Source organism: Pinus tabuliformis, chromosome 8, assembly GCF_031772625.1.
Source record: "Pinus tabuliformis cultivar Carrire ecotype Pingquan chromosome 8, CPIR1, whole genome shotgun sequence".
NCBI classification, from domain to species: domain Eukaryota; kingdom Viridiplantae; phylum Streptophyta; class Pinopsida; order Pinales; family Pinaceae; genus Pinus; species Pinus tabuliformis.
The window spans coordinates 1,043,692,902-1,043,814,797 of NC_142294.1; the positions used below are offsets into that span (position 1 = coordinate 1,043,692,902).

The following is a 121,896-nucleotide window of genomic DNA, read 5'->3' on the forward strand; positions in this document are numbered from 1 at the left end:
TCAAAAAAAATTGTGTTGGTGTTACTGTTATCACCTTCATTGCTTCAGAACCTTCCAACTCTGATCTCTACTAAAATAGTCTATGTGTGGAAAGGAGAAGTGTTTCTTGCCTTCATGACCATGGTTCTCTATTGAATGCTATATATCCATAGCAATTGAAAACATTGTGCTCCTTTACCAATATTACTCTTGATGGAGGGTATTTACAAACTTGCATTGGACAAACATTAAAACTTAGAAACTTGGAAGTCAATGCCTTCTTATTGATCCAGATTTATGTAGGAACAAATGAAATACAGATGAAAATAGAAACACAGAGATACGGCGAAAACATAACTTAAATTCATTAATAACAAAGTAGTGAAAACTATTTACATGCAGAATGGAAATAAACTAGCTCAGGTGATGGTAGCTTATCTCTTAGAAAAGATGTGGCAGCTACATGCATTATGAATTGTGTTACAAAGAGGATCAGAGGCCTATTTATTATTTAGAAACAATGGAAAACCCTAAACATCAACAACCTAACCCTATGAGATGAAGCGCCAAAAGTTTGTGAGCCTCGTTGGGGTAAATTGGTACATCAACTTCCCTGGGTCGTAACTTTGGCATACAATCTTCGTTTGACACGTACGATACCTCGTTATAAATATATATCCGAGGAATACAACTTTTGATTATAAAATTTTCTTGTGTTTGCTAGGTTTGTCCGTTTTCCAAAAAAAATATTGTTTAAGGCGTCAAAACAGCTCCAGAAGTTCAGGAACCAAAAAGTTGTCAAACTACAATTAAGGAAATTGAAATAAATAATGGTGTGGGTCCAAGTGGATTAAGTGGGTGGCCATCAATATCCACCTGGATCAATCCTCCCCGCTTAGGAAGCAATATTACCCATTGCGTTGAGTGCCTCCATGAGATGGGGAACTTCTGTTGAACTTGGTCCCTGGTGAGCCAGTTGCCTTGGTGTAGGAGTTGGCCAGCTTTAACAATCCGATATGGTTAGATCTTCTGTTGGCGAGTTTTCTTAATATGTGTGTCATGATATAATCAATCGTGGCCTATTCCATGTAGTTTGGGTTTAGCCTTGTTGGTGTGAGTTGTTATGCAATGTCTGATGTGTCATGTAATGGTGGAAAGTATGGTTGAAGGTGGTCCACATTGAACATTGGGTGCATGCCAAGGAATGGGGGAATGTTTAGCACAAAAGAATTGTCTCTCAAAACCTTGGTGATGGTGTAAGGCCTATTCAGATTGGTCTAAGCCTCTGATGGGCTCTGGTAAGGCGTTCTTTCTGCAAATGCAACCAAAAATTTTTTCCCACCTAAAACTTGTGTGACACCCAATGTTGATCATGTCACTACTTGTACTTGCCATTGGACTTCTCTAAGATGTCATGAACCTTCTGGTGGATGTGTTGGATGTGTTCAATAAACCTAGTTGTTTTATCAACCTCATATTGTACATGTGTGGATTTTTTCTATGTATTCGCGTGAGGCATGGCAATATCAATCAGACACGATGGTTGAAATCCTAGACCTGCTTGAAAGCAACTGCAACCAGTCGAACTATGGAGAGCTTTGTTAAATTTGTGTTGCACATAGGGAAGGCTCGCATCCCAGGTTCGTGGATGCTTGGATTTTTACATGCAGAGTATGTGCACTATCATCATGTTGATGACCTATGTTTGGCCATTAGTCTAGGGATGGAATGCAACCGATTTGGCGAGCTTGGTGTCCAATAGTGTCCAGAGGCTTGACCAAAATGTGCTTAGGAACCTACTCTCTGGATCTAATATAATGGTTTGTGGGATCCTAAAATATACCCATTGGTTCAAAGAAGATTTTGGCAGTGTCCTCTACTATGATACTCTTCTTGCAAGCCACCAATATAGCCATCTTTGAAAATTTTTCCATGACCACAAATACACAATCATTACCATGCTTAGTAGAAGGGAGGACAGATAGATAGTCCATGGAGATGGATTCCCAAGGCTGGATGGGAATAGGTAGAGGAGTGTAAATGCCTTGATTCTTGATGATTGGCTTGGCGATGGTTCATGCAGTGCAAGATTTGATATATTTTCCAACACCATGTCAGAGTTTTGGCTAATAAAAGTAATTTTGTAGTACGACCACAGTTTTCTCCACGCCAAAGTGTCCTGCAACCCAACTGTAGTGCGCCTCCCAAATTAGGTTTGCATGCTCACTTGAAAGAACATAAAGGTGGCCTTGGTAGCATACTAATGTGTCTTGGAGGTGGAAATCAGGAACTTTCTTTCCATCCACTAGCATCTCGTATGTGGTGGCAAACTATGGATCATTTTTGTACAGTGGTCATTTAAGGCAGTCTGCAACATGATTGATGTTGCCCTTTTTGTATTTAATTTTCAAGCGGAATTGTTGCAGATATGTAGACCACTTCTAATGGTGATCATTGTACAACTTTCCTTGTGACTACATAAACTGAAGAGGTCGGTGATAGATGTGGATTACCGTCTCCTTCCCCATAATGTAATGCTTCGATTGTCGAAAACCCTGCATGATAGAATACATTTGTTTATCACATGTGGGGTACTTTTGAATTGTATCAGAAAATTTCTCATTGTGATGGGCCACTAGATGGATTTGTTGGGTGAGGATTATAAGACCCATGAGTCTTATTTCACATTTACGAAAGGGAGTGGGTTCCCTTAATCATTTTATTTATTTTCCTAAGTTTAAGTTGAGTTGAGGAGATTTTTAATTGTTAATCTGATTAATGAAGAATATATTGTGAATGTAGAGATTTGAGAGGAAGTTGAGTAATCTTAGGAAGAGTGAGGATTTGAGGGATTCAAAAGCTCCATTTAGGATTTGTTTGAGATAGAGGTGGAACTAAAGAGATTCTTTAGGAGAGAATGAGATATTTCTAGAGCTAAACCATAATTGGTTCATGAATCCATTCTTGTATAAATTGTAATATTTTAGATAGTTCAAGAGGTTAGACAGGTGAGAGATAGGCTAGACAGAAAACTAAGGTTTCGATTGTAAGCCTACGGGCAGAGTTCAAATAGAGGCCACTAATGTGAAAAATCAGGCCAAGAGATAGAATAACTTGATTTGTAATCCTTCATTTATTTATATATATCCAGTGATTTGATTCCAATTTGTATAACTGTGTTGTGCGAATGTAGAATGGTAATTCATGTGAAATCAGGCATTTTGCATAGAAATGTGTGTATGCAGGCAGAGTCTGGAGAATCCACAGAGGAGGAGGAGAGATGGAAGAGCGTGATGGATCCCTGAATCCATTAAAAGGATCAAAGATAAATCCTAGGAGGAAGTGTGCACTAAAAAGGCGAGGGACCAGAATCTTTAATAGAAACTCGCGATCCATAGCCAACATTGAAAACTATGTAAAACTTAATAAAAAGGAAGAGTGGAGAAGTGAAGGAATGGTGCACAGCAGCAGTTATATCTAAACAATTAACTGTTGGGATTTAATCGCATCAGCGATTAACATTGGAGTGATATCGGAATCGACTTTGGACAATGGCGATGAGCGATCACCGATTAAGCGACAACCGTCAGATCAAGTACCAGACCGACGGTTGTGATTCAATCGCAATTCGGAGATCGGAGGAATGTGGAGCAATGGAATGTGACATGCGAAGTTGCGATGGCCGGTAATGCGATATTGTCGATAGCGATAAATCAGTGATCGGAAGTTCGGCTTATCAGAGTGCGAAGAAGTAGCGCTTAAAGGATGTGCGGACCCGACATATTTATATACATGGTTGTATAACATTTGAGATCCAGTTTTATGGTAAAGCGGGGTTTTCCCATGTTACCTTTGTTTTCCCGTGTTCCTATGTGATATGATCACATATCGGATGTGATAGAGGGCCGAGAGGTGACTGCGGAAGAGCGAGGTTCCGATTGCAACATGGGTTGCCTCAGGATCTATGCAGGGACAGTACCAGGGCAGAAATATAGGTGTTCTACGTATAAATCCTTTGTAAACGGTTTATAACGGGAAACGACGTTGAATGGAAGGTTTAAGCGATTGAAGGATTAATCAAGGTTTATGGGAAGGAATGAGTCCCGATAGAAGGGTTAATAAGTCCCAGTAAGAAGGATTTAGATGAAAGGCTTTAGTAAAGTCTTTTAGGAAGGCTTAAGGGGTGATTGAGTTCCGAAAGGAAGGAGAAGGATGGTTTAGTGTTAAATTGGGTTATGTAATGATTATTCTGAAGAGTTAAGGAAGGGGCCTAAACCAAGGATGGTTGAAGATTTGACTCCTAAGAGAGTTAAATGCCTAGGACTAATGTGTTCCTGCATCGTACATGCATTCTGTGTGTAATTGATGATTCCTACGTCGTTTGTGGTATCAAAGCAAGATTAATGCTCTGTGGAGATTGATTGAGGGACTAAATTTTATTCCTAGCATATATATAATTGGCATTGTAATGGATCTGATACAGAGGGAGAATAGAGTACAAGGATTCATGCATAGAAGAGTTCTGAAATGTTACAGGCAATGAAGACTTCAGTTGGTTCATTCAAGAGAGACTGTGGAAAAGGGATTTGAGGAAGACAGGATCAGAAAGGGTCTTGTAAGTTTTAAAGTTTTAATGGTATGTGTAGGTGAATGCAAGTAGTAGGTAATGAAATTCCAGCAAGTAGTTGTGACAAAGGAGCAAGTGAAGAAATTGCAGCAAAGATATTGTAAGGAAAGAAAGTGAATATGGATGTACTCAGCAAGAACATAAATTCGGTTGAAAAAAGAATTGAAGTGCAGACAACGAAAAGTAAAGTAGCATGTGTATTGCCCAGCCAGTGAAAGATGAAAGAGATAGATCAGCAGGTATGAGTTGTATTTTGATGTGGTTCATTTGAATTGTTTTTATAAGGGAAGAGAGTGATAGCAGCAACACACAGTAGTAGACTGTGTAAAGAAAGAGAGGAGTTGTGTTAGTGGCAGTGAACCTAAATATTCCAGCTGAAAGTTGGACAGGGAGGACAGTTAAAGTGTTCTCAAGAGAAGGTGAGTTGAGGATACAAGCCTAAAGAGAGCAGAAGAGAATTCTCAAGAGGTTCCAGAGATAGAGAACCAGTGCTTCCCAAAATACCAAGTCCAGAGAAGGGATTGGTGAGGTAAGTGATAGCAGGGAGTACTTATTGTCGCGGAGGCTTAGTGCAGCTCATAGTGAGTGAGAAGCTCATAGAGATAACAAGGAGGAAATGACTACTGATAGTCATCATAGGCGTTCAGAGATAAGCCACAACGGAAGAAAGGAAGATGCCAAGGAAAAGGGCAAAGGAGAGAAGATGAGTCAAGAGGTATTTGACAGAGAAATTATAGAATTGAAGGCAATTATGGATGCCATGATAGTGTTGCTAGAAAAATGTGAAGAGAACCAAAGGTATGGTTGGACTATGAAAAGAAAGAAGATAAAGTGGAAGTTGTTGCAGAAACAAATAAAGAGGAGAAAGCATATCAAATTAAGAGAAGAACTCATAGCAACTGAGTTAGAGATGGAATATAGGTATTGTAGACACAAGCAAGAGGTTTACCTTGCTAAGGAAGGAATCATTGATGATTTCTTGAAATTTTGGACAAGTTCAAATCAGCAGAGAGATGTGATGATTGAAACATCAAAGAAAAAGGAGCCTAGTATTTTTTAAACTGATGATTTGTGCATGTATGCAGGTGATGAACAACCTTTAGAAGATATGTTTATGCAAGTTGTTGAAGAAACGAAATTGTTAGAAGAGATGGATGTCATAGAACAATTCTTGATTAACCATGTGTTCAAGGACACTGGAGATGGACAAATGTTGAAGACTACTAAAGGAGATGAAGATGATGAATCCAGTAAGACTTGGCAGAAAGATGGCAGACGGTCTGGAGACAAAAGGAAATTGCAGATTGCCAAGGGAGAAGTAGAAAAGAGGTATGGAGACGACCGTATGAAAAGAGCAAACAAGAGTGTAGATGCAGTACAAACACTTGAAGTAATTGAATTATCTCTTCAATTTTTATTCAAAAATTATGAACCTATATTGATAGTTAATGGACAAGAAATTATCTTGAAAGGACATAATGGATCATTAATGGAAGGGACTCTCACTAAAGAGTGCATTATGGAAGATGGAAAAACCAAGGTTTATAAAGAAAATTCAACCCAAGGAGGTACAGTTAATCCATTAAAGGTTATGAAGAAGAAAGTAAAAGAGGACAAACAAGAACTCAAAGAGAGGTTGGTAGACACTGATGCACAGCTGGAAATTGAAGACAGTGTTATTTGTACAAATTGCAAAGAGTAAAGGTGAATGTAAACAATAAACTAAAAATAGACAGGCAATCTCAGAGGATGAAGGTAAGAATGCTTTTATGAACTATGCATATGCAGTGAGAAACCAAGGGGAGCAATGGAAGGTGATATTCATGGTGTTGACAGTAATTTTCACTGTTGTAAAAGGGACTCTACAGTGGAATGGAAAACCTATGGTATATGGTGATTTTGTTTCTTGTATTGAAAAAAATAGAACTTTAGGTTCTAAACTCAGAGATTGGCATATTTTGATTGAAACAAAGGAATAATGGAAAAGACAACTTAGTGGCTTACAGATTTGTAAGGAAGGAACATAGAGAATGAAAAGGAGTGGGAAAGGAAGGAAGGCCAAGGAGAAAAGCAAAGAATAGAATTCAGAACTTAGAAAACATTCAGAACAAAGTGAAGACAAATAAGACTTTTTCAAGAGAAGACAACATGACAAGTTTGATATGTCATATATACATCAAGAGGATGACAAATCAGAAAAATTATGGAGTAGAGTTAATGAGGAAAGAGATGGAAAATGTAATATATTTTCTGATTTTGAGTTATTAATTGTTGAATGTGGTTTTCAGGATGAAGGAAAAACTACTCTTGGAGATATGTTTGCACAAGTAAACATGAAGGAAGGTGTAAATTCCGGAATTGCAGAAAGTCAGTTTTCCTTATGGAAACAAGAAGATGAGAGTAAGCAACGAATTAACTCAGAAGATTGGAATAGAGGAAGAAGCATTGGCATAGCTTTTAAATAGGTTATTGCAAAAGAGGAAGAAGATTTTAGGGGATGTGGAAGTACAGTCCACAAACAGATTTTGTTCTTAATACAAAGGAGGTTTAAATGTCAAGAGTTTATCTTGAAGATGCAATTGGAAAATTGGGTGAACAGTTCAGCTAAGTTCGATAGCAAAATGGAGGGAATTGAACAAAGTTCAATAACCAAAATATTTACAGCTGGGGAACAATGTGTAGTTGGAAGATTATATGTTCTTGTATTAACCAAAACCCAATCTTCTTTTGAGATTGGAAGGACTCTACTTAAGCTATTGGATAGGTGGATGATGAAAACTACAAAGGTGATGAGTATAAAGAATTGTCAAAGTCAGCGAATCAAGGGAAGATGGAAGGATATACAGGACATCATAAAGAAATTGGTTTATAGACAGAAGGAGATGTTGGTGATCGAGTCAGAAATCAAAAGAAACAGTCAGGTACAGGACAGGAGAAAATACATGAAGATGGAGATAAATTCTATTGATATGATGACAAGACAGCAGCAGATAGAGAAGCAGACATTTATGTTGTTTGAGGAGGTGTTTATGCAGGATATCAACACCAAAATATTATGCAAAGGAGATGCTTATGAATGTATAGAAAAAGGACATCCACAACACAGAGTTTGGCACCTAAGAAAACCAAAGGAGACGGTAAATGCACCTATAGTTGAAATAGATCAAGCAACCAGTTGGAAGAGGAAATCTGATGAAGTTTACAACAGAGGAATTTGAAAGACTCATGAATAGGAGTCCATGAATTATTTCAACCTGGGGAGTCTAATGCAGGAGCATTCTTCAAAGCTTATAAGACCCATGAGTCTTATTTCACATTTACGAAAGGGAGTGGGTTCCCTTAATCATTTTATTTATTTTCCTAAGTTTAAGTTGAGTTGAGGGGATTTTTAATTGTAAACCTGATTAATGAAGAATATATTGTGAATGTAGAGATTTGAGGGGAAGTTGAGTAATCTTAGGAAGAGTGAGGATTTGAGGGATTCAAAATATTCCTTTAGGATTTGTTTGAGATAAAGGTAGAAATGAAGAGATTCTTTAGGAGAGAAGGAGAGATTTCTAGATCTGAACCAGAATTGGTTCATGAATCCATTCTTGTATAAATTGTAATATTTTAGATAGTTCAAGAGGTTAGACAGGTGAGAGTTAGGCTAGACAGACAACTGAGGTTTCGATTGTAAGCCTACGGTCAGAGTTGAAATAGAGGCCACTAATGTGAAAATCACGCCGAGAGATAGAATAACTTGATTTGTAATCCTTCATTTATTTATATATATCCAGTGATTTGATTACAGTTTGTATAACTGTGTTATGCGAATGTAGAATGGTAATTTATGTGAAATCGGGAATTCTGTATAGAAATGTGTGTATGCAAGCAGAGTCCAGAGAATCCACAGAGGAGGAGGAGAGATAGAAGAGCGTGATGGATCCTTGGACCCATAAAAGGATCAAAGATAAAGCCTACGAGGAAGTGTGCATTGAAAAGGCGAGGGACCAGAATCTTTAACAGAAACCCATGAGCCACAGCCAACACTGAAAACTATGTAAAACTAAATAAAAAGGAAGAGCAGAGAAGTGAAGGAACGGTGCACAGCAGCCGTTAGATCTAGACGATCAACGGTCGGGATTTAATCGCATTTGCGATTAACATTGGAGCAATATTGGAATCAACTTTGGACAGTGGCGATCAGCGATCGCCGATGAAGTGACAACAATCAGATCAAGTACCAGACTGATGGTTGTGATTCAATCACAATTCAGAGATTGGAGGAATGTGGAGCAATGGAATGCGACATGTGAAGTTGCGATGGCCGGTAATGCGATGTCATCGATAGCGATAAATCGACGATCGGAAGTTCGGCTTATCAGAGTGCGGAGGAGTATCGCTTAAAGGATGTGTGGACCCGACATATTTATATACGCAGTTGTATAACATTTGAGATCTGGCTTTATGGTAAAGAGGGGTTTTCCCGTGTTACCTTTGTTTTCCCGTGTTCTTATGTGATATGATCGCATATCGGATGCGATAGAGGGCCAAGAGGTGACTGTGGAGGAGCAATGTTCCGATTATGACATGGGTTACCTCAGGATCTGTGCAAGACTATATCAAGGTGGAAATATATGTGTTCTGCGTATAAATCCTTTGTAAATGGTTTATAACAGGAAACAACGTTGAATGGAAGGTTTATGCAGTTGAAGGGTTAATCAAGTTTTATGGGAAGGAATGGGTCCCGATAGAAGGGTTAATGAGTCCCGGTAGGAAGGATTTAGAAGAAAGGCTTTAATAAAGTCTTTTAGGAAGGCTTAAGGGGTGATTGCGTCCCAAAAGGAAGGAGAGGGATGGCTTAGTGTTAAATTGGGTTATTGTAATTAAAGTTATTCCGAAGAGTTAAGGAAGGGGCCTAAACCATGGACGGTTGAAGATTTGACTCCTAAGAGAGTTAAATGCCTGGGACTGATGTGTTCATGCATCCTACATGCATACTATAGGTAATTGATGATTCCTATGTCAGCTTTGTTGGGTGAGGATTGCATCAATAGCATAACCAAAGGCATATGTCTCAATTTCAAATGGTTGTTGTGGGTCTATAAATGTGAGTACAGGTGTAGAGAAGAGGCGGTGCTTTAGCTTAATGAATGATTTTTATTGGGACTCAGACCATGAAAATGTTTCTTTCACTCCAACCTTGGTAATCTGACCCAAAGGCCAAGTGATATGGGAGAACCCCAAGACGAACCTCCGATAAAACTTTGAAAGGCCCAAAAAGGTGTGAAGCTCTGTTAGAGTGATAAGGGTTGGGCAATCCCGAATGACTTGGATCTTATCCAGATCCACATGCACGCCTTGTTCATCTATGATGTAACCAAGATATTGGATTTGGCTCATGCCAAAGATGCATTTCTCTAAGTTGGTACATAGTTTTTGTTGCCGCAGGGTTTGAAGGATTTGTTGAATATGTTGCAAGTGCTCTTCCCAACTCTTATTGACAATGAGGATGTCGTCCAGATAAAAAATTATGAACAAGTTGGTGAAAGGCCGCAAGATGTCATCCATCAACCTCATAAAAATATCAGGGCTATTTGTCAACCTGAAGGGCATGACCAACCATTTAAAAATGCCTCCCTTGGATTTGAAGGTGGTCTTCCATACATCTGTGAGCTCTATTGGAACCTAGTGATAGCTAGACTTCAAATTGATCTTGTTTAAATACTTGACCCCCTTGAGTTGGTCCAAAAGGTCATCAATCTATGGGATTGGATACATGTTCCTTATAGTGATTTTTTTAGTGCCTGATAATCAATGCAGAGCCTTGAGGTCCCATCCTTATTCTGTACAAGTACAATCGGACTCCCACAGGGTGAGGAACTTGGTTGGATATACCCTTTTTGCAGCAACTCCTAAATCTTCCACTTAATCTCTTCATTTTCCAAAATGGATTAGTGGTATATTAGCTCCTTGAGTAGAGGTGCTCTAGGAGTCATATTGATCGAATACTTACCTAACAGTGCAAGGGTACCCCTATGGGTGAGGAGAAGATGTCCCTGTATTCTTCCATGACCTTATCCACATGCTTCTGTTGCATGGAGGAACCATTCCTGGGGGCCATGGATGTGTCCACGATCATCCCCTTACTTTGAGAGTGAATCGTAAAGAAAAAAAATTTCCCGATCAGGGAGATGATCTTACTGTGTTACTTAGCAAAGATCAAAGAGATGGGGGTAGGCGGGGCTTCCTCCGGAATCCTATATAACTTATTGTCCAAAGTAATAATAATAGTGCGAGGATTTGAATCATACATAGCATGGTTCTTCCACATGTATGGTTGGCCTAATAATACATCACAAACTTCAAGAGGAGCAACATCACACAGTACCTCATCCGTGAAGGGATTGATGTTGTAGGGAAGGCGACATTGTTGGCTAATGTAGAGATCTCATCCTCGGTGTATTTGTGGATATAGTCACAAGACTTGAGTACTAGATGCCGCTCAGAATTATTGATACTCAATTTTCTGCGAAGGGTATGAAAATTATTTGTGAACTCTGGCACGTCTTGGCCCCTTCCCTATCGTAGTGTGGTCCACTTTATGTACTTATATTCATAGTTCCTGGTAGGGTAATATTGTTCCCTGATGTCATCTTGGAAAGAATTCCAAGTGGGTGCGGCTGAAAATAGTGAGGGTTCCCTCTCGTCCCTCTGATCACAGTAGGTTTGCCACTAGTCTTTGACGTGGGGGGTGGCTTTGAGGAGTGAAAAAGTAATCTTTTCCCTATTGAAAAAATCATGAACTGAAAAATATCCTTCCAACATATTTAACCATTTATCTACGACATTTGCATCTATCTGGCGTTCAAATATGGGAATGTCAAAGTTTACTTGTACGTTAAAGGGAGTGGTGCCACCAGGGTGGTCGTTGGATGAAGATGCGTTGCCTGTGGGCATCTGCTGAAGGATCTGGGAAAATTTGTCCATCATCTCATTCCTTTATCGCTCGACAGTTTCTTTGAGCAATATTTTGAAAATATATCCTGCCCCCTCATCTTTATTTTCTTCTTCCATGGGAGTTCGTCAGGGTCAGTGAGGCTGGTCTTGTAAAGGTTCAACCAGTTCAAGCCCTAACTCCTTATACCACGACCTCGTTGGGGACATGCACAGAAAAACAGAGAAAGAGCAGACGGTCTGATACCATTGATCCATATTTATCTAGGAATGAAATGAAATACAAATATAAATAGAAACACAAGTATACAATGAAAACATAAATTCAATTCATTAATATCAAAGTACTGAAAACTATTTACGTGCAGAATGGAAATAAACTAGCTCATACGATAGTAGCTTATCTCTTAGAAGATATGTGGCAGCTACATGCCTTCTGAATTGTGTTACAATGAGGCTCAAAGGCCTATTTATTATAGAGAAACAATGGAAAACCATAAACATCCAAAAACCTAACCCTAGGAGATGAAGTGCCAAAAGTATGTCAGCCCCGTTGGGGTAAATTGGTACATCAACTTCCTGGGGTCGTAAATTTGGCATATGATCTTCATTTGATGCATATGATACCTTGTTAGAAAGATATATCTGAGGAATACAACTTTCAATTGCAAACCCATAGCAAATAGCTATTGGTTTACTTGTTTTCCAAAATAAAAACGTCGTTTAGGGCCTCAAAACAGCTCCAGAAGTTCAAGACCTAAAAAACTGCCAAAAATAGTAAATTGTGCTACAATTAAGAAAATTTAAAGAAATAATGGTGGGGGTCCAAGTGGAAGAGGTGGGTGGCCACCAATATCTACTGGATCACTTGTAGAGCTTTATTATCTCATTGTTAGAGTCAAAACCAAGACTTTTTTTATGTTACTTTGATCTCGATATTCCATGTTGACATAACCTTCATGAATCCTTGTTTTGAGAATTCAGTTCATTTTTATTCAAGACCAACTTATTCTTTACCATATTGAATCAATGACCCATTTCGGATCATTAAAATTAGTACACATTTAAAGCAATGAAACATGTTGTTTAACCACGTATTCCTCTCGAACCACTTATCAAGGCAATCATTAAAAGAATAATAGCTGAAAATCATTGATAATGAATATGTGAATATTAAAGAAGCTTAGAAATTTTATAATTGTGGAAGATAACACTTGGTCATGAAGCTAACATTGGTAAAAAATTAATATTATAAGCATATCATCCCCATCAACAGAGAGTGGTGATTTCAATATAATTGTTGGAGAAACAGGGTGGTAGTTTTTTCTTCTTTATAAATAATTTTATTTTCTTTGGCCACAAATTGGTAAATGTTCATCATGCATTTGAAATGAAGAGAAAAAAATTCCCAGTTCCATAGCATTTTCTATAAACATTAGAACTCCTCAGAAACCACAAGCACAAAGTGCCCATTCTCTACCAACCCATTCTCTAAAAACTTAGGTAACAAAGCATCATCAAGTATATTAGCCATGTTGGTTGCAATAATCACAATGATACCAATGTTCCCTTCAAATCCATCCATTTGGTTAAGAAATTGATAAGGGTTTGTTCTCAATCATCATTTCCTCCACCTTTTCACCCATGAAAACAATGCAAGGGGCATTTTCATTGCCCTTTTTGTACAGGTCACTCACTTTAGATGCTCCAATGCCAACAAACATATCCAAAAACTCAAACCCTAAGATGGAGCATTAGGGTACACCAGCTTCCCCTGTAATGGACTTGGCTAGGAAAGTCTTTGGAGTCCTCGGTGTACCCACAATAAGAACTCCTTTAAGAATACGAGCTCCAACTGCAATAAAACTCTCGAGTTTTTTCAAGAACTCAACCACTTCCATGAAATCCTGCTTTGCCTCATCAACATGTGCCACATCATCAAATGTAACTCGAATATTTGGTTCCATCTAGAATTCTGCCTCAGATTGACCAAAGGAAAGGGGAAATCCATGACCTCTAGATATTTAATTCCTCTTGAAGATCTCTTAGATAAGAAAATAAATGCCCCCACAAAGGATGAGAGGAAACACTAAATTCCTGATTAAATTCAGTAGTACTGGTCATAAGTCCTCTTTAGCATTGTGTGTTTCAAAGTATATATTCTTCTCTCTAATTTTTGCAGAAGCTCCTGGATGAGACCAAAGGAAAATAACATGGAAAACAAAATACAAAAACACTATAACTAATCTCATTCATGCACTACAAACTAGCGTATTGAAGATCCATACGCTTCTGGTGACAAATTACTCTCTTTGCACAGGCCGCCAACAAAAATAAAGAAAAACCTCCATTATATTGTAGGGATGTAAGGCATCTATTGTTTGTATGTCCATAACAATGAAGATAAGGTCTATGTAGGAAATATTGTGAATATGTGGACAACACATTATTTGATGTTGAAATGAAAACTTGTTTTATGTACGACAAAAGTATGTTAGGGAGAGTATGATGCTAATGGATGTACACTAAAAGACATGCATTCACAACACAAGCACCATTAGATATTGTCTCAAGCCCAACTACATTAGCTACAACCAAAGAGCAACAAGTTCAATTACAGACACATATTTTTAAAAAACACACAACACTCCATTATTAGTTATGAAATGTACTTCCAAGTCACTGCAACAATATAAGTAACAACATGACTAAGATAAAGTTGCACAACATTTAGAAGCTGGAGACAGAGTATACCTACATTTACCCAAAGAACAATCCAAATATAGATAACATAATATAAAGAACGTTGATGATGAAGTCTTCGCTAGTAGAAATGGAATTTGACAGTCAAAATGCCTGTTATGAAGCATTTTGACCATCAAGTATGATCAATATTCTAATCTCCCTATTGTCAAACATACCTAAAATCAATGAATATGTTTATATATATAAGAACATCAAAATGATAGGTGAGGGTGTTTGCAGGTTCCATCCTTGTTTGCCAACGTTTCAAAATGGAAAATACTGCACCGAACATTCCATGGTGGAAAAAAAACACAAACCATGTCAAAGTAACTCTCCATATAGTAAAGAAATCCACTTTGATGGAATGTTAGAGAGAAATGGAGGATTCTTAACCTATCAATGCATTGACATTCATCTAAAAGTGCACTCAGATGCAAAATCATGTAGTTTGGGAATAAGTCCAGAGCAAGGATAACCCAAATGTAGCCGAGTTGGCAAAACAAGGAGCCACTTACATCAAGATTCAAGTTCCAAGCTCTCATTTTTCAATTTGGATATATATATATATATATATTTACTTTTTATTATTATTATATATATATATTGATTGACAAGAAGCTAAGATAAAGCAATTATGAATGAAACATTGTCATCTAAACCCCATTAAAAGAAAGAAGGACCAGCATACTAACAACACAAAAAAACATTTGGAATTCAAATACCCTAACTTTTAATTAATATTTTTTGCTTGATTAAAACCCTTAGAATTAATCCATCTAGGAACTCTTAAGAACGTTGAAAAGAACAAATTGTAATGAACAAGGCCTTTTATACATAAAGAAATAACATATTGCAGATGAATCTTTCATTTATAGAAAAAAATTGAAGTGTTACAATGCAATTCAGATGAAGGTTCCTAAAAAGTATGTGAGGTCATATTTTTACAAAGTAAGCAAGTATGGATAGGTGATAGGGGTGTTTGTATTTCTTTTTACAGATGTAATTGTCAATGAGAAACTAATCATATCTATAGGATGAGGAATGGAATCAACAACAACAATTAATGTTTATTGTGGTATGAAGATGTAAATGATGTTCTTTCCAGTCAACCAGTATTTTCTTGATTATGCATCTTTCATGGATATGGATATTTTATTGCAGGAGTTTTCTTATCTTGTGAAGCAAGATAATAGTTGGCCACAAAAAATGAAGAGATTGAGACTGTAGTGGCATGATCTTGGTTTGTATATCTTGAAAGGAAAGCTCATGTTGTTGAATTTCTTGGCAAGATTCATATAGCATGTACAAGTAGCCCATATCCATATTTGTTGGTTATAGGAAAAGAGAGAAATAATAATTGTTAGTGGAAGTGAATGTTGAAATCATTTAACTTTTTTTAAAACAATGTAAGTAAATATGAACCTTTTTTTTCTAAAAAGTAATATAACCTTGTGAGTTTAAATGCAATATTAATCAGTTCTGCGTGAAAGTTGGTGAAGTAGCAAGTGATGTTTACCATGGGTAAATTTAGAAGATAGAGTGTATGGCTAACTAGATTATATTCTGTTGTGAAGATTTTGACATGAGCAATGATTCTTCTTGTTGCCTACATTTGAGATATGGATTATATTACATGCATGAGAAGCGTGAGAATGGAAATGTTGGATTGATATAGAGGTCCAACAACAATCTTACTCTTGATATGGTAGTGAATGTTAAACATTGTCGTTCTTTGGTGCTAATGTCTACAGTTTCCTTGTTTAATGTCAAACCCTATTATTTATGTATTGTTAATATTTAAATCCCATGCCATTCAAAGGGGAATTTGCTAATGTGAACCCCTTGTGATGGGGGAAATGGGTACATATGTTGGATGTGAAATGTCCCATGGTGTCCCTTTGTATTGGTGGAAGTCAACCACCACAAAGGACGACAACGTCGGGCGCTTTGAGCCAGATGCATATAAGATTTAAATGACTTTGCTAAGTGCACCATTAACAAGGCCTCCACTGACCCACAAGTTGTTGGTGAGTATAACATTTTTCTCATTGCATAAGATGACCTTTGCATCCAAATATTCATCTTCTATTGTAGGAGAAGTTTGTTGTCTTTGTTTCTCTACAGAGCATAACACAATTAGCATGCTAAATATTTTAGCATTGTCTTATTATCCAAAGCAACATAATGGTTCATTGCATATAGGTGCATGGAATATTGAAATATTTGATGCTCATTATGTGCGAGAGAGGATTTTTTCCTTGACATTAGGAGTTTCCATTCTTCCAGTGTAGGTGCTTAATTCCTGAGGTTTGTGAGGAGTTGGCAGAAAGTAACTTTGGAAAGGCTAGCACCTTGTTGATGAAAATTAGTTGAAATTGTTATGAATGTGTTGAAGTTGTGTTAAAGCACATTGCCACGTGATGTGCCAACATACATAGGAATATCTTTCATAGGTGGAAGCTGACCTAAATCTCCAACAAGGATAATGGAACGATTGTCAAATGGTGCATTTCGTTTAGAAGGAAATGCTTCTCTCAGGTAATCATCTATATGAGAAACCATTTTTGGATTGATGAAGTTCATCTCATTAAATAAAATGTACTTTTACATGGCGAAGTTGCTCTTAGAGGTTTATAAGTGATTGTCCTTCAAGAGGATGTATTAATTGCATAAGGATGTAGAGGGAAAAATGTATTGTAAATGAATTTATGTTGAAAGTTACAACCCCAGTAGATGCAAGTAGAAGCAAGGGGTTTGAGTTTGTTGGGGAGTTTTCTAAAAGTGCACTTTGTAGGCAACCAATTAAATATGATTTTCCTATCCCAGTTATCCCTTAGATGATCATACTAAGTGGAGGGATTGGTGCAGTGTTTTTGAAGTGAGAAAGGACAATGTTAAAAGTTGTTCTTTGGATGGGAGAGAAGGAGTGAACTTGGAGTGTGATTGAAAAGGGACAATGTTGGATGTGGGTAGTTGAATGGTTGAATTCAATGAAATGTATGGTAGTTTATTGCAAGTGGAGAGGAATACCAGTATCTAACCAATTATGGTTGGCATTGAAGTTGTGATGGCTAAGCATTTCAAGGTCATCAACTTTAATGTTGTATCTTGGATGGAGGTGAGAAATGATTATTCATTCATCCATGTTCATGGGCTTGGGAGGGGAAACCACAAGAGTAGAGGGATCTTCGGGATGGAGAGGTTATGGGTTTTTGAGTTCACGATGAACATTCCATGGCGTATATGTTCCTTTTTTCGTTCCTAGTGTATAATTATTTCCTCATTAGTGGAAGCAATGTCGTTGGGGAGTACACAGAAAGGAAAATATAATAGTATTTCACACTAAAAAAAAAAGTGGCATAACAAATATCATTAGGGTAAGGGATGGTAGTGTAGTTGGCAAGACATGACAATCATTGTAGGGAAAATTTGTTTCCATTGGTCTTGCTTTTGATGAGAAGAAAATGAACAAGAGCATGCAACTTCAAGGAAAGACAATGGTTCCAATGAAGTAGGTGTATTCATGTATGCGGCAATGAAATTTGGTGTTGAAAGGGGGTTTTCATAATCATGGGAAACATGTTTGAAAATAGTTCTATTAGCATTCAAAGAAAAAAATGTTCGACTGCAGAGTGAGAGTGGTATATTTTGTAACATATGGCATATTTCTTGTGCCCCTGTGTCTCTATCTACAATGTTTTCTTTAAGGAGTTTCTAGACGACATTAACAACAAGTGCTTTTGGAGGTACATTTTAGAAGAGGCATGATAGCATTTGAAGTTAGCTTTCTAATCTTGTTTATGCTTTTGCTGCATACTTTGAAATGTAGCATAGCATAGCATGGTGTGATAGAACAAGTTGACAATCAGCATTTTCTCTCCAAATGGAAAGCAGGTCGACATTGTGGATGTTCAATATATCATCGTTGTGAGCATGAATGTAGGTTTTCTTACCTTATCATCAATGAACATAGAAAATGTGGAATGTAACTTTGTGGTACTCCATATAGACAACTAAGAACATTGTCTTTTTTGCGAAGGCGGGAAGATTCATGACACTTTGTGTGTCGTTGAAAACAATTGACAAGCTCTTCATAGTATTTATACTAAGTTGATGCAAAGATAGTTTTTTTTGTGTCTAGAGGACATGGGTAGTGGATTGTTGAATGATGAAGTGTAGGATTGTGATGTTGGAGATGTTGTGGATTCCAAGCGGTTACATAACGATCGAAATAACTCTTAGCATCAGTGACCTTTGTTTCATTGTTCCAACCGAGAGTGTCCATATTTTGTGCATTTGCAACCAAAGGAAGCCATGTATTTATGCGAACCCTTGGTGTTACCATTCATATATTAATAAAATAAGAAAGTCAAAGTTTGAAACAAGCAAAATTTCAATGTAGAAATTAATGGAGAGAAGAACGGTTGGATGAAAACCCGCACCAATAATCCAAATGTGTGAAGGCCTTTTTGTAGGAATTCTTTGAGGAAAATTGTAAATCTGTAATGCATATATTGGGTTGTAAGATGTGGGTTTTTTATTATTTTTTGAATTCTCCATCGGTAGCGATTACTCGAATTTGAGGACATTGTTTGGCATGATCACATGCAATTCATCCCACTTGGTAACAACTACATTGAGATTAAAGAATAATGTTGGGCTTTATATTTGTCTGATCATATTATTCAACTCACATCTTTGCTTGTTCAAGAAAGAGCATGTTTCTTGAAGACCTGAACCAAAGTGCATACCTTGTTCTTGAAATTTGGAATCTGGGAAATCACAAAGGCATTGTCACAAATATAAAACAATGGTTGGTAAGTTGTTTTCAATGCGTTGTTTCAACAATATGGAAGCAGTTGCTTAGCTATGATGGTGCATTAGAATGTTGTATAAGTAGTAGTGAAATCTTGGATTTTGTTTGAATCAAATATCATGGTAGTCCATAAGGTGCAAAGCATATTCATGCATCTCAACTTTTTTAATTCTTGGTTGTGCGTGTTGTCACATTCTGCAAAATTTGTTTTCAGCTGCCCAAAGTGAAAAAGAGCATAGAATCGTGCAGCCATCTTCCAAGCCACTGAAAAACCCAAAGGCCAAATCAGACACCCTACAAAGGAAAGTGCTTTGAACAAGTTTTCCAGCGATATGTAGAAGTCCAAAAATGGACTCCTAGATCAGAAGTTATGGTCTTATAAAGTTAAAATGATTAAAGCCTCAAGGAAACAAGGAATATATGAGATCTGATATCACAGATCGCAAATTGGAGGTTTAGGCATGTCGCAGATCAGAAATTGCGCATCAGAACAGCGTCGCACATCGTCAATCGCACATCATGAAGCATAGGATATTAGCGAACACAGCTTCGCGAACATCAGAATATCAGCAATCACATAATCATAGGTTTGCTATATCGGCAGTCGCAGCCATAAAAGGTATGGATAATCAAAGATCGTCAGTCAGCACATCGCAACTTTGGATCGCGTGAACCTTTAAAATGCACTGATAGTGTAAACTGTCGTGAAAGGGTCGAAAGCAATTTATAAAGGATTTAAGCTAAAAGCCCATGGTAGATGAGCTCTTTTCTCTCTCCTCTAGCAGGACGCATGGCGACATAGGATTAGCTCCAAAAAGGACACATGGCAGCTGACGTCAGCATGACGTGCTATTATGAAAGGACGTGTGGTGGTTTGTTCTAGCTTTTTGAGGGGGCATATAGGGGCATATCTAGGTGACACACATCACCACTCATGAAGTTCCTTGTGTCCAGGATGATGTCACATCGCATATCGCATATCGGAGGTGGACGAATGTCGGCACTTTACAACATAGGACACTTTAAGAAGTTCTAATAAGGGGTCTCCAATATAAGGATAGGCACTACGATCATGAGGGCTTGAAGAACCAAAGGTGGGGTTGGAGGTCAAGCACCAAGGGGATATCAAAGATCAGAGATTGGTGTTAGCAGCATTTTCCACCTCCAAGTGAAATCCCCGGTTGAGATCCACCGATGGAGTAGCTTTGATATAGGGTGCGTGGTCATGAAGACTTAATGAAAACAAGGGCTCCAAGCATGTTTACAAAGGAAGGATAGCCCCCGGGTAGGCCCAAAAGTCCCTAGCGCCCTAAGGCTCTGCACCAGGTCATAGCCCCTCGGTCATATGATGATAAATGTTGAAAGGGTCTAAAACAAAGGAGTCGATCCTGTCAGAGATTGGAAATCAACGAATTTAAATGCCGCACCACTATGAAGTTGTGATATGGTACTTCTTTGATATTACATTGTGGTAACATTGCAAGGCATATGAAGCTTTGATAGTGTAATACAAGGAAGCCTAAAGTGATGAATGAGTTGGCAGTTGCGCTCAGAACAAGCTAAGGCCATCATGGGTGATCGCTCTCGACTCTTGAAAATGAATAATTCGAGTTGTTAAGACAGAAAGGGACAAGGAACCGGCCCAGAGATGCAAGAGGCATAAAGTGGTAGTGACGTGGTTAGACCAGAGGCCATCAAAGGGAGTGGTGTGGAGATATTTTTATGTGATCATAATTTTAGTTTGCACATGTTAATTATATTTTGTTAATCATGTTCTTTTGGTTATTCTATTTTAAACAAAAGTATTTTTCTGTTATAATGATTTGGGGTGACAAAGCCTTGCACGTCAAGGCAGCTAGTCAAGCCGACAAATGGAGCTCGGGTTAAGAGATTTTGTAACTATTTTCAAGCTCTCCCTCTCCTTTTAAAAGGAGGGAAGAAACACTTAAGAAGGGCTCACAATTTTTGGAAAGAAACTCTGTATTATTTTGGCAAAGGCTCTGGTTCTTTGATATGTATGACTACTTAGAATATTAATGCAAAATCAATGGTGATTCCTGCGTTTTGGGATTCCAGTATGTCTCCTCTCTTTGTAATTTCATAAATGTTCATGTTCTTCTCAAGACTTCATGTCAAGTAGCTGCTAGATATGTTTCCTTTCTAATACAGATTCATTTAAATCAAAATGTTGATGGAAAATGCTTGTATGAATTCTTGGAAATATAATCTTTAAATGCGCTCCGTGAGTCTTCACATTCACCATTTTTTCTAGACTATCATTTCATTCTGAATCCAGATAAGTGTAGAATTCTTGATAGCACAAGCTCTACATGATGGGTTTCTTCTCTTATTCCTTCTATTGTCGCACCTCTTTTAATTCAAATGAGTTGGAAGTCCTTGAATGATATCAGCCCCCGTTGATTGACACCTTATATCACTGTGTATATCTTATGTATCATGAACTCATGAACTTTCCCTTTCTAGAGTTGTTTGAACCAACTGAATTCAAATGGTAAGTGACATTATTTGAGGTGCTCTAAACTCTCCATTAAAAAATCATAGATGCACCCAATTCGGATGTATCAGGCACTAATCTCTTTGCAATCTTGACGTTGTCTCTAAGAACTAAAACAACGCGATCATGGAAATGCCTATTAAAAAATAGGGTGGGGAATAACATAGAAAATAGGCCCTCGGTTGTGTATTCATTCACAGGGGATGGGGATATTGCAGGCCAATCAAGTGAACTTGTTGAATTTGAATGGATCGAGTGTAGAAAAGCACAAATGTGTTCAAGCTTATTACATGAATTTGGGAGAGTTGGAATGAAAGAGGAAGGTTGGAGGTCTAATGGAGTGAGGATGACATAAGGGTCATAATTAGAATCAATTATGAATTGATGGGGTTCAAGAGAAGAGGTGTTTACACTACGAAGATGAGAGGATATATTTGTAAGTTGATCTAGCAAACCATGAATTGCAGGTGGGTTGAGTTGGACATCCTTGTAGTAAGGGTCATTTTTTAGTTTGTATTCAAGTGCCACCATTACACACGATTTATAAATAAAGAATTCATAATCCTTTTCAGTATAATTGTGTCTTTTGACAATGAGGATTTCCAATTCAGAAACCATGCGAGATAAATAATTGGCAATAGTACTATTGTCTTCAGAGAAGTTGGTTGTAGGGTCGTTGTGATTGTATTGATTTTTATAATAGCCTCGAGTTAAATTTTCACATATTAGAGGATAATAAAGGGAAAATAAGACCAAGGTCATGGGACACGTATTCCAAGGTGAATGTTAGGAAAACACTATAGTGGGAATCACTTGTGGTTTAATAATGGCTATGGAAATTGGCAAAGGAAAAGAGGCAATGATTGCCATTTAGTTATGAGAAATAAAGGAAAATAGGAGAAAAGGAAGGTGAAAAGACACAAATTTACATTTAAAGGAAATTTGAGGAAATTTGAGGGGAAAATGCAAGAAAAAAGAGACATCAATGATAAAAAGGCACCTAAGAAACAAATGATAGCTTTTGGTCATTACAACTTTTGTAAATGTTAGCTTGGATCAATTTAGAAGGAGGGAGAGAGAGAGAATGCTTGATCCAGGTGTATATTGGTGGCCACCCACCTATCCCACCTAGACCTCCAATCAGTTTCATTTGTTTCCTTATTTATTTCAGCATTTACTATTTTTAGCATTTTTTCGGGTCAACTTCCAGAGTAGTTTTGACCCCCTAAACTGTGTTTTATTTTAGGTCCACTGCAAGCCCGAAGCCATAGGTAGGGGCATCTGGCAAAACCTGTATTACTTGGAGAGGCCTATCCAACAAGGTATCGTACGTGCCAAATAGATATAATATGACCAAGTTATGACCCCGGGAAGTTGGTTGCCCAACCAACCCCAACGGGGCCCACAAACTCTTGGTGTGGAGAAAATTGTAGTTGTACTACAAAAGTAATTTTATTGGCCCAAACTCCAATTGGATGTTGGAAAATATATCAAATCTTTCACTACCTGCGCCATCTCCAAGCCAACAATCAAGAAGCAAGGCTTGTACACTCCTTTGCCCACTCCCAACCAGTTGTGGGAATCCATCTCCATGGACTAAATGTCTGGCCTCCTTTCTACCAAGCATCGTAATGACTGTGTATTTGTGGTCGTGGACAGATTTTCTAAGATGGTTATATTGGTGACCTACAAGAAGAGTATCACAGCAGAGGATACTATGGAACTCTTATTTGAATGAGTATGGGTACATTTTGGGATCCCACAGACCATTATATCAAATCGAGATAATAGGTTCTTGAGCACATTCTGGTCAAGCCTTTGGACACTATTGGACACTAAGCTCACCAAATCAACTGTCTTCCATCCCCGGACTAATGGCCAGACGGACATCGTCAATAAGATGATAGTGCACATACTCTGCATGTACAAATCCAAGCATCCTCGAACCTGGGATGAGAGTCTTCCATATGTTCAACACAGTTATAATAGAGCTCTCCATAGCTCGACTGGTCGCAGTCCCTTTCAAGTGGGTCTAGGATTTCAACCATTGTGTCTGATTAATGTTATTATGCCTCATGCGAATACAGAGACAAAACCCACACATGTATTGTCCGAGGCTGATAAAGGGACCAGATTTACTGAACGCATCCAACACATTTGCTAGTAGGTTCACGACATCCTGGAGAAGTCAAATGCCAAGTACAAGCAATGACATGATCAACATCAGGTGCCACACAAGTTTTAGGTGGGCGACAAATTTTGGTTGCATTTTCATAAAGAACGCCTTACCGGAGCCCATCGGAAGCTCATACCACTCTGATATGGTCCTTACACCATTACCAATGCTATGGGAGAAAATGCCTTTGAGCTTAACATTCCCCCATTCCTTGGCCTGCACCTAGTGTTCAATGTGGACCGCCTCCGACCATACTTCCCACCATTGTTGGACACCTCAAACATTGCAGAATAGCTCACACCAACAAAGTTAAACCTAGGCTGCATGGAACAAGCCACAACTGATCGGATTATGGACCACAGGTCAAGAACACTCGCCAGCAAAAGATCCAACTATATCGATTTTTCAAAGTTGGCCAACTCCTGCACCAAGGCAAGTGGCTTACTAGGGAACAAGTTCAAAAGAAATTTCCTCACCTCATGGAGGCTCTGCATGTAATGGGGACCATTGCTTCCTAAAGGGGGAGGAATGATCTAGGTGGATATTGGTGGCCACCCACCTATCCCACCTAGACCTCCATTCAGTTTCATTTGTTTCCTTATTTATTTCATCATTTACTATTTTTAGCAGTTTTTTGGGCTCTGAACTTCTGAAGAAGTTTTGACCCCCTAAACAACATTTTCTTTAGGTCCATTACAGGCCCATAGCCACAGGTAAGGGCCTACGGAAAAACATGTAGTACTCGGAGAGAGCTTTCCAACAAGGTATCATACACGCCAAACGAACATAATAAGAGTAAGTTATGACCCCGGGAAGTTGGTTGCCCAACTAACCCCAACAGGGCCCACAAACTCTTGGTGTTACATCTCTTGGGGTTAGGTTTTTGGTTGTTTAGGTTTTTTCTCATGATTTCCAATAATAAATAGGCCCTTGAGCCTCATTATAACATAGTTCAGAGGCATGTAGTCGCCACATATCTTATCAAAGATAAGCTACCATCGCCCGAGATAGTCTTATTTCTGTTTTGTTTGTAAGCATATTTTAGTATTTGATATTAATGAAATGAAGCGTTATTTCTACTGCATCTTTGCATTTGTAGTTATATATGTAAATTGTTGTGTTCCTCTTTAAATTCGGATCGGTGCTCCAAGAGGAGAGAGTAACCAAGCAAGAAAAGTAAAGAAAAGGACAAAGAGAGGAAAGCAACGGGCAAACAAAGGAAAGTGAGGGAGTGCAAGGAGAAGGTTGAATCATCAGCTTCAACAGGAGGATTTTGTAAGTAACAGGTTGCATGCATGATTCCCTAGCTGAGGTGAGAATGCATGGCACATGCATTTGTTTATTTAGTTCATTTGCTTTCAATGGCATGGGTTTTTCCTAGTTTGATAGTGGTTTCATCCTTCCCTTACCATTTCCTGGATAGCCATGGTGTGATGGGATTCATCCTTGGTTGAGCTTTGGATTTTCTGAAGGTTTTGGCATTGGGTGAGGTAGTCTGAGGAAAATCCTAGGGGTTGGGGTGAAGATTGTTTTCTCAGGAACCCCTCAAGATATGGGTGGAGACACGAAAGTCCCTTAAGGTATGGTGAAGGAATTCTGAGGCATCCAAGATTGGTTTTGTTTTCTGATCTTGGGAATAGTTTAGGTGAGTTCAGGGTAGCTTGAGGGTAGAGTTGGTTTAACCTCTGGATTCCCTGTTTGATTTTTTCTTGGTTTATCCCGTGATATCCCACATTCATGCTTGGAATATGGCACATGGGTGATTGGATGAAAGAAATATTTGGTTCAACCCAATCTATGGTCGGGTGGTAATGTGAGATATTCTTATAATATAATGAATTAGCATGTGTACTTGATATTATGTGGATTTTATGGTTGATATGCCATGGTTTCTATTATGGTTATATGTTGGTTATCAGCATGGTTCTATGATGTGCTCTAAATATGGATTTTGTTCATGATTTTATAGTTTGTTGAATGGTTGATGAATGCATGGGCTAACAAGTGTTGTTGCAACTAGCTTGAGAGGGCATTGAGCTTTCTTGGTGATTCTCAGATGAAGTTCAGAAGTTTATGATCATATATGAATTCATGACATGTATCTTATATGTTTATCATATGTTTGATGAAATGTCTATCATGGATTAGGCATGGGTAGGTGAAGTTGTTTTTCAAGTTCTGAATGGCATCATTGTTGGGAAGGGGTCCCTAGCGTCAATTGAGTCAATTTTGAGTAAATTTTGTAGTTTCTTTTTTAATGAATGTAAAGTCTCAGTGAAATGTGGAAGCAGAGTGCGAAGCTAGTAGAAGTCAAAGGGGCTTTAGTCCCTTAGTTAGGTAGGTGATAGAGTTATTTTGAGACCCACCCATGGTCCGCAGACCATGGTATTGTAAAGCAAATGTTATATAAATATGATTCATAGTGAGTCTTAGAAGTTAACTTTTAACAAAGAATCATTGTAAGGGCAAGGTGCTAAGGCAGGAAAAGTTTGTTTCCTGTACTTGGGCGGAAGGGGAAGGCTCCTACCGCTGAGTGCGCGAAGACATTGGTAAGTCTGCAGGCTGAGTCCGCAGGCTGAGTGAGCGGGCCCCTACAGCTGAGTGCGCAGGGATAAGAAGTTTGTAATTGAATGTTATACTTAATAGATACTGTTTTAAGACGATTCTTATGCATATGTGCCTTGTTATTTACTTCTAATAAATTTTATGTATCTTCGCTCTCTGATATGTTTTATGTGAATTAATGCTCATTTACTACGCGAAACTGGTAGATTTGTAATATTTATGCATGATAAGTACAATTAAGTACCTTCACGAAGATCTAGAAGTAGTTTAGGTAGATTTGTAGTAGTTATCTGTTTGGGAGAATTAGAGTTGCGTGAAGGCAGATCTAAGCCATAAGGGTATTAAAAAACCATCACACAGACCTCTGGATGTAGAAACTTGGTTCTAGCATCCCCCAATACTACTTCGGGTGAGACTGCAGCTTGAGGTATGCAGGTTGTTTCCAAAAGGGCCAACAATTAGGGTTTTGTTAGCTATCACAATTAAAGCTAGACCTTGGTCAGGCCCCATCAAGCCAACAAATGCTTTCGTTGCTGGGACCAAGATTTATCTAAGGAATGTGTGATGTAGAATAAGTGGTTCCCTACTAAGAAGGAAATTGAAAACTGGTTCGATCAAAAGTTGCACGCATTTGCAGCTCAAGAGAAAAGAAATCCACGGCTATCCAAGGAGCAGTGGTTGAATAGATACTTGTAGAGAGACAAAACTGAAGCCTTTTTTTATTTCTTCCCTTGCGAATTGCATGAGTGGTTGTCTAAATTAGCGGACAATCAGGGTACGTGGAGGCTTAACATCCATATTGTGTGGACTCCAGCGCTGGTGAAGCACCTAGAAGCTTCAGAAAATAACATCATGTGGGTTGTTGATCACTAGATTGATCGTATCGTAGGAGGATTTGTCACTGAGCTCACGATTGATACAACCATCAATTACAACGAAGCAGAGCATAGGCTCTTCAAAGGACCACGAGGTAAGTATTTAAAATCTTTGAAAACTTGGATTAAGAGGTTGTTACATGAAAAACGGGTTATGCCATTACCTTTATGTTTGGGACTATGCGAAGCGGAAAACCCTTTAGAAGGAACGGAGAGTCATACTCTAAATAAATTCCATTGTTAGGATCCTCTTTTAGCGACGATGAAGGAATTTTTCTAAGTACAACACGAAGCGCACTGCAGATAGTAAGTTAGGGTATCCCGAGGATACCTCATCCATCCACTCCACCTCCACCTCCACCTCCACCTCTGTCGCATACACCTACACCTTCACCTCCACCTCCGCATCAACCATTCAACATGGCGAAGGCAATGAATATGTCGATCTTTAAAGGGGTAGGAAGTGAAGTCCCCCGAACAATTACGGTTTGTTGCAAATGTTGTGTGGATAGTGTAGCAGATCACTGATGACAATATAAAGAAAGCACATCTAGTCACAGTGCTAGAGGATAGGGTGCTGACTTGGTATATTAAATTCTATCAAGATAGACCTGGCGCAACGTTGGCAGAGACCCAGCAAGCGTTGAACAGTAAGTTTAAGAAGCCTAAGTCTGAGGCGCAGTCTGTAACAGAGTTTAAGGAGATACATCAAAAGGTAAATGAGTCTTTTTGGGATTTAGATGAGAGGCTAAAATTCCTGATCCAACAAGCTAATATGAACATCACGGATAATCAATAAGGGATTGGTACATTGCTTCATTGTTGCCTCATTTGAGATTACCATTATCACAGCAAAAGGTAGGAATGCAAGCGGAGGCTATCGAGATCACGATGAAGTTGGAAGCATCACCAATACAGGATACGAACATTAGAGTACAATAGATTCAACCGCAGCTAGAAAGCCTGCACATGGAGTTGCAGAGCTTAAAGACAAGGAGGGAATCTCAGCCAGAGGTGCACGCTGAAGTCTGGTGTATAAAATGTAAAGACAAGGGACATGATAAGGATCATTGCCATGTTTATCAGAATTATTTGATTGGAGGAGGTCTTGTTCCTTTGAAACCTGAGAATATTGCGGAACCAAGCGCGGGAGTACCATTATGGTGCGATATCTGCCAGATAGTTGGGAAGCACGCAACTGATAATTTTAATCTCTTGCAAAATTTTATTCAGACGCTGCAACAATTGTTCTGTACTTTCTGTAAATCGGTTGGACGTGATGAGAATAACTACTGAAGTTACAAACTAGTGATGGAAAGGACCCCTACTTATCGAATGCAGGCGGAAAATTGGACTCAGGATCAAGGCATTGGTGCAGTGCACTGAGGATTTCAAGGTCATGGAAGAGGAAGAGGAGGAGGGGCTGGTAGAGGCCGTGAACAAGTTATTTGTTATGACTCTGTCAAAGCTAGACATTTTGCGCGCGACTGTCACATTCATCTTGTCAATGTTGCAGACAGTTTGATCATGTGATAGAAGATTACCCAGTGCTGATAGTTAAGATGCAGGAGAAAAAGATGCAAAACCCTATGCAAAACATCTAGATGATGAGGGCAGAGCCTCGCGAAGAGGATCATAGTATCAATATCGTAACAAGCAGGGGTATGGCCACAGGAGAAGATAAGTGAAAGTAGCCAGAAACTAAAGGATGGGTGCACAAGGCTACTGAAAAGGAAGTCGTGTTTGACCTCAACCGAGCTAAAGAAACTTTTATGGAGGCCAAGAAGAATTTTGCTGAAAATTCTACGTCAGGGAGTCAAGAGAAATCAGCTGGAAACAGTGAAGTACAGGACATGGATCCCTCACTATTAGCCACTTTTCTGAAAACTTGTATGAAGCTGTTGAGGGATAAGAAGGCAGTGGAAGGGCTCCAGGAGCTAATCGACAATTGTACAAGAAAAAATAAGATTCCTTCGTAACAACGTGCTGTGAGGAAACTGAGTAAACATAAGAAGCGAACTGCGCGCAAGATGAGGTTGACCGCGCAGATTGGAGAATATGAAATGGATTAAGTCATCCTATATTTGGGTTCTGATTCGAACGTACTACCTAAACAGACATGGGAGGATGGAGAGGCCTGTGCTACAATGGTATCCTATACAGCTACGCATGGCCAATCAACAGAAGCTCATTCCTGTGGGATGATTGTATGGGTTAACAATAGACATTGAAGGAGCAAGTGCTCTGGCCGATTTTTAAGTAATTGAAATAATGGATGATAGCAATCCTTACCCTGTGCTATTAGGGATTGATTGGCCTTCGACATGAATGTCGTAATTAACTTGAAGAAGTGAAGGATGACATTTGAAAGGAAGGCGCTACGAGTTATTGTACTACTAGATCCTATGGAGGGAGTACGCTACACTGAACCAATCTGCGACTATGTGGAGGACGATGACTTGGATCAAATAAACAATATTACTATGCGTGATGAAGAATAGATCAATCCCAGTGCAAATGGGTAGATCACATGGGATAGAGACAACTCTTGTACCTCAGACTCAGCTGAAGAGCTTGAACAATGGAAGAATAGGTTGCATGAAGTCTCCACGCTACGGTGCAATATGATGATAAAAAATTTGTGGTATGTATCTACAGAGGTAAGGAATCTCCCGCGTTATGATGGCTTAAATGATGTTAATTTATTTTTGGATTACCTTGAAAGGGAGGTGCCCGAAGAGCATCGTTTCCAGGCGCTCGAATTGGCACTGCGCGCTATGCTTGCCTGTTAGTGGGGTATACATAAAGATAGCTTCACTGATTGGAAGGAATATAGGCGAATGATGAAGCTATGTTTTGGGTACACTAATACCCAGATGACTGAAAAATATAGTGGGAAGGATAATCCATGTGAGCATTTGGTGCGGTGCACTAAATCTTGGGGAGAAGAGCTACAACCGGAATGGGTGCATATCTTTTGTCATACCTTAGATATTATTCCATTGAATTGGTACTTGGAAACAGAGCTACACCATGGGATGGTCAAATGGGATATCTTGAGGGAAAGTTTCTTGTTAACTTTCAGTTTTGAGGATGGGTTTGTGTGCATTGATGAAGCGCTCCAGGAAATTAAAGCTGCTATATTTAGAACACCTGAAGAGCCAGTGGAATGGGTTCAACCGAGTTGGAGTACCCAGCTACACCATGCGCTAGAATGCTACAATGCGACTGTAGAAGAAGATCCGCGAAAAATCAAAATTTCGGAGACTAAAGGATAGCACGAGGTTGAAGGTCCTAGAGTAACAAACCTTGATATATCAAGACCTTTGAAAATCATGAAAGTAAGCATTGGGTTTGACGCGCAACCTAAGTTTGCAAAGATAGGTGATTATTGGGATGAAGATATGGTTAATAAAGTTGTGGAGTTGTTGCACGAGTACCAGGACTTGTTTCCCACCAAGTTCTCAGACCTAAAAGGAATAGTAGGGGATCTGGGAGTGATGAAGATCACTTTAAAGCCCAATGCGAAGCCCATGAAATAGAGACCCTACCGCCTAAATTTGAAGTATAAGGAGAAGGTGCACAAAGAGCTAGAAAAAATGTTGGAAGCCGGAATTATTGAGTCAGTAGAAGAATCTGATTGGGTGAGCCCTATGGTTGTTCAAGAGAAGAAGTAGCACAGTGAAATTAGAATATGCGTAGACTTGAGGAATCTCAATGATGCATGCGTTCATGACCCATTTCCAACACCATTTACAGATGAAGTTTTGGAGAATGTTGGAGGACAATAAGCTTATTCGTTCACTAATGGATTCTTAGGGTAACATCAGATTAAGATACTCTATCCGTTCCATCATAGACAAGGCGGTGCATTTTTCTACCCAGATTTTGACTTGCAAGGTCGTGAGAAAATGTCGCACAGATGAGGTGTTGGCGCTAGTCATTTCATTGGCTACACAATGCGCGAAGGGGGTGCAGTACAACTGGGCACAATATATCTACAAAGCGTTTCTGTTGAATTATCGCGAACCACAAGACGACTACAAGGAATTACACTATGCCTCGATGTTGTTTCTAATTGCCCTAATTGCGTGGAGACTGCCAGAAGACAGTTAGTTCCCTCCACAGGATGTTGACTTACCAGAGGCAATGAAATTCGCTTCACTGTGGCCAAAAAAGGATCCATATAAGGTCATGGAGATGAAGATATTTTGGATGTTGGTCGAGATGGACCTTCACACGGTGATCAACCAGAGGCTAAGGCTATCACCTACCTTGTTTGGGCAGTTTGAGGTCTACGTAGAGTTTAAAGCAAATTTTCACAACATATCCTTCTGCGTGAGAAGAGATCCTAAGAAAGTATGGTACAAGTTGTCATACCTAGTCACTTACGCATATGTCGAGGAAGTCATGGGAAGATGGCCAGGTGAGTGGCGGCAGCCATCAGATCTCGGCACAGGAACAAGCACGATCAGGGAAAGTTCCTCTACGCAAGCCACAGCAGCGGAGAAGAAAAGGGAAGCTGAGCAACCTGGTGTTGCTCAAGAGAGAAGGACAAAAAAAGAAAGAGGCTGAGCAGGTAGCAACCCAAGAAAAAGCAACATAGAAAAAGAAGGAAGCTACTGAAAAGGAGCGCGCTGCAAAGGATTCCACATTGGAGGTTCAGGAGTCTGCATCTCAACATACTGCGGACAAGGAAGGATTTGAGGAGGAAGGAGGTGGTGGCGAGGAGCAGAGCACTCCCTTTAAATTGCAGAAGCAAGCCAAGGAGACGACTTCTAGACCCAGAAAGAAGCAGAAATTGGACAAGCACGTACATGAAAATCCAATTGTCCTCACTGAGGGGGACTTGGATGAGATATGAAACAAGGTCTGCGACACAACGACGAAGCTGTGGACATAGTTAGAACAACAATACATGTGGACATTAGGGAATGTGCAGAAGGATTTGTGCAACTTTCATATTCAAACAGGTCAACTTCAGGCGAGCGGGATTAAAGCGAGCTTGCAGCAGGTGAGCATGACTATGCTGGAAACAGATAGGACTTTGGACCTTAGATTCATTCCATTACCAGAGGAATTACTGCGCACATAAGCATATGTAGCAAATGCCCAGCTCGGATAGATCAAGGATGTGGGTATCAACTTAGCAGTGCTTCCTATTCAGACCCTCCACATGCTTCATCAAGGGTTATCAGATGAGATCAGGATCAGGGAGCAGTGTGTGCTCTCAGCTATCAACGAGGTAGAGATGAACAATTAGAAGATCTTCGCCGAAAAGGCTCAAGCGCTAAAGGAAAAGGAATAATTGGTCGCGCGAAGCCAGAGCTTGGAGGCAGCAATTACACAGGCATGTTAGGTGCTTTCAAAACTTCACATTCCTAAAGACGCAGTCGCAGCAGCAAAAAATCGGAAGTTGGCTACCGCAGTCAGAGAATCGAAGCATGATGTCAGCTGAGTAACATTTGAGTTCCAAACGAATATCTCAAAGTTCGAATTAAAATTGCAGCCAACCACTCTGCCCAAAGTCCGGGAGAAACCTGGAGCAGCCATCAGGTAGAGCATGGCCACTTTGGATGCAACGATCACATGATGCATACTGATCTTTGAACAGGCTATGGAACTATGGACGACTCTGCAAGAGGACCCAAACCTACAAAAAATTGGCATAGATATCCAGGAGACACAACAAAAGTTTGATGAACTCAGGGCGACTGCGTACACTTTGGCGCCAGTCCAGCTCCTCGCTCGATTGCAAGAAAGAAAACAACTGCAATCACAAATTGAAGAGTTGCAGAGAAAAGAGGTTGTCTTAAAGGCCAGAATAATGCCATGGATAGAGGCAGCAAGCCAGATTACTTTGTCAATCCAAGAGAAGTTGAAGACACTCCAGCTAACACAAAGAACGATGTGCCTCGCGATGGAAGGCCCGACTACAGAAAAGCTGGTAGAGGAAGTGCAGTAGGCCACGGTGCAGGGTATTGCCGACATACAGGTGTTGAAGATGTAGTTTAGTGACCTTCGTAACAAGATAGATGCGCCAACGAAGTGACTTGAGGGCGAGTCACCCAATTTGTGTTGGGGGCCTGTTGGGAAGGGGTCCCTAGGGTCAATTGGGTAAATTTTGAGTAAATTTTGTAGTATTTTTAAGGAATGTAAAGTCTCCATGAAATGTAGAAGTGGAGCGCGAAGCTAGTAGAAGTCAAAGGGGCTTTAGTCCCTTAGTTGGCTAGCTGATAGAGTTGTTTTGAGACCCGCCCATGGTTCGCGGACCATGGTATTGTAAAACAGATGCTATATAAAGTCGAGTCATAGTGAGTCTTAGAAGTTAACTTTTAGTGAAGAATCATTGTAAGGACAAGGTGCTAAGGCAGGAAAAGTTTGTTTCCTATACTTGGGTATAAGGGGAAGGCTCTTGTTGTTGAGTGTGCAGAGAGCTTGGTAAGTTTGTAGACTAAGTGGGCAGAACCCTGCAGCTGAGTGCACAAGGATAAGAAGTATGTAATTGAACGTTATACTTAATAAAGACTGTTTTGAGATGATTTTGATGCATCTATGCCTTGTTATTTATTTCTGCTAAAGTTTATGTATATTCACTCTATGATATGTTTTATGTGAATTAATGCTTATTTACTGTGCGAAACTAGTAGATTTGTAATATTTATGCATGATAAGTACAATTAAGTACCTTCGCGAAGATCTGGAAGTCATTTAGATAGATTTACAATAGTTATATGTTTGGGAGAATTAGAGTTGTGTGAAGGCAGATCTAAGCCATAAGGGTATTACGAAACCATCACACATGCCTCTAGATGTAGAAACTTGGTTCTAACATCCCCCAACATTGTTTCGGGTGAGATTGTAGTCTGCGTTATGCAGGTTGTTTCCAAAAGTGCCAGCAGTTAGGATTTTGTTGGTTGGCACAGTTAAAACTGAACTTGGGTCAGGCCCCATCAAGCCAACCAGTATTGTTAGCAGCTTGTTTATATTTCTAGAAAGTTACAGACAGTTCTAAGTAGTGGTCTAGAGATTAGACTAGAAAAGTGGCTCAGATCAAGGAACCATTGGCATAAAATTAGATTTTTTGGGTCATAATTGTATGTAAGCAGGCTTATGAGTGTGGTTATAGCCTCATAACTACATGCATTGTGTGTCAAGGGTGCGGTTATGGAGTTAGGTTAGATAAAAAGGTTCCAGCTTAGGGATTGATCACCTAGGGTGGTTATCTGACTCCTAAGTGGTTTGTAGTCCCTGAGGGATGTCAGAAAGTTTTCAATTTGTAGGTCGGGTCATTTCATAGTAGCACTCATATCATGTTTAACCTGGGGAGCTTATAAAAATGGGGAGGAGGAATTATATATTGGTATCAAAGATCCCATGTTCAAACAATTGCTAAACATGATTGTTATGCATGCATGTCAGGTGTATGTATGACTATTATTCATACATTGCTATGGTTATAGTTGTCATGTATATAGTAGGTGTTACAGTTTGTGTTATTGTGCATAATGTGAGATGTTGATATGTTGATATCATTATGTGTATATACATGTATATTGTGTTAATTTGGACTCATTTGTGTAGATGAGATAGCCTCCCTTGAACTTCATTAAGGTATGTTTCATTATATTTCTATTTGATTTATCTAACATGGCATGTTTAGAGGAAGAAGAATACCATAGATGACAAGCATAATGGTGGATTACAGTTCACGTGACTCTCCTTACAGATCAGTTGAACAAAAGTAGATGAGTATTCTCCTGACATAACAAATGCATTAAGAAGTTTGAAGGAATAAATCAGAAGTTGCAAGGCAGATAATAACAGGTTAATTGGGACATCAGAAAGAATTTCTAGAGCTGAGGAAAGAAAAATGAGGTTAATATGTAGTGATACTTCAAAGCCTATTAGATTTGCAGACACAGGGAAAACTAAGGATTAGTCATCGATAAGAGGAAAGGACTAATGGGGCATATGGTAGCAAGTCTTGACCAAGATACAAGTTAGACAGAGATGATACAACTATAAGTGGAAAATGGTTGGATACAGGTGATTGGAGAGATGGAGCTTATGGGTTCTATTCTAGTTCTAGTTCAGAGAGACATCATTGTCATCACTGCCATTATCCTCATAGGAGGAGTGAGAAGTGGTGTTTTCCAGAGGAGTCCAAGAAAGTCAAGCCTCCTACATTTGATGGAGAGGTTAATAAATCATAATATGCAGAAGCATAATTATTTGGGATGAAGAAGTTCTTCAGATTGCATGATTGTACAAAGAATATGAAGCCCAAGATAGCAATCTTCAGTGTTAAAGGAAAAGAAGATATTTGGTGGGCATACGTGAATCGTGTCAGAGGCGTCAAGGTAGAAGTGTTGAGTTGGCATGAGTTTAAAAGACTCTTCAACAATAAGTTCTTGTCTGAGAGGTATTATGACGGAAATGCCAAGGAGTTCTATGGGTTGAAGATGGGTTCAATGAAAAATGAAGAGCACATGACCAAATTATTGGAGTTGTTGAGGTATGTTCCTTATCTCAAGGATGAGAAGACAAAGGTTCAAAGGTTCATCAATGGACTGCCATTAACATTCAAGGACCATATTGAGTATGATGAGCCTTTTTCATTGGAGGAATTCATCGTAAAATTTAAGCATTGTTATGATCAGTCGAAGAGAAAGTATGAACCTAAGCATGATTGGAAATGGAATGAGAAGGCTAAAGGAAAATGGCCTTAGAAGTGAGGAAGACCTCAAGATGCAGGTGAGAAAGAAAATGTGGCTCTACAAGAAGTTTAATGCAGCTGAGAAGGGACACAGACCTCAGCCTGGAGAACAACAGAATAAAGGTAGTGGCAGAGAACCACGCAACGTTAGATTTGTGGCAAGGTTCATCACATGAAGGATTGTCCATTGTACCAACGTGGAAATCCTCATATCGATAGTGCCCAGGGGGCACAAACAGTTAGGGATGTTGGTCAGAGCATTCCTTGGATCTATGCAACACTTAATAACATGCAGGTGGATCATCAGGAATCCGTTATTGAGATGGAAGGTAAGCTTTGCGATTAAGTTATTTCCATTTTGATTGATCCTATATCTATTATAGTTATGTTAGTCTTGAACTGGTGGATAAATGTGGCTTGAGTAAATAAGTGCATGCAAAGTCTTGGTTAGTGCAATTGGCTACGAGGACTAAGAAAAGAGTTCATCATTGGGTGAGAAATTGTGAATTTGAGTTGAATGGTATGCCTACATCAACACATCTAAATGTGCCTCCTTTGGGATCATATAGTATGTTGTTGGTCATGGATTGGTTGTTTACTCAACAGGACCAAGGTAGATTTATATGAGAAGGCTATTGAGTGCCAGGATGATGATGGAGAGAAGAGAATCTTGCAGGGAAAGCGTGAAAAGTCCTAATTTGGAACCCCTACTGCAGCAAATTGATGTTACTTCTACTACTTGATAAAATAATACAAGTTATTTATTGTCTTCTACGGTAAATTTCGAAGTAAATACATTTGTAGCCTTCACTTAATTTACATATATGCGGAAATAAAATACTGAACAAGAAAGAAAAATACGACACATAGGACACAGTTATTTTTGGACAAATAGTCCCCGGAAAAACCCAATGCATGAAAACTGATGCAGCAGCTCTGAGGTTTTATTATTATGCAAGAGAAATTCTGAGTACATTTCTAATATGCTCAACTAGAAATCTGATACAGAGAGAATACTGAACAAAAGACAGGTGAAATTATCTCACCCTGTCACTGGAGAATCAGTGACTGATCCTTCAGCTCTAGAAGCTCTATGTCACCCTCTGCGCAGATCTGCGTCACCCTTAGCAACTCTGTGTCACCTCTCCTGAGTATTACACTACCCTCCTCTGGATCCTCTGTTGACTGAGAAATCAACTTTTCTACCTCTCAGACTCACACCCTAACTTTCGGAACTGAACTTTGACTTCCCTCAGCAGGAACTCGACTTCCCCTCACTGACTACACTGCCTTTGCATCAGGACTGCGTGGGCTAGCGTCAGCCTTCCTCGGGACGTCTTTTTGTACTCTCCAGAAATTCCTTCTTTCAGATTATCACTGCACCTTTGCTACAACATGTCCTCAATTAATTTTCCTCCTGAGAACTTCTCACCTCAGAAAATCGATTTTCTTAATCTCTCTATGTTTCCAAATGACCCTTAAGCCCCTTCTTATATCTTCCTGTTGGACAACCAATGGCCTAGCTTAAAACATAATCAAAGGCTTAGATCGTTTTGGCTTGATCCTTTGCTTTTTCTAGAAGTTTCACCCCTCATTAGATTAATACCCATTAATATTTTAATTTTCCTAAGTTTAGACTTAGTATCCCCATTAAAAATATTAATTATTTTAGTAAAATCACTTTTGGGTGGAATTTCCAAAAACTCTTTCTGGGTTCTTTGGAATACCTGTGCCCAAGACTCCTTGCAAAATTTGAGGCTTAGAGCACATCTGATGCTACCACAAATCAATAGAAATAATAAGCTTGCATCAGTGAGAATGGTTACATCCATGTAAGCTAAGCGTAATTGCAGGAATGAGTGTGTATTTGTTGGACACCTAATCCTAATGGGTTAGTGTGGAAGTCGAATGGACAAAAGCATTCCAAGAGACCTTGGGATCTGAAACCCAAGAGTCACATGTTTGTACTATAAATGTATATCTATTGTTAATAAAAAAATGTACTCACTGATTTATCTTTCCTATTCTATGTTTCCCATGTGTGTTTAACATGGTATCAGAGCCGCTTGTTTTTCTTTGGCCTGTTATGTGCATGTCAGTCCTGGCCCTATGCCATATTCTTTTCCAGCGCTCCTGACATGCTGCCTCTGCCATATAACGCATCTGTCCAAGCCGTTCTGAGATGTCTGTCTTCCATATTCTATTTATGAGACCTGCATTCTCTGTCCATATACGCTCCATTTAAAAGCGCTGCACCACCTGGGATTTACCATTATTCCCTGACAAAACTGTGATTTTAAACTGTTGGGTTTCCATATACGCCACTGGCCTCCATTGATTGTCCACACCTGCGCTGCCCTAACGCTATTTCATATAATCTGTTGTTCATTACTATTCCTGTATTGCCCAGCGCTACCTCCTGAGAATTGTCTGTTGATATTCGAATGCCTCTCCTCCCAGGCCACGCTGCCATATGACTGCATTTGTCAGAACAGAACTGTGTTTAATGCGTTTTCATGCCGGTTTCATATTCTTCTCTGACTGCAATGCATCCCCAGAGTAACGCAAACGCAGCTCATCACCAGGTACCAAACGCAATTCATTATCCTCCTTTGGGAAGACAAAGTATGCTATGCGCTTCTTATTGAGACAGCAGGTGGACGGACAGTTTAAGCCTGAGGTTCTATTTCTTCCTACGTGAATGTGCGTTTGAAAGGCTGCGGAGGGCTTTCTTGTATTTGACCGCTGCGATTCGACCCCGTAACTCCTATCAACTGTCATTTTCTTCTGTTAAAATATGTCCCTACGAACCAACAGAAGTTGTGGGTTCATTCTCCATTCAAACATTATCTCTGCATTGAATACAGTTTGAATGCAATGTTGAGCAAGTCGTTGGTTCATTTCCTCTACGTTTAGTAATGCATACAGTTCTATTTGCAATGAACGTTGAATGTACACTGGTGAAGCCGACTTGGGACAATCAAATTCGTGCGATGGTTTATCCCTTGGTTGAATTCTTTGTGCGTTGAGTCTTCCTTGGAATGCCTTTCTATTCTCTGTGATTTTCAAAGAAAGAAACGACGTCGTGTCGCTCACTCCCTCTGCTGAAGCTTTCCTGGCGTCGTTGCCTATTATATTATAAATGGTGTAATTTATTTTATTCAGATTTGTATTTGGATATATCTTTGGATTGATGACAGCGATGTTGCGGAGGCAATTGCAAAATTGTTTGTTGCAGTTATATCATTTTTTTTGCTTTGTGCCGAATCTGATCATACAGTGTTTCCACATGATCATGTAGATGTATATCAAGCAGTAGGTTTGCCTTGAGATTCTGCAGATACTCTATGCATGAAGCATATCGGCTTGCATAGAAGTCATGAATAAGTTCCCTTACTTCAGGCACTAGTTCCAACAAATTTCGAAAATTGATATTGTCTATAACTTTATTCTTAAGTTCTGATCTATCAAAAAACGCAAGTGCACAAAGTCCTCCATAAGTTGCAACATCCTGCAGAGCAATAACTTCTGTATAGTTGTTCCCTAGGTCAAAGTTTGTCTCAACAAACTTGCGAGCAGCTAGCTTGTATTTCTTGCTTTCGAGGTGAGCTAGACTTGCAGCACATTTTAGCTTGGCAACCACAACAGGTTGATCCTGGACATCAGGGGTTTGTTCAGCCTTGGTCACATAACTGGAAACGTGCATGAATTGACCCATCTCAATGCTGACCAGAATCACATTCAAACACATTTGGATAATGTGCTTCGAAGTGGTGCAGTAGTCACGCGTTTGGACATAATTCTTGAAGGCGTCTGCAAGCAACCCATCCCGGCGTTCGACTGAGTCAATCCAGTTTTGGTCGAGGGAGTAATCAGAACCCAACTTCCCACCGATCTTGTGGGTGACTTCTTTGAAGAGTTGGGTGTTGTCGCCCTTCTTGATCTCATCAAGAAGCTCGTAAATTAGCACAAAATTATTTTGGATGGCATCTTCATCGAATGCACCACCAAAGTAGGATTTGAACAGCGCCACTGCCTCAACCACAAACTTTAAGGCACAGGCTGCATTAGCATTGCTACTGACAACAATCACAATATAGACATTGCTGATTACAATAGGAGCAAAGGAGTTCTGGATGCCTGGAAGACCGAATTCCTCATCATTTTAGGAGGCTGAGATTTATTGGGGATCATTTGTACTACTACTAAAAGATCAAGGGCGCATTCAGTAAGGACAAGTCCAAGCCTTTCATTCATTAAAATAATGTTAAAACATGGTTACATTGTTTCATTGAATTTTGGTCATATATGAATGATGTTTATTTGGTTGATGAGCATCTGAATGATTTGAGTCATTGGGTTTAAGAAGTTATGAATTTTCCTATTGATGAGTAGATATAGGAATTGAGATAATTCCATATATGATGGCTTTTAATGAAAGTAAGAAATCAATGGTGAATGATTTTGAATCACATGAAAGATAAGCTTCCGCATGCAATGGTACAGTTGTGAAATTGCCAGCTATTGAGGTTTTTGATTTGGGAAAAAAAAGCTGAGATGCATGTTACTAGTCCGTTTTAAAGAACGTGGATTTTGGGAACTTGTTGTTGACGCTGATTTGAAAGTGAAGGAGTACTTGAAGGATCCAAACAAGTTTGCAGTTGCTGCTGCCCCAGTGTGGCTTTGTATTTAGATTTCATTATAGTGCATTGATTCCTTGATTCCACTGCTGCATAAAGATTCTGGTGAACTGATTGTAATCTTTTATATTGCACACTGATCATTTGCTGACATTTATAAAGGGTATTGTTGTGTACTGTGAGTAGATATTACTTTTCTGCATTGAGTAGTAGTTGTGATCAGTTTGTTAAGGTGTAAATCAGACATTGAAAAAAAAAAAAATGGCCAGAACCAGTGAAGTATTACAGTTCCTTAAAACTCTAATATTATCTACTGTTGATGACACATTACAAATCAGCAAAGGATCTCTCTCAGAAATTCAGACATGTTTACAAAATGCACAGGAAAAGATCGATTTTTTGCAGCTTGAATCACAGCTACAACAAGAAGAACTACATCAAAATAGACACCACTCTGAACCTGTTTCTGTTCAAAACATTGAGACAACCACCCATCAGCAGCATGTTAATAATGTTACTGTTCATTCAAATAAAGCAGCAGGTGTATATACAAATGCAGAAACTCAGTGTGCACTTCCCAAGCCCATCATCAGACCTTGGGAACAGCTTGTCCACAACAAGCACAGAACTGGTCTTGGATATGACAAGGACTTGTCCTTTCATATTCCAGACTATGCCAAGCCCATTCAGTTTCAGAATGCTGGATTCATTTATGACAGTTCACCTGCTCCTCATGATAGTTCAGCTTTAGCTGTTCCAGATTCTGCCCCTCTTCCACAGCAACAACAACAACAAAAACAATAGATCGTGAAATGCCAACACTGTGACCGAGTTGGCCATTTGAAAGATCATTGTTTTGATCTTCATCCATGTAAGCACTGTCACAAAACCAGCCATTCTTCACACAGACGCTTCAAAAACAAACGTCCTGCAAGAACAAATATTCATCTTGGATGGATCGCTTCTTGGCAATGGGCATCAACAGCCAAGAAGATATTCCAAACACATGTCAGAACTTGTTCCAGAGTATTGAACAGTCTTGCAGTTGAGTTTTCTCCATCTTCTCACCTTGTATCTGACAAGGGGGGAAATGATGGTCATCTACAAGCTTCAAAGTCACATCAAGCGAGCCTGAGCCACAACCTGCCACACCAGTTTCAGAGTTGTAGCCAGAGACAAAGATGCCCCTTGAACATGCCTTCAGTTGGCAATTCGGGACACTTCCTCTAGCAGAAGACTCCAGCTCCTTGCCAGTTTTGGAAGAGTTCCAGGAATTCCAGAGTTGTTGGTCATCCTTAAACCATCACAAATTAAGAACACTTCCTCTAGCAGAAGACTCCAGCTTCTTGCCAGTTTTGGAAGAGTTCTAGGAATTTCATTAAGCATTCCAGAGTTGTTGGTCATCCTTAAACCATCACAGATTAAGAACACTTCCTCTAGCAGAAGACTCCAGCTTCTTGCCAGTTTTGGAAGAGTTCCAGGAATTCCAGAGTTGTTGGTCATCCTTAAACCATCACAAATTAAGAACACTTCCTCTAGCAGAAGACTCCAGCTTCTTGCCAGTTTTGGAAGAGTTCTAGGAATTGCATTAAGCATTCCAGAGTTGTTGGTCATCCTTAAACCATCACAGATTAAGAACACTTCCTCTAGCAGAAGACTCCAGCTTCTTGCCAGTTTTGGAAGAGTTCCAGGAACTGCACTAAGCGTTCCAGTGTTGGTGGTCATCCTTAAACCACCGCCCTTTATACCAACATTTCATAGAGCACATTCAGCCTAGTGCTGCCATGCATTTTTTGCACATTTTGTATTAAAGCTCTCTTCTTGGACTCATAAATAACCCTTCGGATTAAGGGGGGGAATGTTGGACACCTAATCCTAATGGGTTAGTGTGGAAGTCGAATGGACAAAAGCAGTCCAAGAGACCTTGGGATCTGAAACCCAAGAGTCACATGTTTGTACTATAAATGTATATCTATTGTTAATAAAAAAAATGTACTCACTGATTTATCTTTCCTATTCTATGTTTCCCATGTGTGTTTAACAGTATTATTTGCAATACATATTTCTAGTGACAAAGGAAAGGATGTTGAGGATAAGGAAGTCTTGAAGAAGTGTCATGTTTTGCAATAGTTTCTGGATGTGCTTTTGGCAGAGATTCCAGAGTTACCGCCTCAAAGGGAAGAGGATTTCTCTATTGAGTTGATGTTAGGAGCAACACCAACATCTAAGGCACCTTACGGGATGAGAACTGTTGAGTTGGTGGAATTTAAGTTGCATATTAAAGAGATGCTTGATAAAGGATACATAAAGTCAAGTTTGTCACATTTGGGTGCACCAGTGTTGTTTGTAAAGAAAAAGGATGGTACTCTCAAATTGTGCATTGATTATAGGTAGTTGAACAAGGTGACTATCAAGAACAGGTACCCTTTATCACGGATCCATGACTTGTTTGATCAGTTGAAAAGAGCAACAATGTTCTGAAAGATTGATCTGAGATCACGATATCATCAAGTGTGTACAAAATAAGAAGATATCTACAAGATGACATTTTGTACCAGGTATGGGCATTATGAGTTTTTCGTGGTTCCTCTTTGTATTACTAATGCTCCAACCACCTTTATGTGCTTGATTAATAGTGTGTTGTGTCCTTATCTGGACAAGTTTGTAAATTGTGATAGTTTTCGTTAGTGATATATCGATATATTGATATATTCTAAGAATGAGGAAGAGCATGCAGAACACCTAGCAACAATATTGAGATTGTTGAGAGAGCTTTAGTTGTATGCCAAGCTCAACAAGTGCAGTTTATTTTAGACTCAGATTCACTACTTGGGACATGTTGTTTCCAAGGAAGGGATAGCAATGGACCTGGAAAATATTAAATCTATCACGGAGTGGCCAACTCCTAGGAATGTGGATGAGGTCAGAACATTAATTGGATTAGCAGGTTATTGCATGTAACAACCCTGGTGAAAATTCCATGTAATAAAAGTTAATAAAGGAAAAATAATAACCACATTTGATGGGACACATATTCCAAGTTGAATGTTGGGCAAGACATCCTAGTGTGGGTGTTCATTTGGTTATTAATCGCTAGCGAAATTAGCAAAGGCAATGGCTAAGGCTTCGGAAAGGAAAAATGGCATTTTTAGCACGTTTATTTATGAAAATAAAGGAAATTAGGAGAAAAGGGAGGTGAGAGGTCACAGGTTGCATGTGAGGAGGAAAATGAAGGAAAATAATGGAAAATGAAGAAAATATAGGCCTCATTCATAAAAAGGCTTCTCAAGATTAGTATACAGAATTTTGTCAGTTCAGTTTTGTAGTTCTCTCATTATTCTCTCTCTCTCATACTCTTGGATACTTAGAGTTTTCTTGGAGCACTCTTGGAGGGCATAGCACACTTGGATTTTTGGATCAAGAAGGTAAAGGAAGAGCAGGAAAGCGCAAAAGGACATCGGGATCAAAAACTACAACGAGTTTTTCTTGTAGGTATCGAGTTGCATGTATGTTTTCCTCACTAGTTTTCGCATGCATGGCATATGCATGTGGTTTATTGGTCATGATCTGTCATTGGCATGGAGGATGGCCAGGATTGACAATGCATTTTCCTACCCTTTCCATTTCCTTGATAGGTGTTATGATTGTGGATTTATTTCCTTGTTTTGTTTTGGTTGGTTCTCGTGTTTCCTTAGCTTGGGTTGAGTAACTAGTCCTCGAAGCCCTGGTTGGAAAAACGCTCTAGAAGCCCTGTAACATCTTGGGTTGAGTTACTAGTCCTGGAAGCCTTGGTTGGACAAACACTCTAGAAGCCCTTGGTGGGTTGAGTTACTAATCCTGGAAGCCCTGGTTGGGAAAATGCTGTGAAACCCTAGAATAATTTGTGGGTTGAGTTACTAGTCCTGGAAGCCTTCATTGGATAAACGCTCTGGAGCCCTGGAAGGCTTGGATAGAGACAAATATGATGATGGTTTTGTGATGTCCAGCCGTGAAGTGGAATCATTGTTTGATGGGTTGAGATGGATGGTCTCTAGAAGCCCTGAATGGTTTTGGATTGATGTGTTCTATTAAAACCCACATTCATGCTTGGAATATGGCACGGGGGTGAATGGCTAAAGAGAGATTTAGTTTAGCCATTCTATGGTCAGGTGGAATGTGGAAGTCTCATCCCAAGTTTGGATTTTACATCATCAATATGAGGTTATTTCTTCTTGTATATATATGAGTATTATATTGGTTTGTGTGTGGATTATATGGTTGTGATTTCCTTGGTATTTATGTTGCTATCATGTTGGTTATGTATATGTTTTATGACAGTAGCTATGTATGTCCCTCATCATGTTTCTACTTGTAAATGAATTAACAATGCATCTATGACCTAATGGATGAAATGGCAGTTAATGTGTTGAGGAACCAATGCTTCTTAGTGATTCTTAGCTAAGTATGAGACTCCTATTCTTATATATATTATTTACTCCTGTAGATTACATATTCGTGATATGTTTGACTAAATGCCTATCATGGCTAGTAGGGGTCCAGTTAAGGTCTTGTTCAAGTAATTGTATTTGTATTTTCATTTACCTATTATCTCATTGTTCTAAAGGTGTCATTAAATTATGGTTAGTGACCTCGGCTCTGGGCATCAAAAAGTGGCTCAAATCCCAGGGATGCTGGCAAAGCACTGATAAAAATAGTCCCCGGACGCTGGCATGCCTTGTCATGAGAGCGTCCAGAGACTCCTGGATGTTGGCAGGCCTTTAGCATGGGAGCATCTAGGGGTCAATCAGTCCAAAATATTAGTGGGACCCAGGAGTTGGTTGGAAAAAAGTTTGAGATGGTTCCTGAGGGTCCTAATGCTGATGTTGAAGGTCTGTATGGTGTGTTTCCATCGATTCCACTTCCTTAACATGACTTAGGAGGTCTAATCATACCATTGTGGCCTCTCATCACATGTTTACCCTGGTTGGCCAGTTACTTGGGTAGATGTGGGAGGAAGGTGTTACAAAGTGGTATCAAAGAATGGTTCACCCCTCGGACTGGATGGGTTGGATGTGTTTCTCATGCATTCATGTCGGTTGCATGTGTGTCGCTTATGCTTGTATTCCATGTGCTTGTTGCATTTGCATGGTGTTGATCATGGTTGTAGTGATGTTGCCATGTGGAAGTTGATGGTGTTGTTGTGGAAAGCATCATTATGAGTGTATGATTGGTTACATGTTGCTACATGTATCGTCCTTGTATATGTTGCTTACACGTATCGTCCTTGTATGCTTGGTTACATGTTGCTACCTGTTGTTACAAGTATTGTTCGTTTATGCTTGATTATATGTGTTTATGCATGTGTGTGGACCATGGTTATGCTTGTGTGTTGTCCACATGTATGCTGGTGTATCGTCTACATTTATGGTTGTGCATTGTCCACGTACATTGGTATGGTTGATGTCATCATGCATGAGGTCATAGTATGTGTGGTTGACATGGTCATGCATCGGTGACTGGACTCTAGCTAGAATGATGGTTGCATGGTTATATGCTTATGTGTTATGTTTCTATATGCTATAATATTTATGTTATACATATATCATGATGATTTTTTGATCTTGCAGACGAGGTATCATCCCCGAACTATACTAAGGTATGTTGGTTTATTGTCATTTGGTTTAGCTGACATGATATACCTTGCAGGAAGAATATCAAAGATGACTAGCAATATGGTAGACTACGGTTCCCTAGACTCTCCCTTGTGATTAGCTGAGCATCATGGTGTTGGGAATTCTTCTGATCTACCACACACATAGACAATCTTAAAGGCAAGAATAAGGAGTTGTAACGCATAGAATGACAGAATCATATAGGCACAAAAGAAACAAGTAGAGGTAAATGCAGTGATACTTCAGAGTTTGTCATATTTGCAGCGACAGGGACCGTGTTGAATCAACCATGAGCAGGAGGACATAAATAATGGGGCATATGATAGTAGGTCGCACGGTGGTCACAGGTCAAATAGAGATGACACGGTTAGAAGTGATAGATTGTTGGACACTCTAGTTAGGAGAGGTGATGGACACAAGTACTATACTAGTTCTGGTTCATATATGCACTATGATCATCGTTGTTATCATCCTTATAGGAGGAGTGATAGGGATACTTGCCAGATGAGTATAAGAAAACAAAGCCACCAACTTTTGATGGAGAGATGAAGAAACCACAGGATGCAAAGGCATGGTTGCTTGGTATGAGGAAGTTCTTCAGGTTGCATGATTATTAGAAGAACATGAAAGCCATAGTAGCTACATTTAGTCTCAAAGGTAAAGCAGACATTTGGTGGGAAGATGTGAGGAATGTCAGAGGTATGCATTAGGAAGACTTGACTTGGATTGACTTTGAGTGGCTATAATCGAAAAGAAATATCTATCAGAGAGATACTTTGATGATAGGGCATGTTATCACTTAAGAAAAAATTTATAAATTCTGAACATCAGTTTGATTCCAAAGGATTGATGTTAGTCTTGGTCTAGTCTTTCTATGGTTTGTTTTAGAGTCTAAGACCTAGAAGGGATTCTTGTTGGTATTGTTTAATAGGGTAAACACTCCGTTTTTGCCTATCACTAGTCCCACATCAAACATAAATTTCCATGTGTCAAGCTTTTCATGCGCTACGAAACTGTCTAGGATTTTTCGTAGCGCAAAACCCAGTCTAGGAGTTTTCGTAGCGCAAAACCCAGAATTTGCACTGGCTGCGCTACGTAATCGGGGATTCATGCAGATTCTTGTCAAATTTCACCTAGCTTTCCAATCTATTAGAATCCATTAGTCTATTAGAATCTGTATCAAATGTCAGTCCATACACCATGCCTATCACATGCAACCGCTCATTCTCATCATTAGGTTCGTTAGGTGTCTTGGTACGCTCGAGTTTCAAATTTCAAAAAAGGATCCAAGTGTTTTTAGTTATGATTATGTTTGGGTTCATGCATGAGAAGCAAATTGACAAGCATTTAATCAGAATTCTCTGAAGTTCAAGCGAGGCAGTTTCCTTGTCCATTTCAAGCGAGGCAGTAATTCGGATTAAGACGGTGCAAGCTATTTCAATCTTCATTTTGCAGGAATTCCATGGAGGTGTCTACAGAAATGAAGGATCATAGGTCGCGCAGGTGTCTGAGGAATGAGCCTGAAGGCTTAGATGTTCTCCTGAAGAACAGTGAAGTTGAACAAGCTTTCAAACAGGTTGGCTGTTGGAGATTTTGTGAAAAACTTCAAGGAGGCCACATGCAAGTCACCAAAGAATTTGCCTTAAATTTCATAGGATTGAATTCGAAGGTTGGAGTGCTTGAATTACCAATCTCTCCAGAGGTTATATCTGCAATCACTGAAATTCCAAGGGGACAGGAGAGTTGGTTTAAAAATTTCAAGTTTGATATGACTCCTTGCAAGGAATTTTTAAAGCCAGAGTTCGTTGATTCAGACTTAAACAAGTTAGTGCCCGGGAGCTTTGTCAAGGATTCATATGCTAATTTGCTTACCTGCATACAGATATCCTTTACCTGTGAGGGGAGGTCTCATAAGGTGTATTCCTATCAGTTCAAACTTTTGATTCATTTCATTGGAAAGATATCTCTGGATTTGCCTTTCTATCTGTTTTGTAGCCTAGGCAAAATGTGTGACAAGGTTTAGTTGAAGAAGGAAGCTTGTGAGACTTTGTTGTTTCATCATGGCTTAGTCAAATTGATTGTTTTTCATGAGCTCCAGAAAATAGATAGGGAGTGGTCCATTTTCTTTTTTATGTCTGGCTTCAAGAATGAAACTGGTCTCAGCCCTCAGGCTATGAGGATTTCTTCACCAGCAGTTAGTCATCAGGAAGAAACAAGATCAAGGAGATTCGTGAAATTGAAATCCAGGAAGCAGGTAAAGGAGCCCATGAGACCATTAGTAATTCAAGGCACACCCCAACAGTCACAAAAAAGGAAGGTCATATCAAAGAGGGTGTACAAGAGCAATCCACAGGTGAAACAGTCCAAAGAAGAGTAACCAGGAGCCATCTAGCTAGAGAAAAAGGTAAGACAGTGATTACTGAGGGAAGCCCAGTTTCAAAAGGAAGTTTGAATGATCTGCTTCAAGCTATTGACATTGAAGAATCTCCTCTGATTCGAGCAGACTTAATTGAAGCAAGTAAAGGCAAAACCAAAAAAGCCAAAACCTCTAAAAAGCTCAAATTTGATGATCAGGCTTTGGAATTTGTTTTTAATCCCAAAAGACCCGTGCCAAGGTGTTCAAAAGAGATATAAGAGGCACAGCCAGAAGTAAGTGAGACAGGGGAGGTAGCAAAATTACATGAAGGACCTGTGGTTTCATCATAAACATCATCACAACTGCATAAAAATGACAGAGGTAAGGAAGTTATCTCTCAACAAGAGGAATGTAGTTTTGAAGGGTTGAAGAAGAAACTGAAGCTCACAAATATTGAAATTGCCAAACTTAGAAAAATCTCAAGGAAACATGCAATCAAGGAAGCTTATTTTAACAAAATGGAGGCTCTGTGGGAAGACAAAACAATTTCAATACCCGAAGTGGTCAGTTGTCATGCTCAATACTTCACCTGGACAGTCCCTGCAATAAAAGAAGAAATATACATCAGAAAGGTCAATGCAAAATTGAGAACTGGAATCAGAATTATGAAGAGGCAAATCAAAGATCTGAAGATACAGCTGAAACAGCGTGAAGGACATCCTCAGCTAAAAAAAACTACATAGCAAGTAAGGCTAAATCCTAAATTTTGATGTAGACTACCTTTTGAAGTTTACCTTGAAGAATGGTGTCAGTTTATTCAGTTTTGAACAGCTTCATGGCATATGGAAGAGCCATTTCAAAGGAAAGAAAGCTCAAGGAAGTTAAATTTTGGCCTTAAACTGTGTTTTTGAAATTACACAGCAGTTTCGTAGCGCGCTACGAAACTGCTGTAGGTGATGCCTAATGCACAGCAGTTTCGTAGTGCGCTACGAAACTGTTGTAGCTGCATGTAATGATTTGGTGGACCAATTTTGAGAGACAAAAGGAAATCTTTTTGAAGAGGGGCTTCTGAAAAGGATTACTTACAAGGTGTAAACATCTAGCAAGGGCAAAACAAATAAAGGAAAGACATCTATGAACTCTAAGCTCTATGTTATGAAAGTGGTCATTATTTCATAGCTAGTATTGTTCATGATGCTTCAAGCAGCATTAAAGATGTTTTTGTCTTACCACGTGTATAAGGGAAAAGTCTACAGCATATGGAAAACAAGCTAATCCAATGCATTCTTATGAAATTAAGAAGAACAATAGGGATAATAAATTTCGAAGATCCTTTTAGAGACCAAAAGCAGAAAAATAGGAACAGCTTCCTAATATCCAGGAACAGTCAAAGGATAAGGCATCAAGGATCAACAGGGAGTTTAAAGCCACCACCAAAGCCAAACTGAAGAAGGACACTTGTTAGAGAACGAGCTTGAATTGTAATCAATGCTACTACCAACATAATGAGGAGTTACACTCCTAATTGTTTTAGGTCTCTAGAACTGCCAGTTAACAATGAGTTACATTAAATAGTTGGTTTTAAGTGTCAATAGGTGTCAAAGTAGGAAAAATTCGAATTCCCCTCATGCTGGAGGAGGAATCTAAGTCATGTAATGAACTCTATATATGGGAGAAAATCTAATGTATCAAGGGTTGGAAATTTTCAGAGAAACTCTCATATTGTGCTTTGTGTAAGACTCTGTTTTAAGTAATACAGTATTTGGCTTTGCTTCTCAGGAATCAGAAGGAATTCAATGTTCAGAATGTCTTGTATTGTCCTCTTCTCATTATTTATAGTGGTATGAATGTGTGATTACTTAGAAATCACTGATTGTGCTCTAACTTCCTTCATACATTTGTAAATTGTGTTGTCCTTTATGTTTCTGATGTATTCTCCATGTGTTGAATTCTAGATGCCCTGACTTCCATGTAAAGCTAACATTATTGTCATACTGAAACATTTTTGACTCCATAAGCCCAATGAATATTTTCTAATTGTGTTTCAACCATTTACACTCCTTCATTTGTTTCATAGAGTTAGCCATCTAATTCATTATCAAAATCTTTAATCTAGTAAGAAAGCCCTCTCAGGTTGAGGAGGCTAAGCCACAGCGAAAAGTTGGTTTGAAACAGTTACTCAAGGTCTACCTGATTAGCAGCCTGTCAGGGTGAGGTTTTGTGATAACAAGGAAAAATAATTCTATGAGCTAAAGATGGGATCTATGATAGACGATGAGTACACTAGGAAGTTCTTGGAGCTACTTAGGTGTGTGCCTTACCTCAAGGAGGAGAAGGTCAAGATTTGGAGATTCACTAGTGGGTTATTGATGGCATTCAAAGACAGAATTGAGTTCGGTGAGCCTAGATCATTAGAGGAGGCCATCTGAAAGCTAAATCATTGCTATGAACAATTGAAGCGCAGATTCAAGACTAAACCAGACTGGAAAGGTAATGCAAAGAACAAAAGAAAATGGGACAAGAAGCGTGTAAGACCTCAAGGAACAGGTAATAAAGAGAATGCAGTGCCGTCAAAGAAGTTTAATGCATCTGAAAGAAGACAAGGATTTCGATCAGAAGAATAGAATAAGGGTACAAGATGGAAGCCTCTTGAGTGTCGAACTTGTGGTAAAGATCATCATAGGAGAGATTTTCCACAGAATCAGGGTGGTATGCTCAAATATATTGTGCGCAAGAGGCACAAACTCTTGGGGATGTTGGTCAGAGTGTTCCTCATATTTATGAAGCATTGGATAACGAACAGACGGACCATCAGGTATTTATCATTGAGATGGACGGTAAGCTTTGTGATCAAAATATTTTTATTTTGAATGACCCTAGATCTAATTATAGTTATTTTAGTCCTGACTTGGTGGATAAGTGTGGTTTGAGTAAGGAATTGCATGTAGAATCTTGGTTGGTGTAGTTGGCTATTGTTACAAAGAAGTGATTTCACCATTGGGTAAGAGCTTGTGCATTTGATTTGAATGGTATTCCCATCGTAGCGCATTTGAATATATTACCGTTAGGATCATACAGTATGTTGTTGTGCATGGATTGGTTGTACCTTCATAGAACCAAGGTGGATTGTTATGACAGGGCCATTGAGTGATTGGATGACAATGGAGAACCAAGAGTCTTACTGGGAAAGAAGAAGGCCACATTATTTAGGATGGTAAAAGTTATGCAGGCAAAACACGGTCGCAGGAAAGGGTGTATGTTTTTCAAAGTGCACATTTCTAGTGACAAAGGTAAGGAAGTTTAGGATGCAGGTGTTTTGAGCAGGCACCCAGTTCTATAGTAGTTTCAGGATGTATTTCTTGAGGACATTTCAGATTTTCCACCTCATAGGGAGGTAGAATTTTCTATTGAGTTGGCGTCAGGGGCAGCTCTGGCATCAAAGGAACCTTGTTAGATGAGCACAACTGAGTTGGAAGAGTTGAAGTTGCAGTTGAAGGAAATGTTGGACAAGGGATACATTAGGCCAAGTGTATCACCATGGGGAGCACCAGTCTTGTTTGTGAAGAATAAAGATGGTACTCTCATATTATGCATTAACTACAGGTAGTTGAACAAAGTGACCATCAAGAACATGTATCTGTTACAAAGGATTGATGATTTGTTCAATTAATTGAAGGGAGCAGCAATGTTATCAAAGATTGATTTGAGATCTGGATATCACCAGGTACACATCAAAGAGGCGTACATTTACAAGACAGCTTTCCAAACAAGGTATGGGCATTATGAGTTTGTTGTAGTTCCATTCGGTTCGACTAATGCTCCAACTACATTTATGTGCTTGATGAATAGTGTGTTACTTACATGTTTAGACAAGTTTGTTATTGTGGTCATTGATGACATATTTGTATATTCTAAAAATGAGGAAGAGCATGTCGAGCATTAGCAGCAGTGTTGAGGTTGTTGAGAGAGCATCAGTTGTATGCTAAGCTCAGCAAGTGAAGTTTTTTTTCACACAGTGGTACATTAATTGGGGCGTGTTGTCTCCAAGGAGGGAAATACAATAGATCCAAAAAATATAAGGTCCATCATGGAGTGGGTAGCTCCTAGGACTGTATATGAGGCGAGGTCTTTCATGGGGTTGGAAAGTTATTACAGGAGGTTCATCAAGAACTTCTCACAGGTTGCTTATCCTATTACATCATTGTAGAAGAAAGGTAAGAAGTTCGAATGGACAGAGGACTGTGAGGCTAGTTTTAAGCAGCTTAAGTAGTTGTTGACACATGCACCAGTGTTAAAGATTGTAGATCTGGACAAATAGTTTGTGGTATGAACAGATGCTTGCAAGAAAGGACTTGGTGGAGTCCTTATGTGGGATGGACAGGTGATATGCTATGAGTAGCTAAACAAAATGAGCATGAATAGAACTACCCCACACATGATTTTGAGTTGACAGTGATCATACATGCATTCAAGATGTGGATGTGTTGATGAGTGATCACAGTGGGTTATAGTATCTATTTTACCAACAAACTTAAATGGTATGCATGCTCGGTGGTTGGCCAAGATCAGTGAGTTCGATTTCGACATCAGATATATCAAAGGTAAAGAGAACAAGGTGGCAGATGCATTTAGCAGGATGGTATAGGTAAATCACTTAGCATCTATGAGCTCCTATGGGACAGAATTACAGGATAGGATCTTGCAGTCATGTCAGCAAAAGGTCAAGTATATGGAGAATATGCACAGGTTGCAGCAAAGAACAGGTGCATGTGGTGGTATACATACATGTACGGGTAGTAGTACAGGTACTAATACATGTATAGGTAGTAGTATAGGTACAGGTACATGTATAGGTAGTAGTACAAGTACATGTACATGTAGTAGTACATATACAAGTACAGGTAGTAGTACAGGTACAAGTACAAGTAGTGGTATAGGTGTAGGTGCATAGGATGTAGACTATGGCCTTACAACAGACAGATTAGTTAGATTCAAATACAAGATATATGTTCCAGATAACAGTTAGCTCAAGAAGGTGATCTTGAGAGAGTTTCATGTGAAACCATATTCAGGTCACGCAGGTAAATTAAAGACACTGATAGCAATGAAGAAATTTTATTATTGGTTGAATATGAAGAAGGATGCGGCAAAGTATGTGGCTAGGTGTTTTGATTATCAGTGTGTGAAGGTAGAATGTGAGCATCGAGGTGGATTGGTACAGCCGATTGTGATTCCAAAATGGAAATGGGAATTCATTTCCATGGACTTCATCATAGGATTGTCGAGGACAGTGAGACAACATGATTCCATCATGGTTATTGTGGATAGGTTGACAAAGGTTGCACACTTCATTCCAGTGAAGTCTACATTCTCAGCTAGCGATGTAGCACAAGTATTCATCAAAGATGTGGTCAGATTGCATGGTGTTCCAAAGAAGATCGTGTCAAGCAGGGATGCAAAGTTCACTTACAACTTCTAGAAGGAGTTGTTTGCTGGTTTGGGCATAGAGTTGGACTTCAGTACAACTTATCATCCGCAAGAAGATAGACAGACGAAGAGGGTAAACAAGATATTGGAGGACATGTTAATGATATATGTGATGCATCAATAGCGAAAGTGGGAATAGTACCTTCCACTGGTAGAATTCACTTACAACAATGGGAATCATGAATCTTTGAGGATGATCTGTTTAAGGCATTGTATGGGCAAAGTTGCAATACTCCTATCAGTTGGAGTGATCTATTTAACAGGGTGTTGATTGGACCAGACATGTTGGTGGACATGGAACAGGAAATGCAAGTAATTAAAAAATATAAAGGCAACACAGGATAGGCAGAAGAGCTATGCAAATCAGAACAAGTTGTTCAAGGAGTTCTAGGTTGGGGAACAAGTGTACTTGCGCATCAAACTAGAGAAGAGCTCCTTACAAATTGGATCATTTGCCAAGCTTGCACCTCGATTTTATGGACCCTTTAGTATTATTGAGAGGATTTGGCTAGTAGCCTATTGACTTGCACTCCCTCCAATAGTGAAAGTCGTGATTTTTTCCATGTGTCATTGCTTAAGAAGTATGTTAAAGATGATGATCGTTTGATTGACTGGTTTGTATTGCAGGTGGAACCAGATGGAGAATTCCAGCCAGATCCTAACTGTATATTGCAGAAAATGGTGCTCATGCTCCGGAACCAAGCAATTGAGCAGGTTAAAGTGCAATGGAAGCAGTTTGGGCCCAATGAAGCTACATGAGAGATGGTGGAACAGATGCAGGCTATGTATCCTTCTTTGTTTTTCGGTTGAGGCAAAACAGTTTTGATATGGTTTTTCGATATATGTCTTGGTATATGTTTTGGTGCTTGTTTTGGTGATGTTTGGTATATGTACATATGTATATGGATGTAAATAACGTCATGAGCTATATTATAAAGCTCCAATAAGTGGTATGGGTGTCATGTCATTAAGATGTTATGTTTGTTATGTTTTCATGTTGGCTTCTCAGAAGGTTCATCATTGTAAATACTGCAACAAGCTAAGTTATAAAGCTCCATTGGCAATATGTTTTGCTTACAACAGTCTTGTGGTTATAGGTGTTGTTGAACACCGAGGACGGTGTTCCCCCAAGGGGGAGGGTTTTGTAACAACCTTGGAGAAAACTCCATGTAATAAAAGTTAATAAAGGCAAAATAATAACCATGATTGATGGGACATTTATTCCAAGATGGATGTTGCGCAAGACATCCTAGTGTGGGTTTCCATTTGGTTATTAATGGATAAGTATATTGGAAAAGGCAATGGCTAAGGTTTTAGAAAGGAAAAATGGCATTTTTGGCACATTTATTTATGAAAATAATTTAAATTAGAGAAAAGGGAGGTGAAAGATCATAGGTTGCATGTGAGGAGGAAAATGAAGGAAAATAATGGAAAATGAAGAAAATATAGGCCTCATTCATAAAAAGGATTATGCGAATTAGTACACTGAATTTAGTCAGTTCATTTTTGGAGCTCTCTCATTATTCTCTCTCTCTCATACTCTTTAATACTTAGATTTTTCTTGGAACACTCTTGGAGGGTGTGGCACACTTGGATTTTTGGAGCAAGAAGGCAAAGGAAGAGTAGGAAAGTGCAAGAGGACATTGGGATCAACAGCTACAGTGGGTTTTTCTTACATGTACCGAGTTGCATGTATGTTTTCCTCACTAGTTTTGGCATGAATGGCATATGAATGTGATTTATTGGTCATGATCTATCATTGGCATGGAGGACATCCGGGATTGACAACGGATTTGCCAAGCCTTACCTGTCTTGGATAGCCATGGTGATTGTGGATTTATTTCCATGTTTTGTTTTGGTTGGTTCTCATTTTTCCTTAGCTTGGATTGAGTTACTAGTCTTGGAAGCCATGGTTGGACAAACTCTCTGGAAGCCCTGTAGTTAGTAGTCCTAGAAGCCTTTGTTGGATAAATGCTCTAGAAGCCCTTGGTGGGTTGAGTTACTAGTCTTGGAAGCCTTGGCTGGAAAAACGCTCTGGAAACCTGGAATAAGTTGTGGGTTGAGTTACTAGTCCTGGAAGCCTTGGTTGGACAAATGCTCTGGAGCCCTAGAAGGCTTGGATAGAGACCAATCTGATGATGGTTTTGTGATGTTCGACCATGAGGTGGAATCATTGTTTGATGGGTTTAGGTGGATGGTCTCTAGAAGCCCTGACTGGTTTTGGATTGATGTGTTCTATGAGATCCCACATTCATGCTTGGAATATGGCACAGGGGTGAATGGCTGAAGAGAGATTTGGCTCAGCCTTTATATGGTCAGGTGGAACGTGGAAGTCTCATCCTAGGTTTGGATTTTGCATCATCAATATGAGGTTATTTCTCCTTGTATTTCTATGAGTATTATATTGGTTTATGTGTGGACTATAGGGATGTGATTTCCTTGGTATTTATGTTGCTATCATGAGGGTTATGTATATGTTTTTATGATAGTAGTTGTGTATGGATCTCATCATGTTTCTACTTGTAAATGAATGAACAATGAATCTATGACATAATGGATGAAATGGCAGTTAATGTGTTTAGGCATCAATAATTCCTAGCGATTCTCAGCAAAGTATGAGACCCCTATTCTTAGATTTGTTATTTACTCATGTAGATTATATATTCGTGATAGGTTTGACAAAATGCCTGTCATGGCTAGTAGGGGTCCAATCAAGGCCTTGTTCAAGTAATTGTATTTTTACTATCATTTCCCTGTTATCTTACTGTTCTGAAGGTGGCATTCAATTCTAGGTAGTGACCTGGGCTCTCGGCCTGAAAAATTGTCTCAAATCCTAGGGACGCTAGCACGACACTGAGAAAAATAGTCCTTGGACTTTGGCATGCCTTCTAATAAGAGAGTCCAGAGCCTCCTGGACTTTGGCATGCCTTCTCATAAGAGAGTCCAGAGCCTCCTAGACGTTGGCATGCCTATAGCATGGGAGCATCCGGGAGTCAAGCGTCCAAAATCTCAGTGGGACCCAGGGGCTAGTAAGCATAAAGGTTGGGATTGTTCTTGAGGGTCCTAATGTTGGTGTTGAAGGTATGTATGGTGTGTTTTTGTCGGTTCCACTTCCTTAACGTAACTTAGGAGGTCGAATCATATCATAGTGGCCTCTCATCGCATGTTTACCTCGATTGTCCAGTTACTTGGGTAGATGTGGGAGGAGGGTGTTACAAAGTGGTATCAGAGCATGGTTTACCCCTTGGACTGGATGGGTTGGGTGTATTTTTCATGCATTCATGTTGGTTTCATGTGTGTCTCTTATGCTTGTATTCCATGTGATTGTTGCATTTGCATGGTGTTAATCATGGTTTTGGTGATGTCACCATGTAGAAGTTGATGGTGTTTTTGTGGAATGCATCATTATGAGTGTATGACTGGTTACATATTGTTACATGTCACTTACATGTATCGTCCTTGTATGCTTGGTTACATGTTGCTACCTATTGTTACGAGTATTGTTCATTTATGCTTAATTATATGTGTTTGTGTGTGTGTGTGGACCATGGTTATGCTTGTGTGTTGTCTACATGTATGCTGGTGTATCGTCTACATTTATGGTTGTGCATTGTCCATGTACGTTGGTACAGTTGATGTCATCATGCTTGAGGTCATAGTATGTGTGGTTGACATCGTCATGCATCGGTGACTGGACTATAGTTAGAATGATGGTTGCATGGTTATATGCTTGTGTTATGTTTTTGTATGTTGTCGTGATTATGTTATACATGTATCACAATGATTTGTTGATATTGCGGACGAGGTATGCTCCCCAAACTACACTAAGGTATTTCAATTTATTGTGATTTGGTTTACCTGACATGATATACCTTGCAGCAATAATATCAAAGATGACTAGCAAGATGGTAGACTAATGTTCTGAGACTCTCCCTATGGATCGGATGAGTAACATGGTGTTTTGAATTCTTCTGATCTAGTAGACATGTTGAGAAGCTTAAAGGAAAAAATAAGGAGTTGTAAGGAAAACAATGACAGAATCATACAAGCACAGGAGAATAAGCAAAGGTAAATGTAGTGACACTTCAAAGTTTGTCAAATTTGCAGCGATAGGGACCACATCAAATCAACCAAGAGCAGGAGGACAGAACTAATGGGGCATATAGTAGTAGGTCACATGGTTATCACATGTCAGATAGAGATGACACGGTCAGAGATGGCAGATTGTTGGACACTTGAGATAGGAGAGGTGATGGACACAGGTACTATTCTAGTTCTGGTTCAAATAGGCACTATGATCTTCATTGTTATCATCCTTACAGGAGGAGTGATAGGGGATACTTTCCATATGATTTTAAGAAAGCAAATCCACCTTTATTTGATGGAGAGATCAAGACACCACAGGATGTAGAGGCATGGTTGTTTGGTATGAGGAAGTTCTTTAGGTTGCATGACTATTTAGAGAACATCAAATCCAAAGTAGCTACATTCAATCTCAAAGGTAAACCAGAAATTTGGTGGGAAGATGTGAAGAATGTTAGAGGTATACATGAGGGAGAATTGACTTGGATTCAGTTTGAACATATATTCAAGAAGAAGTATCTATCATAGAGATACTTTGATGACAGGGAAAAATAATTCTATGGTTAAAGATGGGATCTATGACAAATGATGAGTAATCTAGCAAGTTCTTGGAGCTACAAAGGTATGTTACTTACCTCAAGAAGGAAAAGGCCAACATTCAAAGATTCACTAGTGGGTTACCAATGGCATTCAAAGACAGAATTGAGTTAGATGAGCCTAGATCATTGGATGGGGCCATCTGATAGCTAAAGCATTCCCATGAACAATCGAAGCGCAGATCCGAGACTAAACCAAACTTAAAAGGTAATACAAAGAACAAACGGAAATGGGACAAGAAGTGAGTAAGACCTCAAGGAAAAGGTAATAAAGATGATGCAATGGCATCAAATAAGTTCCATACATCTTACAAACAATAGGAATTTCGATTACAAGAACAGAATAAGGATGTAGATTGGAAGCCTATAGTGCGTTGGAATTGTGGCAAAGATCATCGCAGGAGATATTGTCCGCAGAATCAAGGTGGTAGGCCTGAGATATCTAGTGCGCAAGAGGAACAAATAGTTGGGGATGTTAGTCAGAGCATTCCATGTATTTATGTAGCATTGGATAACAAATAGGAAAACCATCAGACATCTATCATTAAGATGGAAGGTAAGCTTTGTGATCTAGTTATTTCTATTTTGATTGACCTTGGATCTAATTATATCTATTTTAGTTCTAACTTGGTGGATAAGTGTGGTTTGAGTAAGGAATTGCATGCATAATCTTGGTTAGTGCAGTTGCCTACAAGTACAAAGAAGTGAGTTCACCATTGGGTAAGAGATTGTGCATTTGATTTGAATGGTATGCCTACCATGGCACATTTTAATGTATTGTCGTTGGGATCATACAATATGTTTTTGGGCATGGATTGGTTGTACCTTCATAGAACCAAGGTGGATTGTTATGACAAGGCCATTGAGTGCTTAAATGACAATGGAGAACCAAGAGCCTTATAGGGACAGAAGAAATCCACATCAGTTAGGATGGTAACAACTATGCAGGAAAAGCGCAGTCATAAGAAAAGGTGTATGTTATTCGAAGTGCACATTTCTAGTGACAAAAGTAAGGAAGTTGAGGATGCAGATGTTTTCAGTAAGTACCCAATTCTACGACAGTTTCAGGATGTATTTCTTGAGGACATTTTAGAGTTTCCACATCGCATGGAGGTAGACTTTTCTATTGAGATAGTGCCAGGGGCAACTCCAGCATCAAAGGCACCTCAGAAGTTGAGCACACCTGAGTTGGTAGAGTTGAAGTTGTAGTTGAAGGAAATGTTGGACAAGGGATAAATTAGGCCAAGTGTATCACCATGGGGTGCACCGGTCTTGTTTGTGAAGAAGAAAGATGGTACTCTCAGATTATGAATTGACTATAGGTAGTTGAACAAAGTGACCACCAAGAACAGGTATCTGCTACTAGGGATTGATGACTTGTTCGATCAGTTAAAGGGAGTAGCAGTTTTCTCGAAGATTTATTTAAGATTCGAATATCACCAGGAACGCATCAAAGAGGAGGACATTTTCAAGACAGCTTTCTGGACCATGTATGGGAATTATGAGTTTGTTGTAGTTCCATTCGGTTTGACTAATGATCCAGCTAAATTTAATCGCTTGATGAATAGTGTGTTACGTACGTATTTGGACAAGTTTTTTATTGTGTTCATTGATGACGTATTGGTATATTATTAAAATGAGGAAGAGCATGTTAAGCATTTAGCAGCATTGTTGAGGTTGTTGAGATAGTATCAATTGTATGTTAAGCCCAGCAAGTGCAGTTTTTTCAGACTGAGGTACATTACTTGGGGCATGTTGTCTCAAAGGAGGGCATTGTAGTAGATCCAAAAAAGATAAGGGCCATCATGGAGTGGGTAACTCCCAGGAATGTAGATGAGGTGAGGTCTTTCATGGGCTTGGCAGGTTATTATAGGAGGTTCATCAGGAACTTCTCATAGATTACTTATCATATTACATCATTGCATAAGAAAAGTAAGAAGTTTGAATGGATAGAGGAATATGAGGCCAATTTTGAGTAGCTTAAGAGTTGTTGACACATGCACCAATGTTAAAAATTGCAAATCCGAACAAAGAGTTTGTGGTATGCACAGATGCTTGCAAGAAAGGACTTGATAGAGTCCTTATGCAGGATGGACAGGTGTTATGCTATGAGTCACAAAAACCAAATGAGAATGAACAAAAATATCCCACACGTGATCTTGAGTTGGCAGCGATCATAAATGCATTGAAGATGTGGAGACATTACCTTCTGGGTAAGATCTTCGTGTTGATGAGTGATCACAGTGGGTTACGGTATCTATTTGACCAACCGAACATTAATGGTAAGCGGGCTCAGTGGTTGGCCATGATTAGTGAGTTCAATTTTGAGATCAAATATATCAAAATAAAGAGAAGAGGGTGGATGATTCTCTTAGGAGGTGGATACAAGTAAATCACTTAGCAATTATGAGCTCCTATGGGACAGACTTACAGGATAGGATCTTGCAAGCAAGTCAGCAGGATGTAAAGTATATGGAAATTATGAACAAGTTGCAGCAGAGCATAGGTACATGTGGTGGTACAGGTACAGGTAGTAGTACATGTACAGGTACAGGTAGTAGTACATGTACAGGTACAGGTAGTAGTACATGTACAGGTACAGGTAGTAGTACATGTACAGGTACATGTAGTAGTAAAGGTACAGGTACAGGTGTAGGTACACAAGATGTGGACTATGGCCTTACAGCAGATGGATTGGTTAGATTCAGACACAGGATATATGTTCCAGCTAGTAGTGAGCTCAAGAAGGTGATCTTGATAGAGCTTCATGCTAAACCATATTCAAGTCACCTAGGTTATTAGAAGACACTGACAACAAAGAAGAAATTCTATTATTGGTTGAATCTGAAGAACGATGTGGTAGAGTATGTGGCTAGTTGTTTTGATTGTTAGCGTGTGAAGGAAGAATGTAAGCATCCAGGTGGACTGCTACAGTCAATTGTGATTCCATAATAGAAATGGGAAGTCATTTCCATGGACTTCATCATAGGTTTGTCTCGGACAGGGACACAACATGATTCCATCATGGTTATTGTGGACAGCTTGAAAAAGGTTGTGCACTTCATTCCAGTGAAGTCTACATTCTCAGCTAGCGATATAACACAAGTATTCATCAGAGATGTTGTTAGATTGCATGGTGTTCTGAAGAAGATCATGTGAGACAGGGATGCAAACTTCACTTCCAAGTTTAGGAAGGAATTGTTTGTGGGTTTGGGCACAAAGTTGGCCTTCAGTACAACTTATCATTTGTAGATAGATGGACAGACAAAGAGGGTCAACAGGATATTGGAGGACACGTTGAGGATGTATCTGATGCATCAACAACAAAAGTGGGAAGAGTATCTTCCACTAGTAGAGTTCGCTTACAACAATGGGTATCATGAATATTTGAGGATGAGTCTATTTGATGCATTGCATGGGTGGAGTTGCAATACTCCTATCAGTTGGAGTTATCCAGTTAACACGGTGTTGATTGGACTGGACATGTTGGCAAACATGGAACAAGAAATGCAAGTAATCAAGAAAAATATAAAGTCAGCACAAGATAGGCATAAGATCTATGCAAATTGGAATAGGTTCTTCCAGGAGTTCCAGGTTGGGGAGCAAGTGTACTTGTGCATAAAACCAAAGAAGAGCTCCTTACGGATTGGATCATGTACCAAGATGGCACCCCGGTATTGTGGACCCTTCACTATTATTGAGATGGTTGGGCCAGTATTCTATCAACTTTCACTCCCTTTAACAGTGAAATTCCATGATGTTTTCCATGTGTAATTGCTTAAGAAGTATGTTAAAGATGTTGATCATGTGATTGACTGGCCTGTATTGAAGGTGGAACCAGATGGAGAATTCCAGTCGGAGCCTGAGTGTATATTGCAGAAAAAGGTTCTCATGCTCCAGAATCGAGCAATTGAGCAGGTTGAACTGCAATGGAAACACTTTGGGCCCAATGAAGCTACATGGGATATGGTGGATAAGAAGTGGGCTATGTATCCTTCTTTGTTTGTGAGTTGAAGCAAACCAGTTTTGGTATATGTCTTGGTATATGTTTTGGTACATGTTTTGGTGATGTTTGGTATATGTACATATGTATATGGATGTAAATACTGCCATAAGCTATGTTATAAATCTCCAATAAGTGGTATGGGTGTCATGTCATTATGATGTTATGTTTGTTATGCTTTCATGTTGGTTTCATTCTCCACAGGTTCATCATTGTAAATATTGCAACGAGCTAAGTTATAAAGCTCCATCGGTAGTATGTTTTGTTTACAACAATCTTGTGGTTATATGTAGTGTTGACCACTGAGGACAATGTTCCTGCAAGTGGGAGGGTTCTGTAATAGTCCTCGAGAAAATTCCATGTAATAAAAGTTAATAAAGGAAAAATAATAACTGTGATTGATGGGACACTTATTCCAAGTTGAATGTTGGGCAAGACATCCTAGTGTGGGATTTCATTTGGTTATTAATGGCTATGGAAATTGGCAAAGGCAATGGATAAGGCAATTGAAAGACAAAATGGAAATTTTAGCACATTTATTTAAGAAAATAATGGAAATTAGGAGAAAAGGGAGGTGAAAGGTCATAGGTTGCACGTGAGGAGGAAAATGAAGAAAAATAATGGAAAATTAAGAAAATAGAGGCCTCATTCATTAAAAGGCTTATGAAGATCAATATACAAACTTTTGTCAGTTCAGCTTTGGAGCTCTCTCATTATTCTCTTTCTCTCATACTCTTGGATACTTAGAGTTTTCTTGGAGCACTCTTTGATGGTGTGGCACACTTGTATTTTTGGAGCAAGAAGGCAAAGGAAGAGCAGGAAAGCACAAGAGGACATTAGGATCAGCATCTACGGTGTGTTTTTCTTGTAGGTATCGAGTTGCATGTATGTTTTCCTCACTAGTTTTGGCATGCATGTCATGTGCAAGTGATTTATTGGTCATGATATGTCATTGGCATGGAGGATGGTCGAGATTGAAAGTGGATTTGCCTAGCCTTGCAATTTTTAGAATAGCCATGCTTATTGCTGATTTATTTCCTTATTTTATTTTGGTCAGTTCTCATGTTTCCTTATCTTGGGTTGAGTTACTAGTCCTAGAAGCCTTGGTTGGACAAACGCTCTAGAAGCCCTGTAACAACTTGGGTTGAGTTACTAGTCCTGGAAGCCTTGGTTGGACAAACATTCTTTAGCCCTTAATGGGTTGAGTTACTAGTCCTAGAAGACTTGGTTGGACAAATTCTCTAGAAGCGCGGAATAAGCTATGGCTTGAGTTACTAGTCCTGGAAGCCTTGGCTGGAAAAACGCTCTGGAACCCTAGAAGGCTTGGATAAAGACCAATCTGATGATGGTTTTGTGATGTCTGACCATGAGGTGGAATCATTGTTTGATGGGTTCAGGTGGCTGGCCTCTAGAAGCCCTAGATGGTTTTGGATTGGTGTGTTCTATGAGATCCCACATTCAAGCTTAGAAAATGGCACGAGGGTGAATAGATGAAGAGATATTTGGCTCAACCATTCTATGGTCGAGTGGAACATGGAAGTCCCATCCCAGCTTTCTATTTTGAATCATCAATATGAGGTTATTTATCCTTGTATTTCTATGAGCATTATACTGGTTTATGTGTGGATTATATGGATGTGATTTCTTTGGTATGCCTGTTGATACCATGTTGGTTATGTATATGTTTTATGACAATAGCTATGTATGCCTTTCATCATGTTTCTACTTTAAATGAATTAACAATGCATCTATGACCTAATGGATGAAGTGGCAGTTAATGTGTTGAGGCATCAATGCTTCTTAGCTATTCTCAACTAAGTATGAGACCCCTATGCTTAGAGATGTTATTTACTCTTGTAGATTATATGTTCGTGATATGTTTGAGGAAATGTCTGTCATGGCTAGTAGGGGTCCATTCAAGGTCTTGTTCAAGTAATTTTATTTGTATTGTCATTTCCTTATTGTATTACTAGTATGAAGGTTGCATTCAATCCTGGGAAGTGACCTAGGCTTTGGGCCTAAAAAAGTGGCTTAAATCCCGGTGACATTGCCACAACACTGAGAAAAATTATACCTAGAAGTTGGCATGCCTGGTCATGAGAGCATCTAGAGCCTCTTCGACGCTGGCAGGCCTATAGCATGGGAGTTTCCAGGGGTCAAATGGTCCAAAATCTCAATGGGACCTAGGGGTTGGTTGGCAGAAAGGTTGGGATGGTTCCTGAGGGTCCTAATGCTGATGTTGAAGGTCTGTATGGTGTGTTTCCATCAGTTCCACTTCCTTAACGTGACTTAGGAGGTCGAATCATATCATAGTGGCCTCTCGTCACATGTTTACCCTGGTTGGCCGGTTACTTGGGTAGATGTGGGAGGAGGGTGTTACAGAGTGGTATCAGAGCATGGTTCACCCCTCAGACTGGATGGGTTGGGTGTGTTGTTCATGCATTCATTTCGGTTGCATGTGTGTCTCTTATGCTTGTATTCCATGTGCTTGTTGCATGGTGTTGATCATGGTTGTAGTGATGTTGCCATGTGGAAGTTGATGGTGTTTTTGTGGAATGCATCGTTATGAGTGTATGACTGGTTACATGTTGTTATATGTTGCTTACATGTATCATCCTTGTATGCTTGGTTACATGTTGCTACCTGTTGTTACAAGTATTGTTCGTTTATGCTTGATTATATGTGTTTATGTGTGTGTAGACCATGGTTATGGTTATGTGTTGACTACATATATGTTGATGTATAATCTACATTTATGTTTGTGCATTGTCCACGTACATTGGTACGGTTCATGTCATCATGCATGAGGCCATAGTATGTCTAGCTGACATGGTCATGCATAAGTGACTGGACTCTAGCTAGAATGATGTTTGAATGGTTATATGCTTATGTGTTATGTTTATATATGTTGTCATGATTATGTTATACATGTATCACGATGATTTTTTTATCTTGCAGATGAGGTATCTTCCCTGAACCATACTAAGGTACGTTGGTTTAGCTGACATGATATACCTTCAGGAAGAATATCAATGATGACTAGCAAGATGGTAGACTATAGTTCCTGAGACTCTCCCTATGGATCAGATGAGCAACATGGTGTTGGGAATTCTTTTGATCTAGCAAACACATTGAGAAGATTAAAGGCATAAATAAGGAGTTGTAAGGAATACAATGATAGAATCATGTAGACACAGGAGAAACAAGCAGAGGTAAATGTAGTGATACTTCAGAGTTTGTCAGATTTGCAGCCACAGGGACCACATCGGATCAACCATGAGCAGGAGGATAAAACTAATGGGGCATATGATAGTAGGTCGCACAGTGGTCACAGGTCAGATAGAGATCATACGGTCAGAGATGAAAAATTGTTGGACACTCCATATGGGAGAGGAGATGGACACATGCACTATTCTAGTTCTGGTTTTGATATGCACTATGATCAACATCGTTATAATCCTTACAGGAGGAGTGATAGGGGATACTTTCCATATGAGTTTAAGATAGCAAAGCCACATAATTTTGATGGAGAAATGAAGAAACCTCAGGATGCAGAGGCATGGTTGCTTGGTATGAGGAATTTCTTCAGATTGCATGACTATTCAGAGAACATGAAAGCCAGAATCGCTATATTTAGTCTCAAAGGTAAAGCAGACATTTGGTGGGAATATAGAAGAATTTCAAAGGTATACATGAGGAAGAATTGACTTGGAGTGAGTTTGAGCGGCTATTCAAGAAGAAGTATCTATCAGAGAGATACTTTGATGACAGGGCAAAAGAATTCTATGAGCTAAAGATGGGATCTATGACAAATGATGAGTACACTAGCAAGTTCTTGGAGCTACTGAGGTATGTGCCTTACCTCAAGGAGGATAAGGCCAAGATTCAGAGATTCACTAGTGGATTACCGATGGCATTCAAAGACATTATTAAGTTCGATAAGTCTAGATCATTGGAGGAGGCTATTCGAAAGCTAAAGCATTGCTATGAACAATCAAAGCACAGATGTGAGAAAAAATCAGATTGGAAAGGTAATGCAAAGAACAAAGGAAAATGGGACAATAAGCGTTTAAGACCTCAGGGCACAGGTAAAAAATATAATTCAACGCCATCAATGAAGTTCATTGCATCTGAAATAAGATAGGGATTTTGATTAGAAGAACGGAATAAGGGTGTAGGCTGGAAGCCTATAGAGTGTTGGACTTGTGGCAATGATCATCACCGAAGATAATTTCCGCATAATCAGGGTGGTAGGCCTAAGCTATATAGTGCGAAGGAGGCACAAACTCTTGGGGATGTTGGTCAAAGCGTTCATCGTATTTATGTAGCATTGGATAACAAACAAGCAGATGATCAAGCATATATCATTGAGATGTACAGTAAGCTTTGTGATTAAGTTATTTCTATTTTGATTGACCCTAGATTTAATTATATCTATGTTAGTCCTGACTTGGTGGATAAGTGTGGTTTGAGTAAGGAATTGCATGCAGAATCTTGGTTAGTGCAGTTGGCTACAGGTACAAAGAAGCGAGTTCACCATTGGGTAAGAGCTTGTGCATTTGATTTGAATGGTATGCCTACCGTAGCACATTTGAAAGTATTACCATTGGGATCATGCAGTATGTTGTTGGGCATGGATTGGTCGTACCTTCATAGAACCAAGGTGAATTATTATGACAAGGCCATTAAGTGCTTGGATGACAATGGAGAACCAAGAGTCTTACAGGGAAAGAAGAAAGCCATATTAGTTAGGATGGTAAGAGCTATGTAAGAAAAGCGCATTCGTAGGAAAGGGTGTATTTTATTTGCAGTGAACATTTCTAGTGACGAAGTTAAGGAAGTTGAGGATGCAGATATTTTGAGAAGGTACCGAGTTCTACCAGTTTCAAGATGTATTTCCTTTGGACATTTCAGAGTTTCCACCTCATAAGGAGGTGGAATTTTCTTTTGAGTTGGTGCCAGGGGCAGCTCCAACATTAAAGGCACCTTACAAGATGAGCACACCTGAGTTGATAGAGTCAAAGTTGTGGTTAAAGGACATGTTTGACAAGGGATACATTAATCCAAGTGTATCACCATGGGGCGCACCGTCTTGTTTGTGAAGAATAAAGATGGTACTCTCAGATTATGCATTGACTACAGGTAGTTGAACAAAGTGACCATCAAGAACAAGTATTCGTTATCGAAGATTGATGACTTTATCAATCAGTTGAAGGGAGCAGAAGTGTTCTCGAAGATTGATTTGAGTTTCGGATATCACCAAGTACTCATCAAAGAGGAGGACATTTACAAGACATATTTCTAGACTAGGTATGGGCATTATGAGTTTGTTGTAGTTCCATTCGATTTGACTAATACTCCAAGTACATTTATGTGCTTGATGAATAGTGTGTTACGTCCATATTTGGACAAGTTTGTTATTGTGTTCATTGATGACATATTGGTACATTCTAAAAATGAGGAAGAGCATGTTGAGCATTTAGCAACAGTGTTGAGGTTGTTGAGAGAGCATCAATTGTATGCTAAGCTCAGCAAGTGCAATTTCTTTCAGACGGAGGTACATTAATTGGGGCATGTTTTCTCCAAGGAGGGCATTGTAGTAGATCCAGAAAATATAAGGGCCACCATGGAGTGGGTAGCTCCTAGGAATGTAGCTGAGCTGAGGTCTTTCATGGGGTTGGTAGGTTATTACATGAGGTTCATCAAGAACTTCTCACAAATCACTTATCCTATTACATCATTGCAGAAGAAAGGTAAGAAGTTTGAATGAATAGAGGAGTGTAAGGCCAGTTTTGAGTAGCTTAAGCAGTTGTTGACACATGCACCAATGTTAAAGATTGTAGATCTGGTCAAAGAGTGTGTAATATGCACGGATGCTTGAAAGAAAGGACTTGGTGGAGCCCTTCTGCAGGATGGACACGTTGTATGCTATGAGTCGTGAAAATTGAATGAGTACGAACAGAACTACCCCACAAATGAGCTTGAGTTGGAAACAATCATACATGCATTGAAGATGTGGAGACAATTTCTTATGGGTAGGAGATTTGTGTTAATGAGTGATCATAGTGGGTTATGATATCTATTTGACTAACCAAACCTAAATGGTAGGTAGGCTTGGTGGTTGGCCACAATCAATGAGTTCGATTTCGAGATCAAATATACCAAATGTAAAGAGAATAGGGTGGAAGATGCTCTTAGGAGGCAGATACAGGTAAATCACTTAGCAACTATGAGCCCCAATGGGGCAGACTTACAAGATAGGATCTTGCAGCAGGTCAGAAAGATGTTACGTATATGGAGATTATACATAGGTTGCAGCAAAGCATAGCTACATGTGGTGGTACAGGTACATGTAGTAGTACAGGTAGATGTACAAATAGTAGTACTAGTACTAGTAGTACTATAGGTACATGTACATGTAGTAGTACAAGTACAAATACAGGTGCAGTCGCTCAAAATGTGGACTATGGCCTTACAATAGATGGATTGGTTAGATTCAGAGACAAGATATATGTGCCAGATAACAGTGAGCTCAAGAAGATGATCTTGAGAGAGTTTCATGCAAAACCATATTCAGGTCACCCAGGTTATCAGAAGACACCAACAATAGTGAAGAAATCTTATTATTGGTCAAATGTGAAGAAGGATGTGGTAGAGTATGTGGCTAGATGTTTTGATTGTTAGCATGTGAAGGCAGAATGTAAGCATCCAGGTGGACTGATACAATTGATTTCGATTCCATAATGGAAATGGGAAGTCATTTCCATGGAATTCATCACATGTTTGCCAAGGACAGCGAAACAACAAGATTCCATCATGGTTATTGTGGACAGGTTGACAAAGGTTGCGCACTTCATTCCAGTGAAGTCTACATTCTCAGCTAGCAATGTAGCACATGTATTCATCAGAGATGTGGTTAGATTGCATGGTGTTCCGAAGAAGATCGTGTCAGACATGGATGCAAATTTCACTTCCAAGTTTTGGAAGGAGTTGTTTGCAGGTTTGGGCACAGAGTTGACCTTTAGTAAAGCATATCATCCGCAGGCAGAGAAGGTCAACAGGATATTGGAGGACATGTTGAGGATGTATGTGATGCATCAACAACAAAAGTGGGAAGAGTATCTTCCACTAGTAGAATTCACTTACAACAATGGGTATCGTGAATCTTTGAGGATGAGTCTATTTGAAGGATTGTATGGGTGGAGTTGCAATACTCCTATCAATTGGAGTGATCCAGTTAATAGCGTGTTGATTAGACCGTACATGTTGGCGAACATGGAAGTTGGAACAGGAAATGCAGGTAATAAAGAAAATCTAAAAGGCAACATAGGATAGGCATAAGAGTTATGTAGATTGAAACAATTTTTTCAACGAGTTCCAGGTTGGGAAATAGGTGTACTTGCGCATCAATCCAAAGAAGAGTTCCTTACAGGTAGGATCATGTGCCAAGCTGGCACCCCGGTTTTGTGGACCCTTTAGTCTTACTGAGAGGATTAGGCTAGTAGCGTATCAAATTGCACTACCTCCAACATTAAAAGTCCATGATGTTTTCCATGTGTTATTGCTTAAGAAGTATTTTAAAGATGATGATCATGTGATCGAATCGTCTGTATTGCAGGTGGAACTAGATGGAGAATTACAGTCAAAGCCTCAATGTATATTGCAAAAAAGGTGCTCATGCTCTGGAACTGAGTAATCGAGTACGTTAAAGTGCAATGGAAGCATTTTGGTCCTAATGAAGCTACATGGGAGATGGTGTATCAAATGTGGGCTATGTATCCTTTTTTGTTTGTCGGTTGAGGTAAAGTAGTTTTGGTATGGTGTTTTGGTATATGTCTTGGTATATGTTTTGGTACATGTTTTGGTGATGTTTGCTATATGCACATATGTATATGGATGTAAATACAACCATGAGCTATGTTATAAAGCTCCAATAAGCAGTATTGGTGTCATGTCATTACGATGTTATGTTTGTTATGTTTTCATGTTGGTTTGCTTCTCAGTAAGTTGATCATTGTAAATACTACAACGAGCTAAGTTATAAAGCTCCATCGGAAATATATTTTTCTTACAATAGTCTTATGGTTATAGGTGTTGTTAAACACCGAGGACGGTGTTCTCCCAAGGGGGAGGGTTCTGTAACAGCCCTCGTGAAAATTCCATGTAATAAAAGTTAATAAAGGCAAAATATTAACCAAGATTGATGCGACACTTATTCCAAGCTGGATGTTGGGAAGACATCCTAGTGTGGGTTTTCATTGTTTATTAATGGCTAAGACTTTGGAAAGGAAAAATGGCATTTTTGGCACATTTATTTATGAAAATAATGGAAAGTAGGAGAAAAGGGAGGTGAAAGGTCACAGGTTGCATGTGAGGAGGAAAATGAAGGAAAATAATGGAAAATGAAGAAAATAGAGGCCTTATTCATAAAAAGGCTTATGAGGATCAGTACACAGACTTTTGTCAGTTCATTTTTGGAGCTCTCTCATTATTCTATCTCTCATACTCTTGGATACTTAGAGTTTTCTTGGAGCACTATTGGAGGGTCTGGCACACTTAGAGTTTTGGAGCAAGAAGGAAAAGTAAGAGCAGGAAAGCGCAAGAGGACATCGGGATCAAAAGTTGCAGCAAGTTTTGCTTGTAGGTACTGAGTTGCATGTATGTTTTCCTCATTAGTTTTAGCATGCATGGCATATGAATGTGGTTTATTGGTCATGATCTATCATTGGCATGAAGGATGACCAGGATTGACAGTGGATTTTCCTAGCCTTGCCATTTCCTAGATAGCCATTATGATTGTGGATTCATTTCCTTGTTTGTTTTTTTTGGTTCTCATGTTTCCTTAGCTTGGATTGAGTTACTAGTCCTGGAAGTGGTTGGACAAATGCTCTGGAAGCCCTGTAAGAGCTTGGATTGAGTTAATAGTCCTGGAAGCCTTGGTTGGACAAATGCTCTAGAATCCCTTAGTGGGTTGAGTTACTATTCCTAGAAGCCTTGGTTGGACAAACGCTCTGGAAGCCCGGAATAAGCTGTGGATTGAGTTACTAGTCCTGGAAGCGTTGGTTGGACAAACACTCTAGAGAAGTGGAAGCCTTGGATAGAGACCAATCTAATGATGGTTTTTTGATGTATGACTGTGAGGTGGAATCACTATTTGATGGGTTGAGATGGATGGCTTCTAAAAACCCTTGATGGTTTTGGATTGATATGTTCTATGAGATCCCACATTCATGCTTGGAATATGGCAAGGGGGTGAATGGCTAGAGATAAATTTGGCTCAGCCATTCTATGGTCGTGTGGAACGTGGAAGTCCCATCCCTGGTTTGGGTTTTGTATCATCAATATGAGGTTATTTCTCCTTGTATTTCTAAGAGTATTATAAAGGTTTATGTGTGGATTATATGGTTGTGATTTCCTTGGTATTTCTGTTGTTTTCATGTTGGTTATGTATATGTTTTATGACAGTCGCTATGTATGGCTCTCATCATGTTTCTACTAGTAAATGAATGAACAATGTATCTATGACGTAATGGATGAAATGGAAATTAATGTGTTGAGACATCAATGTTTCTTAGCGATTCTCAGCTAAGTGTGAGACCCCTATGCTTAGATATGTTATTTACTCGTGTAGATTACATATTTGTGATATGTTTGACGAAATTCTTGTCATGGCTAGTAGGGGTCCAGTCAAGGTATTATTCAAGTAATTGTATTTGTACTATCATTTCCTTGTTATCTTATTGTTCTAAAGGTGTCATTCAATTATGGGCAGTGACCTGGGCTTTGGGCCTTAAAAAGTGGCTTAAATACCGAGGACGATAGCACAGCACTGAGAAAAATATTCCCTACATTCCTATAGCATCGGAGCGTCTCGGGGTCAAGTGGTCCAAAATATTAGTGGGACCCTAGGGCTCCTGGGCGAAAAGGTTGGGAATGTTCTATAGGGTCCCAACGTTGATGTTTAAGGTCTGTATGGTGTGTTTATGTCGATTCCACTTCCTAAATGTGAATTTGGAGGTCGAATCATATCATAGTGGCGTCTCATCACATGTTTACCCCGGTTGGTCAATTACTTGGGTAGATGTGGGAGGAGGGTGTTACATTGTAGGAGGTTCGTTAGGAACTTCTCAAGGATTGTCTATCCTATTACATCTTTACAGAGAAAAGCAAAGAAGTTTGAATGGACTGAGCAGTGTGCATCTAGTTTTGAGCAGCTTAAGCATTTGCTTACAAATGTTCCAGTTTTGAAGATTACAAATCATGATAAGGAGTTTGTATTATGTATAAATGCTTACAAAAAAGGATTTGGTGGAGCCTTGATGCAGGAAGGACATGTGGTATGTTATGAGTAAATGAAGTTTAATGAGCACGTTCAAAATTATGTGACTTGTGATCTTGAGTTGGAAGTTATCATTCATGCCTTGAATATGTGTGGGCATTATTTTCTTGGTAGGAAGTTTATTCTGATGAGTGACCATAATGGACTGAGGTATTTGTATGACCAACCCAATCAGAATGCTAGGTAAGCTAGATGGTTGGATACCCTCAATGAGTTTGCCTTTGAGATCAGATACATCAAGGGAAAGGAGAATAGGACTACAGATGCTCTTAGTAGGAGAGTGCAGGTAAATCATATTTCAGCTGTGAGATTTTATGGGACATATTTACAAGAGCAGATCTTGCAGGCAAGGCATTGATGAGCCCCATAAATGGGTAATTATATGGGCTCATTCAGCCTCCTAATTTGACTTAATCCACCATTCTCATTAGTTTATTGCATGTTTTTTATTATATTTATGCTAATAGAGTGAATTTGGTTAGTCATTATACCAAAAAGTCTAATGTGTGCTTTATGCAGATTTTTGGTCAATTTTGAGACAAAATCAAAGGTTTAATGAGAACTTGGTAGCCAAATTCGTGGTAGAACAAGGGAGAGGATTTGTAGGAAGGTGTCCCCTTCATTTATGAGTCTTTACCTCGAATTCTCCATCAAAAACTCGGAGCACAAGGGGCAGCCAAGCAAGTCAAGTAGGACTGTTGTTAACTGCAAGTTTTCGCAGTCGAGTTCCTAAAGTTTAGGACTGTTGGGGTCCTCAATTTGTATAAATAAGAAGGCTTAGGGCCTCAGTTCAGTTAGTCAGATTTTAGGCATATGTTAGTTAGATTTTAGTCAGTAGGTTAGTCATTTTGTTAGTCTATTTTCGCACTTTAGTGCAACTCTATATCAACACATTTTCGAGCTTTTTCTTGTAGACAGTTTTTGGGATGTAACTATTATTTTTGATCAATAAAGATGAATCCAGCTTTGCACCAACTCTAATCTTTCTTAGGAGGGTGTAGCTCTTGGGGTTGGGCCCAACCCAAGTGCCAGTACCTCCTTTATGTACTATTATGTGTTTTCTTTGCATTCATAGAATAATTTCTGCTATTTAGGTTAAGATCTTGCTTTGTTACTTAGGTTGTTTTTTATGATTAAAATAGCTTTCCATGCTTCAGGTTCATTTGACAGTTTGGTAAAGGAAAAGATCTGCAAAAATGCCATCAAGCAATCCTTGATCTCATCTCTCCCTCCTTGGGACCATGAGCTAAGACCAAGGCATACTTGCTGCCACAAAAACATTGTTTTGCCTTTCAATGCAATTGCAAGTGTTAGATTTTTAGTTGGAAAAGTTGATACCAGTTGTGCTTACATATTTAGATCTGTTCTTGCTTAGGTTTCCGTAGTTATTTTGCATGATTTCCTGTTCATAACTTGTTGTTCATCATGTTTCTGGTTATTAGGTCAGATTAGGTCAAAGTAGATAGATCTCTTATTTTTCTAGTCTTTCTTTGATTAGTTTTGAGAAATAGTGTGCATATCACCTGTAATACATCTCTGCCTATCCTTCCTTCATCACCCAGCCTGCTCCAGCCCCAAATTCTGGATTTCTTCCCTTCATTTGCCACACTTTTCCAATTTGACCTAATTTCTACATTTTTGTGCAACATTGCTCCCTCCATCCTTGAAAAAATCCAACCATCTTCATCACTCCTTAGCCTCATTTACAAGGTCCTAGACCTATTCACATCCTCATCCATCCTCCATTTCCACTTTCCCACCGTTTTTCCTCCATCAACCCTCAAAAATCCTCTCTCGACTCTTCCTGTAGAACATCCTGTAGAACCCTTGCAGACTTCTTGTAGAAGATCACATGAGCAGTTTCTCGAGATCTGATCACTGTGAAACTCTCTGGAAGGGTGCTAGGGACCCCTTAGGCCCTCTTCTCACCTTCCCAACCTCCTGCAAGCACCCGCTCCATTTCCTTTCGCCAATCAACCTCTGCACAGCCAAAAACAGTTAAAGCACATGCATAATAATTCTGCAAGATTACTCAAAAATACAAAAAGATGTTTTTTCAAGTTTTACCTCAAAAGTAGCTTAGTCACATGCATTTTACCTTTCCAAGAGTCAATGGCATCCATTTCGGCAGCTTTCATCTCTTTTCTTGCACCAGTAGGGTTAGTCGATAAAACTAGGGTTTGCTAGGGTTTGCATTTCCTTTCAGCTTTCAGCTTCTTTCTACAAGTAGATTAGCCTCCTTCGAGTTAGCTTTCATCCATCACAGTTAAAAGCTTCTTCTAAGAGCTCATAGAAGTTGGCTTAAGCTCCTAGCAGACTTGTACCAGTTGATCAAGTGACAGCCTGCGGCAAGAGCTAGTACTTGTGCATATAGCATCGTCGCTTCCAAGTTTGTTACGAACTACTGGGTTGATAAAAGTAAAGAAGGGAGTCCCAGGAGTTGCAGCATCATTGCTGCAATACTATAGCCCACCATCTTCATGGCACCATTGCCGGGGAAGCGTCAGAGTACTTGTGATTGTTGCTTTTCCTCTATTTTCTACTGCAACATTCTGCTAAGTAGTTTATTTCCGCAAAAATAGATTAGATATTTCCTTCTTTCATTTCATTTCAGCAAGCGTAGATCAGATATTTCCCGCTTTCATAGATTAGCATTTCAATTCCGCAATTTCAATTCTGCAAGCGTATATTAGCATTTCAATTCTGCAAGTGTAGATTAGCATTTCAATTCCGCAATTTCAATTATGTAAGCGTAGATTAGCATTTCATTTCTGCAAGCGTAGCTTAGCATTTCATTTCTGCAATTTCATTTCAGCAACATAGATTAGTCCTTTCCTGCTTTTATTTCAATTCTGCATTTTCATTTCAGCAAGATAGATTTTAGTTAGTTGCAGTTCAATCTATTTTATTTTTTGCAGGTACAAGCAGAAAAAAGAAACAAAAATCAACCAAAAAGATTTCCTTTCATGCCTTGTAGGAGTAGAGATAATTCAGAAAAATGTTTGCACAACACCCCCACTGCTTCACACAACCAACCTTCTCTCTTCTTCGATGGTTGTGATTAAGAAGAACCCTTAGGTGGATAGCAAAACATATTTGAAGAACCTCTAGGGGAGAAGAAGAATAAAACATTCCTCTGGAGCAAATGGCTGAAAACAGAAATGTTGGGAGCAGTGCCTTTTCTTCCAACTCATCCATTGAAGGTGAAATTGGAAACATGTGGGAATATTACAAGAGTGAGATAAGGCAGATGGTTGCCATGCAAATGGACACCTTGCGAATCCAAAGGAAGTAAGAGGAAGCCTAGAGGGCTTTCGCCATCTTTTGTCCTAGGTGCACTAGAAAGCATCCTAGGAACGAATGTCCATTGCACTCTATAGAAGTGTGTTTTGTCTATGAAAAAGACCATCCTACGAACCAATGCCCTTCCTTACCCGGACTCAAAGCTGCATATCAGAGGGCCAAAGGAGCCACTGAACCACTCTATTTCATGAACCAAATGAGGCCACATGGACCCAGACCTTACCAGCAGGGAATGCAAGGGACATCTTAGACTTATTACAACCCCTATCAAGCCACTTCCATGCCTTCTCGGGGTCCCCCTGCTCATTCTTCCTGGTCCACACCTCCTCCTTGGTCCTTTAGATCTCCATATTATGCCCAACCAGCTGCTCATCCATTTCACCCCTACGCTCAACCACAGCCTCAATGGAATGCACCTCATCAGGGGTGGAGGCCCCAGTACAACTCTCCTCCTGCCATTTTGGCTCCACCACCTATCCAACCACAACCCCATCCACATCCATCTCAAATATACACCCCCACTCAACTACCCGTACCACCATTTCAAAACCCGCACATTGGAGTAGCTCAACCCAATTATAATGCTAAGGCACAACACTTCCAAACAACTCCTCTTGAGCTCAATGATATTCACCATAGCTTAGGAAGAGTATTGCAAAAAAGAGATTATATTGATAACATTGAAGGACCACATCCAACAAAATAAGATTCAAAAGAGGAGATCAAAGAACCATGGGCTGCACTTGATGAAGAGAAGACATCAGAATCAGAGATCGAGAGAGCCCCCTCATGGTTATCATCAAATCCTCCATATATTCAAGATCAAAATCAGCAAAACGAGGAAGATGAGAAGGTCATGGTAGAAGGTGACATGAAGAATGATCCAGATCAGCAAAAGGACCAAGGATATCAGAGCTATATTAAGATATGGTTCCACACGGTCACTAAGTTGCAGCAGTACTCTCTTCCTCAGCCCTGCTTGATCCCTTCAAAGTCAAATCATTTGGTCTCTGAAATCTAGATACATGTCAAAGCATGCATTTCAAGCCTCCACATCATTTTGTCTATCGTTTCGATGTGCACATGGCTCCATTGGAAGTATTCTTATACTTGAAAATGATTTTGTTTTTCAAGTAGGGTAGGGTAGGAAAAAAAGAAAAAATGAAAATAAGAGGAAAATAAAAATCTAAGGTGAAAACCTCCTCGGAGGTGCCTCAAATTGGCTCATTGATTGAAAACCTCCATGAGGTGGTCAATGGGTTGGAAAGAAGAAAAAAGAAAAAGAGAACAAGATCCCTGGGTGAAAACCTCCCTTGGAGGCGCCCAGGGCAGGCAATTAGGGTGAAAAACTCCATGAGGCACCCTAGTTGTTTTCAAAAAAGAGAAAAAGAAAGAAGAAAAGAGAAAAAGAAAAATAAACCTAATTTCTGTTGAATAATTGCAGGTTGCAAGAAGGACATTGCAGGTTAGGAGGATCGCACAAAACAAAGACAGAGGTTAGCACCAGGCTGTAAGCATCCCTCACAATCCATTTCTCCATGACCACTACCCTTTCCCAAGATTTGGTCTCATTCGGACTAAGATTTCACCTTCTACAGGAAGTTTTGTGTCTTCTACAGGAAGATCCTGTAGAGCCTACAAACAAGCCAAGATCGATCTCCGAGGAGGACCCAAAGGTTTGGAATCTATCCATGAGGTCTGTAAACATCTTTGCTTCCATCCATCACCATATGTCACCTTTTTCCATCTCCGTACACTTCCATTGCACTCATTTTTTTATGTTCCTGCACAGTCACACACAAGAATCCTATTTTCTTCATAATGCCAGCAAAAACTCCTTAATGACAAATCAAGAAGTATTTTTTCACTCACCATACCTGTTACCATCCATCTAGATTCCTCATCAGCCGAGACCCAAGTCTGCATTATAGCCCAAGCTCATTTTTTCCTTACTGTGCAAAAACCACAGAATGCTCTGGTACAAAAATACATAGAGCAGAAATTTGTTTTTTCCCTAACTTGAAAACCATGCATCCATTTAAAAAATTGTTTTATGGGGAGTTGTATAGGGATGATGGCAACATGCCCAAGAAATTTCAACCAATTCCAGTGTACGGTTTCCAAGAAATCAGCCTCCATCACCTTCAACCATTTTTGCATTTTCTCCATATCCGTGCATCCATTTCAAAACCTGTTTCATGGGGAGATGCATATGGGTGATAATGACCTTCCCAAGCAATTTCAGCCAATTCCAGTGCACGGTTTCTAAGAAATTGACCTCTGTCACCTTCAGCCATTTTTAGTTTTTCTCGAATCTATGCATCCATTGACCACAATTTTGCTATGGGAGGTGCATAACGATGATAGAAACATGCTAAAAGAATTTCAGGTCAATCTGATCTATCGTTTGGGAGCTATGGAGAAAACAAGTCGTTGTCCTGCAAAAATATAGCATCAGCAGCATGAGGGTGCAAATCTGAAGGTTGAAGCAGACTCCTGCAGCTTAGATCCATCCAGAAGATACATGCACAAGAAAAAAATAGCCACATATCAGCAACTAGACAAGCATGCATCCACAGACACAAAGGCATGCTGCAGAAGGAAAGGCCACAACACCTCACAGCAAACGCATTCGACTTCCAGGTACGTGACTAAACCCGTTCCTGTGTTGCATGAATGTAATTTAAGAACTGCATGGACAGTGAGATGGTTGTGATTAAACAATATTGGTGGCTAGCTAACTGGCCACCCTCATCTAGTTCAAACAGTGCTCAGTGGGTGCAATCAGTACGTGTGCTCAACTATCTCGAGAAGAAAACTAAAAACAGGTAGTGGTGGTTGTTTAAACTCCAATGTAATTGATGGAAGTGATTACGGGCAAGCAGCATACAGTTTCATAACAACATTGCAGTCTGCAGGGGGTCAACGTACATCCGGCCACCTCGTCTCCTCACCACGAATCATGCCAGCAGTTAAAAGATAGCTCAGTTAATGCATTCACCACTCTTTGTTCATTGTGCCTTCATGACGTTCTCGATTGGAGTACGCATATACCACTTCCAGAGCAGCTAACCAGTGGTCCTCCGCTAGATTTCTGCCTTTTTTTTTAAATCTCCCACTTATCGGGCTCTACAGGAAGCACAGTTTCATTCTATAGGAACACTATCTACAGGAAGATTTCTACAGGAAGGGCAGAGAGCAGTTCTGCAGCCAGAAAATTTGAGATTTTTGTCAAAATTCGAGCTTGAAAAGAGGTAGGCTCAGGAAACTGCTCTGCATATGATATATTTATATAAGGTGGAGGATTAAAAACACAGTATTGGGTTGAAAGAAAGGAAAGTGAAGCTTAAAAGTTTGCCTGTGTTTTTTTTTCCTTCTCTGAGTTCTACACAGTCTCTCCATTTTTCTGCTTTGCATCCAAAATCTACCTTTTTCTTTCTCACATTCTTCTGAATAAGCCAACCTGTGAAAAACCAAATTTGCAAGACTGTCCACTCTCTAAAGAGAAAACACTCCGTTATAAATATTCTTTGTTCTGTCAAAAGTATTGATTTTTCTAAAAAACCTAGAAGCAAATTCAAGGTGGAAATAGTTTGAAGAAAAAATTGCAAATTGATGTTGTGAAAAAAAAGAACATGAGAAATTCCTGATTCCAGAAAGACAAACCTCAACCATTTCTCTATTTCCGGTTTTGAAAGTTTGTTTCCTCCCTCCTCACCTGAACATTTCCAATGATCACTACACATCATGACAGGGAGATTTTTAGAAATATGGCAGGGGAAGATGAGGAGGAAATAGAAAAAGAGGAAAAGACCAAAATGGAGAAAGAAGAACTTGAAACAGAGGAGGAAATCAAAATAGAAGATGAGAAGGAAGACCCATAACAGAAAAGAAAAAGTCTAAAGTAGAGAAGGCAAAAACTAAACAAGGTGAGAAGAAAACCAAAACAGAGTGTGAGGAAGCAAAGCTAATAGAGGCAGACAAGACAAAACAAGAGAGAAAAAAAAAGGAAGAAGAGACACACCCTCAAATATCAGGGACACAAGCAGAAATAGGGGGCATAGATATTTCTACAGGAAGTGAAGGAAAAGAACAGCAGAAAAATCCCCTACAATGTTGGCAAGGGAAGCAGCAGCTGTGCTTGTTGCATTAAGCACACCCACAAAAAAAAAACAAAAAGAAAAAGGCAAACCTCCATGTATTTTAAGGCTAGGAAAAGCACAAGAATTCAAATAAGCAGAATAGGAGGAGCAGTGGAAGGACATGGAAAAAAAGGCAGAATTTTATGGCACACATGAGCAGACCACTTCAGAAGCTTGGGATGAGAGGGAGGCCACCAGGGCCATCAAGAATGAAGAGATAGATTAGTTGCTCAGAGGATGAGCAACACCTTCAGTAGGGGGGTGATGATGAGCCCCAAAAGTGGGTAATTATATGGGCTTATTCAGCCTCCTAATTCGACTTAATCCACCATTCTCATTAGTTTATTGCATGTTTTCGATTATATTTATGCTAATAGAGTGAATTGGGTTAGTCATTATGCCAAAAAGTCTAACATGTGCTTTATACAGATTTTTGGTCAATTTTGAGACAAAATCAAAGGTTTAATGAGCACTTGGCAGCCAAATTCGTGGTAGAACAAGGGAGAGGACTTGTAGGAAGGTGTCCCGTTCATTTATGAGCCCCTACCTCGAATTCTCCATCAAAAACTCGGAGCACAAGGGGTAGACAAGCAAGTCAAGTAGGACTGTTGTTAACTACAAGTTTTGGCAGCCGAGTTCCTAAAGTTTAGGAGGACTGTTGGGGTCTTCAATTTGTATAAATAAGAAGGCTTAGGGCCTCAGTTCAGTTAGTCAGATTTTAGGCATATGTTAGTTAGATTTTAGTCAGTAGGTTAGTCATTTTTTTAGTCTATTTTCGCACTTTAGTGCAGCTCTATATCAGCACATTTTCGAGCTTTTTCTTGTAGACAGTTTTTGGGATGTAACTTTTATTTTTTTATCAATAAAGATGAATCCAGCTTTGCACTAGCTCTAATCTTTCTTAGGGGGTTGTAGCTCTTGGGGTTGGGCCCAACCCAAGTGCCAGTACCTCCTTTGTGTACTATTATGTGTTTTCTTTGCATTCATAGAATAATTTCTGCTATTTAGGTTAAGATCTTGCTTTGTTACTTAGGTTGTTTTTTATGATTAAAATAGCTTTCCATGCTTCAGGTTGATTTGACAGTTTGGTAAAGGAAAATATCTGCAAAAATTCCATCAAGCAATCCTTGATCTCATCTCTCCCTCCTTGGGAGCATGAGCTGAGACCAAGGCATACTTGCTGCCACAAAAACATTGTTTTTCCTTTCAATGCAATTGCAAGTGTTAGATTTTTAGTTGGAAAAGTTGATACTAGTTGTGCTTGCATATTTAGATCTGTTCTTGCTTAGGTTTCCATAGTTATCTTGCATGATTTCTTGTTCATAACTTGTTGTTCATCATGTTTCTGGTTTTTAGATTAGATTAGGTCAAAGTAGATAGATCTCTGATTTTTCTAGTCTTTCTTTGATTAGTTTTGAGAAATAGTGTGCAGATCCCCTATAATACATCCCTGCCTATCCTTCCTTCATCACCCATCCTGCTCCAGCCCCAAATTCCAAATTCCTTCCCCTCATTTGCCACACTTTTCCAATTTGACCTAATTTCTACATTTTTGTGCAACATTGTTCCCTCCATCCTTGAACAAATCCAACCATCTTCTTCACTCCTTAGCCTCATTTACCAGGTCCTAGACCTCTTCACATCCTCATCCATCCTCCATTTCCACTTTCCTATCATTTTTCCTCCATCAACCCTCAAAAATCCTCTCTCGGCTCTTCCTGTAGAACACCCTATAAAACCCCTGCAGACTTCTTGTAGAAGATCACGTGAGCAGTTTCTCGAGATCTGATTGCTGTGAAACTCTTTGGAAGGGTGCTAGGGACCCCTTAGGCCCTCTTCTCACCTTCCCAACCTCCTGCAAGTGCCCACTCCATTTCCTTTCGCCAATCAACCTCTACACAGCCAAAAACAGTTAAAGCACATGCATAATAATCTGCAAGATTACTCAAAAATACAAAAAGGTGTTTTTTTAGATTTTACCTCAGAAGTAGCTTAGTCACATGAATTTTACCTTTTCAAGAGTCGATGGCATCCATTTTGGCAGCTTTCATCTCTTTTCTTGCACAATACGGTTAGTCGGTAGAACTAGGGTTTGCTAGGGTTTGCATTTCCTTTCAACTTTCAGCTTCTTTTTGAAAGTAGATTAGCCTCCTTCGAGTTAGCTTTCGTCCATCACAGTTAAAAGCTTCTTCTAAGAGCTCATAGAAGTTGGCTTAAGCTCCTAGTGGACTTGTTCCAGCTGATCAAGCGACAGCCTGCGGCAAGAGATAGTACTTGTGCATATGGCACAGTTGCTTCCAAGTTTGTTACAAACTACCGGGTTGATAAAAATAAAGAAGGGAGTCCCATGAGTTGCAGCATCATTGCTGCAATACTGGAGCCCACTAGGCATAATGATGACATGTACTAGCAGCTGAAGCAGAAATTGCAGTAGTAGAGCGAAGGTGATAGATATGAAGAGTGTCACCTCACGGCGGAGGGTTTGGTCAGATTCAAGAACATGATTTATGCGCCAGATAACATTGAGCTCAAGAAGCTTATCTTAAGGGAGTTTCATGTCAAGTTGTATTCAAGTCTATTGGGAATCATGATTATCGTTATACTAAAACCTGCAGGTGTTAGTCAATGATCGCATCACCAGAGATAAGGATCCACGAGAGGCGGTTAGTCGATGCTAGGAAACACACGGGGAGCATTGGTTTATCCAATGTCCAACGATCTCCCCCCAACGCGAGTTGATTGTGTATCAAACTCGTGACATACACTTTGATACCACTTGTTAGGAATCATGATTGTCGTTAGAACAAAACCCACAGGTGTTAGTTAATGATTGCATCGCCTGAAATGAGGATCCATGAGAGGTGGTTAGTTCATGTCACAAAACACACAGGAGCGTTGGTTTATACAATGTCCAACAAGGTCACCCGAGATATCAGAAGACTCTAACAATAGTTAATAAGTTCTATCATTTGCCGAAATTAAAGAAGGAAGTGGTTGAATTTGTTGCTAGATGTTTGAACTTTCAACATGTGAAAGTTGAGTATAAGCACCTAGCTGTTCTATTATAGTCGATTCTGATTCCATAATGGAAATGAGAGGTCATTTGCATAGATTTCATTACACGTTTATTGAGGAAATCCAGACAACATGATTCCATCATGGTTATGGTTGACAGGTCGAGTAAGGTAGCTCTCTTCATTGCAGTGAAGTCTACTAATTCATCTAGTGAGGTAGCTCAGATATTCATTAGAAAGATCACGAGGTTTCATGGTGTTCCCAAGAGGATCATATTAGACAAAGATATCAAGTTCACTTCTAGTTTTTGGAAGGAGTTGTTTGTAGGTTTGGGGATAAAGTTAGATTTCAAATCATCTTATCCTCCGCAGACAGATGGAAAAATAGAGAGGGTTAACAAGATTCTCGATGATATGTTGAGGATGTATGTCATACATTAGTAGAGGAAGTGGGAGGAATATCTTCCACTGGTAGAGTTCGCATATAATAATGGGTATCATGAGTCCTTGAGGATGACTCTATTTGAGGCTCTTTATGGGCAGAGTTGTAATACTCCTATCAGTTGGAGTGATCTAGCGAACAGGGTGTTGATTGGACCAACCATGTTGGCTAGGATGAAGCAGGAGATGTAGGTTATCAAGAGGAATTTGAAGGCAACATAGGACATGCATAAGAGTTATGCATATCATCATAGAGCATTCAAGTAGTTTTAGGTTGGGGAGCATGTGTACTTGCACATCAAGCCTAAGAGGAGCTCCTCAAGGATCAAATCATGTGCTAAGTTGGCACCTTAGTATTGTGGTCCTTTTGAGATCCTTGAGAGGATTGGACCAGTGTCCTTCAGGTTTTCATTGCTGCTGACAGTGAAATTCCATGATGTTGTCCATGTTTATGTGCTTAAGAGATATGTGCAGGATGTTGATAATGTGATTCATTGGTTTGTATTGCAAGTAGAAATAGAGAAAGAATTTCCAGCCATAACCTCAGCGCATATTGTAGTGGAAGAGGATCATGCTCCGAAACTGAGCAATAAAGCAAGTTAAAGTGTAGTGGAAGCACTTTGGGCTCGATGAAGCTACATGGGAGATGGATTATAAGATGCGGCCTTTGTATCCTTCATTATTTGTTGGTTCAAGCAAATGAGTTTTTGGTGTGTGTATGTGTGTGTGTGAGTTGTGTTATAAAGCTCCATAGGCAATATGTTTAGTTTTCAGCAATTTGCTGGTCATGGGTGCCATAAAACACTGAGGGCAGTGTTCCCCGAAGGGGGAGGGGTTTGTAACAACCCTTGGTTAAAGTTTCATGCAATAAGGGTAATAAAGGCAAAGTAAGACTAAGGTCACGAAACACATATTCCAAGCTAAATGTTGGGCAAACACTATAGTGGGAATCACTTGTGGTTTAATAATGGCTATGGAAATCGAAAAAGGCATTTGTCACATGGAATGAGTCGATCTTGCGGACAAGATAGACCTTCCTAGAATCTAAAGAAGACCTAATGACAAGCAAACCAATCGCAAACTATCTTTCTCTAAATATGCATTTATAAACAAAGGCAAACAAGTGTTTTTAGGCCTACCTTAGGTCCAACGCAAGTTTGTGGAAGCCTTCGCTCCTTCGATCCAAATGAGCTCCCTTGTCGCGAATCTGCAAACACAAACAAGCAAACAAATTAAATAGCACCTGAAAAGCCAATATCATAAAACATATTTAACATGAAATTCAAGGAATTCATGAAACAAATGACATGAGACAATTTGTTGAGAAAAATGAATCTGATTGTATTAATTCAAATCAAAGAAGAACTTTACAACCTGTGCCTTGACGTTGTACAAGCTCCTCCCAGGGTCTAGCAAGAAGTCTCCTCTACTTTGACAAGTTTCGCTCTCTTCCCAATGAAGCCAAAAAGGTATGTGATCTCTCCTCTCAAGCTCAACTAGGAAGTCTTAATTTCACCAGCATTTACCCTAAAAAATGTTCAGCTTCTAACCTCCTTAGCAACCAGCCCAATGCCTAAATTTACAGTGCAATGGAGGGAAGTTACTAGGTCCTCCTTCAAAGGGATAAAGCCCTCCTTCAAAGGGATAAAGCCCTCCTTCAAAGGGATAGCTCCTCTCATCAAGGGATTAGCTCCTTCTCTTTTGGGATGCATGAACCACCTAAGAGCGGCCAATCCACGTCAAAATTCCTTCTAGAATCATCTAGAATTAACCCAAAGTGAGTTTTTTTAGAATAAACTTGTGCCTTTTTTACTTTCACAGGGGTCCGCACCCACACCTTTAGGGACAGAGCGGGCAGGTCCGCAGTTTTTGTAAACAGAAGGTGCGGGACCGCAGGCAACAGTGAGAGAAAGTGTGGAACCAGAGCTTTATTGATTTTCAATGTCTTTCTCTCATTTTCAAAGCTTGACTTGAAGAGCTGAGGTCTGAGACTTGCTTAGGAGGACAGTACAAGTCATGATAGACCCATACTGACTGCAAATAATCATGGTGACGCTATTTTTGTGTAACAGATTGCCCCCTAAAGTGAAAAGTCTGTAGTAGATGAGGATTTCATTTATCATTTAGGAAGAGTGAAGTACTTTATCATTTCGAGGATCATCTTGTGGAGAGCCCGGTTGGAACCTGTAAAAACATTCAATGCAAGATATATATATGAGATTACATCATCGCTGAGGTAGGCATTCCCATACTCAGACCAAAACTGACTTAGAAAACTAACTACTGCTCTGATACAGGAATGATCTTGTAAGACATCACAAATATAGACTCATATGGACACAGTATGGACGCAGCCATCTGTTTATGAATAGTCCATTATATAATGAAAACAAAATTCCTCGTAGCCTGGATTGTGGAAACTAGATCCAGGGTCTTCATTTCTACTTCCTGAAACAGTATGATTCTATCCATGCGAATGAATGTGTTGATGTCGAACATGGTAGAAACCACTTGATTACCAGTCAATGACGTAAACTGTTAACAAGTGTGAGAGAAACCACCAGGATGTCAATGGCTCTTAAAGTACCCAGTACAATCCATGAGATGTGAATAAATGTGTTGATGTCGAACATGTCACGGAATCCTTTGATCGAAGGTCAATGATGCAACCTGTCGTAAAAGGCGAGAAACCTGCCATTGAGGCATGCAGATCCCAAGGTACTGACGATTTCTAGATCATCTTTCTAGATAATGAGCTGAAGTCAATAGAAAGCAATCTGTCGCAGGCAAGCCCACAACACAAAATCATAGATCAAGTTGAAGAAATTTAGTTGCAAGGACTGACTCAGGGATGGTCAAGATGGATGACAGATATTTTGCAGATGAATGGCTTATTGGGAGTGACCTCTTGAACACATAATGACACAAGAGATGGCTTGGTGACAATTGACCCAAAGTTAATACCCAAAAACTGGCTGAAGACTTTCAATGTGGTTTGATCAACTGTTAGGCAAAGGATTTCCCAACCCAGGTGAATAAAAGTGTCGTGTTCAAGAGTGGATACAAAGTATGACAAACAGGCTCATTTTTCTCTCTTTTCCCCCCACCATTTCTGGCAAGTACCTCTTTATTTTTGACAAGCTTGAGGAGGATAACATTTGCTTGATTATAAGCTCATCCTTCGGATGAGTCCAACTTAGTTTAAATTCGAACCCTAAGAAGGAGTCGTTCGTTCCTGTTTGTAATTGAACAAGTCCTTTACTGTGAAATTTTAACGAGTCCAGTATAGGAGAAACTCAGCGTTTTTCAATTTTAGAGAGTCTGAAAAAACTTAAGAAGACTCCAGGGTTGACCTTTTTGGTAAATTTGTGTCTCCCAAGCCCGAAAAAGTATAAAATAATACTTGAGAGAACTGCTTGATCTTTACGACCAAGGAGTACTTTTCGTAATTAGTGCCCCTGATCCGAAAAAGTAAAAAAGCGATCAACGACACGTCGTTTTATAACCAATATCGAATTTGAAACGACAAAAATCCGGCAATCTTTTCATGTTTTTACGATCAGAAAAGAGTTGTAAGTGGATCGTCTTTTAGTTTTGTTTTAACGAGTTTAAAAGAAAAACTCGGCAATCTTTTCATGTTTCAGGAGTCAGAAAAGAGCTTAAAGATGACTCTAAATGTTTTTTTGTCGAAAATGATAGATTTCGCCTGAATAATCCGTTATCCTGAACAAAAATGCAAACATTACTCATACCTGTTTGAAATGGATAAAAATGTTGCAAAAATACCTTTCCAAAGTGAAACATAAACAAATTTGCAATTTATTTACTCAAAAAACTTATAAAAAGGGCTTTCGTCAATTCTTTTTTACCGTTTGAGTTTTGGGTGAGAAAATAGTGCTTTTGTTCAGAAAACTTCCCGTGAAGATTGCGGAAAATCCAACTGTCGGAATCGAACGCCGTCTTCTCCAGGTAATCCACATCGTCCCACTCTTCATTTTTAACCATTTCATTTCTTGTTTTAGGCTTTTATTTCATTTTTTGGAGGGTTTTTATGCTTAAAACCCGTGCGGGGGCCCGCAGGCGTAACACTGCCAGCCCGCGGACCCCGACTTTTTCTCAATGGGGAAAAAGTCAAGGGTCCGCACCTTCCATGTAGGCAAGGTGTGGACCCATGCACTGTGTCTAACCCAGAGGGTGCAGTCCCCGCAGCAAGGGTTTTTAACCCAAAAATTCTCAAATTTGGCCCAAACAAATTAATTTCTAGCATTCTAATTTGTCTTTTTACTTGATGCAGAGAGTACATCATGCTAGATTGGCGTGAACGAGAGCATGAGGACGTGGATCTAGCCGCGTTGAATCACCAACCTTGGATCGATGCATTGAAGGCCTGCGGCTTGTACAAATTCTGGGCCATACCTGGCATGAGGGCCCAGGTGGATTTCTTACAGTGGCTGGTTGACAGATGGAGCATACAGGACTAGTGCTTCTTCATTGATGGCCACCAGCTCGAAATCGAGTCGGCAGACATATATTTCTTGACCGGTTTGCCTAAGAGAGGCAAAGGCTTGACTCTATTCCAGACTAGGCCAGGTGGCCAGTCTGTCGATAGCCTCCGGCTAGAGTTCTGCAACAACCAGGTTAGAGACAAAGGGATAGACATAAAAACTATATCCCTTCCTGAACTCATGGTGATCGCATTTACTGTCACCAGAATTTGCGGGAGTGCCGCATTACATATTGCCACCGGATCCCAGATGCAGATGGCAGTTGACTATTTTCGAGGCACCATCTTCAACTGGTGCGATGCTGTGTTGGCCAATGTGAAAGGCCAACTGACCAGAGCCAAGAACGGACAACTAAAGACCTTTAGTTATGGGGCTTTGGTTGTGAGCTTTGGTCTGGAGAGGGTTCCCATGTTGATCCCGCAGCACCTTATTGTTGGAGCTGGGCTTCCTCGAGAGCCCAAACTGATGCGATGGGTCACAGTTATGGCCCGTCATCCGGATGAGGGGACAGAGGTTGTTCGATTCAAACCTGAGTATTTCCAGTGGTTGGAAAACTAGGTTTTTTCTATTCAGGACTTCCCTTATGCTGGGGTAGATTTCCGTGGTGACTCAGACATGGCTCTTCCACCAGGAGAGCAATGGGATGACTCAGGTAAAATCATTTTCAACATTTTTCCTATTTTAATTTTTTTATTATTTTTCTATCGTCCCAAAACTGATAGTAAAAGTTTCAAATGCAGATGTGGGTCCACAATGACCAGCTGCTCTCCGACCTTACGAGAGGAAACAACCAGTTGCAGCTGCGCCAGCCCCACAGGACGAATCAGCAGAGGTTTTGGCCGAGTTGGAGGGTCATCTAGAGCGCTTGACAGGAGATATTCCGAAGACCACCATAGATGACATTCCTCGTCGACTTCAGCGCTATGTGATTGGGGTCCCAGGACCTTTTAGGAGGTTCCTTTGCAAGGTGGCCCGTGCAGTGGTTTCTTATCGAGATCATCACCAGTGATAGGATGATCGCCTATTGAGGGCACATATGACATTTTTGTTTTTTTTACTTATCATTTTTGCCGATCATAAGGTGTTTTTCAACCTATGATCGAGGACGATGTATTTTTGACACACTCCTATATATATATATATATATATATATCACTATTACCGGCTTATCTTGTAAATCATGTTATGGAATGGTTTTAAATTTACATGTATGATTATTGCAAATGTCTACTTAACATTCGAGAAGCAATTGCATCTGCTAATGTATTTAAAGATCTTGGAATATGCTGATATTCAATATAATCAAATTCACGTTCCAAGAGACGCACTCTCAAAAATAATCTCAATAACACTGGATTTCTAATGGCATACACTCTATTAAGCTGTAATACAACAAGTTCAGAATCTTACCTCACTATCAAACTCCGAATCCCAAATGAAATAGATTCAGATAATAACTCAATCACTACACTATACTCAGCAATGTTGTTCGTTGTTTGACCGAGGCTTACCCCATGCATAGATACCAACTCGTCAGAGGGAGAATAGATAACCCAAGCTGCGGAAGAAATGTTCCGTGTATTACGACAAGCACCATCAGTGAAACCAATGTATGTTTGGAGAGGCATCGACATCTGCAATATCAAGAGTAAAACCAAGATAAGCAGGAATAATGACGAAAAAACACTCTCTAAGCTAAGCACACTGTTTAAACTAAAACACACTAGCTAGAAAGAAAAAACTATCCTAACTAAAAATCTCCATACCCATTCTTTAAGCATAATACCTCTTCAAGTAAAGACCATTTCTGGGTTTACCCAAAGAGTCCCCGTCAAAGTCTACCAATTCATAGGCCCCTTTTTCTAGCTTTCGCTTGACAACATAGGGACCATGCCACATAGGAACGAATTTTCCAGCGCCTAACTTATCATTAGCTTGATCGTAAACTAAGACTAGATCTCCTTCCGAAAAATTTTGAGGGGCCACATTTCGATCATACTGACCTTTCATACGTTTTGTGTGAGTCTCTATCGCCAATGCAGCATCACGTCGATTCTCATCTAATTGAGCCAAGTATAACAAACGTTTTTCCTCTTCGGAAGTGGCTGGAAGTAACTCGATGTCCATTTGCAATGATGGGATTTCGCATTCAATGGGTAACACAACTTCCAGACCATAAACTAGTTGGAAAGGAGTGAACCCTGTTGATGTTTTTACTGAGGTACGATACGCCCAAACGCTAAAAATAGCATGTTATGCCAATTCGACCGATGAATCCCAATGATTTGTCGGATCATGATGACTAAGACTTTGTTGATGGATTCAACCAGACCATTAGCTTATGGATAATAAGGGGTTGAACTATCGTGACACAACCCAAGCTAGCCTGTAAGTTCGGTCATCATAACGTTTCGAAAATGACGCCCATGATCAGTGATAATCACTTGTGGGACACCAAACCTAGCAATTATATGATTGAACACGAAAATTGCAGCTGTCTTGCCGTCTGCCTCAAATGTAGGCATCGCCTCGGCCCACTTGGTAAAATAATCTACCGCAAGGATGATATACGCATGCCCCCCGGCCGAGCGAGGGTTACATGTAATAAAATCGATACCCCATTTGGCAAAAGGACCAACGGCAATTATAGGGTGGAGAGGAGTAGGTGGAGCGGGCATCTTTCGATCAAAAATTTGGTAGTTGTGGCATTTTTAGACCACGGTAATACAATCTTTAAACAAAGACGGCCAGAAGTAGCCAGCACGCAATATCTTTTGGGCTGTGGCATACCCAGACATATGACCGCCACACGCTCCAGAGTGACAGTCATTTAGAACCCTTTCAGCTTCTTCGTGATTTAAACAACGTCAAAAAATAGAGTCCGCCCCACGGCGATAAAGAGTATCTCCAATAATCCTGAATTGTTGGGATTGGAATCGTATTTTCCGACGTTCCGACCTTGAAATTTCTGGCCGAAAGGATTGGGTCTGGAGATAAACGATGATATCCCCATACCATGGATCTAAAGTGCTTATTAGAAACAAGGATTCGTCCGCAATGGGCTCCTCCGCCACATTTTCTGTGTCAGCACGCGGGAAGTCACACATTAACTCCGCAAAAACTAAAGATTTATTAGACTTAGATTTTTCAAATTCCAAGTCGAACTCCTGCAGGATAAAAATCCATTTAGAGTACTTGCCCCTAGGAATTTCTTGGTAAAAATGTAGATCATAGGGTTGCAATCAGAAATTACTGTAGTTTTACGTAGCAAAATGTAGTGACAAAAACGTTGGACAGCTTGAACAGCTGCCAATGCCAATTTATCCACATGTGAGTATTTTAGCTCAGTTGGATTTAAAGTGCGACTAAGGTAATATATCACATGTTCAGTACCGAATTCATCTTCCTGAACTAAGACCATTCCAATGGTGGAATGAGAGGCGGCGAGGTACAAGAAGTAATCTTGGTTGTAGTTGGGAGGATGCAATAACGGTGCATGGGTCAACGCGCGTTTTAGTGCATCAAAATATTTCTGAGCTATCTCATCCCAATAGAATGGAGTATTCTGTTTCAACAACCGGGTAAAACCCTTTGTAACCTCGGCGTAGTTAGGAATGAATCGTCGTAAAAAGTTTGCTTTCCCTTGCAAACTTTGGAGTTGGCGAAGACTCAAAGGAGGAGGCAATTTGACAATAGCTTCGATCTTTGAGGGATCGACATGAATGCCGACTTTCGAAACTACAAACCCCAGCAATCGACCCGTTTCTATACAGAAAACACATTTGTGTTGATTCAACCGAATCCGATAATGCCTACACCTCATAAAGATTGCTCGTAAATGGACGAGGTGATCAGCTCGATGTAATGAATGAGCAGGAAAGTCATCGAGATAGGGTTGCACAATGTGCTTGATGTCATGAAACGCATAAGACATGGCCCTTTGAAAAGTTGCTCCGGCATTCTTGAGCCCAAAAGGTAACTTGCAATAAGCAAATGTCCCCCATGGACAAATGAAAGTCGTTTTTGGTTGATCGGCAGGTAGAATATTGATTTGATTGTATCCGGAAAAACCATCCATGAAGGAGAATATTTCGCTGCCAGCACAATCATCAATGATTTGATCGATATAGGGAGTTGGGTAATTGTCCTTTGGACAGGCTCGATTAATGTCCCTATAATCGATACATATTCTTATTGTCCCTTGCTTTTTGTTAACCGGAACAATATTCGATACCCAATCTGTTAACGAGATCGGATAAATGAAACCTGCTTTGAGTAGTTTTTCAACTTCTGCTTTAATTGCAACAGCTTTTCTTGGGTGAATCTGACGCAAACGTTGCCGGACGGGTTTAGCATCCGGGTAAGTCTTGATTTCATGAACAACAATCGCGGGATCAATTCCTGGCATTTCCTCATAGGACCAGGCAAACACGTCGCGGAATTCTTGAAATAGGGCCTTATATATTTGAATTTCGTTTTCTGTACACGAGGCACCTATATGAATGTTCTCAACAATTCCATGCTTAATCGAAATGTCAATAGGAGTAGTTCGAGAGATGTTTCCCAAATTTAACTCTGAATGAGGATGTTTCATTGGATTCTGAGGTTCCTTGACATATTCAGTCGTAAAAATTGATGAAAAATCATTTTCAAAACGATCATTCTCGGGTAAAAACGAAGATCTGTGATGGAGATCTTCCCATGGTAAATCATCTACACATAGGATTTCACGAATTTTCTCATCAGAGTGAACAAGTTCAGAAAACGTGGTTGAATCCGAGCTTGATGTGAAAAGTGATTCTTCACGGACCACATTCATTAAGTCAATTTCGGTTGAAGATGGGTCGGTAAACGATTGCACGGCCTCATACGCAATTTCATATGGACTCAAAGGCATGACATCACCGAATGAGTCTATCTCAGATTCAGAAGGAACGATCCAAGGATCATCATAAACAATGGTGTCTGATGTAATCATATGAATGGTTGCAAATGAAGACGATGCATTGATCGGAGGAAAAGGAAAAGTTCCCAGTAAACCGACATCTTTAACTAGTCCTACTCCAACATCCTTATACGGGATAGTCGTTTTACCGACATGCTGAATACGTTCAGAAGAGGCTGGGTCGGATGAAAAGTAAGCCAGCTGGTCTATTGTTACGATCTTTCCATTATGAGGAAACTTTATAACCCGAAAGACTGATGAAACGACAGCTGCCATAGCGTAAGACCAACTACGACCCAAGAGAAGGTTGTAATCTAGAGGGGCATCAACCACCTCCAGATCTAGATTAACGATTTTTCCTTCAACCTCTATAGGCAAATCCTGTAGAATGCCAAAAGGATGAAACCCACGGCCATCAAAGGCCTTTAGAATCGTCGGGGATTGATTTAGCGAAGGAGAACCAAGTGATCTCCAACACTGTATCGACATAATACACGTTGAGGCTCCCTCATCAATCATAGTCCGATGAATAGGCCTGTTTTTTACTATCACTGGAATCTGGAAAGCCATTTGATGAGGTAAGCGCGGTGTACTGTTTTCTAGATAAAAAATTATTAGGTTCGAGTCCTGAACGTCAACAGCTCCTATAGCCGACAAAAGTAATTTACGCTGTGCTGGACATGATTGCAGCACTTCCAAAGCCAACATTGCTGAGGGTGAAACAGCTAAATCCTCAACAATGTTATAGTTCTGAGCCGCTCTCGCATGTGGATTGAAAGCTGACTTTCAAAGTATACCCTTGGCAGGCAGTTTGATTACCAAGTCTGGATTAGGTTTCTCGATCTGTAGTGGATCGGAACCGGGAGCTGAGGTTGATGGATTAGAATGAGAAGATTCTGCTTCTTTACCATCAACAGGACTTTTACTACCATGATCATGCGATCGAGTCGCAATCCTAACATGGGACATCATCAGTATGGGTTCTTCATTGGCACTCGAGGAAGAACCTATCATCTTACTGTCTTGACTTGGAAAAGGATCCTTCAAAACAGCAGGCGTTTGGGAACCTTTGACAATCTTCGCAACCTCTGCACGATGAGGGCAGTCTCTTGTAAAATGTTCATCGTCACAAATGAGACAAGGATAACGAGGTTTGCGTTTTTCATCATTGGTTTCTGATTTTTCAGGTTTCTCCTTTGAATTTTTGTCTGTTTTATTCTTCTTCTTCCCACCGGATTTTGATTTGGCTGTAGATGACTCTACAATGTGAATATCGGCGGAAATCTCCGCGGAAGAATCTCCTGTCGGGGAATCAGGCAAGGTTATGATAGGAGAAGAATTCTTGGAAGACTTCTTCTTACTCTTAGTGTTAACCGTACCAATCATACCATTGGCGGCATGAGATCTCGAAAGAGCTGTAGCGATTTGATTTTGCTTGGGAAGATCGGGGATTTTCTCGTGTAACGTACCTGACTGAGTATAGACCAAGTCAAGGTACTGTGCTTGAGCAATTACTTGCTCCTCAGTAACAACTCCAGCTTTAGCTACATCTTCAGTGATCTTTGGCAACAAAGACTTTACAAACCATTCAGCCAAGATCTGATCCGAAATAAAAACCTTCACTAAACGTCGTCGACATCTCCATTCATGAATATGATCTGAAATGTAAGTGGACGTCGATTGCTTTAACGAAGTTAGTAATTCCGTGCCATTGTCATATCCGACTGGCAACTGGAAATGAGTTAAAAACGAGGTAGCTAACTGACTAAAATTATAAAAAGTGCCTCGCGGTAACTCAATGTACCACTTGGCCGCAAGACCAATTAGAGTGCACTGGAAAAGCATTAGACGGATTGAATCATCTGCAATGGAGTTAGACGCACACCAGAGGTGATAATTCATCACATGGTTCGACGGGTCCTCTCCTGATTTGCCTTCGAACTTAGGGATATCACTAGGCAACTTATTCGACATTGACGGCCAAAACGGAAGATAATTAATGGGATCATTCGTTAGGCGTGACAAGTCAAGCAAGTCCAAAGTTGCGATAAACGGTAACTGACGATTAGGGTCCCTAAAACTCTGGGTCATGAGACCAGCCCGAGGAGGAGGATATCCAGGATAACTAGGAATAGGAATTGCATTTGGGATATTGTATCCTCCCGGAAAACCTGGATTAACTGGACCGTACTGGGGTTGTTGAGGTTGTTGATATGTGTACCTAGGGTACGGTTGATACTGATAGACTGGCTGCTGTACAGCAGGACCGAATTGGTACTGTCCCTGGTACGGTTGATAAGTAAATTGTGGTTGAATTTTGACAACCGTACTTGAACCAGGTTGTCCTACAGGCATCTGAACCGAAGTTTGAATCGTAGATCCAGACGGAGGTAAAGATGTCTGAGGAGTAGATACAGGAACAGTAGAAACTGGAGCTGTCGATACTCTGGAAGTAGGTGGGGTAGATTGAACAGATGTTGCGGCAGTTGCAGCAGTCGTTTGAGGCAGAGTACGAGGCGTACTACGCCCAGGCTGAGAAACTACCGAGGGTACAGAAGTTTGAATATTAGACTGAACAGGTTGCTGGGGTGTACCAGAAACTAAGGGTTGTCCAGTTTGAGATGACAACTGTACATTTGGCTGCAACACCTGTTGAGTTTGCGATGGATCCCACACTAAATTCATTCTGGGGTACGGACCCATAACAGGTTGAGAATATTGAGGACCATAACCGGGTTGAGGGTAGGATTGATAATTCAAAGGTACATTTCCCGTTCCTTGAACATATGATTGAACGGAGGGTGGTTGGAAACCTTGGTTTGAGTATTGACCTTGGGGTTGATACCCTTGAGGCACGTACTGATACTGGGGTTGACCTTGAGGTATAAATTGATACTGGGGTTGACCTTGGGGTACATATTGAGTCTGGGGTTGACCTTGAGGAACGTACTGTCCCGTAGGTATGTACTGTCCTTGAGGTTGCCCCCCAGGCGCAAATTGGGTACCTTGAGGTTGCCCCCCAGGCGATAATTGAGGCTGCCCCCCAGGCGGTAACTGGCCACCTTGAGGTTGAGGATTGGGAATAGAACCTAACATCATGAGAATATCTTCTACGCTCAACGGCTTAGTACCATTGCTTCCATTTAATAACCCTTGTTCAATGGGTTGAGGAGATGCTCCCGAAAAAGTACCAGAAAGTGACTGATACCCAGAGGGAACAGAAGAGCAGTCGTACAAAAAGGATTCGGGCGATTGAGTAAACATGGATGACTGCCTTGACATATTCAACAGAGGATAATAACCTCTAGGTGTTAGGTGATAAGGAACACGAGGTGGTGAAAAACTTAACCCTGGGTTTTCTAAGAAATTAGTCAAAGAAAGATACCAAGCACTGCTCCTAGGTGGACTGTAAAAAATTGATTCACGCTCCCTTAGCTCAATAGCAGGTTGATTTTCAGGGATAGGGATGCCTACTTCTTCTTCCGGAGTAGCAAGTTCTTCGATAGCTATAAGTCCAGAAGGAAGATCTTGGGTGATTATTCTTTCTACCCTAGGTGAACCAGGACCACTAGAAGCTAGAGAAGCAAACCCCGATGTCGGAGTAGCAGCAAATTCACTTTCAGGTTCGGATATTTCAGGTTCCTCACCTATATTACTAGTAGATGAAAAGCTACCAGTAACTTCGGAAACAGACACTGATTTTGGATTATAATCTGCTACTAAAGCTTGAAAATCAGGATGTACCACCAAAGAAGACTCTCCTTCTTCAGGTGACCCAACTCTACTGTCTCTAGGAGTTACGAGGACTTTCAACCCTTCAGGTTGGCTCGGTGAAAACTCAGGAGGTTGGCCCTGAAGTCTACGGGACTTCCTCGGTAATTTAGCCACGGTTAAAAACTTTTAACTACTTCACACGCAAACAAAATAAAATCTCAATGAAAACCACCTAAAGTCTCTAAAGAACCAAACAAATTTGAATCACATGCCTAAAGAATCTAGGAGATCAAACACACACAAACAGTAACTTTCTGTACTGAAAACACTAGTTGGTGATGAAATCCAACGTCGCAGAGTTCAATACAGAAATGGCGGTTGGAACAGTTACCCCGGCAACCTGCTTAATGAATAGGCTGGCACAAGTTCCTCCACTTAACCGTCTCGAGTGAAGAGAACCCCCCAGAAAATCCAAGTGAGTCTAGCCGACGTCTGCTCCAGGTACAGTGGGATCTTCGCACCACTGTCACCTTAGGAAGAATCCTAAAGAATATCGCCACTAAGGTTACCAACTGAAACAAATATACCTGGGGGAACAGTCTACGATCCGATACGCACGCAAGGGCAGAGTAGCAAGCTCAATCCCCTTGAAGGCTCCTTGACATAATCCAAGGTTTACCAACAAGTGACCCCAGGCTCCTCGACAATGGTTAATCCGAGGTTTACCGTTTTTAATACGTGAATATCTAGCGTCGTTCCAAATGAGGAAGGATTGATTCCCACACTGGTTCGGACACGATCTCGTGCTTCTCCTTTAAGAGGAGCTTTCCCAGAGCATAAATGCAACAATTGGATTTCTTCCCTACCACAAGATACAGCTACTTGTTTGTTTTTACTGTTTTGGAGAGTTAATTACTCTCCTACTCCAAGACACTAGCCTAAGCTATGTTGGTGTATCAGAGCCCTAGAAATAAAAATGTTGCTAGATGAATTTTACTTTAAGCGTTATTTTTATTGGTTTTTGTTTAAGTCAAAAGGTGTGGAGATGAAACTCGTGGTATGAATACTCGACTCAAAATCACTAAAAATGCACCTAAGATGATCTAAACAATCTTTTCCCTTCAATGAACTTCTAGCTAAGAAAGAGTTTGAGAATGCAAATACTTTGTAAACACAAATCTTTCTTAACAAACAAATTAAAAGAAGAGCTTTTGTCCTTTCCAATGCACTCAAAACGAGACAACTAGTTATTTTCACAAAAATTTCCCTTTTCGTTTCAAAGCACTCAACCACTACAAAAACAAACTTTTTCCAAAAGAGATTTTTTATTTTTTATAAAACACTCAAAACTATGCAAACGACTAACTTTGAGATCTATAAATTATAAAAAACTATTTGAAATCAAAGCCTACAAGATGTCTTTTTTAAGGATGTTTTACTTAGCTAGATGTAAACTAAGGACCAATTTATGCAGAATCAAAAATCAGTCAAAAACAACCAATTTTGTTTTCTTTTTAAAAATGAAAATCCAAACTTTTAAACACAAGCTTTTCGAAGTTTTGTAAAGGGAAAACACAAAGTGGATTCCTCAACAAGGGTAGATTTCATTAATGGTCAGACTCATAAGAAGGCTGGTAGAAACCAAGGTGATCTGAGGTCCCTACAGCTTCTAAGCTCAGAGCTACTACAAGACCAAAATGAAAAACACAAACCCAACAAGCAAAACTCCTAGGAATTTCACCTAAAACCCTAACACCAATGAAATCAACCTAAGGAAAGCTTCTGACAGGTTATATGCAGGTCTGGACAGTGGATAATAACTTCTAAACAAAAAACTAAGCTGACTAACAGAGGAAATCTTAGGTTTTTCAAAATTTTGACAAGGTCCGCAGGCCCACAGTTAACACAGGTGTGGTACCGCTCTATGCTAAAAGCAAAAGTGCGGATAAGTACGCACTGTGTCAAAAGGCTAGGGTGTGGTCCTCTCCCAAAGCTATGAAAAATGAAAAATAACCCTGGATCTACAATCTCTACCCAATTCCACACACAACAAGCCAAAAACAGAAACAAAAACACAGTTTCTCAGGTCAAAGTAAAAACAAGGAAAAAATCAAGTCCCCAGTGGAGTCGCCATTTTGTCACACGGAATGGGTTGATCTTGCGGACAAGATAGACCTTCCTAGAATCTAAAGAAGACCTAATGACAAGCAAACCAATCGCAAACTATCTTTCTCTAAATATGCATTTATAAACAAAGGCAAACAAGTGTTTTTAGGCCTACCTTAGGTCCAACGCAAGTTTGTGGAAGCCTTCGCTCCTTTGATCCAAATGAGCTCCTTTATCGCGAATCTGCAAACACAAACAAGCAAACAAATTAAATAGCACCTGAAAAGCCAATATCATAAAACATATTTCACATGAAAGTCAAGGAATTCATGAAACAAATGACATGAGACAATTTGTTGAGAAAAATGAATCTGATTGTATTAATTCAAATCAAAGAAGAACTTTACAACCTGTGCCTTGACGCTGTACAAGATCCTCCCAGGGTCCAGTAAGAAGTCTCCTCTACTTTGACAAGTTTCACTCTCTTCCCAATGAAGCCAAAAAGGTATGTGATCTCTCCTCTCAAGCTCAACTAGGAAGTCTTAATTTCACCAGCATTTACCCTCAAAAATGTTCAGCTTCTAACCTCCTTAGCAACCAGCCCAATGCCTGAATTTATAGTGCAATGGAGGGAAGTTACTAGGTCCTCCTTCAAAGGGATAGCTCCTCTCATCAAGGGATTAGCTCCTTCTCTTTTGGGATGCATGAACCACCTAAGAGCGGCCAATCCACGTCAAAATTCCTTATAGAATCATCTAGAATTAACCCAAAGTGAGTTTTTTAGAATAAACTTGCACCTTTTTTACTTTCACAGGGGCCCGCACCCACACCTTTAGGGACAGAGCGGGCAGGTCCACAGTTTTTGTAAACAGAAGGTGCGGGACCGCAGGCAACATTGAGAGAAAGTGTGGAACCAGAGATTTATTGATTTTCAATGTCTTTCTCTCATTTTCAAAGCTTGACTTGAAGAGCTGAGGTCTGAGACTTGCTTAGGAGGACAATACAAGTCATGATAGACCCATACTGACTGCAAATAATCATGGTGACTCTATTTTTGTGTAACAGCATTAACAAAGGAAAAGAGACAATAATTGGCATTTAATTATGAGAAATAAAGGAAAATAGGAGAAAATGAAGGTGAAGAGACACAAATCTGCATGCAAGGAAAATTAGAATAAAAATGAAGGAAAATGAAAGAAAAAGAGACATCAATGATAAAAAGGCACTTGAGAAACAATTGATAGCTTTTGGTCATTACAAGTTTTGGCAGTTTTAGCTTGGATCAATTGAGAGAGAGAGAGCTCCAAGAGGAGAGAGAAAACAAGCAAGCAAAGGAAAGCAAGGGAGTGCAGGGTTGGATCAATAGATATAGCACGAGGATTTTGCAGTTAATAGGTTGCATGCATGATTCCCTAGCTGAGGTGTGAATGCATGGTACATGCATTTGTTTATTTGGTTCATATGTTGTCATTGGCATGGGTTTTTCTTAGTTTAACAGTGGTTTTAGCCCTGCCTTCCCATTTCCTGGATAGCCATGGTATGATGGGATTCATTCTTGGTAGAGCTTTGGATTTCCATAAGGTTTTGCAACCGAATGAGGTGGTATCAGGAAAATCCCAAGGGTTGGGGGTTGAGATGGTTTTCTTTGGGAAGCCCTCGACAGGTGGGTGGAGACAAGAAAACTCCTCAAGGTATGGTGAAGGAATTCCGAGGCATCCAAGCTTGGTTTGGTTTTGTGATCTCGAGATCGGTTTAGGTGAGATCATGATAGCTTGAGGGTGGAGGTGGTTTAACTTCTAGATTCCCTATTTGATTTTGTCTTGGCTTATCCCATGAGATCCCACATTCATGCTTGGAATATTACATGGGGGTGACTGGATGAAAAAAAAGATTTAGTTCAACCCAATCTATGATTGGGTGGTGCATGGAAGTCCCTGATTTGGTTGGCTTTTGCATAAATAATGTGAGATATTCCTCTAATATAATGAATGAGCATATGTGCTTTATATTATTTCAATTTTAAGGTTGATATGTCATGGTCTCTAGTATGGTTATGTGTTGATTATAAGCATGGTTCTATGATGTGCTCTAGATATGGCTTTTGTTCACGATTTGATAGTTTGTTGAATGGTTGATGAATGCATGGGCTAACAAGTGTTGTTGCAGTTAGCTTGAGAGGGAATTGAACCTTCTTGGTGATTCTCATATGAAGTTCAAAAGTTTATTATCAGATATGCATTCATGACCTGTAGTTTATATGTTTATCATATGTTTGACGAAATTTCTATCATGGATAGGTCAAGTTCTTGTTCAAGTCTTCAATGGTTAGCATTGTTAGAATCTTATTTATGTTTTTAGAAAGTTACAAGCAGTTCTGGGCAGTGGTTTGGAGGCTAGCCAAGAAAAGTGCCTTAGATCTCGGAACCGTTGGCACAAAACAGGGCTTTTTGGGTTATAACTACATGGAAGTGGGTTTATGAGTGTGGTTATAGCCTCATAATTGCATGCACAGTGTGTCAAATATGCAGTTATGGAGTTAGGTTAGTGAAAAAGGTTCCAACTCAGGGACTGATCACCTGCAGTGGTTATTTGACACCTGAGTAGTCTGTAGTCCCTAAGGAATGTCAAAAAGTTTTTAATTTGTAGGCCCCACTTCCATTATTGGAACTTGGAGGTCGGGTAATGTCATAGTAGCACTCAACTAATGTTTACCCTAGGGAACTTGTAAAAGAGGGAAAATGTGGGAGGAGGCATTAAAACCTCCACAAGCATGAGTAACTTGTAGGATGGGGCTCGCATGTGCAATAAGCATTTCTTCAACTTGTATTAAATTTGGAGGGAAAGTGGTTATGCGTCCGGGTCTGTGTTGTTTGAAAGAGAAAACTGATAGGTAGAATTTGATGAAACACAATGAAAGAAAGAAAGATTACCATGTAAAAGTCTTGTTTTCATACCTTGGTATGAATCTTTGCATATGGTGCAAACATGCATGGAAAAGAGCTTATCTATCCTTTTCCAAAAGTTACAATGTTTGTCATTGTGGGGGTGGTGGGGGTGGTGGTTGTATTGATTTGAAGAAGGTGAGGTGAGTCGGTTTGCACGTTTAGGGGAGCACTTGAGGTGGGAGGGGAAGAAATTGAGGCAATAGGTTTTTTGTGTTTTTTATAAAGTAGTCCCCGACATGCATTTATTGTATCTTTGTTCTACACATAAAGAAGACACATTTGTGCATTCTTATCTGCATTTCCACTATTGAATGACATTCCTAAGCATGTATAAATAATTTATTGTTAGAATTGAGGCATAAGAAAAGAATAGAGAAGTATGAATGAGCTTTGTATGCATAAGAAATGGATTACGAGTCTTTACATTAAAAAAATGTTTATATAATAAAGAAGAAAAAATAACAATGTTAGGAAATGGGTGTGTCCATGACATGCTTGTAAGTCTGGAAAGATACATGTCAAGTTTGCAGGAAAATACGTCATGGTGGCATCAAATGGAAGAATAAATAAAGTGAGATAATAAAATTTTAGGTTTTTATTTGAACATGCTTGAGAGATAACATGAATAATTAAAAGGATGAACATTCAATTCATAGACATATAGACATTGTAAAAAAAATGCTTTGAATTTTTTACAGAGGCCACTATGGATATATTGTAATATGAAAGGGGTAAAGCATACACATTTTGGAAAATTTGAGCAATACACTTTTCAAAAGAATAGTGTACTACAATAACATGGAGATATTTTACAAAACTATGGAACAATAATATCTACAAAGGTGATACAACATGTACAAAATGGCATGAATATTGGTGGCATGAAGGAATCTCAAAGTGACGAATAACAGATTTTGTATAACAAGCATTGCTTGAATGTATTTGAGGATTGTTTTGCATGCAGAGTCATAATGAAGTTCCCCTGAATTAACCATAATTGTTTGCAAATGTTCCACACCATTGCAAAATTTTGTTTTGATGGAAAGTGTTAGCAAGAAAAGGCGACCTAAAATTCTTCCACAAATTTCTTGGACAGTAGATGGTTCAATAGAAATTAGAAACAAGTATTTTGTTGTAACACCCAGGAGCTCATTTTAGGCATCATCGAACGCTGTGACATTTTCTAAATGCCTAGTGTGGTCATGTAATTCAATTCTAAGTTTGTAATGGTAGTCATATTTTGGGAATTTGTCGTTACATTTTGTACAACGCCACATATTGCTAGAATGATGCATGACTTTTTTCATGCAATTCCTCCCATTAATACTTAAAAGACATACAAGAAAATAGAAATCATCCATGTGAAGAGTAGTTACAGTTGCACGAATAGAAACCCACATTGGTTTCTTAGATATTTGCATGCAAGTCATGTCATGAATCGTCTTCTATGATTGGGCTCGCTTAGAAGCAATGCTATAGCTCCTGCTCAAAGACGGAAAGGAAGATTTGAAGCTTGTTTCATGAAACCATGATTGAAGTTGTCGAGTTTCTTCAATGTTTGGATTAATAAAAGATTGCTAGTGGAGATAATCCCTATGGTGATTCTGTTTAATTCATATGCACTGCCTCTTTTGATTGCAAGGATTGGTGGGTTATTTGAAGAGCACAATTCAACAAGCTTCTTTCTTTTAGAGTCGTAATGCTCTCCGCATAGTGTCACATGAATGCTAAATCGCAACATGTCCTTTAATGCGAGAGTTTTTCTAAGTTTCTTAGTTCCATATCTTCATCAAATAGTCGAAGCAGGCGAGGTGGAACTAACGACACGAATAACATTAACTTCAGTATTTGGGTTTGCAAACTTGATTTCATTGATAGTTTTGAAATCAAAGCTTTGATAAGGAGAGATTGGATCATCTTGTAAACATGTCTTGATAGTGGATACAACAAACAACAAAATCTCCCATTTGTTCTTAAGGTGGATGTAGTTTGGATTTGTTTCCTTCATTGTTCCATTTGAAACAATGTATAGTTGCCCAACTTGGATTAGATCATAAAGGGGCTCGATCAAATCAACAAATGCATAAAAGTGGATCTCATCTCTTTCCATATCAATGAGGTCGAAGCCAAAGACTTTTTATGAGCCATGTGCATTGTTGTAAGTCCTTAGTGTTGTTTCTTCAGTCACTCTACCCTGGATTGACCAATATTTTCAGTAAGGATTAAGCATCTTGAATTAGATAGTTGTAGTTGTCGACGTATTTGTTGGAGTTGCTATAGAGGGAAAGCTCTCTTGCGCCAATGAAGAGCTAGCATGGATTATTCATGCCTTTGCATGTGGTATTGTTGATGAGTCCCTAGTCAACCTCGCTTTACGTCTCACAACCTCAAGTTCAAGCACTCTTAAGGACCTTGCACAAATGAAGGGAGAAGAGAATAATGTAGAAACCATTTGCATTTTTACTAAATGAAGGAAGAGGGAAAAAGAGACACAAATTTGAGAGAGTGAAGGCAAAAGTTGGGCCTTACGAAGAGTGTTAGAAGATTGTGCAAGCTACTTTTTTAAGTAGAATGATCAAGCTGACTTTGATGTCTCTAGATGCAACATGTCCAATATATGTATATGGTAGCAAAGTTTGGTGTTGATGTGTTCCATCAGAGAGAGAAATGTGGAAGTGTGAGGATTTAGTTCATGCTAAGGTAACAAAGCTAATGTCGATTATCTGGAGTAATGATTGAATCTCCATAGAGCCACTAAGCAGCATAGAAATGGAATTCTTAGTCAAGGTTGGTTCCATGATATTAACATGGTACAATTTTGGTTTTTCGAGTAAGCCTGTAAATCTCTTTAATGCATTGGAAGAGATATAAAAACATAGGAATATAATTTATATAAGGAAAGCATGAACAATCCTATGTAATAAGGAACCACTATTTCAATCAAAAGAGTTTCATAATGAGAGTGATGTTTATGAAGAGGCTGTCAGCAAAATAGAATTTCATCACCAAGAGTTTACAATTGAAATTCAAAGAATTCCTTATATTACTAGTGTCTAAAATCTTTGAAGTTAAGCAATAAAGGATCTTAAGTTTCCCTATAATTAAATCCTTTCACTTGATAGCCAAAATTTTGTAGAATGTATCTTAAAATAATGATTCAGCTAAAGTTGTGAGATCGCAAAAAACAATTTTTAATTAGGGATACATTTCCAAAACTATTTAGAGCATGTTCCAACTTGAAAATATCCACTGAAGCATTCCACAAATGGAAAAATAAGTGTTTGTATTATTAGTATTACCAAGAAGAAAAAAAAAATCTAAATTGAAGATAACAAAAAAAATGGAAAGCATAGTTGGATGGCCCTACTTTAATCTCCATTCAGGATCCTGACGCCATTAAAATGCACATGTTGATCAACCCATACTTTACAAAGGAAAGTATGTGTACACTCATAGCCATAGTACATAACATTTAGATCCTTATTGTACCTAAATTGAAAAGGAACCCATGTAACATAGCAAAAAATATATTTTAAATTTTTTATTAAAAAAAATTGTTTCAATGAATCTTTGCCTCCTTACCACTTTTTCATCTTTACTATATTTCAACCACTCTCAACGAGGCGCCTAAAAATAATATCATTTATTCTCTTTAGTAAGGACTGGTTTGAGGCCTCAGAAAGAAGAAAAAAAATGGCACAATCAAAAGCAACGAAGTTTCAACTTGGGGAAACAGGAAAATCCTAAAGTTCAGTTAGATAACCATGTGCAATACAAAAATGTATTCCTTGTTGAGAAGAAAATACCCCAATAGCTAGAAATGAAAATTAGAATTCCTTTAACAAGGATATTAAAAAACAAATCTAGCTTAATTAGATATCTTCTTGGCCACCTTTGTTAAGATTCCTTTCCACTAGACATTGTCGTGGCATGGAACCCAACATATGGGCTCATGGGTGACCATGCACAAGTGTTTTCATTATGTGAGATAGCACTACAATTTCACAAAAGCAATTCTACCCCTATATAGCATGATATAAACCCACAATCCATATCAACCCAATATGTCTTAGATGTTTGGGTTTTCAAGATTTTGATCGTAAGGAGGATGTTTTCATTTGTTTTGCCTATAAATGGAAGATTATAAATGGAGTTTCTTGAAAAGTTTCATGATTTGATTTTTTCAATCAGTGGGATAGGGTTCTCCAAATCTGTGGATGTTAGTTTTTAGTGCAGTCAATTTTTTGGAAAGACCATGCAAAGTTAACAACATTTGCTTAAGAAGTAATGCCTAGTTGTATGAATTATACAACTTTTTAGAGCTTCATAGTGACAATGAATATGTTTGCATTGTCCATTGAAAAAATGATACAACGATTTACGATTCCAATTGTGAAGGAGAAACAATTTAGGAAGAAAAAGGTCACCCACTTAATAGGGCTAGCTTCAAGAATAGGTCCTTCAACAATTATGTTTCTATTTTTGTAAGTTCAATGGAAGAAGATAGAACTTAGGCATTTGTGGCGGTCAAGGTAACTTACATAGAATTAGTTCATGGCTAGAATGTGGTAATACTTGATAGGTTGAAAGATGAGATCCCACAAAATAGGTTGCAAAGGGATATGAATGAGTTTCCAAAAGATATTACTAAAGGCGAGTCTTGCAACAGTGATGAGGATGGTTGGGTTGATGTAAATCTCTCTAATTCCCTTAGGTTGGATTCTTCTAAGCTTGAGATATTATAAACTAGGGGCAAAAAAACAAAAAGCCTCATACATGATTTCAAATCGTATGCAACACCACTCCTATATAGCAGGAAATAAACCTCACACCCCTATCAAAGGTGATCAATATGAAAGTTGCACAACATTTAACAATATTCAACCTAACACCCAGGACTTGGGACGAAAACTTACTTTATGTATAACAAAAGTATGTTAGGCAAAGTATGATGCTAATGGTTGTACACTAAAAGACATGCAGTTAAAGCACAAGCACCGTTAGATATTGTCTTACGCCTAACTACACAAGCTACAAGAAGAAGCCGTCGATATACGATCTATCATATCATCGCACACATATCTACGTTTCACTTGTCCATTTGAGGTGATTATTAGCACCATTCCCTAAGTACACCACTTTAATAGAAAATCCCACCCACATGTTTGTTTGTTTGGTTGGGACATACTTCAAAATCTCCTAATTTCACATTTTGCCTTAGTCACAACCTATATTTACCTATTGGGTGGGGGGCCTACCTCGGTCGAGTCCCTCCGGGTCCTCATTTCGTTGGGTTTGAGGAATTCCACATCATCTACGCATAGAAATGGATTCATTAAATTCCCACATAAGGTCATTGCTAGCCAGTCAGCCAATACCAGTAAGTAGTGTTTCATCGCCAGTCACATTGTCATAGGGTCTTGCCATACCATATATATATATGTGTAACTTTTCCATTTCAATAAGCCTTACTTCTAAGAGCTCTAGCGAAAAAGGAGGTAGAATTTTTGTCTCCTTAGTTCCATGAGCTAAAGCGAAGAACTAATTCTAGCTCTATCAGTAGTTCCACACATGCTATTAGTATAGAAAACTTGCCTAGAATGAAATGAGATTTATCACTATTCCCCTGAGCTCTAGCGAATAAGCTTCTTGTTGTGTCCATTCTTGTCAAAAGAAAGAGAATAAGCCTTAATTTGTAAGGTAAGAAGTAATAGCTTTAGAGACTGTAGTCTTTTTTAGTTTACTAGCAGTAGAGTAAGATCTTTCTTAAGCGAGTTCAAGCCTTAGTCTTCTAGACTTGCCCTACGAGATTCCGGTACTAGCACTAGATAAAGCCATAGTCTGTACAGTAAAGCCCTATGACTAGAGTGATAAAGCCATTCCTACTCCTATACTATAGAGACTATAGTTCAGTCCCACTTGCCTACGGTATGGACTAGCTTCTAAGTCTTAGTCCCTGGGTCTTAGTCCCATGCCTTAGGTAACTTGCCCAAGAGAAACAACCTCAATTACAGACACGTGTTTAAAAAAACACACGACAATCCATTATCAATTATGAAATGTACTTCCAAGTCACTACAACAATACAAGTAACAACATGACCAAGATAAAGTTGCACAACATTTAGAAGTTGGCGACAAAGTATACCTACATTTACCCAAAGAACAATCTAAGGACATATAACAGAATATAAAGAACCTTGATGATGAAACCTTCACTAGCATAATGGAATTTGACAGCGAAAATGTTATATCCATGGTGAAAATCATATCCACTTCTAGTGTCAAAACCCCTTATATCTCATCTGTAGTTGGAAGGAGTCATTTTGCAACTGCGTTGAGATCTTCGGATCTCTATATCAAGTTTGAATAACAATGCTTCTTAAGACCTATATATTTTGAAGAAGACTTTGTTGTTGGCAACTAAACTGTGTTGACTCCTTTGTAAGTCATAAAAAAAGTTATAAATCTAGCCCTTTTGGTTAAAAATGTGCTTCAAGTAATGTTAATAAAGTTTAATTGGGAAACAGTAGACCACCAAAGTTTACATAAAATACACCACCGAAGCTTACACAAAATACACCAAACCTCCCTGCGATTTGAAATGAAGAAACAAATACCACATCTATGCCTGGAATGATGGTCTCGTTGGAAGTGTAAATGCAAGTGAAGAGCCTATAGAGGTACATGGAATACAAGCGACTCCTAAAAAAATTATTTTTTTCCCTTGAAAAAAAATACACCACTTCCAAGAATTTTAGGGAACTCAATAGTCATAACTCAATGCAATGATATGATAGATCAATGCTTGTCATTGACTTAATCATGACAAAGTCCACAACTTCAGTTCACATATAAATTCCAAATTTTAAATATTTGAAGAACTTGTAAACATGTTATTCATTCTCCAAGTCCCATGAGTTAATTGATTCTTAACTTCTAACTTATCTAGAATGATTTCCTAAATGAGATGACTTAGGACTCCTATAGATATTGCATCAACCAAACTTGAAATTCAATTTGGGTAATGCAACTCTCATATATGACCAAACGAGCTTTTTTGGTTTAGCATTGTTACTTTTTAGAAGGTTCAATAACTAGTTCATACGATTTTCTCAACAATCATGATTTAAAGGCAACAACAAGGGAATTTTGAGACAAGAACAAAAAAAACACATTGTTTTCATTCAAATGTACAACTACTAAAGAAAGAATTAAAAAAATGTAGAGACAGTAAGGCACATATAATCCCTCAAGAATGTTAGCTATATATATCTTGATGCATAGATAGTTGAAGCACATTAAACCTAGTTTTTTTATATGGTGTATGGTTTATTAAAGCTAAAAAAATATTAGTTTTGTTTTAATTTATCAAATTCTGATTACAAAATATCCTTATATTATGCTTACCATACTTCCTTGAAGTTTGTTGGTGAATGGATTTGTTTTAGGGTAGTTTCTAGTTTAATTTATTAGATTCCAACTTTTTGGAATCTTGTTGAATAATTTTTTTGCAAGTATTAACAATTTAAAGGTTTATGCCTAAAGTCTTGGTCAAATTATCATGTGTTCGTAAATAATTTTTATATGCCATTTTGTCTTAGATGTTTGGGTTTTGGGGATTTTGATCGCAAGTAGATGCTTTCATTTTTTTGCCTATAAATGAAATATTAGAATTGGAGTTTCTCAAAGGGTTTCATGATTTGATTTTCTTAATCAGTGGCATACCCTTCTCCAAATCTATGGATGTCATTTTTTGGTGCAGTCAATTTTATGGAAAGACCACGCAAAGTTCAAAACATTTGCTTAAGAAGTACTACCCAATTGTATGAATTATACAACTTGTCAGAGATTCATAGTGACAATGAATATGTCTGCATTGTCACTTGTGAAAATGCTACAGGGATTTACGATTCCAACTGTGAAGGAGAAACTATTTCTAAAGAAAAAGGTGACCCACTTAATAAGGTCAGCTTCATGAATAGGTGCTTCAACAATTATTTTTCTGTAAGTTTAAAGGTAAAAGATAGAACTTAGGCATGTGTGGAGGTCAAGGAACCTTACATAGAATCAGTTCACGGGCATAATTTGGTAATACTTGACAAGCTGAAAGATGGGATCCTATGGATTAACCCAATAAATGGATAGAGTATACCCGAATAGGAAAGCACACCCAAACAATTATTCATTGCACAACCAGAAACAAAATAACTTCACACAGATAATGTTGACAACCCACATAAGTAAGAACGTGTTTATAATGTTTTAAATAAATTCAGATGTGAGGATAAATTCATTTTTTTATCAGCATCCAGAACATCCTTACATTCAATTCATTACAAAATTTAGTTAAAAGGACATAAATTTAAAATCCAACCTTAAATAAGCAAGGGCTCATTGTATGAAAATTTGATCTAGGCCACTCGCGGTACACAGTGAATCAAACTAAGAAAAAAATAAATACAAGTAGCGAATTGAGAAAAAACAAATACAAGCAAGGAAAATGCACAGCTTCACTGTTAGATAGAAAAGATTGTTAAGGAACTTACTCCTAACCCGACACGACAAGAAAGGTCTCGATTGTCCAATGCACAAGGAAATAGTTGATCGTGCATCACAGAATTCATATGGTGTTGGTTGTGCACCATGAAATTCACAAAGTGTTGGTCATTGTAACACCCTCCTCCCACATCTACCCAAGCAACCGTCCAGCTGGGGTAAACGTGTGATGAGAGGCCACTATGATATGATTCAACCTCCTAAGTCACATTAAGGAAGTGGAACTGACGGAAACACACCATATAGGCATCCAACATCATCAACTTAGCCCTCAGAGGACAAGTCAGCCACTCAAACAGCCTGTCCCTGGGTCCCACTGTTGTTTTAGGTCTCTTGGGCCATAGTTTCTCTCATGCTATGGGCAAGGGAGCGACCAAAAACCCAAAGTCACTCTCATAGGCCTGCTTGCCAGCGACAACGGACCAGAATTGCCAGTGTTGTGCTAGCGACCCGGGGATTTAAGCCACTTTTTCAGGCTCAGAGCCCAGGTCACTCTGCCCATAATTGATCCATCTCTTCAAATCAGTAAGATAACATGGAAATAACAATACTAAAGCAAATACTTGTTGAAGACCTTGACTGGACCGATACTAGCCATGACAAGAATTTTGTTAAACATATTGCAAATGTGTAATCTATAGGTGTAATTCACAATTCTGAGCATAGGGGTCTCATACTTAACTGAGAATCACTAAGAACCATTGATGCCTCAATGCATCAACTGCCATTCAATCCATTAGGTCATAGATACATTAATCATTCAATTATAAGTAAAAGCATAATGAGAGCCACACATGGTTGTTGTTATATAACACATACATAACTAGAATAATAGCAACAGACAATACTCATGAAAGTATAGTCATATAGACCACATATAGTCCATCAAAATGCTCATATAAATACAAGGAGAAATAACCATTCATTCAAACACGGGATGGGACTTCCATGTTCCACCCGACCGTAGAAGGACTGAGCCAAATCTCTCTTCAGCCATTTACCCTTGTGCCATATTCCAAGAATGAATGTGGGATCTCATAGAACACATCAATCAAAACTCATCCAGGGCTTCCAAAGGCCACCCACCTCAACCCATTAAACAGTGATTCCACCTCACGGTCAGACATCACAAAAACATCATCAAATTGGTCTCCATCCAAGCCTTCCAGGGCTTCCAGATCGTTTGTTCCAACCAAGGCTTCCAGGACTAGTAGCTCAACCCAAGATGTTACAGGCTTCTAGAGTGTTTTTCCAACCAAGGCTTCTAGGAACTAATAACTCAACCCAATCTAAGGAAACATGAGAACCAACCAAAAGAAAAACAATGAAAATAAACCCACAATCACCATGGCTATCCAGGAAATGGCAAGGCTAGGCAATCCAATGTCAATCCAAGCAATCCTCCATGCCAATGATAGATCACAACCAAGAAACCACGTGCATGCTAAAACTAGTGAAGGAAACATACATGCAACTCGATACCTACAAGCAAATATGATGTAGTTTTTGATCTTGATGCCTCCTTGTGCTTTCCTCTTTTCCTTTGCCTTCTTGCTCCAAGAATCCAAGTATGCCACACCCTCCAAGAGTGCTCCAATAAAACTCTAAGTGTCTAAGAGTATGAGACAGAGCTCCAACACCGAATTGACAAAAGGTTACCAACTAATCCTCAGAAGCCTTTTTATGGATGAGGCCTCTATTTGCTTCATTTTTCATTATTTTCCTTCATTTTCTTCCTCACATGGAACCTGTGACCTTTCACCTCCCTTTTCTCCTATTTCCCATTATTTTCATAAATAAATGTGCCAAAAATTCCATTATGCCTTTCTAAATCCTTAACCACTGCCTTTGCCAATTTCCTTAGCCATAAACAACCAAATGAACACCCCCTACGATGTCTTTCCCAAAATTCGGCGTGGAATAAGTGTCCCATCATCCGTGGTTATTGTTTTTAAATTTTATTACATGGAATTTTCACCAAGGCTATTACAGTCGTGCACCACGAAATTCACACAGTGTATGAAGCTACCACTATATTCACCCACAAAATGGAGCCAATGGTTCTTAAGAACTTTATATTTCGTAGAACACTTTCTTGTTGGAAACTGAACTATGTTGACTCCTTTATAAATCCTAAAACAAGCTATAAATCTAGCCATTTTGGTTAAAAATGTGCTCCAAGTAATGTTAAGAATCATGATGTTAAGAAAATTTAATTGGAAAACAATAGACCACCAAATCTTACATAAAATACACCACCAAAGCTTACACAAAATACACCAAAGCTCCTTGCTATTTGAAATAAGAAACAAATACGACATATATATCCTTGGAATGATGGTTATGTGGGAAGTGTGAATGCAAGTGAAGAGCTTATAAAGGTACATGGAATATAAGCGGCCCCTAACTAATTTGATTTTGTTTCCTTCAAAAAAAATTACATCACTTCAAACAATTATAGGAAACTCAATAATCATAACTCAATGTGATGATATGAAATATCAATGCTTGTCATTGATTGAATCATGACAAACGCCACAACTTCAATTCACATCTATATTCCAAATTTTAGACAGTTGAAGGACCTGCAAACTTATTATTCATTCTCCGAGTCACAGGGGTTGATTGATTCTTGACTTATAACTTACCTAGAATGATTTCCTAAATGAGAAGACTCGTGACTCTTATAGATATTGCATCAACCAAAAGTCAAATTCAATTTGGGTAATGCAACTCTCATATATGACCAAACGAGCTTCTATGATTAGCGTTGTTACTTTTTAGAAGGTTCAAGAACTAGTTTATATGGTTTTCTCAACAATTATTTTGTAAAGGCAACAACAAGGGAATTGTGAGACAAGAACAAAAAAACACATTTTTTCATTCAAATGTACACTTATTGAAGAAATAATTAAAAAAAAATGCAAAGACACTAAGGCACATACAATCCCTTAAGAATCTCAACTATACATATCTTGATGCACAAGATGGTCGAAGCACATTAAACCTGGAATTTGTTTATGGTCTATGGTATATTAGAGCTAAAAAATATTAATTTTGTTTTGATTTATCAAACTTTGATTATAAAATATCCTTATATTATGCTTACCAAATCCTTATTTATGCTTACCATGCTTCTTGAAGTTTCTTGGTGAATGGATTTGTTTTAGGGTGGTTTACAGTCTAATTTATTAAATTCTAACTTTTTAGAATCGTGTTGAATAATTTTTTTTTGCAAGTATTAACAATTTAAAGGTTTATGCCTAAAATCTTGGTTGGTCTATCATGTGCTGGTAAATAAGTTTTATATGCCATTTTGTCTTAGATGTTTGGGTTTTGGGGATTTTGATTGTAATGAGGATGTTTTCATCTGTTTTGCCTATAAATGAAAGATTAGAAATGGAGTTTCTCGAAGAGTTTCATGATTTGATTTTCTCAATCAGTGGCATACACTTTTCTAAATCTATGGATGTCATTTTTTGGTGCAATCAATTTTATGGAAAGATCATGCAAAGTTCACAACATTTTTTTAAGAAGTACTGCCCATTGTGAAAATGCTACAGGGATTTACAATTCCAATTGTGAAAGAGAAACTATTTCTAAAGAAAAAGGTGACCCACTTAATAGGGCCAGATTCATGAATAGGTCCTTCAATAATTGTGTTTCTATAAGTTCAATGGAAGAATTTAGAACCTAGGCATTTGTGGAGGTCAAGGAACCTTAGATAGAATTAGTTCACAGGCAAAATTTGGTAATACTTGACAAGCTTAAAGATGGGATCCCATGGATTAACCTGATAAATAGATATAGTATACCTGAATAAGGAAGAACATTCGAAACAACTATTCACCGCACAACCAGAAGCAAAATAACTTCACACAGATGAACATGTAGATAATCCACATATGTATGAATGCATTTACATTGTTTTCAATAAATTCATATATGAGGATAAATTCAATTTTTTATCAACATCTAGAACATCCTTACATTCCATTCATTATAAAATTTGGTTAAAATGATATAAATTCAAAATCTAACTTTAAATAAGCAGGGCCTCTATGTATGAAAATTCGATCTGGGCCACTCGTAGTACACAATTCAGTTTGTCAAACAAGCTTACCCAATGAATCAAACTTAGAAAAAACTAAAACAAGCAGGGTACTGAGAAAAAATAAATACACGTAGGGAAATACACAACTTCATTGTTAGATAGATAAGATTGATGAGGAACTAACTCTTAACCCGACATGGTAGGAAAGGTGTCGACTGCCTGACACAAAAGAAGTTGATCGTGCATCGTGGAATTCGCAAGGTGTTGGTTGTGCACAATGAAATTCGCAGAGTGTATGAAGTTGCCACTACATTCACCTACAAATTGGAGCCACCATTTTGGCAAGTGTTACTACCTAAAGTAGTTGAATAGATATCATGGGTGTAGAGTTATTGGACATATGTTAAGGGCACAACAAAAGTGTAGACGAAAATGTCATGTGAATAATTTCAAAAAAGAACACCTATAAACATAAATATATAATATTAAGAAATAAAAATTCATATTCTATTAAAAAAGTAAAAAATTGAAGTATAGAATTTGGAAAAAATAAGAATTAATGTTGAATTTTCAAACACATTATAAATCCAAACCAAATATATTTAAACTAACACATTAACAGAAACTTTAAAGTGATTTAGATATAATTATATACACTGATACTAGCCATGTTACTTAGATACATTTAAGTTAACCATGCAACACATTTATACGTTCATACACTGCAAGTGCGACATGTAGTCTTATGGCCAAAAAATACATACACTGCAAGTGCGACATGTAGTCTTATGGCCAAAAAATACAGTGGTCATGTACATATTCATATTAGAATAATTACACCAAAGGTGTCTCTTTTTGAAATTGTTCAAGCCAAGGATTAGTCTACCCTTTTCATCTATATTTGACATATCTCTGTTTGTTATTTCGCCCATTAAATGACATTTGTTATTTTACACTTACAATTTCACAATCACTCCATATGGATATTGGCAAGGAAGGTATCTAGGTCCCCAACAGAGTTGTTGGAGATCAGTCCCGTGGAAACTCAAGCGTGCTTGAATCTCTCACCGGGGTGAATCTTCCGAGAGGGCAAGGTATTTTTATGTGTCCCACTTGTTATGCTTCTCAAAAGCTGCAGAGAAGGATCGCAATATGCGATATCTATTAAATACCCCAACAACGAAGAGCGAAGAAAAGAAGACGCTACAGACACCATGATAGGAAAAGGGTGTTGCATAAGCAACACTGCGATAACGCTAGAGATTGTAAGAGAGGGAGCTCTCGATTCATCTCTATTTGACATCTGTCTGTTTGATGTTTTGCCCATTAAATGACATTTGTTATTTTACATTTACAATTTCATAATCACTCAATATGGATATTGCCAAGGAAGGTATCCAGGTTCTTGGAGATCAGTCTAGTGGAAAATCAAGCATGCTCCAATCTCTCACCAAGGTGAAGCTTCCCAGAGGCCAAGGTATTTGTACGCGAGTCTCGCTCGTTATGCGCCTCAAAAGTTGCAGAGAAGGATCACAAGTTGCAATATCTATTAGATACTCGAGCAATGAAGAGTGAACAGAAGAAGACGAGATAATAGAGAAAATAAAAAATGCTACAGAGGCCATCATGGGAAAAGGGTGTTGCATAAGCGACACTCCGATAACGCTAGAGATTTTAAGAGAGGGAGCTTTGGATTTGACACTGGTGGACTTCAAAGGTATTACTTGGGTGCCCATATCAAGGCAAGCTTCGGATATTTATGAACAAATTTCAGAAATCATAATGCGTTACATAATTCTAGAGGAAAGCATTCTCTTGAATGTGGAATTTTCCCCCGTCATTCAATCAAAAAGTACAAGGATATGGATGAACGCAAGGAACGAATTTTGGTTGTGGTAACCAAATGCGACCGCGTGCCCGATGGGTTTCTGGAGAAGGTCACCATGAACATTGTGGACATACGCCGGGGGTATGTCGGTGTCATAAACGGCGCCGACGACGAAACGAACGAGCATGCGTGAAAGAATGAGAAAGTTTTGTTCGAGAGCCATCCAAAGCTCAAAAGGGTCAATAAGTCCATAGTGGGGATCCCAGTTTTGGCCCAGAAATTGATGCAAATTCAAGGGAGAAGCATCAACAAATTTTGGTCTGCGACTGTGAAGAAAATCGTCTCCATGCTCTTGGAACAACAGGCGTTGAATTCTCAAACACATTATAAATACAAACCAAATATATTTAAACTAACACATTAAAAGATACCTTAAAGTGATTTAGATATAATTATATACATTGATACTAACCATGTTACTCATATATATTTAAGTTAACCATGCAACACGTTTATACGTTCCAGTCTTATAGCCAAAAAAATACAGTGGTCATGTACATATTTATGTTCGAATAATTATACCAAAGGTGTCCTTTTTGAAATTGTCAATCCAGGTATCTTTTCATCTCTGTTTGACATCTATTCGTTTGTTATTTCGCCCATTAAATCATATCTATTATTTTATGTTTTTTTTTTTTCTTTTTTGACTTTCTATTCTTATTATTTTTGAAAATAAAAGATCAATAATAATAATAGATAATTAATTATAATTATATATATATATATATATTTTTATTAATAATAATAATTAATAATGTTTACGAGGTCTTGGATAGATGGTGATCAAGGGCTTTGTTAAGACACTCTTGATGTGAAGTCACTGATTCAATTTCCCGCTACGATTGGGGTGATATATTGGACATGATGAAGATGTAGTCCTGCCAAACTTACAAGCGTCCATGAGGCCTTGGATAGAGGGTGATCGGGTGCTCTATTAAGGCACTCCTTATGTGAAGTCATCAGTTCAATTCCCCACCCCTTTCGAAGTGGTATATTGGACATGTTGAAGATGTAGTCCTGTCAAGCTTACAAAATAATAATAATAATAATAGTTAATTAATATAAATTAAAATTTAGTTTATTTATAATTATTAATTTGTTATTTATTAATAATAATTATAACAATGGAATATTTATAAATTATTAATAAATACTTTATAACTAATAATTAATTATAGGGAAAAAATATTCACTGATTAATAAATCAAAATTAGAAATTAATTAAATTAAATAGTTAATATTGTTATTTAATAATTAAAAATTGAAAATAAATTTTATTCGATTATTCATAATAATTTATATTTAAAAGTATATTAATTATTGTTTATATTAAAAAAATTCATTAAAAATAAATTATATTTGATGATTAATAGTTAGTTTGGGGTTGGGTCGAATAGTTGTGTCCAGGCTTTGAATACACAGCTGCTGCTTTGACCTAGCACCCGCCGCGCTTGATCAAGCCTCGGCCCTGTTGGCCGCCTTGGTGGCTCCTCGCGCGGACTCACCCCTGCGCGGTGTTCTTTTCTGGATCCCTCCCCGATCTACACCCATCTACGCAGTGCCTCCTTTCTCTGGGTTGGATCGTGGACTATGAGAGTTGAATCCAGGGCAAGCTCACCCCATCCGAGCTAAGCCGGCGGTAATATGGATCCGACAATGCCTCAAGGTTCTGCTGCAGAGGCGTTCATAAAACTACTGGAATCTCTCCCAAAGAAGAAAGCAGTTGAAGCCGCGAAATTTGTTAAGCGATTAGATGATATCCCTGAGATCGAGCTCCCTCCTGAGGGGCCGATTCAGGTTGCACTCTCATTGTCAGAGAGAGCTTTGGTCGGGCAGTTCACTGGACTCTGGCCCTCCCCCAAAACCATGGAGAGCTGGGTAGCAAGGAATTGGGCATCGCTGATCAACCACAGAGTCACCTCATACTTCCTAGGGAAGGGCTTTTTCCTCTTCGAATTTGCTGAAAAGGAGGACAAGGAACTGATATTCCGCAATGCACCCTATTTCATGGGCCCTCAAGGGCTGTATCTCAACAAGTGGACACCTGACTTTGATCCATCAGTCGACATCCCCACAGCTGTTCCAGTGTGGGTTAGACTCCCCAACCTGCCCATGCACTGCTGGAACTGGGAATCTCTCAAACACATTGGGAATACATTAGGCAAGTTCATAGACAGAGCCAACAGCAAAGATCAATTTGATTGTGCTCGAATCTGTGTCGAAGTGGATCTTGAGGTGGGTCTGCCTGAGGCAATAAAAATAAAGGTTGGAAACTGGGTGCACCTCCAAAAGTTGGATTATGAGCAGCTACTGTTTAAGTGTAGAAAGTGCCATGTCTATGGTCACTTTGCCCGTAACTGCCCAAAGAATAGTGAAGGGGAAAAAAACAAGGAGGAAGGATGGACACAGGTCAAAAGGAGCAAAAATGTTCATAAAAACCCTAGATCAGGAAACAAGAACGACAAGATCCCCCAGCCAGGCCCTACGACTCAAGGTTCCCCCATGGAAGATCAAGGTAACAAATTTGCGTCGTTAAGCTCAGCATCAGAAGATCCTAAAGGAATAGAGAGCCAGAAGGAAGCATCACCCCACTTGGAGGCCCCTTCGGGATCAAAGCAAGCTGATACTAGTCCAGACAAGCAAAACGACATACCCACAGAAGATGCAGAGGAAGAGCAGGGATCGGAGGATTCAGAAGAGGAAGGTGAAATAGGGGATCCACACTCCTCGCCTAGAAGATCATTGAGAGGACGCAAATCAGCTCGCAAGAAAAGAGAACAGGAGACTTATAAAGACAAACTACAAGGAAGCCAACCAACCCTCGAGAAACTCTTGGCAAAAACTCCGAAGATGACTAGAAATCAGCACCAGAGCTCTAAAGGAGCTCCCCACTCAAAAACCAAGTGATGAAGATCGTCTCCTGGAACTGTAGGGGTATGGGGAGCAGAACAAAAGAAGAAGCCGTCAGAAGCCTGATAAGAATTGAATCTCCTGATATACTCCTCATCCAGGAGACTAAAATGGAGGATAAGTCCTTCCTCCTCTCAGTCAAAAAACTGTGGAAAAGAAGTGAAGGGCAAGTTGTTTCAGCCCGCGGTGCGTCAGGAGGACTGGGTACCCTTTGGAACGCAAATAAAGTTTCAAAAATCAAAGAAGTTGCCAATGCCCATTGGCTGTTCACCAAACTACAACACATGGATTTAAATGAGACCTTCTTCCTCTTCAATGTGTATGTTCCAACCAGTGCAGGTGAGAAAAAGAGCTGCTGGGAATCCATCAGAAATATGGCAGACTTGGAAGACTTAAAGAATGTCATCATCGCAGGGGATCTCAATCTAACCCTCTCCCTAGCTGAAAAGCGTGGAGGGAGCATTGTGAGAGATCTGGCGCGAGAATGGGTTGAGGATCTGCTTCAGGATTGGGACCTGATTGACATAAAACCCTCATCGGGCAAATACTGCTGGTCCAACAAAAGACTCGGCCCGAGGCACATCGCTGCAAGGTTAGATCGTTTTTTTGTACAAAGTTCTTTTCTTCTCCTTGGATTAGATTCTAGAATGCATATTCTCCCATGCAGTGTTTCAGATCACAGACCCATCAAGCTCGGCCATGAATCAAGACCCCATTCCTTTTAAATTCAGCCCCCTCTGGGTTAAAGAACAGACCTTCATGCAGCTGGTAAAAGATACTTGGAAGCAACCAGTCAATGGTTCTGCCTTCTATGTATGGGAGGAAAAGCTCAGGAGAGTGAAAGCTACTTTGAAATCCTGGGCCAAATCCCTTCCTAACCCAGCAGTGGAAAGGAAACAGATCCAAGAAAGCCTTGAGATCCATCATATGAAGTCGGAAAATGAAGAAATTACAAAAGAAATTTTAGATAAGGAAGCTGAGCTACAAGGAAAATTTCTCAAGGCAAGTTTGGCTGAGGAAGAGTACTGGAGGGTCAAATCTCGTAGGCTTTGGCTTAAGGCTGGAGACAAAAACTCCTCCTTCTTCCACAAGCAAGCCCAAGCCCGGAAAAGTTTCAACTCCATCTCAGAAATCAAGGAAGAGAATACAAGCCATAAAGACATGCAAAGTATAAAAAAGGCAGCATACCATCACTTCAAAAAGCTGTATAATGAAGAAGAGGGACAGGGGCTTGCACTAAATACTGTGAACGAGGCTCCCTCATTGATCACTACCAATCAGAAGCAGTACTTAGAAGCAGAAGTCACCAATAACGAAATTAAAACATCTCTCTTCGCAATGGAGCCAAATAAGCCACCGGGGCCGGATGGCTTCACAGCTAGATTCTTGCAGAGCTGTTGGAAGATAGTGGAAAAAGACTTGTGAAGAATGGTGAGGAAGTCTCAAGCTTGCCAGAAAATTGGGGGAAGCACCAACTCAGCTTTCTTGGCCCTTATTCCTAAGGAAAAAGGTGCCAGCTCCTTCTCCAGATTTCGCCCTATTTCCCTCTGCAATACAGGCTACAAGTTGATAACAAAGGTTATTGCAAACAGATTAAAAATCATCCTTCCTGACATCATCCCCGAGAACCACGGAGGCTTCATCCAGGGAAGGCAGATTGTTGATAATTTTATTCTGGTCCAAGAGGCGATTCATTCAAGTCTGACTCGGAAAGAGAAAGGAATGGTCATTAAACTAGACCTGGAAAGTGCCTTTGACAGGGTAAGACACAGATTCTTGTTTGAGGTCCTCCACAAGTTTGGCTTTGGACTCAAATTCATCAATTGGATCAAAGCTTGTATCAGCGAACCCTGGATTGCCCCTTTGGTAAATGGGAGGGCAACTGACTTTTTTAAAGCCACTAGAGGGCTGAGACAAGGATGCCCTCTTTCCCCCTTGCTCTTTGTCCTTCAAGCTTCTGTCCTAAACTTCCTTCTAATAAAAAAGCAGAATGACCAAGAAATAACGGGTCTGAGCATTGCAAGAGGTCTAAAAAATATAAACCATGCCCTTTTTGCGAATGACTCTCTCCTGCTGGGCACTGCCTCTTTGTCCACGGCTAATCATTTCAAAGAAGTGCTGGATGCTTACTGTGAAGACTCAGGAAGCAAAATTAACAAAGGCAAATGTCACATTTACTGCTGGAACTCTCCCCCCAGATTCTTCCAAGCTATCTCCAATTTCTTTGGATTTGCAGCCTCCTCTTCCTGGAATTCCTTCA

General features: G+C 39.3%; 1 protein-coding gene and 1 pseudogene across 1 annotated transcript; one reads left to right on the forward strand and one right to left on the reverse strand.

The window, feature by feature from the left end:
- Positions 1-39,194: 39,194 nt before the first annotated feature.
- LOC149238921 (COP9 signalosome complex subunit 1 pseudogene) lies at positions 39,195-117,051 on the reverse strand (annotated as a pseudogene).
- A 3,284-nt stretch (positions 117,052-120,335) lies between these two features.
- LOC149238922 (uncharacterized) lies at positions 120,336-121,061 on the forward strand. Its single transcript, XM_089369700.1, has one exon. It carries the CDS (start codon positions 120,336-120,338, stop codon positions 121,059-121,061), a length of 726 nt encoding a protein of 241 aa, XP_089225826.1.
- Positions 121,062-121,896: the final 835 nt, after the last annotated feature.

Excerpts from the sequence above, each read along its gene's own strand:
- LOC149238922 (XM_089369700.1), top strand. The coding sequence starts at position 120,336 with ATGAATCAAGACCCCATTCCTTTTAAATTCAGCCCCCTCTGGGTTAAA.